Source organism: Coregonus clupeaformis, unplaced genomic scaffold, assembly GCF_020615455.1.
Source record: "Coregonus clupeaformis isolate EN_2021a unplaced genomic scaffold, ASM2061545v1 scaf1640, whole genome shotgun sequence".
In the NCBI taxonomy this organism is placed as follows: Eukaryota; Metazoa; Chordata; class Actinopteri; order Salmoniformes; family Salmonidae; genus Coregonus; species Coregonus clupeaformis.
The window spans coordinates 1-121,636 of record NW_025535094.1 but is presented as its reverse complement, the minus strand read 5'-3'; the positions used below and the strand labels follow the sequence as shown (position 1 = coordinate 121,636).

General features: G+C 44.7%; 8 protein-coding genes, 1 long non-coding RNA gene and 2 pseudogenes across 11 annotated transcripts; 3 read left to right on the top strand and 8 right to left on the bottom strand.

The window, feature by feature from the left end:
- The first annotated feature begins 24,964 nt into the window (after window positions 1–24,964).
- Window positions 24,965–27,097, top strand: LOC123487316. Its single transcript, XR_006659727.1, has 2 exons — window positions 24,965–25,467; window positions 27,007–27,097. It is a non-coding gene; the product is annotated as an uncharacterized LOC123487316 (long non-coding RNA).
- A 10,321-nt stretch (window positions 27,098–37,418) lies between these two features.
- On the bottom strand, window positions 37,419–53,335 carry LOC121542823 (zinc finger protein 227). 2 transcript variants are annotated; one of them, XM_041852378.2, is made up of 2 exons: window positions 52,948–53,335; window positions 37,419–39,898 (listed from the first exon to the last, which is right to left on the bottom strand). In XM_041852378.2, the coding sequence occupies exons 1-2, from the start codon at window positions 53,078–53,080 to the stop codon at window positions 38,448–38,450; spliced, it is 1,584 nt and encodes a 527-aa protein (XP_041708312.1). In that variant the 5' UTR covers window positions 53,081–53,335; the 3' UTR covers window positions 37,419–38,447. The 2 variants fall into 2 exon arrangements, with proteins under 2 accessions (XP_041708312.1, XP_041708311.1); XM_041852377.1 differs by lacking the exon at window positions 37,419–39,898 and adding an exon at window positions 44,346–50,086.
- Window positions 53,336–55,413: 2,078 nt separating this feature from the next.
- LOC121542822 lies at window positions 55,414–60,572 on the bottom strand. The gene is made up of 2 exons (XM_041852376.2): window positions 60,118–60,572; window positions 55,414–59,650 (listed from the first exon to the last, which is right to left on the bottom strand). Exons 1-2 carry the CDS (start codon window positions 60,509–60,511, stop codon window positions 55,797–55,799), a joined length of 4,248 nt encoding a protein of 1,415 aa, XP_041708310.2. The 5' UTR covers window positions 60,512–60,572; the 3' UTR covers window positions 55,414–55,796.
- A 4,121-nt stretch (window positions 60,573–64,693) lies between these two features.
- Window positions 64,694–67,664, bottom strand: LOC121542818 (RNA polymerase II degradation factor 1-like). The gene is made up of 4 exons (XM_041852374.2): window positions 67,521–67,664; window positions 66,497–67,225; window positions 65,912–66,337; window positions 64,694–65,791 (listed from the first exon to the last, which is right to left on the bottom strand). The coding sequence occupies exons 2-4, from the start codon at window positions 66,750–66,752 to the stop codon at window positions 64,896–64,898; spliced, it is 1,578 nt and encodes a 525-aa protein (XP_041708308.2). The 5' UTR covers window positions 66,753–67,225; window positions 67,521–67,664; the 3' UTR covers window positions 64,694–64,895.
- A 609-nt stretch (window positions 67,665–68,273) lies between these two features.
- Window positions 68,274–69,574, bottom strand: LOC121542821 (annotated as a pseudogene).
- Window positions 69,575–69,993: 419 nt separating this feature from the next.
- LOC121542820 lies at window positions 69,994–72,061 on the top strand (annotated as a pseudogene).
- An 89-nt stretch (window positions 72,062–72,150) lies between these two features.
- On the top strand, window positions 72,151–73,605 carry LOC121542819 (trypsin-3). The gene is made up of 5 exons (XM_041852375.2): window positions 72,151–72,252; window positions 72,413–72,575; window positions 72,692–72,945; window positions 73,079–73,215; window positions 73,370–73,605. The coding sequence occupies exons 1-5, from the start codon at window positions 72,213–72,215 to the stop codon at window positions 73,517–73,519; spliced, it is 744 nt and encodes a 247-aa protein (XP_041708309.1). The 5' UTR covers window positions 72,151–72,212; the 3' UTR covers window positions 73,520–73,605.
- Window positions 73,606–75,197: 1,592 nt separating this feature from the next.
- Window positions 75,198–78,047, bottom strand: LOC121542817 (zinc finger protein 90-like). The gene is made up of 5 exons (XM_041852373.1): window positions 77,806–78,047; window positions 77,339–77,514; window positions 76,544–77,152; window positions 76,010–76,279; window positions 75,198–75,743 (listed from the first exon to the last, which is right to left on the bottom strand). Exons 2-5 carry the CDS (start codon window positions 77,502–77,504, stop codon window positions 75,481–75,483), a joined length of 1,308 nt encoding a protein of 435 aa, XP_041708307.1. The 5' UTR covers window positions 77,505–77,514; window positions 77,806–78,047; the 3' UTR covers window positions 75,198–75,480.
- A 467-nt stretch (window positions 78,048–78,514) lies between these two features.
- On the bottom strand, window positions 78,515–89,854 carry LOC121542816. The gene is made up of 4 exons (XM_041852372.2): window positions 89,604–89,854; window positions 83,842–84,016; window positions 83,561–83,695; window positions 78,515–83,338 (listed from the first exon to the last, which is right to left on the bottom strand). The coding sequence occupies exons 3-4, from the start codon at window positions 83,675–83,677 to the stop codon at window positions 79,370–79,372; spliced, it is 4,086 nt and encodes a 1,361-aa protein (XP_041708306.1). The 5' UTR covers window positions 83,678–83,695; window positions 83,842–84,016; window positions 89,604–89,854; the 3' UTR covers window positions 78,515–79,369.
- Window positions 89,855–90,364: 510 nt separating this feature from the next.
- LOC121542374 (zinc finger protein 84) lies at window positions 90,365–93,008 on the bottom strand. 2 transcript variants are annotated; one of them, XM_041851776.2, is made up of 2 exons: window positions 92,892–93,008; window positions 90,365–92,163 (listed from the first exon to the last, which is right to left on the bottom strand). In XM_041851776.2, exon 2 carries the CDS (start codon window positions 92,107–92,109, stop codon window positions 90,937–90,939), a length of 1,173 nt encoding a protein of 390 aa, XP_041707710.1. In that variant the 5' UTR covers window positions 92,110–92,163; window positions 92,892–93,008; the 3' UTR covers window positions 90,365–90,936. The 2 variants fall into 2 exon arrangements, with proteins under 2 accessions (XP_041707710.1, XP_041707711.1); XM_041851777.2 differs by lacking the exon at window positions 92,892–93,008 and adding an exon at window positions 92,724–92,885.
- A 7,122-nt stretch (window positions 93,009–100,130) lies between these two features.
- LOC123480951 lies at window positions 100,131–115,386 on the bottom strand. The gene is made up of 2 exons (XM_041852370.1): window positions 115,217–115,386; window positions 100,131–103,569 (listed from the first exon to the last, which is right to left on the bottom strand). The coding sequence occupies exon 2, from the start codon at window positions 103,493–103,495 to the stop codon at window positions 100,466–100,468; it is 3,030 nt and encodes a 1,009-aa protein (XP_041708304.1). The 5' UTR covers window positions 103,496–103,569; window positions 115,217–115,386; the 3' UTR covers window positions 100,131–100,465.
- Window positions 115,387–121,636: the final 6,250 nt, after the last annotated feature.

Below are 121,636 nucleotides of genomic sequence, written 5' to 3'. Positions count from 1 at the left end.
CATTATTACATAATTTGAGAGGCGCACAGCGATGCGGTAAAGAGCTCAATTTGGCCTCTGTGTACCTCCAAAGGCTCAGCGATTGCTTCACATCATCCATACCGCATCGCCGCGCGCCTCTCAAATTTTGTAACAATGCGGAGGGCTCTGAGTGGCTCTGCATTGACATGATTGGTTAATAGTAGGTGGGGGCGGGAGGTCCTGTATAAACACAAACTCACTTCCTTCACAACAGCTCTGCTCCAAGAAGTAGGAATGCCTTGACTTCTGCAGAGGCCATATCACCGTTAATACTACATGGTAAAAAACAATGATAAAGCCTTGCGTCCCTATTTTTTGTTTTGTTTTGTTTAGCGCTGTTGGCGGAAGGCAAAGTGTTCCCATTTTGAACCATTTCATGTGTCTGAAGTTCAGTGGCGGCTCCTGAAAAAATTCTCGGGGGGGGCAATTTTTCTGATGATTTAGGTGACCTACACACATTTTAAAAAAGATATGTCCAGCAACAACATGAAGACAGGGGCAGCATATAAGTCAATACCAGAAGCATTTATTGACTGATCTCAAAAGTGTTGGCTTACAAAAGCAAAATAAGTTATCACAGTAAAAATAATCAAGGGTGTTCTTTCACATTCCTCAACACTGCATAAACAATATGCATTTCCATAAAACACCTCATCTAATTGTGCCACAAAGTTGACAAGTCCAAGAAAAATACCAGGGTTGGTGGAGCCCTCAGTTTCATCTTTGCCTCGCAGCTAACTCAAACACTCCGCAAAACTTCACACACTGGATTAGCCGGCTGAGGATGTGGCGGTTCTTGCTAACCTCATCGTTGTGGCGGCGGACAGCCAGCCTGTATCCCTCATCCAGTTGAGTGGCAATGTTCACTCTCCCCAAAGCAGACAATCTCAAACAGCTATCCATGTGGGTCTTTGACAGCTCATGTTTCTTAATCTTTTCTGAAAGATGGTGCATGTCCGTTACACCAGTCGCTGTCCAAGCGGTGCTGTCTGCCGTGCCGCCTTCAGGGTGAAAGAGTAAGCAGGGGTAGCAGAAGACTGCATTAGCTACATCGCAGCCTGCTAGCCAGGTTTTTCGTTCGTACTACTTCTTGGAAAATCCTCGGGTGTAGGACTTTCCCCTTTAGTAGAAACCTGTTGAATTATTAAATTTGGTCTGGGAGGTCCTAATTGTTTCGTTGCCAATTTATCTTGATTTGTTCGCCGACAAAAGGAACTTCTTTCAAAGAGACAATCGAGTTGCACTGAACGCTAGCCATCTTGACAGTAGTACGTGAATTGATTGACGCTGCTACCCGCTTCTTTTCTTAGTTACGTTCATGGTTATGTTACGTATGACGAAAGCGCCGTAAGTGCAAGCCCTCCCCGGAACCCATAGAGATTGTATTGAAAGCTCTGATATTTGAAAAAAAGATTTTACATGAGAGTCTATGAGAGACTTCTGAGGCGATTTTCAACCTGACTGAAATCGCCTCCAAAGGGGGCGGCCATTTGAAGCACGACTTTAGCCTGATTGGACATTTAGTGGCAGATCAGACGTCTAGATTAGAACACTGATAACTACTGTTGCCGTGATATAATTGATTAGAAAAAAAATCCCTTCCTTTTCCCGTTTGGCAGTGCGTCGCCCATATCGCCCTAATGAACACACCGCCCCTGCTGAAGTTAGAACTCTGCATACCTGACAGGCCCAGAGATCAAATCAAGTGCAACTATAGGCCTACCGCTGTCACTCTCTCTGGCACCAAAAGTTTAAAAAGTGTTGAGAGGGGACAGAACAACCTGGCGCCAACGAAGATGGCGGCCTTGCGACTAGCTCTTTGGGAACTTTGCAATATTTTGTTTTTTTATGTATTATTTTTTACATGATTAGCTCAGAAAGTGTTTTGTATTATTACATACAGCCGGGGAAAACTATTGGATATCAGAGCGGCGGTAACTCACCAGCATTACGACCAGGAATACGACTTTCCCAAAGCAGATCCTTTGTTTGCTCTCCCCAGGGCAACTGAACTGATTCCAGCGGCTGACCCAAAACATCGCCGGCGGAGGAGAGGCACTCGGAGCGGCCTGCTGGTTCGACTTAGGAGGCGCGCACACCACCCACCGCTTCCAAGTATACTACTCGTTAATGTTCAGTCTTTGGTTAACAAGATCGACGAACTCCGGGCAAGGATTTCTTTCCAGAGAGACATCAAGGCCTGTAACATACTTTGTTTCAAGGAAACATGGCTCCCTTGGGATATTCTGTCGAAATCGGTCCAGCCAGAGGGGTTCTCAGTTCATCGCACAGACAGCAATACATACCTCTCCGGGAAGCAGAAGGGCGGAGGTGTGTGTTTCATGATTAACGACTCATGGTGTAATTGTAGTAACATACAGGAACTCGAGTCCTTTTGTTCACCCGACCTAGAATATCTCACAATCAAATGCCGACCGTATTATCTCCCAAGAGAATTTTCTTCGGTTATAGTCACGGCCGTGTACAGTGAGGGAAAAAAGTATTTTATCCCCTGCTGATTTTGTACGTTTGCCCACTGACAAAGAAATGATCAGTCTATCATTTTAATGGTAGGTTTATTTGAACAGTGAGAGACAAAATAACAACAAAAAAATTCAGAAAAACGCATGTCAAAAATTTTAAAAGACACCTGTCCACAGAAGCAATCAATCAATCAGATTCCAAACTCTCCACCATGGCCAAGACCAAAGAGCTCTCCAAGGATGTCAGGGACAAGATTGTAGACCTACACAAGGCTGGAATGGGCTACAAGACCATCGCCAAGCAGCTTGGTGAGAAGGTGACAACAGTTGGTGCGATTATTTGCAAATGGAAGAAACACAAAATAACTGTCAATCTCCCTCGGCCTGGGGCTCCATGCAAGATATCACCTCGTGGAGTTGCAAATCATGAGAACGGTGAGGAATCAGCCCAGAACTACACGGGAGGATCTTGTCAATGATCTCAAGGCAGCTGGGACCATAGTCACCAAGAAAACAATTGTTAACATACTACGCCGTGAAGGACTGAAATCCTGCAGCGCCCGCAAGGTCCCCCTGCTCAAGAAAGCACATATACAGGCCCGTCTGAAGTTTGCCAATGAACATCTGAATGATTCAGAGGAGAACTGGGTGAAAGTGTTGTGGTCAGATGAGACCAAAATCGAGCTCTTTAGCATCAATTCAACTCGCCGTGTTTGGAGGAGGAGGAATGCTGCCTATGACCCCAAGAACACCATACCCACCGTCAAACATGGAGGTAGAAACATTATGCTTTGGGGGTGTTTTTCTGCTAAGGGGACAGGACAACTTCACCGCATCAAAGGGACGATGGACGGGGCCATGTACCGTCAAATCTTAGGTGAGAACCTCCTTCCCTCAGCCAGGGCATTGAAAATGGGTCGTGGATGGGTATTCAAGCATGACAATGACCCAAAACACACGGCCAAGGCAACAAAGGAGTGGCTCAAGAAGAAGCACATTAAGTTCCTGGTGGCCTAGCCAGTCTCCAGACCTTAATCCCATAGAACATCTGTGGAGGGAGCTGAAGGGTCGAGTTGCCAAACGTCAGCATCGAAACCTTAATGACTTAGAGAAGATCTGCAAAGAGGAGTGGGACAAAATCCCTCCTGAGATGTGTGCAAACCTGGTGGCCAACTACAAGAAACGTCTACCCTCTGTGATTGCAAACAAGGTTTTTGCCACCAAGTACTAAGTCATGTTTTGCAGAGGGGTCAAATACTTATTTCCCTCATTAAAATGCAAATCAATTTATAACATCTTTGACATGCGTTCTTCTGGATTTTTGTTGTTGTTATTCTGTCTCTCACTGTTCCAATAAACCTACCATTAAAATTATAGACTGATCATGCCTTTGTCAGTGGGCAAACGTACAAAATCAGCAGGGGATCAAATACTTTTTTCCCTCACTGTATATCCAACCTCAAGCCGATACCACGACGGCCCTCAAATAACTTCACTGGACTTTATGCAAACTGGAAAACCACATATCCTGAGGCTGAATTTATTGTAGCCGGGGATTTTAACAATGCAAATTTGAGGACTAGGCTGCCGAAGTTCTATCAACATATCAACTGTTGTACTCGCGCTGCCAAAATCCTCAACCATTGCTATTCGAACTTCCGGGATGGTAATAAGGCCCTCCCCCGCCCTCCTTTTGGCAAATCTGACCACGACTCCATTTTGCTCCTCCCTTCCTATAGGCAGAAACTCAAACAGGAAATACCCGTGCTAAGGACTATTCAGCGCTGGTCTGACCAATCGGAATCCACGCTTCAAGATTGTTTTGATCACGCGGACTGGGATATGTTCCGGGTATCTTCCGAAAATAATTTAGACGAATACACCGAAACGGTGACTGAGTTTATCAGGAAGTGTATAGGTGATGTTGTGCCCACTGTGACTATTAAAACCTACCCTAACCAGAAACCGTGGATAGATGGCAGCATTTGCGCCAATCTGAAAGCGCGAACCACCGCATTCAACCATGGCAAGGTGACTGGGAATATGGCAGAATACAAACAGTGTAGCTACTCACTCCGCAAGGCAATTAAACTGGCAAAACATCAGTATAGAGACAAAGTGGAGTCGCAATTCAACGGCTCAGACACGAGACGTATGTGACAGGGTCTACAGACAATCACGGACTACAAAAGGAAAACCAGCCACGTCGCCGACACCAACGTCTCGCTTCCAGACAAGCTAAACACCTTCTTCGCCCGCTTTGAGGATAACACAGTGCCACTGACGAGGCCCACTACCAAGGACTGTGGCCTCTCCTTCTCTGTGGCCGACGTGATTAAGACATTTAAGCATGTTAACCCCCGCAAGGCTGCCGGCCCAGACGGCATCCCTAGCCGCGTCCTCAGTGTATGCGCAGACCAGCTGGCTGGTGTGTTTATGGACATATTCAATCTCTCACTTTCCCAGTCTGCTGTTCCCACATGCTTCAAGATGGCCACCATTGTTCCTGTACCCAAGAAAGCAAAGGTAACTGAACTAAATTACTATCGCCCTGTAGCACTCACCTCTGTCATCATGAAGTGCTTTGAGAGACTGGTCAAGGATCATATCACCTCTACCTTACCTGTCACCCTAGACCCACTTCAATTTGCTTACCGCCCCAATAGATCCACAGATGATGCAATCACCATCACACTGCACACTCTCCTATCCCATCTGGACAAGAGGAATACCTACAGTGGGGAGAACAAGTATTTGATACACTGCCGATTTTGCAGGTTTTCCCTACTTACAAAGTATGTAGAGGTCTGTAATTTTTATCATAGGTACACTTCAACTGTGAGAGACGGAGTCTAAAACAAAAATCCAGAAAATCACATTGTATGATTTTTAAGTAATTAATTTGCATTTTCGTGCATGACATAAGTATTTGATCACCTACCAACCAGTAAGAATTCCGGCTCTCACAGACCTGTTAGTTTTTCTTTAAGAAGACCTCCTGTTCTCCACTCATTACCTGTATTAACTGCACCTGTTTGAACTCGATTACCTGTATAAAAGACACCTGTCCACACACTCAATCAAACAGACTCCAACCTCTCCACAATGGCCAAGACCAGAGAGCTGTGTAAGGACATCAGGGATAAAATTGTAGACCTGCACAAGGCTGGGATGGGCTACAGGACAATAGGCAAGCAGCTTGGTGAGAAGGCAACAACTGTTGGCGCAATTATTAGTAAATGGAAGAAGTTCAAGATGACGGTCAATCACCCTCGGTCTGGGGCTCCATGCAAGATCTCACCTCGTGGGGCATCAATGATCATGAGGAAGGTGAGGGATCAGCCCAGAACTACACGGCAGGACCTGGTTAATGACCTGAAGAGAGCTGGGACCACAGTCTCAAAGAAAACCATTAGTAACACACTACGCCGTCATGGATTAAAATCCTGCAGCGCACGCAAGGTCCCCCTGCTCAAGCCAGCGCATGTCCAGGCCCGTCTGAAGTTTGCCAATGTCCATTTGGATGATCCAGAGGAGGAATGGGAGAAGGTCATGTGGTCTGATGAGACAAAAATAGAGCTTTTTGGTCTAAACTCCACTCGCCGTGTTTGGAGGAAGAAGAAGGATGAGTACAACCCCAAGAACACCATCCCAACCGTGAAGCATGGAGGTGGAAACATTCTTTGGGGATGCTTTTCTGCAAAGGGGACAGGACGACTGCACCGTATTGAGGGGAGGATGGATGGGGCCATGTATCGCGAGATCTTGGCCAACAACCTCCTTCCCTCAGTAAGAGCATTGAAGATGGGTCGTGGCTGGGTCTTCCAGCATGACAACGACCGAAACACACAGCCAGGGCAACTAAGGAGTGGCTCCGTAAGAAGCATCTCAAGGTCCTGGAGTGGCCTAGCCAGTCTCCAGACCTGAACCCAATAGAAAATCTTTGGAGGGAGCTGAAAGTCCGTATTGTCCAGCGACAGCCCCCGAAACCTGAAGGATCTGGAGAAGGTCTGTATGGAGGAGTGGGCCAAAATCCCTGCTGCAGTGTGTGCAAACCTGGTCAAGACCTACAGGAAACGTATGATCTCTGTAATTGCAAACAAAGGTTTCTGTACCAAATATTAAGTTCTGCTTTTCTGATGTATCAAATACTTATGTCATGCAATAAAATGCAAATTAATTACTTAAAAATCATACAATGTGATTTTCTGGATTTTTGTTTTAGATTCCGTCTCTCACAGTTGAAGTGTACCTATGATAAAAATTACAGACCTCTACATGCTTTGTAAGTAGGAAAACCTGCAAAAGCGGCAGTGTATCAAATACTTGTTCTCCCCACTGTATGTAAGAATGCTGTTCATTGACTCTAGCTCAGCATTCAACACCATAGTACCCTCCAAGCTCATCATCAAGCTCGAGGCCCTGGTTCTGAACCCCGCCCTGTGCGACTGGGTCCTGGACTTCCGGATGGGCCTCCCCCAGGTGGTGAAGGTAGGAAACAACATCTCCACTTCGCTGATCCTCAACACTGGGGCCCCACAATGGTGCGTGCTCAGCCCCCTTCTGTACTCCCTGTTCATCCATGACTGCGTGGCCAAGCACGCCTCCAACTCAATCATCAAGTTTGCAGACAACACAACGGTAGTAGGCTTGATTACCAACAATGACGAGACCGCCTACAGGGAGGAGGTGAGGGCTCTGGGAGTGTGGTGCCAGGAAAAATAACCTCTCACTCAACATCAACAAAACAAAGGGAGATGATCGTGGACTTCAGGAAACAGCAGAGGGTGCACCCCTATCCACATCGACGGGACCGCAGTGGAGAAGGTGGAAAGCTTCAAGTTCCTGGCGTACACATCACCGACAAAACTGAAATGGTCCACCCACACAGACATTGTGGTGAAGAAGGCGCAACAGAGCCTCTTCAACCTCAGGAGGCTGAAGACATTCGGCTTGGCACCTAAAACCCTCACAAACTTTTACAGATGCACAATTGAGAGCATCCTGTCGGGCTGTATCACCACCTGGTACGGCAACTGCACCGCCCGCAACCGCAGGGCTCACCAGAGGGTGGTGCGGGTCTGCCGAACGCATTATCGGGGGCAAACTACCCGCCCTCCAAGACACATACAGCACCCGATGTCACAGGAAGGCCAAAAAGATCATCAAGGACATCAACCAGCCGAGCCACTGCCTGTTCACCCCGCTATCATCCAGAAGGCGAGGTTAGTACAGGTGCATCAAAGCTGGGACAGAGAGAATGAATAACAGCTTCTATCTCAAGGCCATCAGACTGTTAAATATCCATCACTAGCACATTAGAGGCTGCTGCTGCCTATTGAAATCACTGGCCACTTTAAGAAATGGAACACTAGTCACTTTAATAATGTTTACAGTCACTTTAATAATGTTTACATATCTTGCACTACTCATCTCATGTATATACTGCATTCTATTCTATAATATTCTACTGTATCTTAGTCCATGCCGCTCTGTCATTGTCATTGCTTGTCCATATATATATATTTTCTTAAATTCCATTCCTTACTAGTTTTGTGTCTATTAGGTATATGTTGTGAAATTGTTAGATATTACTTGTTAGATATTACTGCACTGTCGGAGCTAGAAGCACAAGCATTTCGCTACACCCGCTATAACATCTGCTAAACACGCGTTTGTGAAAATAAAATTTGATTTGATTTGAATGCGGTCGAACCATCACATAATTGGTATATACAGTGAGGGAAAAAAGTATTTGATCCCCTGCTGATTTTGTACATTTGCCCACTGACAAATAAATTATCAGTCTATAATTTTAATGGTAGGTTTATTTGAACAGTGAGAGACAGAATAACAACAAAACAATCCAGAAAACGCATGTCTAAAATGTTATAAATTGATTTGCATTTTAATGAGGGAAATAAGTATTTGACCCCTCTGCAAAACATGACTTAGTACTTGGTGGCAAAACCCTTGTTGGCAATCACAGAGGTCAGACATTTCTTGTAGTTGGCCACCAGGTTTGCACACATCTCAGGAGGGATTTTGTCCCACTCCTCTTTGCAGATCTTCTCCAAGTCATTAAGGTTTCGAGGCTGACGTTTGGCAACTCGAACCTTCAGCTCCCTCCACAGATTTTCTATGGGATTAAGGTCTGGAGACTGGCTAGGCCACTCCAGGACCTTAATGTGCTTCTTCTTGAGCCACTCCTTTGTTGCCTTGGCCGTGTGTTTTGGGTAATTGTAAAGCTGGAATACCCATCCACGACCCATTTTCAATGCCCTGGCTGAGGGAAGGAGGTTCTCACCCAAGATTTGATGGTACATGGCCCCGTCCATCGTCCCTTTGATGCGGTGAAGTTGTCCTGTCCCCTTAGCAGACAAACACCCCCAAAGCATAATGTTTCCACCTCCATGTTTGACGGTGGGGATGGTGTTCTTGGGGTCATAGGCAGCATTCCTCCTCCTCCAAACACGGCGAGTTGAGTTGATGCCAAAGAGCTCCATTTTGGTCTCATCTGACCACAACACTTTCACCCAGTTCTCCTCTGAATCATTCAGATGTTCATTGGCAAATTCAGACGGGCATGTATATGTGCTTTCTTGAGCAGGGGGACCTTGCGGGCGCTGCAGGATTTCAGTCCTTCACGGCGTAGTGTGTTACCAATTGTTTTCTTGGTGACTATGGTCCCAGCTGCCTTGAGATCATTGACAAGATCCTCCCGTGTAGTTCTGGGCTGATTCCTCACCGTTCTCATGATCATTGCAACTCCACAAGGTGAGATCTTGCATGGAGCCCCAGGCCGAGGGAGATTGACCGTTTTTTTGTGTTTCTTCCATTTGCGAATAATCGCACCAACTGTTGTCATCTTCTCACCAAGCTGCTTGGCGATGGTCTTGTAGCCCATTCCAGCCTTGTGTAGGTCTACAATCTTGTCCCTGACATCCTTGGAGAGCTCTTTGGTCTTGGCCATGGTGGAGAGTTTGGAATCTGATTGATTGCTTCTGTGGACAGGTGTCTTTATACAGGTAACAAGCTGAGATTAGGAGCACTCCCTTTAAGAGTGTGCTCCTAATCTCAGCTCGTTACCTGTATAAAAGACACCTGGGAGCCAGAAATCTTTCTGATTGAGAGGGGGTCAAATACTTATTTCCCTCATTAAAATGCAAATCAATTTAAAACATTTTTGACATGCGTTTTTCTGGATTTTTTTGTTGTTATTCTGTCTCTCACTGTTCAAATAAACCTACCATTAAAATTATAGACTGATCATTTCTTTTTCAGTGGGCAAACGTACAAAATCAGCAGGGGATCAAATACTTTACCCCTCACTGTATACACACACTACGAGTCAAAAGTTTGGACACACCTACTCATTCCAGGGTTTTTCTTTATTTTTACTATTTTCTACATTGTAGAATAATAGTGAAGACATCAAAACTATGAAATAACACATATGGAATCATGTAGTAACCAAAAAAGTGTAAAAAACAAATCAAAATATATTTTATATTTGAGATTCTTCAAAGTAGCCACCCTTTGCCTTGATGACAAATTTGCACACGCTTGGCATTCTCTCAACCAGCTTAATGAGGTAGTCACCTGGAATACATTTCAATTAACAGGTGTGCCTTGTTAAAAGTTAATTTGTGGAATTTCTTTCCTTCTAATGCGTTTGAGCCAATCAGTTGTGTTGTGACAAGGCAGGTGTAACGATCCCGGCAGTCTGAGTCGGGTCCTGTCTGGTGACTAGTTTTTCCTGTTCGTGATCTCCAGTTTCCCGAGGGTTCGGGAACGCTCCGGGGAGCTCTCTTGTTTTCCGCACCTGCATCCCATCAGCAATCTGCACACCTGGTCCTGATCATCACCCTTCTTAGGCTCTGGCCAAACATCCAGTTCCTGCCGGATCGTTAGCCATGAACAGTATGTTTGTCAGCGTATCAGCCTTGAGTTCTAGCGTTAGTTTTTGTTGTTTTGCACCTTGTTGAATTGCTGTGTACTCACCTCCGTTTTGTTCTGTCTGCAGTCTCTCACCCGGAACCTTCACCCAACCTCTGCCTGATGGTCGGCGGCTGCCGAGCCATGTCTGGACCTACCACTGCACCCTCAACAACCCATCCACGCCACCCGCTCTGTCCCTGGATTATTCAGCCTCACTCGGGAGTCAATTAATAAACACTCACCTTTTCCTCTAAGTACCTTGTCCTGGTCTGCTTCTGGGTTCTGGCGTAGTATACCGTGACAGAACGATCCGGCCAGTAATGAACCCAGCGGACCTGGACTCTGTTCGCCATGCCATTACCCATCAGGAGAAGATGTTGGGCCATCATAGCACGGTACTACAGGAGATCGGTTGTCAGTTGAACCTTTCTACCGGTCTGACGGAGGTCCAGAACCAACGCAAGTTTCCGGTGGAGGATCCACTACCGGTTTCCCCCATCTCGCCTGCCGCTTCGGGAGCTGTGTCCTTCCGTGAGCCCGAGGTTCCGACGCCGGATAGATATGAGGGGAGCTGGGAAGATGCCGTTCCTTCCTTATGCAGTGTGGATTAGTGTTCGATCTACAGCCCTACTCTTATGCCACAGACAAGGCTAGGATAGCCTTTGTGATTGCGTTGCTGCGTGGTCGAGCGCTGGAGTGGGCTTCAGCCGTTTGGGAACGACAAGACCCCTGCATGGCTTCATACCAGGGGTTCACGGCCGAGATGAGGAAGCTCTTCGACCATTCCGTCCGAGGGAGGGACGCAGCTAGGCGCCTGTTTTCGCTTCACCAAGGAACTCGCAGCGTGGCCGACTTCGTGATCGAGTTCAAGACGTTGGCTGTGGAGAGTGGGTGGAACGAGGAGTCTCTGCAAGCGGCCTTTTACCAGGGTCTGTCGGAGCAGCTCAAGGATGAGTTGATCTCCTATCCGGAGCCTAGTGACCTGGACAGCTTGGTAGCCTTGTCTATTCGGGTGGATAATCGAGTCCGAGAGCGAAGGAGGGAGAAGCAATGGGGTCCGTCCAATCGATCAGCTTCTCAGTTCCCAGTCGGGTCGGGTGGTGGACCAGAACACGTCGATCATTCTCCTCCACAATGGATTAGTGGAGAGGTCCTCTCTCCCGATTCTGAACCCATGCAAGTGGGGCGGCACGGGTTAACCAAGGAGGAGCGTCAACATAGACGTCAGACCAACTGCTGCCTCTACTGTGGTAGCTCGGGACATTACATCTCCACCTGTTCCCGGCGGTCGTCAAACTGCCCGGCTCGCTAAAGTTGGGAGGACTTTTGGCGAGCCAGTTTCAACCTCTCAGTACCTCTGTCAGACCCCGTTTCCCGGCTACCCTTGTGAACAGGAATCAGAGCTTAGCGCTTAACGCTTTTATCGATTCAGGTGCCGATGGAAGCTTTCTTGATGCCGAGTTGGTGGAACAGCTGGGGCTTTCCAAGGAGCAATTGCCGGAAGCCATTAGGCGACCACTCTGAACGGCAGTAGTCTGGCACGTATCACGATGAGGACTGAACCGGTTAAGATGCGGTTGTCGGGGAATCATTCTGAGATGATTTCATTCTTCATTCTGCCGTCTTCCCATGTTCCTCTGGTCCTTGGATACCCCTGGCTGAAGGAACACAATCCCACGTTCGATTGGGTGACGGGCAAGGTAACGAGTTGGAGCCTTGATTGTCATGCTAACTGTCTCAAGACTGCCTGCCCCATTCGGTTCCCAGTCAGGTGATTGAGGCTAAACCCCCAGATTTGTCCCTGGTTCCCTGAGACATATCACGATTTGGGGGAAGTTTTCAGTAAGCAGAAGGCTCTGTCACTCCCTCCCCCACCGACCATATGATTGTGCCATCAACCTGGTCCCTGGAGCTGTCTACCCCAAGGGAAGGTTATACAGTATCTCCCGACCTGAACGTGAGGCGTTGGAGACCTACATCAAGGAGTCCCTAGCTGCTGGTCTCGTTCGCCCCTCGTCATCACCCCTGGGGGCAGGATTCTTCTTTGTGGGTAAGAAGGATGGCTCTCTTCGACCGTGTATTGATTATCGGGGGTTGAATGACATCACGATCAAGAACAAGTATCCCCTGCCCTTGATGAGTTCTGCCTTCGACTCCTTACAGGGTGCTACGGTGTTCACCAAGCTAGACCTACGCAATGCGTATCACCTGGTCCGGATCAGAGAGGGGGACGAGTGGTTGACGGGTTTCAATACACCGATGGGTCACTTCGAGTATCAGGTGATGCCGTTTGGACTGACCAATGCTCCAGCGGTATTCCAGAGTATGGTGAACGGCGTCCTGAGAGATATGATCGGTCTCTTTGTGTTTGTTTACCTGGATGACATTCTGATCTTCTCGAAGGAACCTTCCGACCACGTCCAGCATGTCCGGCAGGTTCTGCAGCGATTGTTGGAGAATCGCCTGTTCGTGAAGGCCGAGAAGTGCGAGTTTCACGCCCACACGACATCCTTTCTCGGGTACATCATCTCCAGGGGAGAGATTAGGATGGACCAGGAGAAGGTTAGAGCGGTTCTGGAATGGGTCCAGCCCGGTACGAGATTGCAGCTCCAGAGATTTTTGGGGTTTGCGAATTTCTACCGCAGATTCATCCGGGATTACAGCCGTGTGGCCGCTCCGTTAACTGCCTTGACTTCCAGTATCAGGACCTTCAAGTGGAATCCGGAGGCGGATCGAGCGTTTCTGGATTTGAAGAGCGATTCACCAACGCACCGATTCTCTCTCAACCGGACACGGCCCGTCAGTTCGTCGTTGAAGTGGACGCGTCTGATGTGGGAGTTGGCGCCATCCTGTCGCAGCGATGCTCCACGGACAGTAAACTCCATCCCTGCGCCTACTACTCTCGTCGCCTTTCGCCTGCGGAGAGGAATTACGATGTGGGTAACCGGGAGCTTCTCGCGGTGAAACTTGCCTTGGAGGAGTGGCGCCACTGGTTGGAGGGGGCGGAGCAACCGTTTATTGTCTGGACTGACCACAAGAATCTTGCTTACGTGCAATCGGCTAAACGTCTCAACTCCCGTCAGGCCAGGTGGGCGTTGTTTTTCGGACGATTCAAGTTTGCCCTGACGTTCCGACCTGGATCTAAGAACGGCAAGGCGGACGCCTTGTCCCGGATGTTCTCCAAGACGGAGGAGAGTGGGTCCAAGACCGAGACAATCCTCCCCCGGAACTGCGTCGTGGGAGCAGTTATGTGGAAGATTGAGGAGGAGGTGCTGGCGGCCCTTCGGACTCAGCCCGGTCCCGTAACGGTCCACCCGGTCGGTTGTTTGTGCCTGAGTCGGTTCGTCCTGCTGTCCTCAAATGGTCCCACGCCAGCAAGATGGCTTGTCACCCTGGCGTGGCTCGGACAATGGCGTTTCTTCGCAGACGTTTTTGGTGGCCTGCCATGGCCGAGGATACTCGGGGTTTTGTTGCTGCCTGTCCAGTGTGTGCGCAGAATAAGAGTACCAATCGGCCCAGCTCTGGACTACTTCACCCCTTCCTATTCCCCGGCGACCATGGTCGCATCTGGCCCTGGACTTCGTCACTGGGTTGCCCGCTTCTGAGGGGAACACGGTCGTTCTGACGATCGTGGACAGATTCAGCAAGTTCGCCCACTTTGTGCCTATTGCCAAGCTTCCCTCTGCCTCGGAGACGTCCGAGATCCTGGTTAGGGAGGTTTTCAGGGTCCACGGGTTGCCCAGTGATATCGTTTCCGACCGTGGCCCTCAGTTTACCTCTGCTGTCTGGAAGTCCTTCTGTTTGGCCATTGGAGCTACAGTCAGTCTCACATCTGGTTTTCACCCCCAATCCAATGGTCAGGCGGAGAGAGCCAACCAGAAGATGGAATCCACGCTACGCTGTCTGGTCTCTTCCAACCCCACCTCCTGGGTCTCTCAGTTGCCTTGGGTTGAGTATGCCCACAATACTCTCCCTACATCTGCCACTGGGATGTCTCCCTTCCAGTGCCTGTATGGCTACCAACCTCCCTTGTTCCCTTCCCAGGAGAAGGAGCTCTCAGTGCCTTCTGTTCAGGCCCATATTCGTCGTTGCCACCGGACCTGGCATCGGGCCAGAAAGGCACTCCTTAGAGTTTCGGACCGGTATCAGCTCCAGGCGAATCGTCGCCGGATCCCGCTCCCACCTACACCATCGGAGATAGGGTCTGGTTGGCCACACGGGATCTTCCTTTACGGACTGAGTCTAGGAAGTTGTTACCGAAGTTCATTGGTCCGTTTGTGGTGGGAGAAGGTGATCAATCCAGTGGCAGTTCGACTCAAACTACCGAGGGACGCTCAGAGTCCATCCCACCTTTCATGTCTCCTGCCTCAAGCCTGTCTTCCTCAGTCCTCTGTTGCCTCCTCCGCCTCCTCCTCCTCCTCCTCGGATGATCGGAGGTGGTCCTGCCTACACGGTGCGTCGCATCATGGATTCCAGACGGCGGGGCCGGGGTTTCCAGTATCTCGTGGACTGGGAGGGGTATGGTCCTGAAGAGAGGAGTTGGATTCCGCGGCGACAGGTCCTAGATGCTGACCTCATCAGTGATTTCTACCGCCTCCATCCTGGCGCTCGGGAGGTCCGCCCGGTGGCGTTGTCGGAGGGGGTACTGTAACGATCCCGGCAGTCTGAGTCGGGTCCTGTCTGGTGACTAGTTTTTCCTGTTCGTGATCTCCAGTTTCCCGAGGGTTCGGGAACGCTCCGGGGGAGCTCTCTTGTTTTCCGCACCTGCATCCCATCAGCAATCTGCACACCTGGTCCTGATCATCACCCTTCTTAGGCTCTGGCCAAACATCCAGTTCCTGCCGGATCGTTAGCCATGAACAGTATGTTTGTCAGCGTATCAGCCTTGAGTTCTAGCGTTAGTTTTTGTTGTTTTGCACCTTGTTGAATTGCTGTGTACTCACCTCCGTTTTGTTCTGTCTGCAGTCTCTCACCCGGAACCTTCACCCAACCTCTGCCTGATGGTCGGCGGCTGCCGAGCCATGTCTGGACCTACCACTGCACCCTCAACAACCCATCCACGCCACCCGCTCTGTCCCTGGATTATTCAGCCTCACTCGGGAGTCAATTAATAAACACTCACCTTTTCCTCTAAGTACCTTGTCCTGGTCTGCTTCTGGGTTCTGGCGTAGTATACCGTGACAGCAGGGGTGGTATACAGAAGATAGCCCTATCTGGTAAAATACCAAGTCCATGTTAACAGCTCAAATAAGCAAAGAGAAACAACAGTCCATCATTACTTTAAGACATGAAGGTCAGTCAATCCGAAAAATTTCAAGAACTTTTAAAGTTTCTTCAAGTGCAGTCGCAAAAACCATCAAGCGCTATGATGAAACTGGCTCTCATGAGGACTGCCACAGGAAAGGAAGACCCAGAGTTACCTCTGCTGCAGAGTATAAGTTCATTAGAGTTACCAGCCTCAGAAATTGCAGCCCAAATAAATGCTTCACAGACTTCAACAGACACATCTCAACATCAACTGTTCAGAGGAGACTGCGGGAATCAGGCCTTCATGGTTGAATTGCTGCAAAGAAACCACTACTAAAGGACACCAATAATAAGAAGAGACTTGCTTGGGCCAAAAAACATGACCAACGGACATTAGACCAGTTGAAATCTGTCCTTTGGTCTGATGAGTCCAAATTTGAGATTTTTGGTTCCAACTGCCGTGTCTTTGTGAGACGCAGAGTAGGTGAACGGATGATCTCCGCATGTGTGGTTCCCACCGTGAAGCATAGAGGAGGAGATGTGATGGTGTGGGTGTGCTTTGCTGGTGACACTGTGATTTATTTAGAATTCAAGGCACACTTAACCAGCATGGCTACCACAGCATTCTGCAGCGATTCGCCATCCCATCTGGTTTGGGCTTAGTGGGACTATCATTTGTTTTTCAACAGGACAATGACCCAAAACACACCTCCAGGCTGTGTAAGAGCTATTTTACAAAGAAGGAGAGTGATGGAGTGCTGCATCAGATGACCTGGCCTCCACAATCCCCCGACCTCAACCCAATTGAGATGGTTTGGGATGAGTTGGACCGCAGAGTGAAGGAAAAGCAGCCAACAAGTGCTCAACATATGTGGGAACTCCTTCAAGACTGTTGGAAAAGCATTCCTCTTGAAGCTGGTTGAGAGAATGCCAAGAGTGTGCAAAGCTGTCATCAAGGCAAAGGGTGGCTACTTTGAAGAATATAAAGTATAAAATATATTTTGACTTGTTTAACACTTTTTTGATTACACAGATTATGGTGCTGGAGGAGATGGCTGCCATTTACCGCCTTCTAACCAATTGTGCTATTAGATGTGTTTTTTTGCGTAATTTGTAATTTATTCTGTACATAATGTTTTTGCCACCATCTCTTATGACCAAAAATAGCTTCTGGATATCAGGACAGCGATTACTCACCTCATATTGGACAAAGATTTTTTCTTCAACGAGTCAGACGCGAAGGATATTCTACAGACACCCGACAAGGCCCAAATCCATGTCATTCGCATGAGAAAGAGACTGAGATATTGTGGATGTAGGTCGAGGTGCCTTGTAGAGATCCGACGGCGAGCGAGTAAGCTGCCTCTTCCATCAATCCTATTATGCCAACGTACAATCATTTGAAAACAAAATGGACGACCTAAGATCAAGAATATCCTACCAACGGGACATTAAAAACGGTAATATCTTATGTTTCACCGAGTCGTGGCTGAATGACGACATGGGTAACATACAGCTGGCGGGATATAGGCTACATCGGCAGGATAGAACAGCTGACTCCGGTAAGACAAGGGGTGGAGGTCTGTGTATATTTGTAAACAACAGCTGGTGCATAAAATCTAATACTAAGGAAGTCTCGAGGTTTTGCTCGCCTGAGGTAGAGTATCTCATGATAAGCTGTAGACCACACTATTTACCAAGAGAGTTTTCTTCAAAACATTTCGTAGCTGTTTATTTACCACCACAAACCGATGCTGGCACTAAGATTGCACTCAATGAACTGTAAAAGGCCATAAGCAAACAGGAAAACGCTCATCCAGAGGCAGCGCTCCTAGTGGCCGGGGACTTTAATGCAGGGAAACTTAAATCTGTTCTACCTAATTTCTACCAGCATGTTAAATGTGTAACCAGAGGGAAAAAACTATAGACCACCTTTACTCCACACACAGAGACGCGTACAAAGCTCTCCCTCGCCCACCATTTAGCAAATTTGACCATAATTCTATCCTCCTGATTCCTGCTTATAAGCAAAAACTAAAGCAGGAAGCACCAGTGACTCGGTTAATAAGGAAGTGGTCAGATGACGCAGATGCTAAGCTACAGGACTGTTTTGCTAGCACAGACTGGAATATGTTCCGGGATTCTTCCGATGGCAATGAGGAGTACACCACATCAGTCACTGGCTTCATCAATAAGTGCATCGATGATCTCGTCCCCACAGTGACTGTACGTACATACCCCAACCAGAAGCCATGGATTACAGGCAACATCCGCACTGAGCTAAAGGGTAGAACTGCCGCTTTCAAGGAGCGGGACTCTAACCCGGACGCTTATAAGAAATTCCGCTATGCCCTCCGACGAACCATCAAACAGGCAAAGAGTCAATACAGGACTAAGATTGAATCGTACTACACCGGCTCCGACGCTCGTCGGATGTGGCCGGACTTGCAAACTATTACAGACTACAAAGGGAAGCACAGCCGCGAGCTGCCCAGTGACACGAGCCTACCAGACGAGCTAAATCACTTCTATGCTCGCTTCGAGGCAAACAACACTGAAGCATGCATGAGAGCATCAGCTGTTCCGGATGACTATGTGATCACGCTCTCCGTAGCCGATGTGAGTAAGTCTTTTAAGCAGGTCAACATTCACAAGGCCGCAGGGCCAGACGGATTACCAGGACGTGTACTCCGAGCATGCGCTGACCAACTGGCAAGCGTCTTCACTGACATTTTCAACATGTCCCTGACTTAGTCTGTAATACCTACATGTTTCAAGCAGACCACCATAGTCCCTGTGCCCAAGAACACTAAGATAACCTGCCTAAATGACTACCGACCCGTAGCACTCCCATCTGTAGCCATGAAGTGCTTTGAAAGGCAACACCATTATCCCAGAAACCCTAGACCCACTCCAATTTGCATACCGCCCCAACAGATCCACAGATGATGCAATCTCTATTGCACTCCACACTGCCCTTCCCACCTGGACAAGAGGAACACCTACGTGAGAATGCTATTCATTGACTAGAGCTCAGCGTTCTACAACATAGTGCCATCAAAGGACCCTGGGACTAAACACCTCCCTCTGCAACTGGATCCTGGACTTCCTGACGGGCCGCCCCCAGGGGGTAAGGGTAGGTAACAACACATCTGCCACGCTGATCCTCAACACGTGGGCCCCTCAGGGGTGTGTGCTCAGTCCCCTCCTGTACTCCCTGTTCACCCATGACTGCATGGCCAGGCACGACTCCAACACCATCATTAAGTTTGCCGATGACACAACAGTGGTAGGCCTGATCACCGACAACGACGAGACAGCCTATAGGGAGGAAGTCAGAGACCTGGCCGTGTGGTGCCAGGATAACAACCTCTCCCTCAACGTGATCAAGACAAAGGAGATGATTGTGGACTACAGGGGGGAAAAAAGAGGACTGAGCACGCCCCCATTCTCATCAACGGGGCTGTAGTGGAACAGGTTGAAAGCTTCAAGTTCCTTGGTGTCCACATCACCAACAAACTATCATGGTCCAAACATCACTTTAACTCTACCCACATGTACATATTACCTCAATTACCTCGATTAACCGGTGCCCTCGCACATTGACTCTGTACCCCCTGTATATAGCCTCCCTACTGTTATTTTATTCTACTGCTGCTCTTTAATGATTTATTTTTATTTTTACTTAACCAACAATGCAGTTTTAAGAAAAAAAAGTGTTAAGGGCTTGTAAGTAAGAATTTCACTGTTGTATTCGGTGCATGTGGCAAATAACATTTGATTTAATTTGATACATGATTCCATGTGTTATTTCATAGTTTTGATGTCTTCGCTATTATTCTACAATGTAGAAAATAGTAAAAATAAAGAAAAACCCTTTAATGAGTAGGTGTGTCCAAACTTTTGACTGGTACTGTATGTGTATTTATATGTATGTATATTGTGATGTCACGAGAGGCTGTGTCCTGGAGGGACGTTACATCCCCCTGAGGTGGCTGCAAACCCAGACAGCTATGGCTCCATCTGCTGGTATGGTCGGGAACTCCACCCCTCTATGGCCAATCTTCCCACGCAGCTGAAACAAATGAGGAGCTGATGAGCTGAAGGTTTGGGGGGGTGAAGAGACACAGTCTCCAACCTGGGCTCTCTGGAGGACAAGAGTGCTGCACGTCCCCTTCCATGAGGAATATAAGGATTTGGAGATACTTACCTTTGGGAAATACTCACCTTTGGATATATGCACCTGTGGAAATACGTGAGAGACATTTGGAAGGACTTTTTGCTGGGTTGGCCACTAGCTGCAACGTGGACTACAGTAAGGCTGGGGAAAAGTTATCTGAGCGAGTGAGAATTATGATTTTGGATGTGGAAGAGACATCCCTGAACTGCTAACCCTTAAAGAGCCACAAGAGAACAGAATTTTGTTATATTTTCGTTAAGTTCCCAAGACCTATAATAAAATCCTTGTTTTGTTTGAACCTTGTCTCCTTGCACTACTTGAGCAATCCCGCTGAAAGCTGTGTAGCCTCTCGTGACGTCACAGATGGTGGAGAATACAGGCACGCTCAAGCGTTAATAGTGCATGTCAGAGGAGGATACCGAAGGTTTGATCACCCAGTTTTCCAAGTTGGCCGTAGGCTCCCCGCTGACTGAAATGGAGGACATATTGAAAGCCCTTGTTGCTGGCCAGCAAGCCCAGATGCAAGCAAACGTGGCTCTCTTGGAGGAGCAAAAGAAAGCCAACCTTCTGAAGGCAGAGGAATTGCAGTTGCAGAGACAGAGGGTTGTCCAAAATACCCGCCCAATAAAGGCAAGTGACTTTATATCTAAGATGGGAGCTACCGATGACATTGAGGCATACCTGCATGCATTTGAGGCCACGGCCACTAGGGAAGCCTGGCCCAAGCAACAGTGGGTTGGTCTGTTAGCCCCCTTTCTAACCGGGGAATCGCTGAATGCTGTCCGGGACCTGGGCCCTGACCAGGTTACTGACTATGATGCCCTGAAGTCTGAGATCCTCAGCAGATATGGACTCACAAAGTTTGGTATGGCCCAGCGCTTTCACAGCTGGACCTTCCAACCAGACCAACCTCCTCGGGCGCAGATGCATGAACTTGTCCGAATCGCAAGGAAATGGCTGGATCCGCAGAGGAATACAGCAGCGGCGGTGGTGGAGGCCGTTGTGGTGGATCGTTACCTACGCGCCCTGCCTTATGAGGCAAAACGGTTCATCAGTCAACAGGCCTTGACCACGGCTGATCTGACCGTGGAAGCTGTGGAAAAGTACCAGGCCACAGCGGAGATGCTGAATGCTTCCCGAAAAGACCCCAGGAGTGCGGCCCCACCACAAATGGGAAGAACCCGTCCAAAGGACCCCAAGGTCTCGAACCCAGCCACGTCAGGACTTATCCCGGCTCCAGGGGGAGCCAGAAATCAGGCGGGTCCAAGAAGAGTACACCAGGAGGGGAAACTTCGACAGTGTTACCGGTGTGGGGAGATGGGACATATCTCCTGGCAGTGTGGGAAACCAGCCGATGAACCTATGCCCACTGCGGAGTCCTCCAGCTCAGCACCCACACACCGTTTTGCCTCGCTCTTGGGAGTCGTAGATGGCGGCCCAGATCGACACCCCACCTGCCCGGTAACTGTGAATCACCATGATGTGGAGGCCTTACTGGATTCTGGTAGCCGGGCCACCCCTGGTGCGTAAGGATTTGGTGGGCCCAACGTGTCTGACCCCGGGGAAAGTCCTCCCAGTTTCCTGTGTCCATGGGGACACCAGAGAATACCCCATTACTGAACTTACAATGACCAGCACACGGGGAACCATACACACGACGGCGGGGGTGGTTGATTCCCTCCCCGTCCCTGTCCTAATTGGACGAGACTGCCCAGCCTTTTACCCACTCTGGAGAGAGTCTCAGGAGAGGATAACCCGAGTACCTCGGAAACTGAGAGGCAAGACTCATCCTGGGAAGGCTCCGGTGCAATCCTCCGAGTTACTCACTCCCGCCCCGGGCTCGGATAGGGATGGCAGGTGCCCAGACCGACACAGAGACGGAGCTACAGAATCTGGACAAAGAACTGTCTGGTCTGAAGGGGACCGCTGAGAGGTATCGTTTGTTAAAGCAACAGTTAGACATGAAGACAGAAGAGTTAGTTATCCTCCAGGCTAAACTCCAACAGAGCTCCTTCCATAAGCAACAGGAGGAGCTGGAGAGGCTGCGCAGGACCATCGAGGAGTGTGAGGAGACCCTGCGCAGTAGTAAGGAGGTCCAGAAGAAGGCAGAGGAGAAGTACAAGGTGTTGGAGAACAAGATGAAGAATGCGGAGGCAGAGAGAGAGAAGGAACTGAAAGCTGCTCAACAGAAGCTAAACTCTGCTAAAACCAAGGCTGATGCGTTCAGTAAGAAACTCAAGGAGAGACAACAGGAGGCTGAGTCCCTGGTCCTAGAGGTGGAGGAGTTGAAGAGAGAGCAGGCTGGCAAGCACCACGGCAATGCGGACGCCCTCTCCCGGCGTGATGCCTTCTTCGCTGCCTTTACCCCGACGAGGACGTCGGTCCCGAGGAGGGGGATGTGATGTCACGAGAGGCTGTGTCCTGGAGGGACGTTACATCCCCCTGAGGTGGCTGCAAACCCAGACAGCTATGGCTCCATCTGCTGGTATGGTCGGGAACTCCACCCCCTCTATGGCCAATCTTCCCACGCAGCTGAAACAAATGAGGAGCTGATGAGCTGAAGGTTTGGGGGTGAAGAGACACAGTCTCCAACCTGGGCTCTCTGGAGGACAAGAGTGCTGCACGTCCCCTTCCATGAGGAATATAAGGATTTGGAGATACTTACCTTTGGGAAATACTCACCTTTGGATATATGCACCTGTGGAAATACGTGAGAGACATTTGGAAGGACTTTTTTGCTGGGTTGGCCACTAGCTGCAACGTGGACTACAGTAAGGCTGGGGAAAAGTTATCTGAGCGAGTGAGAATTATGATTTTGGATGTGGAAGAGACATCCCTGAACTGCTAACCCTTAAAGAGCCACAAGAGAACAGAATTTTGTTATATTTTCGTTAAGTTCCCAAGACCTATAATAAAATCCTTGTTTTGTTTGAACCTTGTCTCCTTGCACTACTTGAGCAATCCCGCTGAAAGCTGTGTAGCCTCTCGTGACGTCACAATATATAAATATATTTACAAAAAAATGGGGGATTGGAAATGATGCAGACAATTACATTGATGGAAGCTACAATCTATCTGCAATATTAAAGCTGATCTACCCCCTAAAAAAATATTTTTATAAAAGACAAATCAGTGCACCTATAGACCTACCACTGGCCAATCAGATAGCTCAGATCACCATGTCTAAAAAGAAGCCTTGAGCGCACAGCAAAGTTGACTCAGTGAGATTTCAAAACATTTAAAACGATTAGTTACCGGAGTGTAACTCCAGTTCTATGAGTGGAGCGGAGCCCCATAGGGGAGCTCTGCTCCTAATGGTTTACCCTCTGCCCTAAGGCAGCAGCAGCCTGAGACAAAATTATGCACACACCTACAGCCAATAGGAGTACAGGTGTCCCTATAAGAGGGGGTGCCTCCCCTCAATCAGCCTCCCGAGATATTTTTCTTCAGCGAGACTAGAGAGGGTCGGCAGGGCCTTAAGTCCTATGGGGCTCCGCTCCACTCATAGAACTGGAGTTACACTCCGGTAAATAATCGTTCTATATCGTGAGCTCCGCCCCATAGGGGAGCTCTGCTCCTAATGGTTTAAGGCGGAGCGTAGCGCTCCCAAAATGTACTCCCTGCCGAGCCTAACACTTCCCCATCGAAACGAAAGTCAAGCCTAGCAATGGCTGCAACCGAGTCCCGCAGTACTGCAAATAAAAACCCACGGGCGTCACAATATACCGCGTCATCGGTTAAAAGACCCGCCCCACCTAGTCCAATGGCAATGCCAATGACTAGTGGGCAGATCACCAGAATAGAAGCCATACTAATCTGTACTAGCAGATAGATGTGCCTCAATATCCTGTGAAAACACTACCGACCACTAATGGAATGACATCAAGTGTCACTCTACATTATGAACGCGGTAGACCGCCTCACTCACTCAATGGAATCCCAGAGATTAGTGGGCAGGAACAAAAACATGAGTCATACTAACTGAACAAGCAGATAGATGACCTCATATTCTGTTAATCAACGCATGCCTCTACTGTACTGACCCTGTCAGTCAGGATTCATGCCACAAAATATGTTTTCTTATCCAAAGCGGACCTGATGGAAACCCAGTCCATAGTCCTGCTTTTCCCTCTCTTCCTAGCTCCAGATCTCCCTTCAGCTATGCTGAGTACAGACCGAGCAAAAGAGTTAGAAAACACATCTGTCAAAAACACGTCTTCCTAACCAAAGCGGACCTGATGGAAACCTGTGTCCACAGTCCTGCTTCTCCTCTCTTTCTTGCTCAAGATCTCCCTTCAGCCACGCTGAGTACAGATCGAGCCAGAGAATTAGAAGACATATCTAAGAGATAGAAACGGATAAATGGAGACGGCGTCGACCAGGATGCTGCTCTACAGATATCCTCTACTCCTGTTCCTCTAAAAAGGGCAGTAGAAGCCGCTACTCCACGAGTGGAGTGAGCTCTGATACCCTGAGGCAATTGCCGCCCTGCTACCTCATAAGCTGTCTCAATGCCTTCACAAAGCCAGTGAGACAGCCTCTGTTTTGAAAGTGGTCTACCTAGTGCAGCCGCACTCGTGACACACAAACAACTGAGGCGATGACCTAATCGCTGCTGTGCGCTCGACGTAACACGCCAAAGCGCGTACCGGGCACAGGCGATGGAGCTTCTCCTCACTCCTCTCTCTATGAGGAGGAGGAGAAAAAGCCCACAGCTCCACGGTCTGTGACCTATATGAACTCTTAATAACCTTCGGCACAAATGCCGGGTTAGGACGTAACACTGCTCTGCTCAGGTCACCATTGATGGCCAGGCAGTCAGGTCTCGTCGAAAGAGCACACAAATCACTGACCCGCTTAGCTGTAGTCAAAGCGAGGCAACAGTGCTGTCTTGATAGACAGCATCTTGAGGGGTATTTGATTCAATGGCTCGAACGGCGACTTACATAGCGCTCGAGTACCAAAGCCAAATCCCACTGAGGAAGCGTGACTCTAGGTGTTGGCCTAAGTCGCCGCGTTCCTAATAGGAAGCGTTTCACTAGAGGGTGACTAAAGACATTGTCTCTGCCAAAACCCTCATGACAAGTGTAGTATCTGAAGAGTCTAGGATTGTGCTGACGTTTACAAAATTGTGTAACAGCTGAACTTTGCTCTACTTGGTTGTAACATCTGGAAAGCATTACTGATGTTCATGGAAAGAGGAGATGGGGAGTGAGGAAGAAAAGACTAGGGATTGGTTTTTTAGAATCACACCATAATACGTCATTGGAGGATATAAAACCATGTCTTGAACAATAGAATAAGGGGAATAGCTAATCAGATTGGCTCGGGCTATCTCCAGACATCTGCAGGTGTTGGTCAAAATTCGATGCTGTAAACTCTTTGTTATAATAAACCTTTGTGAACAGAGTACAGTGTCGGCGGATTCCTTTATCATCACAAGCATGGACCAGCAAAAGTGTTTCTTTTAGGCACTACATTTAATGGCGACGAGGTTTTTGTTTTATTGTTCTTTGGGACGTGCTATGTCTCTTCTTTGCATTCCATTCCTGGGCTACAAAACGACTACCGCTCAAAGAAGCCGGAAAAAATAAGGTGAGTTTAATCCCTTACATTGGACGCTGGCCGTTTGTGAGTCCAGAGAGTGTGTGCGTTAGAGATGTACCGTTAAATTACTTATGCGTGCATTTTGCTGGTTCTTTTTGCTGTGTGGTAGGAGTTCCGTTCTAAATTTTCTGAATTAGTTTGCGTTGAGAACAACGCAAACAGTGGGGAGTGTCTGTAGGGCACACCGATTTGGACACGCATATTTTGCCTTGAATAAAAGTGAAAGGAGTGTCCAATGAAAGGCTTAGAGGATAACGCGTGATATGAGTCAACAGTATACTTTTAGGGCGCCGTTAATTTAAGGAAGCCCTTGTGAGACCAAGGCATCCATATGATGGCCGTAAAACCAGGGGAGTTGTTAGATTGACTCTCTGGTCTGTTCTGGGAACAGTGAGTTTGTACGACATATATTAAATTGTATGTAACCTCTTGGGATATGGTTGACGAATTGTATATCCAATGTCGCCTCTCATTTAATGTCGTCAACTTAAGGTAGCAGAAATTTAGCAAAAGGAATAAGATAGGAACGGCGATTAATGGATCCTGTATGTAACTATGTGTGTGTCTAAGAGGAGGAAAAAGCACATTTCTCTGTCAGCAAGTGTGTGTGTGTTTGGGTGAAACGGAGTGAGTGTGGCTGCGTGCTTGATGACTTCCAGATGTGTGTCGACTAAGATTTTGAGCAGACTTTTTAGTCTCTTGTAAATAAATGTGTTAGGTATCTTGGTTTTCAAATGTTAAGCCCCTAGAGTAAAAAAGTTGAAACCCCCTACAACACAGTTAAGGTTAAATATCTTATGAGTCTCTGTTTGTGAGAACGTTTGTAATTCTTAAACTATATAAACTATGAGCCCCCTGGAAGGACTATAAGTTTAAAGATCTTATGAGTCTCTATAGTTTACTAACTAATCATGAGCCTACAGGGAGGACTTTTTAAGAGTGTATAGAGATGTTTTGTAATTGATAACAGCATAACTATAAATCTGCAGATAAGTGAAAGATAACAAGCTTGGTAGTGGGTTTGTGTTCTGTGTTCTGTATGTTCTATGTGTTCAGTTTGTGAGCTCTGTTAAAGTCTAAACAGTTATTGTCTATGGGAGAAGAGAACGGAGCAACTTTTATAGCTCCTACCACTCTGAAATCACATTGGTGACTGAACTGCGCACGCGTAGGATTCATGAGTTAGCCACTCCCCTGCACTGAACTGGAGAGAGAACGGGAGAGTCCGTTTTCAGTGCAGACAAAATAGAAAACGGGAGGGGGAATTTTGCACACAAGTGAAATCTTCTCTTGAATTAACTATTGCTTGACTGTAAAACTGTTTGGTTGATAATCGGTTGAGTTGGTGAATGACAGATATATTGACGGATTAATAATAATAATAATAAAATAAATGAATAAAATAAAATGTTATTGAGCTATTTATAATATTCTTGAATTAAGCTGTTTGCTTATTTCTTAGCGTGAATGTGGAAAAAAAGTATAAACTAAACTCTTCTTTGTTCTTTTGTCTTTCTGTCATACGAGAGACGAGAAGGAGGAGACAGAGAGAGAGAGAGAAAGAGGAGGGGCTGACATCAACTGACACCAGTGACGGCAACCCAGTCCAAATCAAGGCCAGTGCTGTTATTATTCACAAATCTACTTTCCCTCACAGGATATAATTGATACATTGTGTTTACATAGAATATTTCATGTTGTGACCATTTCGCAAGAGCTTGGCAACAGACTGATGACTTTATGTAATTGATAATTGCACATTACAGTTTCCGTGAATGACTTGTATTGATTAGAGTTGTCTTGGAAATCCAGCATTAACATTATTCTGTAAAATTAAGGTAATTAGGTGCTTATTAAGCAATTGGGTTGTGAGTTGGTACAGATCTTTTATTTTTAATTGCTCTGGAGTTGACTACTTTCCTTTACCTTTCCTGATCGGATGTGGTAAGACTGCCACCAATCAATAATTTGGTAAAATAGAATTCACAAACTAATTGATTAATTGATTGATTTGATTTTTTGATTGATTTAATTGGTTGATTGATTGATTGGATTAATTGATTAATTATTTAAAAAAAAAAAAAAAAAAAAAAAAAAAGGAGGGAAACAAGAGGGAAACACATAACATAGTCATTACAATGGGGAAAAAGATATCAGGACTATGAAAGTCATTACACGGGTTGAAATAGGGGTAATCCTTTAATTAAAGTGTTGCTAGGTTATCCGGCAAGTGAAACAAAAATTGCCCTTCATTCTCAAACAGAAATTGATAAAATATTTCAGCGATAAGATAGGTTCAAAAAGTAGAGCTTGGGGATGTTTGTTCTCAGCTTACAATGATCATCCAGGAGTGATTATTGCATCAGAAATATAGATTAATAATAGATAGGGTACCCGCAGAAACAACGATGAAGATGAATCCAGAAGACGGAAGAAAATGAGATGTCTGGAACGTGAAGGAGAAGAGGATGATGAAGATGAGAGTGATTCAGAAGAGATCATGGGTGGATATGACCCTGTCATCAGACAGAGGTTGGCAAGAGAGGAAAGAAGAAATGGAGAAGTGGAAGAAGTAACACGACTGGATGAAGACCTCAAGAATTGAAGGAGAATAATAATACAGTGAGGCCAAAGGAAAGGCCACTGGTAAGAAGATGATATTTCAAGAACAGAACTTAGAAGAGAACCTTTTGAAGAATACTGATATGTCAACAACAAGAAAGAACAAGACGAAGAAACTCTGAAAACTAAATCATACAACTGGTGGAGAAGAAGAAAAGAAGTGTTGGTTATGATCAATCAGAGGGAACCGAATCAACAATCACTGCTACAGTTTCAACTGAACAAGGTCAAATGCAACTGTACCAGCCACAACTAGTGGTACAAGTTGTTTCATATCCATAGATAGTTTCTGGAAAGAAATAATTTCAGAGGAAGATACAGGAGCAAGTGAAGATCATCTGGAGGACAGGTGAACCCTTTAGAGGAAAGGAGCAAGAATTCTAGAGGTGCCAAGAAGATCCGAAAGGAGGAGTTTCAACTGATAGCACCGATTAGAGAAGAAGAGAAAAAGATCCAACAATGGAAGTGAAAATAAACAATGGACTATGGGAAGTGATGATGGATAGCAGAAAGGCTTTTATCTGTGTTCAGCCTGAAGAGGTTACACATCTCACTATGTCAAATCAACTAAATTATGAGAAGGATTTGGAGGAGTGAAAATCAGCGATTTCTGAAAATGATGATTTTGGCTCAAGGACAAGGAGAGTCATAAGCTGTACGGAAGATAAATGAATGTGTTTGAAGTGTGAAGATGGATTGAGAATCTATGGAAGAAGAGATGTTGAAAAAAGTTCAAGAATGGTTGTGATATCAAAGTAGTACTGATATTGGATTTGTGAAATCAGCCCAATTGAGGTGAAAGTTGAGGAGGAAGACATCCTTGGAAGAATCAGTATCCATTGAAAGATGAAGCAATCCAAGGAATTGAACCATAAATTGAAGGACTTTCGAAAGCAAGTGTTTTGAAGACAATAGAAAAAAATCGTTAGAGTAGCACTCAATTATTGTTTTGGAGAAACCATGATGATTTAGGAAGCTATGGGTTAGCTAATGTTGTAAAAGGGGAGATTAGGATAAAGATCACAAAGGAGTAGAGTTTTTGGGAACCATATTTTCTTGAATAGACTATGTCATAGGTAGGTGCATAATCTGTCTGAAAAATAATGTGTGACTGTTATTCTTGGTTACATTCATATACCAAGTGGTGCATAAGATGTTCAACTAAGCTAAAATATGCTCAGTCGGTTGCAAAGTTATTGTGTAAAGAAGTCATCAGCAGGTGGGAATTTCCCGATTTAATATACTCAGAAAATGGGAAAGAGTTTTGTGAATAAATCAGTGAAATGGGTTTTTGAAAAAAAAAAAAATACATTAGAGAAAGATAAAATTGGAAAACGTCAGACTAAAATGTTATGAAAACTAGGGTTGAAATAACTCTAGGAAATTTGGAATATCTGATTGTGGGATGATTATATTATTGTGATGAATCAAAGGGGGGAAATGGAATTCATATCATTTTTGGAATTCTTATATTATTGCTGATATTGATGTTTTAATTTGCATGTGTTGTTTTGCAAAAGATACTGTTTGGTATTTTCTTTTCTTCCAGAAGCATATGGGGGAATATGTAGAGGGACTCAAATACTCAAACATGGACAATATGAATGGACTGGAGGAAGTGGAACAAGGAAGGAGTGGAAATGTTCCGATTCCATCATCAACGTTGCATTGAAAGACGACACTGTGGAAGAAATGAAGTGTTGTGGACTACATTCCAGTGTTATATTCTTTCTGTATTAATTTTTGAACAATTATGTTTTCTGTGTTGGGTACATGTGGGGACCTCAGATGTTTTTGTTTATTTCGTTGAAGTTTAGGGATATGGGGTCTAGGCAAGGACAGAGAGAATCCACAGGAGGGTCCGATGGGTCGACCAGCCTGAATGTGGACATTTTGATTGTATTTTGTTTGCTGGGGTTTTTCATATGTATTCAATTGTATCATAGCTTAAAATGTATTCATGAAGATGTGTGAATTGATCTGGAGTACTTAGGTGGTCGCCTAGGGCAGAGGGGCCGTGAGAGAATTTTCCTGTCTTGACTGACTGATGGATATTTGGAATGAAAGCTGCCAGACAGGTTTTTCGCTCTTACACTCCATGACAATTTATTTACACTCCATGACAATTCATTTACACTCCATGACAATTCATTTACACTCCATGACAATTTATTTACACTCCATGACAATTCATTTACACTCCATGACAATTCATTTACACTCTATAATAATGTATTTACACTACATACAAAAATGTGTCTATATAAACATGTGTTTAATCTCCATAAATTTTGGTTTATTGTTAAAGTTACTCAAGAGCAAGAATTGTTATTTGTCATAATCTTATTCTTTTTGTTTTCGAGACTTAATTAGTCTCGAAGGGGGGAAATATGTAGTATCTGAAGAGTCTAGGATTGTGCTGACGTTTACAAAATTGTGTAACAGCTGAACTTTGCTCTACTTGGTTGTAACATCTGGAAAGCATTACTGATGTTCATGGAAAGAGGAGATGGGGAGTGAGGAAGAAAAGACTAGGGATTGGTTTTTTAGAATCACACCATAATACGTCATTGGAGGATATAAAACCATGTCTTGAACAATAGAATAAGGGGAATAGCTAATCAGATTGGCTCGGGCTATCTCCAGACATCTGCAGGTGTTGGTCAAAATTCGATGCTGTAAACTCTTTGTTATAATAAACCTTTGTGAACAGAGTACAGTGTCGGCGGATTCCTTTATCATCACAAGCATGGACCAGCAAAAGTGTTTCTTTTAGGCACTACACAAGCTGAAATCGCTGCTGCAAACACTCTAATCGTGGCAGGCGATTTTTGCTTATCAAACATGAGCTGCAGAAAAGAGAGAATACTCTCCACCTGACAGCTCATGGGGTCCACACCTTGTGTGACACACCATCGTGAAAACACGTTCCATCTACTGGCATACATCTTAGAAGTGGAACTGGCACGTGAACCCTGTATGGTCCTGATCACTGCATCAGATAACCCACGGCGCTCTAGCCTGTCCCTCTCAGCAGCCAGGCCTTCAGTGGTTGGCCGATTATGGGCAATTTCCCTATCGTGCCAGCCGCCTGAGACAACGCGTCCCGTCGATGTGGAATTGGCCAAGGTGGCGCAATCAACATCTGACTCATCTCCGCAAACCACAGAGCCCCGGGCGATCGGGCGCTATCAGTATCACTGACAGCCCCCCTGACCTCACCCTGGCTAGCAGTGGGAGAATGCAGGACAGCGGAGGGAATGCATTCAGGAGAACTCTCGGCCACGGTTGGTGCGCAAAGGCGTCCCTTCCCAGTGGCGGTTCGTCCTGTTCCCTCAGAGAGAACCACAGAGGACATTGCGCGTTCACGCATGACGCGAATAGGTCCACCTCGGCTCTCCCGAATTGTTCCCAATCTGGAGAACAATGTCTGAATGAAGACACCACTCGTCGTCTCGAGGACCCCCTCTTGACATGAGGTCTGCTCCTACGTTCAAGTAGCCCGGAATGTGTGCTGCTCTCAATGAGCGAAGGTGCTCGTGAGCCCACAGCCACAATTCCTCTGCCGCCCGATGGAGAGCAGGAGACCTGACTCCACCCTGGCGATTTATGTGGGCTACTGTGGTCCGGTTGTCTGACCAGACCAGTACATCGCGACCCCGAAGGGTAGACGCGAAGTGGGTCAGAACCAGTCGAAACCGTTTCCAACTCCAGGAGGTTGATGTGACGACCTGATTGAGGCCACACACCTCCTATCGCTTGTGTCTGACATGTCCCTCACCATCCCGTCAGGGACGCATCCGTGAATACTGGGATGTGAGAGGACACCTTTCCTATCGGGACTCCGTGCGTGAGAACGCGTGAGTTTCTCCAATAGTTTAGGTCTGCACTGAGCGAGAGGGGAACCACCACCAACCAATGACGTTGACGCAATGGGTCTAGTCTTAGTTGGGCGAACCATCGCTGCGTCCTGCGCATGTGCAGGAGTCCCAGCGGAACCACAGAGTGGGCTGACGACATGAGACCCAAAAGTGACATGATCGACAGCGCCGTCACCGTGTGATTCGGACAACACTTCCTTAGGGCTAGCAACAAGGCTACCCTTCGGGGGTCCGAAATTCGAGCCCTCATCCTCACAGTGTCTAGCTGTATCCCCAGGTAGACAATCTGATGAGTGGGCCAGGGCGCGCTCTTTTTCCAATTCACAGCGAACCCCAGACTTGTGAGATGCATCACTGTCTGTGTTGTGTGAGTGATCGCCAGCTCTGCTGACGGGCGAGAACCAGTAGGTCGTCCAGGTAGGCTAGTAGCCGTATTCCCTGACGACGCAACAGTTCCAATGCCGCCTCCACACACTTGGAAAATGTGCGAGGTGCCAGGGCGTACCCAAATGGCATCCTCGTGTATTCGTACGCCACCCCTTGAAAGGCGAACCGCAGAAACTTCCTGTGACGCGGCTGAACCGGCACATGAAAGTACGCGTCCTTTAGGTCTATGCTCGTACAAAAGTCCCCTCTCTGGACACATTCCAGCAGACGTTTTGTCGTTAGCATTCGGAAGGGCCGTTTGGTTATGCTCTCGTTGAGAATGCGTAAATCCAAAATCGGCCTCACTCCCCCCGTCTTTTTGGGCACTAGGAAATAAGGCGAATATAGCCCTTTGTTCCTTTGCTCCCGGGGAACTACTGTCACCGCCTCCTTCGCCAAAAGTTCCGTAATCTCTGTCATCAGAGCGGCCACTTTGTCTGGCGTTTTCATCACCGTCTCCACCACTCCCCTGAACGGGGGTGGGGTCCGGTGGAATTGGAGAGCATAACCCTTCTGCAACGTCTGTTCTAGCCAGCGTGAGAGGGTGCAGCTTCTTCGCCACTGCCAGCAATGCAGAGAAAGTGGCTGGGCGCGAAGCTGTGGTGCATCCAGTAGGAAGGACCTGTATTCCTCTATGGCCCTTACCGCCACTGTTCCCCAACATTCAAGTGGTGGAACAGCCCAAGGTGGGCCTCCCGTGAAAGGGAGAGGAAATGCGTTCTGAGAAAGAAAGAGGAGTAGGGACATCGGTTAAACCCGTAACCGTCGTATTCCTGCCCTCCTTGAACGCATCGCGGGTCTGAATTGCGCTGACCGAGGCCACAGCCTGCGGCAGGGCACCATCCCCAGCAAGCGATTGCGTCATCTTAGGTGACTGCAATTCGCTATCAGAGCCCTTCACTACAGTACTCCTAGAAGTCTGTAGTATGAGGTCTCTATGAGGTAAAACAAGGCGGCGCCTTGATACCTTCTTAACTTTCACCTTCTGTGTGTGTTCAACTCTGCACCCCTGGTGGGTTGAGTCACGCTCAGTGTGGTGAGTATTAGCGCGTTCAAAGGGAAGTGGGGGCGCCGATACACTGGGCACCTTCGTGACCGTGGTAATCGGGCCCTCCGTGAACGCAGCATGGGTCTGAATCGCACTAACCGAGACCTTAGTCTGCGATAGTGCGCCATCCTAAATAGCGGCTGCGTCATCATGTCTCCTGACTGAGACTGCAGCCTGCTATGAGAGGCACTCACTACAGTACTCCTTGGGGTCTGTAATGTGAGGTCTCTTTGAGATAAGCCAAGACGGTGTCTTGGTATCTTTCCTCCCTTCACCTCCTGTGTGCGTTCAGCTCTGCACCTCTGGTGGGCTGAACTACGCTCAGTGTGGTGAGTATTAGCGCGTTCAGAAAGAAGTGGGGGCGCCGATACACTGGGAACCTTCGTCACCGTGGTAATCGGGCCCTCCGTGAACGCAGCATGGGTCTGAATCGCACTAACCGAGACCTTAGTCTGCGATAGTGCGCCATCCCCAAATAGCGGCTGCGTCATCATGTCTCCTGACTGAGACTGCAGCCTGCTATGAGAGGCACTCACTACAGTACTCCTTGGAGTCTGTAATGTGAGGTCTCTTTGAGATAAACCAAGACGGCGTCTAGGTATTATACCTACTTTCACCTCCTGTGTGCGTTCAGCTCTGCACCTCTGGTGGGCTGAACTACACTCAGTGTGGTGAGCCAGGGCGCGTTCAGAAAGAAGTGGGGGCGCCGATACACTGGGCACCTTCGTGACCGTGGTAATCGGGCCCTTCTTGAACGCAGCATGGGTCTGGGTCGTACTAACAGAGACCTTAGTCTGTGATAGTGCGCCATCCCCAATGTGGTTATTATCAGCGCGTTCTGAGAGAAAACGGGGGCGCCGATACGTTGGTTACGCCCGTAACCGTAGTAATCAGGCCCTCCGTGAACGCAGCACGGGTCTGAACTGCACTGACTGAGGCGTTAGCCTGAGACAGAGCGCCGTCCCGAATAGCGGTCGCGTCATCATGCCATTATCTGGCTGAGACTGCAGCCTGCTATGTGAGACACTCACTACAGCACTCCTAGGAGTCTGTAAAGTGAGGTCTTTATAAGGTACACTTAATACCTTTCATATACCTGCCTTATGTGTGCATTCAGCAACGCACCATGGTGGGCTGAGCTGCACTCATAGTGGTAAGAGAGAGAGCGAGAGTGAGGAAGGTCGAACGCTCTCGGATGTATTATGGAAAAGGGGCTCTTTTTTGACAGTGTCAAGTAGAGCCAACTCTTTATTACACACATCAACAAAAAACATTCTCCTCCATACACTCAACGGTAGAGTGGGGGGGGACAGTGGGCTCGGTCACAGCAGGCGCTGTGCCGTCTTCCGTTCTCTCCCCCTCGCCTGTCATAATTGGCGTCTCTTCTGGCCGCCCTTTGGGTGATGCCAGGATGACGCTTTAATGACCTCTCTCGCCGGCACCTCTGGCACTGCGGGGGGGGCGAGGCCCGCTCCCTTGCTGCTGGAGGCCGCCGTCTGACGCCAAGCTGTAGCGAGAGTAACGGCCGCCCTTCCTCATATCCACTTCCGGGTTGGAGGGAATGGGGGGCAGCTTAATCTCCCGCTGTTTAGCAGCCCACTCAATGAGACCTGAGAATTCAGGCACAGAGAGGCTGTGGCGTCATCATCCAGGGATGTAATGACCTCACAATTTCCCGAAGGAAAAGGGGTGTTAAACATCTGGGTCAGTGTAATGAATTGTTCCAATAGAATATTCATTTCTTCCCCAATAGCCCTGTCATCTCCTGAGTCAGCGCCTTCAGATGATGCCTCAGAAGCTGAGACTAACATTGATAGCACATCCTCAAGAGGAATATCCTCCCTAAAAATGCCCAACGCTGCTTCCACTCCTTCAAAAAAGGAGGGCGCAGCTGGCGCATAGTGGGGGATTAATGAAGCTGTCCCTGGCGTGCTGTGTCCCTCAACCCACGAAACATATGTCGGGGGGGTCGACAGCCGCCAAGGGGAACAGCGACATTGAGCTCTGAAAAGAGCTTTTGTTAAATACTTACCCTATGGATAAGCTTGGTGTGCTCATTGTAGGACGACGTCGATGATCTGGAAAATCGACTGCGTTTTCTTCGTCCTGAGTCTTCTCTTCGTCTCTTCATGGCTTCTTCAGTCTAGTCCAGTCGCTGAAGAAAAAGGGAGGGGAGGCACCCCCTCTTATAGGGACACCTGTACTCCTATTGGCTGTAGGTGTGTGCATAATTTTGTCTCAGGCTGCTGCTGCCTTAGGGCAGAGGGTAAACCATTAGGAGCAGAGCTCCCCTATGGGGCGGAGCTCCACGATATAGAACCATGACTAGAGAGACTCATGAATACAGCAAGGAGCTGCTGTTTTAAAAAGTTTATGTTTAAGTTGTGCACTGTCAACACTTTGATAAGCTATAAAATGCACATTCTCCCTACTTCCACTCACGCTACAAACAGCATTGCAGCAGCTATGAATGAGTATAGCAGTGTTTCGATAAGCTTGCATTGTTATTATTAGCAGCCTTTAATATTGAGAAATATTTCACTTTCTCTGGTCTTAGTAGTAACAACATGAATTGGTGCATGAGGCAGAAATTATGCAGTGCGATTTGAGTTTCGCCATCAGCAGGAAGCCTGTGTCCCCTTTTCTCAGCAGAGGGAGGGAGAGCGGAAGGACGGTGAGTACGGTGAGGCAGACTCACCGCTGTTCTCTCCCGCCCCTCAGACTGACCATCAGATGCAGGCTATCAGCCCAGTAAAATAAAAAAACAAATTATGCTCACTCAGCTGTGCCTCACAAGAATTACAACACATTATCTATTACCAGTGTGATCATATACCTACAATTTTGAAATATAATTTCAAAATGGTCTGAGAAGAACATTTCCAGGGCAATTCAAGCATAGCCAATATGCAGTGATAATGTATTGGGCCTACTGCACAAACCTCATTGCTACAGAACTGTTTTTAATAGGTTCATGTTGCATAGGCTTATGTTTTTTAAGACATGTTTAAAAAAATATATATCTGAGTGGTAGATCTCTGCTTGCTTTTGGACTCAGAAAAGGTTGGTGACCACTGATGTAGATGAAGCCGAATTCCACAAAGCCTGGTTTCTGCTCAACTCCATTGGTGGAGTTCATCAGAAACTTCCTTCACCATGGAGTTGAGTTTAGTCAGCTATGATTTGGTGAGCTTATAAAGCATGACAACATACATTGTGATAAATGTATGTTTGATTACTATAGCAATATTCATATTGTTAAAAAAAAAGAAGATTAAAACGTAGTATCTGTTCAGCCATACATCAACCAGCAATCAAACATTACTTATCAGACAGCTTCCTCAAAACCAATGGACTGGAGTCATGCTCCCGAGTGGCGCAGCGGTCTAAGGCACTGCATCTCAGTGCTTGAGGCGTCACTACAGACCCCCGATTCGATTCCAGGCTGTATCACAACCGGCCGTGATTGGGAGTCCCATAGGGTGGTGCACAATTGGCCCAGAGTCGTCCGGGTTTGGCCGGTGTAGGCCGTCATTGTAAATAAGAATTTGTTCTTAACTGACTTGCCTGGTAAAAAATTAAATAAAAAATCCACAGTGACTGGAGAAATGCACATAGGCCAGTAGATGTCGCCCTTTGCAACACACAGAGCAGAAAATGTGCCAAGCACACACAAATGCAGGGTTGGAGTCTAAAATGGCTGAAATACTTATGACAAAGTCATTACAATCTGAATGAAATGTTTGAGATTGATTTAAGACCATAGTGAGAAGGCAATTGTGTTGTAAAGAACATCTCATCTATGTAGCTCAGTTGGTAGAGCATGGCGCTTGCAACGCCAGGGTTGTGGGTTCGTTTACCACGGGGGGGCCAGTATGAAAAATGTATGCACTAACTGTAAGTCGCTCTGGAGAAGAGCGTCTGCTAAATGACTAAAATGGAAAGTACACATACAAAGAGAGGACTCAAAATGCATTTAATTTATTATCACACAAGTTACATTTTTATGATTACAAAAACAGGAATTTCATCCAGATCAAAAAAATTCCTATGTGATGCTTTTTCAAAAAACATATAGCTGAATAGGTTATCAGACTGATAGAAGAGTGAGTGATATGGTTGTATCGAAGATGAATTCCTGGTACATACTAGATTACATGGTAATGGTAACATAGCAACTACTACAGTAGGCTGGAGATATATATATATATGAAATAGTTTCCAATCCCTGCAAATGAGTCATGTTCAGACAATGTCTTCCCATTACTGACAAATGAAACACCCAAGTTTACTTCAAAAGAAAGCTAGATTTCATAATGAAAAACATGATTGAAATAGACATGATTGAATCAAATTGAAGAGGGAGAGAAAGAAAGCAAGTTGTTTTTAGATTACATTTCAGGTAACCCTGCAACACTAAATCTATTCACAGTTTTTAAATTACAATTAGCTATATAGTCTGTGTAAATACAATAATAAAGATCTCTCGGATTGAAAATGGGTGTGAAAAACAAACGCCAATCTGCCTGGACTTCTATCAATATTGTGTATAGGTAAGCACAGTTGAAGAAATTCAATTCTGGAAATCAGAGTCTACAAAAATCGGCAATACACAGTGACCCTCCCTTCAACCAAACACCACTTTCATACCAAAAAGGCACAAAAACAATCTAAATGTAAAGACAAAGTAGCAAGAAAAAAAGCTAACTTCCTCATGGCCTTCAACTCATACAACTAAAGTCACCCATTCAACCCACACTTCAAAACATTTAAATTTGAGGCCGGAAAAAAATACCTGACAGGGCATAAAATAATGACAAAAATAAGTCATACTGGTGATCAACAATGGGGAGAGGAATCATTAGGAATTGTCTTCAGTGTTCTTCAATTCAAGGGCTCAGCAGTGACTCAATTCTGAAGTAGTAGAAACACATTGAACAGTGCCCAACTCACCAATAATTTCACCGCTAATCTCACCATGTACTGGGCCGTCATTGTACCGGCAGCTCCCCACTGGCGTGTTTCATATAGTGCAGGTGCAACGCTGACTCTTGATCAAACCCTTCACCACATTCAAAACACTCCCATTCCTTATGTATTTTCTGTTGCTCCGCCACAAGTGCTTCCAGTGCAGTCTCTTCTTTCCCCTCTTGCTCCTCCTCCTCCACTCCTGAACCAGAGGAATCAGAGTCGTCAGAGGAATCAGATCCAGAGGAGTCTGATGAATCTGATTTAGACGATCCCGACTCCGAACCCGACGACTCCTTCTCCTCAGCGCCAGAATCTTCAGAACTAGACTCAGACCCCGACTCTTCTGATCCAGATTCCTCCTCACCCACTTTCTCGTCTGCCACCTCAATATCCTCCTCCTCTTCTTCCTCCTCCTCCTGCTCCTCTTCCTCTTGAAGCGTATCTATCACCTCTGCCTCCTCTGTGCTACCCATCCCTGTGAACACCAGCCTCTTCATCTCAGTCACCCTTCTCCTCCCAGCAAACAGGTGGTTCCTGGGTCCCAGTGGGGTCTTACTGGCCCCGACGTAGACCCCTACGTGCTTCTTCCGATGCGTGATGAGGTTGCCCAGCTGGGAGAAGTTCTTCTTGCAGAGCGTGCATTTGTAGGGCTTGGCGCCGGTGTGAGTATTGTAGTGGTAGCGGAGCTCAGCGGGCACGCGGAAAGATTTTTCACAGATGTCACACTTGTGGCGCCTCAGGTTGTGGCCCTGCAGGTGTTTGTCCAGAGAGAGCTCATCCCTAAAGCCCTTGGCACAGGCCAGGCACCAGAAGGGCTTCTGCTTGTGCAGGTCCATGTGGATCAAATACGTCTGCAGGGAATTGAAGTTTTTTACACACTGATCGCACTTCAGAGTGGAGGGTTCCATCGGCACGGGAGGCCTGTGCACTTTCAAGTGAGTCACCAGAAGGGATGGGCGAGCAAAGACCTTCCCACAGTCCGGGCACTTGTTCTCCGTGGGTTTTTTTTTCTCTTCTTTTTCATGCGTCTTCTGGTGATTTCTAAACGACTCGAGGTAGGAGTAGACCTTCCCACAGATGGAGCATGCATAGACCCTGTGGGAGCTGCTGAAGACTGGCTTCTCCTCCTCAGACAGCATGGCGACGCGGGGACGAACCGTGACAATCTCTGATGGTCTGACCTGCCAGGAACTGTCGAAGAACTCTTCATCTTCTTCATCACCTTCCACGTCTACGTCACTGTTCTCTTCATAATCACCGTTGTCATTCTTTTTCTGCTTTTTCTCAGGTGCTGCCGACTCCACATTGCTGTTGCTCCTGTTAGTCTCCAGGGCTCTCTTGATGCTCTGCCTTCTTTCCTCCTCCTCCGCCATCGCCTCCTCCAGGACATGCTTGCGAAGGTGAGTCTTGAAGGCCTCCCAGCGAGTGAACTGCTGTCCACAGTCCTGACACCTCATGCTGGCTAGTTTCACTGTGGAGGAGAGAAAGGGAGCATAAATTAGGACAATATAGTACCGTGACATGCCTGTAATTTTGTTAAACTTTCAACAATTTATTTGAACTTGTTTCAATTATTTTGTAAAGATAGTTTGGCAATTCAATCTGAGAAACTATCAGCAGCATCGCCGTGGGATTTAGGATGAAGGGGCATATTTTTCACAAGCAAGATGTTTTCACCAATTGACACATTTTAGCACAGGCACAACCATATTGTGTTTTAAAGGTGCAATATGCAGAAATCGCTCTGCCATTTCCTGGTTGCTAAAATTCGAATAGTTTGTGGCAAAAGTGTAGAGAATCATTGTAACATCTAAACCACTGTGAAATAGCTTTTAAATAACCCATAGTATTGTGTTTTCAGTTGTTTGAAGCTGGTATACAAAACAAAGTAAAAGACGCAAAAACGAAGCTTAAGAACGGGAAGCATAGAAATAGAACAGATCTACCGCTTCTTAGACTTGCTTTCAATGAGGATGAAAGAGCTATAACTCACATTTCTATGTGATTTTGGTCAGGTCTCCCAGAAAGTTACATATTGCAACTTTAAGTGCACGAGAAAACTCAAACTTACAGGTATGTAGTTCTCGCCACTGCTAGGATCAATATGCTCAAATCACACTCCTTGTCACCTCAAAACATTCCATATTTAGGCTCATTAATCATTAACATGATTGGATACATACTTTATTAGAATACACTGCAAGACTGATCACATTATACAAACACACACCACTTACACCCCCAACATATACAATGAGCTACAAAAGTACTGGGAGTGTGACATGTTGTTTTGGCGCTGCACTCCAGCACTTTGGATTTGAAATGATACACTACATAAACAAATGTATGTGGACCCTTTTCAAATTAGTGGATTTGGCTATTTCAGCCACACCCGTTGCTGACTGGTGTATAAAATTGAGCACACAGCCATGCAATCTCCATAGACAAACATTGGCAGTAGAATGGCCTTACTGAAGAGCTCAGTGACTTTCAACATGGCACCGTCATAGGATGCCACCTTTCCAACAAGTCAGTTCGTCAAATTTCTGCCCTGGTCAACTAAGTGCTGTTATTGTGAAGTGGAAACATTAAGAGGAACAACGGCTCAGCCGCGAAGTGGTAGGCCACACAAAATCACAGAACGAGACCGCTGAGTGCTGAAGTGCGTAAAAATAGTCTGTCCTGGTTGCAAAACTCACTACCGAGTTCCAAACTGCCTCTGAAAGCAATGTCAGCACAATAACTGTTTGTCGGGAGCTTCATGAAATGGGTTTCCATGGCCGAGCAGCCGCACACAAGCATAAGATCACCATACGCAATGCCAAGTGTCGGCTGGAGTGGTGTAAAGCTCGCCGCCATTGGACTCTTGAGCAGTGAAAACGCATTCTCTGGAGTGATGAATCACGCTTCACCATCTGGCAGTCCGACAGACGAATTGGGGTTTGGTGGATGCCAGGATAATGCTACGAGCCCAAATGCATAGTGCCAACGGTAAAGTTTGGTGGAGGAGGAATAATGGTCTGGGGATGTTTTTCATGGTTCGGGCTAGGCCCCTTAGTTCCAGTGAAGAGAAATCTTAACGCTACAGCATACAATGTCATTCTAGACAATTCTGTGCTTCCAACTTTGTGGCAACAGTTTAGGGAAGGCATTTCCTGTTTCAGCATGACAATGCCCCTGTGCACAAAGCGAGGTCCATACAGAAATGGTTTGTCGAGTTCGGTGAGGAAGAACTTGACTGGCCTGCACAGAGCCCTGACCTCAACCCCATCGAACACCTTTGGGATGAATTGGAACACCGACTGCGAGCCAGGCCTAATCGCCCAACATCAGTTCGCAACCTCACTAATGCTTGTTGCTGAATGGAAGCAAGTCCCCGCATCAATGTTCCAACATCTAGTGGAAAGCCTTCCCAGAAGAGTGGAGGCTGTTATAGCAGCAAATGGGGGGGACCAACTCCATATTAATGCCCATGATTTTGGAATGAGATGTTCGACGAGCAGGTGTCCACATACGTTTGGTCATGTAGTGTGCAATGACTGTGGTTAAAGTGCAGGCTGCTTTAATTTGAGGGTATTTTCATCCATATCGGATTAACCGTTTAGAAAATTACTGCACTTTTTGTACATGGTCCCCCCATTTTAGGGGACCAAAAGTATGGGGACATGTGTATGAAAAAGTTAAGTACTTGGTCCCATATTCCCTTTCACGCAATGACTACATCAAGCTTGTGACTCTACAAATTTGTTGGATTCATTTGCTGTTTGCTTTGGTTGTGTTTCAGATTATTTTGTGCCCAATAGAAATGAATGGTAAATAATGTATTGTATCATTTTGGATTCACTTTTACTGTAAATAAGAATATAATGTTTCTAAACACTTCTACATTAATGTGGATTCTACCATGATTACAGATAATCCTGAATGAATCGTAAATAATAAGTGAGAAAGTTAGACGCACAAATAGCATAACCCCCCCAAAATTCTAACCTCCCCTGTTACTGTAATGGTGTGAGGTTAGCATGTCTTGGGAGTATGATATGTGAGTAACTTTCTCACTCATCATTATTCAGGACTCATTCAGGATTATCCCCCCAAAAAAATTCACTGCCAATACTTTTGAAACTGTATAAAGTATACCTAGTACTGTTTTTAGACTGGAACAATTGTATAGGTTTTATCATTTGAAAGTGTGAAACAATTAAAAAAGATTAACTACGCAGAAATCACACCGCCATTTCCTGGTTGCTGAAATAGTTAACCTAATTTCAGTTTGTGACAAAAAAAGCAAAGTATAGTGTAGAGAATTATTGTACCATCTACACTGCTGTGAAATATATTTTCCATAACCAAAAATATTGTATTTTCAGCTTGTGTACAAAACCGAAAGTAAAAGACAAAAACTAAATTTAAGAACTGTAAGCATAGAAATAAAACGCACATAAAATGTATCTACCGCTTCTTAGAATTGCTTTCAATGAAAATGACAGTTCTATAACACACATTTCTATGTGAATTTGGTCAGGTCCCCCAAAACGTTAGTGCATTGGGAAAGTATTCAGACCCCTTCACCTTTTCCACATTTTGTTATGTTACAGCCTTATTCTAAAATTGATTAAAAAAAAATATATATATATATATACACACACACACACACACACACACACACACACAAATACCCCATAATGACAAAGCGATAAACAGGTTTAGAAATGTTAGCAAATTTATTAAAAATAAGAAACATAAATACCTTATTTACAGAAGTATTCAGACCCTGCTATGAGACTCGAAATTGAGCTCAGGTGCATCCTTTTTCCATTGATCATCCTTGAGAGGTTTCTACAACTTGGAGTCCACCTGTGGTAAATTCAATTGATTGGACATGATTTGGAAAAGGCACACACCTGTCTATATAAAAAGGTCCCACTGTTGACAGTGTATGTTAGAGCAAAAACCAAGGCATGAGGTCGAAGGAATTGTCCGTAGAGCTCAGAGACAGGACTGTGTCGAGGCACAGATCTGGGGAAGGGTACCCAAGCGTCACGTCTGGAGGAAACCTGGCACCATCCCTAGGGTGAAGCATGATGGTGGCAGCGTCATGCTGTGGGGATGTTTTTCAGCGGCAGGGACTGGGAGACTAGTCAGGATCGAGGCAAAGATGAACGGAGCAAAGTACAGAGAGATTCTTGATGAAAACCTGCTCCAGAGTGCTCAGGACCTCAGACTGGGGCGAATGTTCACCTTCCAACAGGACAACGACCCTAAGCACACAGCCAAGACAACGCAGGAGTGGCTTCGGGACAAGGCTCTGAATGTCCTTGAGCCCAGACATGAGCACGATCGAACATCTTTATAGAGACCTGAAAATAGCTGTGCAGCGATGCTCCACATCCAACCTGACAAAGCTTGAGAGGATCTGCAGAGAAGAATGGGAGAAACTCCCCAAATACAGGTGTGCCAAGCTGATAGCGTCATACCCAAGAAGACTTGAGGCTGTAATCGCTGCCAAAGGTGCTTCAACAAAGTACTGAGTAAAGGGTCTGAATACTTATGTAAATGTGATAGTTTATTTTTTATACAATAATAATAATTTATAAAAACCTGTTTTTGCTTTGTCATTATGGGGTATTGTGTAGATTAATGGGGGGAAAAACAATTTAGTCAATTTTAGAATAAGGCTGTAACGTAACAAAATGTGGAAAGAGTCAAGGGGTGTGAATACTTTTCCAAATGCACTGTACATAGTGCAGTTTTAAAGAGTTTTATCATCTATAATGTTTCTCAACCATTTCCGACCAACGGTAAACATGACATGATGCGTCATGACTGCAAACCCTCTAGAATCTATTGAGTCAAGCTTAAAGGCCCATTAACACCAATAACTTAGTCAACACAATGAACCACACAGGAAACTTAACTACAGTTTTAAACATTTACTCAAACTCTTCATGTCTGCATTAGTTAGACACCAGTAGTAGTTTAAAGGTACAAGGAAAAGGTTACATTGAAATTAGTGATAAAGGTAACGACTTCAAAAGATTAGCAATAGTCTAAAAACTTTAAGGTTTCATTTAAACCAAGGAAAATAACATAACTCCATGAACAAATGCTAAACCAGTTGGTTAAATCAAACTCATTACGATAGATAAATGTTTTCACAACACATGAAAGTAAGAGAAAAGTAACAAATCAACTGTTAGTATTTGGGGAACTTTGGTAGTGAAATCCAGGAAAACATTCAATTTTTCTAATCATTAATGATACAATGTTAGTGTGGTAATATTTTGCAAACGAAAACAGACAAAAATAGGTACTAGTAATACTATAAACATCCATCTTATATAGACAGGTTAAAGCCAGAACTTGATTAATTTTTCAAAAGTCAGTCAAGTGCATGTTACTGAAAGTGGGTGACTCACGTCTTCTCCCCTTGCATACTAAGTCAAGCAAAACAAACTTAAATTAGTGCTTCCCTTGACAGACAAATTGCTGTACTTTACAGGATGTAATCATTTCTCGGCATAGAGAAACATAGCACCATTTTCTAAATGTAACCGCAGTTAGCAAACTTTATCTTTCTCTATTTCTACACCAAGAGGACACATTTTAAAACGGGAACTGATAAAAGGCGTTTTTCTTTAGACATTTTTACATTTCTGTACAGGTCCAGTGTGAAATAAAGCCTGAGAAATATCAAATAAGTGTCAAGAGCTAAAATAAGCACTTAGTGGATATATTTGCAATGATGTTAACAGCATTCTATAATATAATTAGAATAGTCAAATTTAGCAAGTCTCTTGGACACTTGGTCTTTGAAAAATAACCTGGAGAAAAAAAATGTCCACCTTGGAAATTAAACTGAAGTAGAAAGAGGTGCATAAGTGCATGAAAAAGTCAAATTCGACTTCTAATATCTCCTGCCTTGTAGTAGTTCCATTGTTAATCTAATATGCTCCACGAGCATGTTCAATGTAGTGCTGGTGCAACTCCAACTCTCGACTGAAACACATTCCACATTCAATGCAAGTAAGGCCATCAGTATATCTTGAGGAGACAGCAGTGTAGGGATCTCTCTGCCCTTTGTCATCACCCATACATTCCTGGTGATGGTCAATGAGGTCCCGAATCTCACTGAAGGTCCGGGGACAAAGGGAGCAACGGTAGGAGCCATCGCTGTCGTGTTGAGCCTCGTGTTTATGCAGAGCACCTGGAGATAGGAACGCTTTTCCACAGTGCTGGCACTTGTGGCTATTCTGTGGCCGGGAGGGGGGTGTAGGTGGTGGCTTGAGGGATGACTTCGCCTTCAAATCAGGCAGAGGGACATTGACCTTAGCGGGCCCTGTGCTTACAGAAGCACTGAGTCTGTAACGAAGCTCTGTTGGGAGTCGCCGGCGGACCTCGTCGTGCCAGGCCAGGTGCTGTTGCAGCTGAGTCTCAGTCCAATATCCACGGCAGCACAGGGTGCAAGAGTGAGGTCGGCTCTTTGCCAAGTCCTTGTGGGCTCCTAGTTGCTCTTCAGTTGGGAAAGCTTTGCCACACTTGTCACACTTGAAGAGGCATTTGATTGTCTGCTCATAGAGGCGGGTTGGTGATGAGGGTTCCTCTGCCACTACTTCTGCCATTCCTGGTTTAACTTCCTGCTTGAGCACTCCACAGATCTTCTTGTGATTATAGAGTGCCCCAGAAGAACTGTATCTCTTCCCACAGTCAACGCAAGGGATGGATTTGAAACCCGGTCGACCCTTCTTCCTTCTTCTGCCAACAGCATTCTTACTCTTTGTAACAAAGTGTTCGGTTTTGACAACCGTGCCTTTGTTTTCTGTAACTAAGTCCTTACTCTCATTAACCAGTTCATTTCCCTTGGTATCCAAGTTGTTTATGGCAACAGAGTCCCTGCTCTCAGCCAAAGTGCCCTTGCTCTTAACCTTCTTGCCCTGGGAGTGGGCCTGCCATTTGTGGGCACGCAAGCCTCGAACCTTCAAGAAGCTCATATCACAATGAGGACACTGGTGAAGATTTAATTTAAGCTTTGGCTTCTTTAATGGAATGGCTTCAGACTTGCTGTGTGACGTGGCAGGCTGCTCCGGGACCTCTTCAATGGACATGGTCATGGACTGGTCCACCTGAAGATCTGCAGACTCAATGGGTTTGTTATGCTCACTTTCATAGTGAGCTGCTAAAAGTGAGCCCTTGACGAATGTTTTGTTACATTCTGGACATGCAAATTCAGCGTGTGAGGGTTTGCGGTTGCCTTCCATGCTGGTGTCAGCTGCAGGCTCTGGTTCGGCTTTGGTCTGACATGGCGGATAATACAACTGGTGTCGGCGGAGAACACACAGGTAGAAGAATCCCTTTCCACACTTGTTGCACTGAAAAGGTCCCTCATCCACTGACTTGTGCCCAACAGAATTTGTCTTGTCATCTTTTATCAGTGACCCAGCAAACTTCTTATCTGTGTGCCATCGTCTGTGAGTGCCAAGGGCTGCATTGGAGATAAAACGTCTTCCGCATTCTGAACAACAGAATTGGCCTTTAGTTGTATGCTCTACCTTTTTGGGTTGCTTGGGTTCCTCAGGGCTTGCGGCCACTTGCAATTTCAGCTTTGGTTTTACTTTAGACTTGTGACCCAGAACATGAATCCTTTTATGGAAATTCAGTGCTCCTACAACGGCAAAGCTTCTCTCACACTCTTTACATTTGTATTTCAAATCAGTTGCGTTGATTGTGGCAGCTTTCTTCAAGGTTTGGGACTCATTGATCTCCTTTTGTTCACCACATTCCTTCTCAGCAACAGATTGAGTCATTTTCTCAGTGCCAGAGTTGTTTGACTGAGATGTTTTCACAAGGTCTTGGACAACACACTTTGTCTCCTTCTCTAAACCTCCTTTCGCTTTTACATCCAAGCCTCCAATTGCCCTCGACTTGCCACATTCTTTTCGATGATACTGCAATGACAGTAAATTGTTGAAAAGAGAAGGGCAGGAGGGACATTTGAACTTCTTCGCCTTAGGAACGGTGTCATGTTGGGCAATATCCTCCTTGTGGCTTTTACTGACAGTCTTTATCTTGCCACACTGTTTTTGGTGAGTGTGCAATGAGGATTTGTTGCTGAAATGGGCAAGGCATGTTGAACACTTCAGCCCCTCTAGCTCAAGAGCAGATTTAGGCGATGAGGCAGAGTAGTCAGTCTCATAACCATGGCTCTTCATGTGGAATTTAAGTGCCTTGGCTCGTGAAAACAGTTTTCCACAATCAGGGCAGCTGTATGCGTTCTTCTTCACTTGTTCTACCTGATGTTGAAAAGACTTGATAGGAGGCGGGAGGATTCGAGCATTATGTACAACCTGGTGCCTGAGGAGGCTTGAGAACATGCGAAAAGACTTGCTACAAAGTTCACATCTATGATTCCCATTCTCGTGTTTCCTCATATGAGATTTCATAATGCCTTGGTGACGAAATGTCTTCCCGCATACAGGGCAGGCAACTTTCCCACGAACATGTGGAGGACCATTGGCAGAATGTGAAGACAAGGTTGGCTCATTCTTCTCCTTCAAATGTACACACTGAGCTTGATTCTGCTTGTGGTGAGCGTAAGCACCCAAAGACCAGAAGCCCTTCCCACATCGCTCGCAATAATAAACCTTTGGCCCTAATAAAGTCTTCTTTGGATTAAACACTTCACTTTTAGTGTCTGGTACTTCATCTTGGGCGGGGGTTTGAGCGCGGCAGCTTTTGCGGTGGTTGTACAAACCACTGGCATTAGAGTAAGTCTTCTCACAATCTGGGCATGGATGAGCTTTGCTTTTTGGATGCTGTTGCTGATGAGAGTGTAGGGCAGACATGCGTGAGAAACACTTTCCACACACCTCACATTTGAAGCTATTCTTCTGTAGTCCAGCAAGCTGGTACAATACACTCTTGTGGGGTTTTCGGCCATCGTGTTTTCGCATGTGATTGTGGTACGTTTTCCGATGTGTAGTGTCAAACCCACAAACATTGCACTTGAAAATATCATTTTCAGGACTCCATAGTTTTTTGCCATCTACTCTGTGCCACAGTTTGTGAGAGCGCAAAGATGCAGCACTGGTGAACCAGCGGTAACACTCAGGACAGTTAAATCTTTTAGGTGGGTCTTGTTCCTGAACCTTCTCCGTTTGAGCTCCTTCGCCTTCAAATGGCAGAAAGTCAATTTGTACAATTTTCAGATCAATCTCTGGTTTAGACTTAAGTGTACTAGAGAAGTACTCCGTTGGACACAACACAGCATCCATCTCCTCTTTTCCATCCTGGTCTGATTCACACAGTAATTCAAGATCAGGGTTGAGTTCTTGTAGTGATTCTTCTTCATCCCTTACAGAGCCATCTGAGGCACTTACACTGATCACCTCTACATTGACATCATCAGTTCCATCAGCCTCTGCATCCCCATCAGTTTCATAGAACGATGAGTCTCTCTCCGTCACAGGGGTCTGAGGGGTGTCCTGTGGGTAGACAATGGCCCCTAAAGCAAATGTTTCAGTCTCTGTCTTGTTATCCAGTAATAGCTTATGTTGAGGTAGTGGGGATGTTTGTGTCTGGGATTCTTTCTCAGTCCCTCCAAAAACATAGTGGTGGCAAAGCTGATGGGACTGGAGAGCCGAGGCCCTGGAAAACCGGAGCCCACACTCCTGACACTCAAACGCTTTCTTCTGGAGCTGGCAAACCTGATGAAGGAAAGACTTTGCTGGAGTCTCTTCAGTATGAGCCAAACGCTGGTGCTTGTAGTAGAATGTGAGCGTTGTGAAGACCTTGCCACACTCCTCACACGGAAACCTTTTGCCACCACTACCACCTCGTTTCATATGATAGCGTTGATGGCAGAGCATGCCGGCGTAAGAACTGAAGGTCTTCTCACACTCACTGCAGTCAAATTTTTTGGGTTTTCTCTTAAGCTTTTCAGGAGAACATTTGTCATTGTGGCTAAATCGTTGATGTGTTTTCAGGCCAGACTGGGCACGAAATGTTTTGCCACATGAACACCCAAACAGATTTTCCTGTGCCCCATCTATCTGTTCAGAAGCTTTGTTGCTGTCCTCTGTTGCAATGGCAGGCTCCTCTGCAGGAGGTCGCTTCTCTGCACCCCTTTTGCGGGACTTCGGGATTAGTTTGACCTCATGACAACGGCGGTGAGCGTCAAGAGCTGATGCACGGGAGTAACAGCGACCACAAGTTTGACACTCAAATGACTTCTTTTTCAGGTGTGCCAGCTCATGGAAAACTGATTTGGAAGCTTGCTTGTGTGAGCGTGTATGACTGATGAAAGAGCCCATCGAAGTATAGGATTTACCACAGTCTTCACATTCATAGACATACTGCTTAGCCACCCCTGCGCTCTGATCAGGAGTTGATTGCAAAACAGGAGTTGACTGCTTGAGGGCTTCATTACGGTGTTTGACCTGGTGTGAGTAAAAACCCCTTGAGTCTGCAAATTTGCGCCCACAAAGAGCGCAACATAGTGTTCGTTGGCCCCCACTCTCTGAAACAAGCAAGCCATCCAATTGGGAGTCAGAGTCCAGGCAGACTATGGGTCCATCATGGGTGTGCTCATGTTGATGCTCCTGGTAGGCCGCCTCCTCCTCAAAGGCTTCTCCACAATCCAGACAGCGGAAAAGCCCATCCCCTAAAAATAGAAAGGGGAAAATGGGAGGTCAGGGCGACTCCTGTTGCCAAAGAAAAGAGAAAAGAAAACTAAACAATAATACAAATGAATATTTATTATGTCAGATAATGACTATGTGCCTCCAAGTACAATTAGGGCTTGCACAATTACCGTATAATCGTGTAACCAACGATTATGGATGAAGACAGTCATGAAAATTAAAATAACCGTCATAACCGTTTTCTTTTTTTGTGTGGAAAGAACAGCTGACTGAAGACGGGAGGACTGGGCATTTAGGCTGTTGAGTCCGTTTCCACGGTAACAGACTCGTTACAACTTAATGAAACTTTGCTGCTCTTTGCTGAACAAGCAAGGCTTTGTAGAAAACAAGTATTTGGTTGCCTAGGCAACACCCCCCTCCCTGCAGCAGCACAGCTCAGGAGGGAGATGAGAAAATGTTTGTCTTAAAAAAATTATAACGATTATAAACGTGCCCATCATCCAAAATTCCATGACTGTCAAAAAGAAACAAGACTTAAGCATATTTTATTACAATGATACATATTATCATCAAGATAAAAATGTAGCAATAGATACAACTTTTGTTTGGATGGATGTATATTTTGACAGAGATACATTTTGCTTGACAATAATAATCTTTGCTAAAGGGCATATCAACCTAACGATGGAGAGTCAACTCATTGTGGATAATATTCTGTTGAAATGTAATTGTTATAAAGACATGAATGTGTGAAGCAGCCTAATTTAAAGGATTTCAACCTAACTTCTGTATTGGGAAAGTTTGATTTAACCTAAATATTCATCACGCTTTTCAGATCAGTCAAGTTATCCTATACACTACTGACCAGTGGACAGAGAAAGAATTGGGATCGTATGATTTCCTCTTGAGTGAATGACAGGTTATGGAGCCAAATTTAGGTCTACTCTATAGAGACCCCATGAAGTTCTCTATCAAACATTTCATCATGTCTCAAATAGGAGAATCTCACCAGAAGATATTGAATAAAATTATCAAAGATTCACCTATTCAGCTCCTGGGCAAATGTTTTGCTTGTATGATAAATAGCCTATGACAGAGCCCTTTAAGCTGTATTACTCTAAAACTGTAAACATGTTGTCCCCCACGAATGATGCAGCACTTGGGCCAATTAGTGACAATTCAAACTCAAACAGGACATATGCTTGTTCAAAGTTTTGAATTTCAGTTGATTACTACAGCGCCCCCCTTGGGCCAATCATTGTAATTGTGTAAATGCCAGATCTCTATGGCAAGACGGATCATTCACCCAAGTTATGACAAAATCGTGCCAGTGGTGTCTGAGATATCGCGTGTGACTAACGTACGTACAAACGGAGACAGTTCCATAGTCCCCCCTCCAATTGAGAGGTGGGTAGAGGCAGCTCAATATGGCGAACGGAGTATGGGCGTGCCGAAAGGAAAGTAGTGGGTGTGTCGAAAGCGCTCTGCTATAGGCTAGACGGTTTTGATTGAGCGGTGTTTTTTCCCCTTCCGTTTCTTACCACGCAACTACTGTAAATTGATTGAGCTACCATACCGCGAGAGTACTTCTGTTTTGAAGACAGAGGATTAGTATGAGTCTCATTTCACTGTTTTACACAAATAATTGTACAGTTTCAGTTCTTATAGTGCTTATCAAACGGGAGCGAAGGGCACTGTGTCCTGGTGTTGTTGCCATTCATGCCCTCCCCATTGAGTATACTGTATGTGCATGCATCAAGGTTACATCCAGATGGTTATCAATATGGGGGGGGTTAGCTACCGCCTGCGACAGGACCGTGATACCCAGTAGGACGCTTCCTGTGTATCACGGTCAGGTCTCAGATCGACAGGCATGTGGTCCTCTGTAGCTCAGCTGGTAGAGCACGGCGCTTGTAACGCCAAGGTAGTGGGTTCGATCCCCGGGACCACCCATACACAAAAAAAAAGGTATGCACGCATAACTGTAAGTCGCTTTGGATAAAAGCGTCTGCTAAATGGCATATTATTATTATTATTATTATATGTCCATACAACACTGGTGCACTGGTCGCCGGCTTATCGACTCGTCATGCAGCCCAATCAGCAACGCAAAACGGTCTTGAGTTGCAACATACAGTATCTGCCCAATTAGCTGACACACTTTCCATACACCCACTCCTTTCGACACACCCACACTCCGGTCGCCATATTGGTCTGCAGCTACCCACACTTGCTCCGATTTAATCGTGGGGGACAATTAGACGGCTCTGGCCTACGGGGAAGTACGTCACGTTTACAAGTTCCAAAACATTGGGGAGGTGATCACGCTAGTCCAGGGTCGTAATCATTAGCCAAACAGTTGCAAATCGTTTCATTTAGCAAATAAAACAAGAGTTTCTACTGGACAAATTGAGGTAGGTCGCTCCCCGTTTCGTTCACTTCCGTTTAAGGAATGTATTGCAACAGAATAGGCGTAATAAATACCCCTATTATTTATCACAATATATGACAGGCTACTGGATTTCACATAACATTGAAGAGTTTAACTAAAACGGTACTGATGTCATTCGGATGAACGACTATTTACCCCTTGCTAACTAGCAACGTTAGCGACTATACCACGCACAGCTTGCTAGTCACCACTAGTTAGCTAAAAATGTGCACAAGATAAAATGGGACACATTTATTTCTGGTCAATGGCTACCTAACGATAACGGAAACCTTAGCTAGTTAGTCATTTAACTAGGATATGATCATGTTAGAATAGTTAACGCTAATTAGCTAACTAGCAAACATGGATATGAGCATGTTGTAGCATTAGTTAACGTTAGCTAATTAGCTAGCTGTGTTTAGATGATTGTGGAAGGATGGGGTCACTTACTATCGGTACTGTCATCTTTGGCAGACTTGTTGGCGCTGTTTTCGGTCTTCTTGGTTGAATATTCACTGACATCTTCCGACTCCTCTTCATCTCCTCCCTCGTATTTGATCGTTACAGCGGAGGCATCCTCCATAGCTAACACTCAGCGTGGTGCTTGGTTTGCTGTTACTAGGCCACTGCAACTTGGATCTAAGTTCTTTGTGTTTACCGCTTCTATTACTTAAATTCCCCTGAGTTTTCTCAGAGGGGGGGCCTCATCTAATACATGCAAAAATAAAACTCATTTCGCGGGGTAAACAATGACATAGGATGCCTAGAATGCTGTTCGGAGCGCCTCTTGCTCTTCTCCTCCGCACACTGTTGTTGCAGTGGTTCCGTCGTAGGAAATTACGACAAACGACAACTTCCTTGCTACAGAGATGGCGCGAGAACATCAGCGAATCATGCCGCGTTCAAAACAACTGGGAACTCGGAAGTGGGATATATCCGACTTCCGAGTGTTCCATAACACAAATGGGAACTCGGAAAAAAACGAGTTACGACTGGGAAAAATCGTTTTGAACGGTCATCCAACTTGGAATTACAAGTCGGGAACTCGTGCATCTTTCTAGAGCTCCGACCTGAAGATCTCATGATTTTACCTCCTCTTGAAAGCACCATTAGACCCAACAATTAGTTCTCTAGATGCAATGTAATGGCCATTATGCAAAGCTTTTTGTGTTGAAAACAATCAATTTGGTAGACTGTTTTCATTATTGCAGGACTATTATGTCATTGTGTTTTATTGAATACAACATAGTAGACAATATTACATTTTCCCCAAGGATTTTTATTACCAGGTATTTACATATTTAAAACTACAGCTACTGGACAGATGTAGTAAAACGTCAAATATGTTACATTATGTTTTGCCATAAGATACCGACCCTACCATAACGTTTGTTTACACTGCACTGGGATCTGAACACAATCATGGTTACATTAAGACACTGTGGAGCCGGTGGGAGATATGTACAATGTGGATAAAGGTAACATTTGGAGTACAGTGGCATATCCCATCCCTGCATTGAGGTATGTTTTCCGACCCATATCAAGCATCGGCTCCACGGTGTCTTAATGTAACCATGATTGCGTTCCGACCCCAGTGCAGCTCAGTGGAAACAAGCATATCTTCTGGCAACATTGTCCTGATGTTGCTGATACAATATCACAAACCCAACAGGTAAAGTTATTAGTTATTCATTTTAATGCAATACATTAATTTGTATACTAACCCATGCCACACTGTTTGGATAAAATGTGAGCTCCTCCCAATAACTCTAATTTCATGAATTTAGCACCAAAACAAGATACATTTTCACCCAAAAGTAGACAGAATAAGAAATTACTCATCCAAATTACTCATTATTCAGAGACCTGACTATTTGAATAACACCCACAACAACATTGAGAGAGAGAAAGAACATGCAGAGTGTTTTGAAACAAAGGCACAAATATACAGTGCAACACAGGTGAAATTCACTTGTTTGAGGAATAAACTTGAACTTGAAAATGGTGTAACAAAGACAGGAGTGTTCAGAGAAAAAAAACCTAACAAAGAGCCATATGTTGACATATACACTCAGTGGCCAGTTTATTAAGGTACACCCATCTAGTAACGGGTTGGACCCCCTTTGTCTCCAGAACAGCCTGAATTCTTTGGGGCATGGAAACATTGCTAAATTGTTATCAAGGGAACTTGTTCTCAACTGGCTTACCTGGTTAAATAAAGGTGAAAAATAAAAATAAATAAAAAGGGACCTAACATGTGCCAGGAAAACATTCCCCACACCATTACACCACCGCCTGCAGCCTATACCATTGACAGCAGGCAGGATGGGGCCATGGACTCATGCTGCTTACGCCAAATCCTGACTCTGCCATCAGCATGACGCAGCAGGAACCGGGATTCATTGGACCAGACAATGTTTTTCCACTCCTCAATTGTCCAGTGTTGGTGATCGCGTGCCCAATGGAACTGCTTCTTCTTGTTTTTAGCTGATCGGAGTGGAACCCGGTGTGGTTGTCTGCTGCAATAGCCCATCCGTGACAAGGACCGACGTGTTGTGCTTTCCAAGATACTGTTCTGCACACCACTGTTGTACTGCGCCGTTATTTGCCTGTTTGTGGCCCGCCTGTTAGCTTGCACAATTCTTGCCATTCTCCTTCGATCTCTCATCAACAAGCTGTTTCGCCCACAGGACTATCGCTGACTGGATGTTTTTTGTTTGTCGCACCATTCTCTGTAAACCCTAGACACTGTCGTGCGTGAAAAACCCAGGAGGCCGGCTGTTTCTGAGATGCTGGAACGGCATGCCTGGCACCGACGATCATACCACGCTCAAAGTCACTTAGGTCACTTGTTTTGCCAATTCTAACGTAAATCGAACAGTAACTGAATGCCTGTATGCCTACTTTATATAGCAAGCCACGGCCACGTGACTCACTGTCTGTAGGAGCTAACCATTTTCGTGAACGGGGTGGTGTACCTAATAAACTGCCCATGGTATGTTTAAAACACAGTAAATATAATGGTACTGGCCAAGAAATCCATTACACAGTCATATTTCTAAGTTCTTTGCAGTTCAAGGCAAAGCTGTGAACACAGAAAACTGACAACCGTGCTTGATCAAGTTAACAAAACACACACTTTTTGAGAGTATCTGACCCTTTCCTATAGAGTGAGAGATCAACAACATAGCCAATGTCAAAAACAGACACAAAACACAGCTAAATTGCTATAGTTATACAATACATGTACATTAAAAACATTTGGAAAAACAGAGTGGTACACACTCTCTTTGCCAGTGTCAAATCTCTCCTTGTGCATGCTGCATGTAGTGCATTTGCAAGTCCAACTCCCGGGGTAGAGAGCACCCACAGATCATGCACTGGAGAAGGCGGTCTGGGGCATAAGGCAAACGGCCCAGTTTGTGAGGAACAGGCCGTGGGGCTAGCTGAGGTAGTGACAGGGTCTGTGGCATGTGTGGCCTCTCACTCATGACCGCCTGTGGTGTGAAGAAAATGTTTGGGTGTGGAGGCCTTGGTAGAGAGCCGACCGCTACAGAGTGAAGAGGGTGTGGGCCAGGCAAACTAAGAGGAGGGAGCGGAGGGAGAGGAGAGAAGAAAGGAGAGGTCTGATTTATGATGATTTGAGTGCCTGTTACCATTGGCTGCTGCTGAGGGCCAGCTGGAGTGGTTTGGAAACCCCACACAGTGGGTCCCACCCCGTGAGTGAAACGTTGCGGGTCATATTGAATGGAGATGGGAACATTCTGGGTGGATGTGGGTACATTGGTCCAGCTGGAGGATAGATGTTTTTGCTGCTGCTGCTCTAACTCCTGGCTAAGGCCTGATTTGTGTGAGGGGGATGCTTTGAAATCCCAAGGACTACCTCCCAACCCATGAGATGGAGGGCTTGAAATTGACATGACAGAGCTGTGGCCCATCTGAGCTGAGGAGGATGTACTGAGTAGAGCTGGAGACCACTGTTTCTGCTGCTCACGCCCAGCTTTCTCTGATGAACTAACAGTTGGGGACATTACCAGAGGTGCATTAAAGTCCCAAACTCTAGTGTCCTCTTTTCTAGGAGGTGTGGATGATTCATTAACAGCTTTCTGCATTGGCACTGAGACGCTCAACCATCTTGGCAGCTTAAGCTCTTGGCCCAGCTTGTTTGATGAGCTCTGGGATGTTGGCACTGCTGGAGAGGTCCTCAGCCCACCCCACAAAGCAGCCCCATCCATGTAAATGGGGGACCCAGGGAAGTCAAGCTGAACAGAGCTCGGTGTGGGGGCTGGTGGTGTAGTGGGTGTGTTACCCCAGCTCATGGGCTTCGACTGTTGCCTGTGTTGCTCCTTCTCACTCACAGCTAATGGGCTGGGGTTCTGTGGCCTGGCCACTGGGAGTGTTTTGTTATCCAAGGGCATGGTCCCTCCACTTTCTCCTGGAGGAGGGGGTTCTAGGCTCTGAGATGCACTAAGGCCAGGCTGTTGTTGTGGGGGTGGCCGAGGCAGGCCCTCTGACTGCCACTGCTGGGGATGCTGTGGTGGGGCGGGCCGGGGCAGAGCATCTGGTAACCAGGGCAGCTTTTGCTGGAGCTGGACCAACTGTCTGTCAGGCGGCCACTGCTGCTGTGGTACTGGCTGGGGTTGGAGCTGTCCACCTGGTTGCTGCCACTGTAATTGCTGTTGGATCAGCGGAGACTGTAGATGATGTTGAACCTGCTGTTGGAGCAGCTGTGGCTGTAGATGTGGCTGTAGCTGTAGCTGTAATTGTACTTGTTGTTGTATCAGTGGAGACTGTGGTACCTGCTGTGGCTGTCTTTGTGGAGATGGCTGCTGTTGGACAGGTGCTGGTTGTCTTTCAGGATCCTGAGACGGTTGAGACTGGTTAGGCAGTGGGACAGGTCTCAGTTCTCCACCTTCCACCCGCCACTGTTGGTGGACTGGTGGAGGCCTTCTCGCAGACCTCTCCCCTGGCTGCTGCATATCCATCTGGGATGAAAACATGGGAGGCTGTGGCTGGGCCGGCCTCCTCTGCCACTCAGGACTCCTTGACATTGGGACTTGATATGGAGGTGTTAGTTGGGGCGTGTCCATACCTGATTGCCCCATTCCACCCCACCTGGGCCAGCCTGATGCCAGCCTGCCTCCGCTCCGGTCCCTGCTACCCCTGCCTCTTATCCTCATGGCCATTGGAAAAGAGTAAGGCTGACTCGACCCCTGTCGCTTTCGAGCGTGGATTTTCTGATGCACCAGCAGGCTGCCGAGCCAGGGGAATGTCTTGTGGCACTCCTGACAGCGATGGGGCCTCTCGCCTGTGTGGGTGTTCAGATGGTCCCGCAGCAGGTAGGCCAGCCCAAAGCTCTTTTCGCAGAGGTGGCACTTGTGGGGCTTTTCGCCGTTGTGTGACAGCAAATGGCGCTGAAGCTGATTCTCGTCGCTGTAGCCCTTACGGCACTTTGTGCAGCGGAACGGTTTCTGTGTGTGCAGCCTCTGATGGGTTCTCATGTTCTGCAGGAAAGCAAAGTCCTTGCTGCAGTCTGGGCACTTGTATGGCTTCTCCCCGGTGTGAATGATCATGTGCTGCTGCAGGTAGCTGTTGAATCTGAAGGACTTATTGCACACCTTGCACTGGTAAGGCTTGTCCTTGGAATGAATACGCATGTGCAGCGTTAACACTGAGCGGTGACGAAACGACTTGCCACAGTCTGGACACTTTAAAGGCTTACTACTCATCTCCTCCCTATGCCACCTCCCTGGGATGTTGGCAGTGTTAAGTGGAGCAGATCTCCCTACTTCAAGTCCATTACCCTGCCTCTCTACACTGACCCGGGCAGATGCGTGAGTTGTCAGGTGAGCCATCATATTAGACTGGTCAGAGTAGGTGGCAGGACAGTGGGGACAGGTGTAACTGTTTGTTTCCCAGTCTTTACACGCCCCGTTCTCCATCCTCTCATGCTCTGCTTCATGGATCAGCATGTGAGCCCTCAGGTCAGCTGGTGAAGGAAAGTTCTGAGGACATAGGGGACAGTTGAATATACGTTTTGGCTCCACCCCGTGGTTTGTGTTCTCCTTATCTAGTCCCGCGACAGTCTCGTGGCTTGACACGTGAGCCTGCAGACTGCCCTGGTCGGGGAAAGTGAGGGGGCAAATAGGGCAGGCGTGAGGGTGCCGTCTATGCTGGCGGCAGTGTGCCTTCATGTTCTGGGCTAAGGCAAACGTTTTGCCACAGTCTGGGCAGCGGAAGGGTTTCTGGCCTGTGTGAAGGTATTGGTGCTGTTGCAGGAGGCTGGAATACTTGAAGTGCTTCCCACAGATGTTGCACTGATGGGGGCCTTGTGTGTCCTCTGTGTGCTTACGACGGTGGTCCTCCATGACAGAGCGGTGCCTGAACACCATGCCACACTCAGGGCACGCGTAGGGCTTGAGGGAGGCATGGGAGCCCTGGTGGTCACGCAGGGTAAAGCAGTCAGAGAAGCTCCTGTGGCACTCCTGGCAGCGGAAAGGGCGGGAGCTCAGGGAGTGGGTCTGCATGTGGCTGGTGATGGAGACCTTCATGCGGAACTCTTTGCGGCACAGGGGGCAGCGGTAAGCCTTTTCTGGGGCACAGTTGCAGGTGTGGAGCCTCAGCTTGCTCAGTGATGGGAAAGTCTCTTCACAGTGGTCACACTGGAGATCTGGCCTCTCCTCCTTGTGGACTCCCTGTGGGCTCCTTCTCCTCTTCCGCTCCACAGGCTGTTCAACCTTCTGTTGGTGTTCACTGCGGTGCTTGATGAGGCTGCTGCGGTGCTGGAAGGTAAGGCCGCACTCCTTACAGGTGAGTGAGGCCAGTTCATCCTGGTGAGCATGGAAGTGACGATGCAGGTTGAATGTCTCCCGAAAGGTGAACCTCTTCCCACAATCTTTGCACTCCAGACTACATTTCCTCAGTTTCACTGTTCGCTCCTCTTCTCCTCCTCCTCCTACTTCTTCATCTTCTTCTTCTTCCTCCTCCTCCTCCTCTCCTCCTTTACCATCTTCTTCTTCACCCGTGTCTTTTGATACATCCATATCCTCGTCAGAATGTGATTTTTCTTTTTCCACATCCTCTGCATCTGAGATATCGTCAGTAATCTTATCCTGCTGCACCTCAGGAGTTATCCCCATATCATCATTATGCACTGTAAATACAAAATAAATACAACACATTGTCATGAGTTCATGAGTAAGCATGAATACAAACGTTAGACTTAATATGAAAACAGGCCTACTATAAAAAAATCAATCTCCACAAAAATATTATGAATAAAGGCCTTTATGACATCAAAGGGAACGGTTAGTATGATCAATATCCTATATGATCAATATCCTATTGGATAAAAAGTTGGCCAATAACAAAGCTAGCTAGCTCATTCAGCCCATGAGACAACTAGCTAGCATCTTGGCAATTAAAGTGAGCATGAGCACATTTACAGTCAATGCTGCATCCTGCATGTTTCCAGGGATACCCCGTACATTTGTACATTTCAGTCTGTTTTTGCACACGACTGTTTTCCAAACTAGATAGACGGTGAGCTTACATAGCTAATATTGATAAGGCTATTCGAAGAAAGAAACAGTCAACGCTAGCTAGCGAACATAAACTTACCGTCGTTTCCATTCTCTTTTGCATCCGTGCCGTCTTCCTCGTCCTCCGTCTCAGACCAATCGAAATGCCGCTGCTTGTTGTAGGAAACATCTGTGTTGTGGGCCTTTTCTTCAGAAGATGTTATATCGACCACCTCATTACCTATCTCTGATTTATCATTAGCTCGAAGCGCAATGCTAGCTTCAGTCTGGCTAGCAAGCCCATCGGTAACAATACTAGATTCTCTATTTTCATTGGAATCCTCAGGAATTCTGTCTTCTTCATCAGCAAAAGTGTTATCGGGGTCTGTCGATTTATACTCAGATGATTCACATTTTTGTGCTACACCCCCCGGGTCCCCCAGCTCATCGTTAGGGTCGCCCTGGCGTCTCTCTGATGAATGCACAGCAGCCATGTTTTACCCATGCAGCACTCATCCAAAGATGGTTCTCTATGACCCCTCTTCCTCAACGTGAAAGCAAAAGGCGAATCAAATTGTATATGACGTTACTGGCCGCTAGAGTGTGATGGTGTGAAGTGAAAGGTCTTCGCCTGCCCTGCATTCTTTCGGTGATGTTATGTTTGTCCACTTCAGATTGTCATGAGTATTGAAACGAAAGCATTTATCCATGGGCATTCACTCACATCAGTCAACAGATTGCACCATCAGCACTTGTCTGAATAAAGAGCTATTGAAGAGCTGTGATGAGATATAGTTGAGGGTTGCCTTTATTAATCTTTAGTCAATACATGTCTCAGAACAGAGTCAGACCCTTCAACTATATTTAAGCAATAAGGCCCGAGGGGGTGTGGTATATGGCCAATATACCATGGCTAAGGGCTGTTCTTAAGCACAATGCAATGCGGAGTGCCTGGACACAGCCCTTAGCCGTGGTATATTGGCCATATACCACAAACTCCCGAGGTGCCTTATTGCTATTATAAACTGGTTACCAACGTAATTAGAGCAGTAAAAATACATGTTTTGTCATACATGTGGTATACGGTCTGATATACCACGGCTGTCAACCAATCGGCATTCAGGGCTCGAACCACACAGTTTATAATTACGTATATAAATTGTTCAAAATGGTACACAAATGCTTAATTTGTTTACAGATCCCTTGCATTTTATTGTCTACACAACAGACACTGCATGCAAGATAATAACACATACATCATACTTGTAGATAATGCTTAATAAATTGATAACATTACGAGAAACAGATAATGAAAATCTGAAGCAAAATACATACTGATGCAGATTTTAATTTAAGCGCTATGTAGGGAAACATTTCCATATCTTAAAACATTATAGCCCTATTATAATGATTTATCATCACATGGTAAATACACATTGTATAATGCTTTTTTCTAAGATTTGCATGTGTATGTCCAGCCTGTCACACAATGCATGTTTAATATGTATCATAAAACTGGAAGAGCAATCAGAGAATGTACATATGCATTGGTATATTACATTTCAATGGTAATTTACTATTATACTAATATGCTCTAATGATAGATTGCTGCAGACTCCAAAGTGCTTTCTGTCAATGTAATGCTGATTGTCTATCTACAAGATTTGGACAATACAGAAATTGCAGACATTTCTTGGTTCTATTGCAGCAACTTCCAAACAATGCATTATGCTAATATGTGGATGAGGGCTGAACCTTCAATTAGCCTACTGTGTTTCGTTTAAGTAATATATATATACAGTGGGGAGAACAAGTATTTGATACACTGCCGATTTTGCAGGTTTTCCTACTTACAAAGCATGTAGAGGTCTGTAATTTTTATCATAGGTACACTTCAACTGTGTGAGCCGGAATCTAAAACAAAAATCCAGAAAATCACATTGTATGATTTTTAAGTAATTAATTTGCATTTTATTCCATGACATAAGTATTTGATACATCAGAAGAGCAGAACTTAATATTTGGTACAGAAACCTTTGTTTGCAATTACAGAGATCATACGTTTCCTGTAGGTCTTGACCAGGTTTGCACACACTGCAGCAGGGATTTTGGCCCACTCCTCCATACAGACCTTCTCCAGATCCTTCAGGTTTCGGGGCTGTCGCTGGACAATACGGACTTTCAGCTCCCTCCAAAGATTTTCTATTGGGTTCAGGTCTGGAGACTGGCTAGGCCACTCCAGGACCTTGAGATGCTTCTTACGGAGCCACTCCTTAGTTGCCCTGGCTGTGTGTTTCGGGTCGTTGTCATGCTGGAGGACCCAGCCACGACCCATCTTCAATGCTCTTACGGAGGGAAGGAGGTTGTTGGCCCAGATCTCGCGATACATGGCCCCATCCATCCTCCCCTCAATACGGTGCAGTAGTCCTGTCCCCTTTGCAGAAAAGCATCCCCAAAGAATGATGTTTCCACCTCCATGCTTCACGGTTGGGATGGTGTTCTTGGGGTTGTACTCATCCTTCTTCTTCCTCCAAACACGGTGAGTGGAGTTTAGACCAAAAAGCTATTTCTGTCTCATCAGACCACATGACCTTCTCCCATTCCTCCTCTGGATCATCCAGATGGTCATTGGCAAACTTCAGACGGGCCTGGACATGCGCTGGCTTGAGCAAGGGGACCTTGCGTGCGCTGCAGGATTTTAATCCATGACGGCGTAGTGTGTTACTAATGGTTTTCTTTGAGACTGTGGTCCCAGCTCTCTTCAGGTCATTGACCAGGTCCTGCCGTGTAGTTCTGGGCTGATCCCTCACCTTCCTCATGATCACTGATGCCCCACGAGGTGAGATCTTGCATGGAGCCCCAGACCGAGGGTGATTGACCGTCATCTTGAACTTCTTCCATTTTCTAATAATTGTGCCAACAGTTGTTGCCTTCTCACCAAGCTGCTTGCCTATTGTCCTGTAGCCCATCCCAGCCTTGTGCAGGTCTACAATTTTATCCCTGATGTCCTTACACAGCTCTCTGGTCTTGGCCATTGTGGAGAGGTTGGAGTCTGTTTGATTGAGTGTGTGGACAGGTGTCTTTTATACAGGTAACGAGTTCAAACAGGTGCAGTTAATACAGGTAATGAGTGGAGAACAGGAGGGCTTCTTAAAGAATAACTAACAGGTCTGTGAGAGCCGGAATTCTTACTGGTTGGTAGGTGATCAAATACTTATGTCATGCAATAAAATGCAAATTAATTACCTAAAAATCATACGTGATTTTCAGGATTTTTGTTTTAGATTCACAGTTGAAGTGTACCTATGATAAAAATTACAGACCTCTACATGCTTTGTAAGTAGGAAAACCTGCAAAATCGGCAGTGTATCAAATACTTGTTCTCCCCACTGTGTGTGTGTGTATATATATATATATATATATATATATATATATATATATATATACATATACTTTATTTTTAAAATTGTAGAATAATAGTGAAGGCATCAAAACTATGAAATAACACATGGAATCATGTAGTAACCAAAAAAGTGTTAAACAAATCAAAATATATTTTATATTTGAGATTCTTCAAATATAATCACCCTTTGCCTTGATGACAGCTTTGCACACTCTTGGCATTATCTCAACCAGCTACATGAGGTAGTCACCTGGAATGCATTTCAATTAACAGGTGTGCCTTCTTAAAAGTTAATTTGTGGTATTTCTTTCCTTCTTAATGCGTTTGAGCCAATCAGTTGTGTTGTGACAAGGTATGGGGGTATACAGAAGATATCCCTATTTGGTAAAAGACCAAGTCCATATTATGGCAAGAACAGCTCAAATAAGCAAAGAGAAACGACAGTCCATTATTACTTTAAGACATGAAGGTCAGTGAATACAGAACATTTCTACTAAAGGATACCAATAAGAAAAGGAGAACTGATTGGGCCAAGAAACACAAGCAATGGACATTAGACCGGTGGAAATGTGTCCTTTGGTCTGGAGTCCAAATTGGGGATTTTTGGTTCCAACCGCGTGTCTTTGGGAGACGCGGTGTGGGTGAATGGATGATCTCCGCATGTGTAGTTCCCACCGTAAAGCATGTAGGAGGTGTTATGGTGTGGGGGTTCTTTGCTGTTGACACTGTCTCTGATTTATTTAGAATTCAAGGCACACTTAACCAGCATGGCTACCACAGCATTATGCAGCGATACGCCATCCCATCTGGTTTGGGCTTAGTGGGACTATCATTTGTTTTTCAACAGGACAATGACCCAACACACCTCCAGGCTGTGTAAGGACTACTTTACCAAGAACAAGAGTGGAGTACTGCATCAGATGACCTGGCCTCCACAATCCCCCGACCTCAACCCAATTGAGATGGTTTGGGATGAGTCGGATGGCAGAGTGAAGGAAAAGCAGCCAACAAGCGCTCAGCATATATGGGAACTCCTTCAAGACTGTTGGAAAAGCATTCCAGGTGAAGCTGGTTGAGAGAATGCCAAGAATGTGCAAAGCTGTCATCAAAGCAAAGGGTGGCTATTTGAAGAATCTCAAATATAAAATATATATTGTTTTGTTTAACACATTTTTGATTACTACATGATTCCATATGTGTTATTTCATAGTTTTGATGTCTTCACTATTATTCTACTATGTAGAAAATAGTAAAAATAAAGAAAAACCCTTGAATGAGTAAGTGTGTCCAAACGTTTGACTGGTACTGTATATAAATAAGTTCATTTATGGACAGAGCACACTCTATATAACAAATGTACTAAAAGAAACGTAACTTTTTCAACTTTGGTTGAAATTGGAGGGACACAATTCATTCACATCAGATTGTATAAGAGAAAATAAATCAAGTACATCAACGCTTATTTACATCTTTATCTAACGCCTTCTTCTTTGTCTATGATCAACAATTCTCCCCCGCCTTGGCCGTTGGACGGTTCCATTCATGACTGTGGGTGGTTCAGGACAGGTGGTACCATCAAGAATATCTGGGGGTGGTGGTACAGGGGCAACTGCTGAAGTTGGTTGATTACTTGGACTCTGGGGGTGTAGCTGCTGCGGTTGCTGTGGTAGCGGTTGTATCTGTTGTTGCTGCTGTGCCAGTTGGGGTTGCTGCAGGAACAGTTGTTGCTGTTGTGGTTGTATCTGTATTTGTTGCTGCTGCTGAATTGGTTGTTGAGGCTGTGGTTGCTGCTGCTGTAACTGTTGTGGTTGCTGCGTTGACTGTTGTGGCTGTTGCTTTTGGGAATGATGTGGCTGCTGCTGTGGTGGTGGTTGTTGTTGTTGTTGTTGCTGCGCCTCTAGGACTCCCAGCAGCCTTTGCAGGAGAACATTGTTTTGCTGTAAGCTGGTTGCCAGTGCCTCTTGAGAGGCCACTAGTGTTCTCATATCTCGTCTGAATCCCTCCCCAAACTCCCGAAGACTCTGCTCCACCCGATCCCCCAGCTGCAGAGCTGCCTCCCCCACGCCACGGAGCTCGTCCTCCAGCCATGAGCCACGAGGGGCCTCCAGCGGTCCCTGCTGGGCCCCTAGTGAGGGCTGGGGACTTGGCTGAGGGGTGCCATTGAGGAAAGGGGCGCTGTAGAGGGGAGAGGGAGGCAGCCAGCGTTCTGAGTTAGGGGGAGGTCCTATTCCCAGTCCTAGTCCTAAACCCAGCTTTTCCTCCATGCTGCTCTCTGCCCCCTCGCATTCCGCCTCTCCCACCTCCCCTTCCCGCTCGCCACTATCCTCCTCCTTCTCAAAGCCGTCCCTCTCCGACCCTTCACCTCCACCCACTGCAGTAAACAAGAGGATAGAATAGAAAGCAGTGGTTAAAAAATGCAGTTTTTACATGCATTATCTGAATGTTCCTACAAGGCTTGAATCTTTACCTCATTGTTAGTGTTCAGATTTACCTGGTTCTGTATCAGTGAAGCACGTGAAACTGGCCTTCCCTCTGGTGCTTTGCTTCTGTCTGGCCTGGTGAAGCCTGGGGCTTGCCTGAGCTGACCGTCCCAGCATGGAAGCCCCTCTGCTGGATGGCAGGTAACAAGTGCGGTGCCTGGCGTCTGCCAGCCTGCCTCCATTGCGTCTCTTCAGGTCGTCCCAGCGCTTCTTGACCTCGCGGAGGGTGCGAGGGACTCTGGACACGCCGTTGACCCGCTCCAGGATCCCTGCCCAGATCCTCTCTCTCTCCCTGCGCCGGAGCCTCCCAGCAGGACCAAAAAGCTCTCCCTCACACTGCGTCACTTCAGAAACCAGCACCTCCAGCTCTGCACCGCTAAAACGACTCTTCCTCTTGCCTGCACCCCCCGCTGCCAACGCAGAGGACATACCTCTGTCTACAGAAAGACAGGGATAATGTTTACTATGTCATATGAGGTGAAACATAAAAATGTAATAGTCAAAACATTATACTATTTACCATAACAGTACAGAGCACCACTGCAATATTGAACAATAGACATGCGTTTAATAGCTAAAAGTTGGTTAAAGCTTACGCTGTTCCATGGACAGGAGGTCATCTGAGGACATGCCAGGGGTCATGATGTTAGGATGCACCACCACCACGTTGAAGGGGAGTCCTCCAGGCAGCCCACTGCTGTGGTCACAGCTGCCCTCCGAGTCCTCATCTTCCCTGGGAAAGCCGTCCTCTGAGACGCCCCCTCCGAAGGGTCCCTCCGGAGACTCCACTTTGATGTGCATGGGAGGCGAGTGCTCATACAGCAGCCCCCCCTCCTCGTAGTACTCAGTCATGAGTCAGGCCTGGTTTACAGACAGACCAACTGACAGTTCCATTCACACAGCGACAGATGGTTGGCCGTACCACACCATTGTTGGGGACTTGAGCAATATCTGCCTGACAACTAAGTAATCTTTCCGTAGGGGCAGCATAAGGCATATGTTCACAGGCTACAACTAAGTGGCACATAAACAAATAGGGGCGCTAGGAGAGCATCTTGTGCAGGGACATACTGGGATCAACATTCACTGTAATGTGCATTCGTTTGCATAAGATATTCTTCATTCATACCAGGTAGCCTACAGCTAAAGTCCTGGGGCAGACGTTCATCAACTGTAAAAGCTGGCCAAGAGAGACATGCCCTCTCTCTGAAAACTAGCCTTTCAATTCCTTTATATTAGTGCAAAAACAACTATATGACAGTACCCATCAACAGAGATACGCAGAAGTGTAGATAAACTTGAGTAACTAGAGGATCGAGGGAAATCTACAAAAGAGAGATATAATACATGTTACCAAATAGTTACACAAATTACAAATATCAAATAATTTACAACATAGGTTTCAACTTGATGATGATGTCTAGCACCTTTATAATTGTATAATTGCGTTTGTCGCAGCGATGCGCATTTTTTCTGCACCACATCCGCAATGGGTTGCGCATTCCGCATATATTACGGGTGACGCTGATCTAGCAATGCAGGGCACTACGCTTCAAGTTAGCTAGCTTTAATCGTGAAAATGTCAATACACTTAGTGGGATAACATGTTATTTTACTCACCTCACGATTACCACACGAGGAATACAAGACAAAACAAAGACAAATTTGATGCAGTAGTCTTAAACGTAACCCTCCCATCAAGCTTGAAATTGTACACAAACCGTAGAGCGTCGCTGAATATTGACGTCACCATTTCACTGTCACATGTTCCCAGCGCTAGATAAAGGGAATAGGAATATGTGAAGCATTTGCCATTTGAAGTTCACCAATTTAACAATCAGCAGACAAACGAACACAAACCTTTATTCATTAGCTGTTGTACCTGAATAGCTGAGACTGAATATTCTTAATACACAATTGGAATGCTCCACGTTTAGGTTAATTGGATTGTATGTATATTGTCAGAATATTCTACTTCATTTAAAATGTTTTCTATACAGCTGAAAGAATACATTTGTGTAAAACGTCCATTAATTAACCTATGAAGAGATAAACAAAAATATGTTCTACTCATGTCTATTGCAACTGCTAGTTCACGTGTCATCATATTTCCACTGACAGATGTGCATTCTCATGTCATCAAGTTTCCAGGAAATGGCTCACCTGCTAACAGTGCATTTTAGCATGGAGAGGAAACAGATAGGAGACAGTGTACAATTGGAATTGAACAGATTTAGCTGTTGTCTGCAACTCTTTTGCTTTAGAAGTTAGACATAATAAGCACTAGCCAGATACCTGTTTCATACCTTCCTAAAAGCACATATTGCACTCATAGTAATGCACTTTAAAGAATTAATAAGTCAAAGACAGTGGTTAATGTCAAAATATGGTGTTTTTATTTTCTCATAACAGTTGTTATCATGGGTTTCTGTCTTAGAGAATATGTCTCTTCCAGTATAAATCAATTAGTTGCAGGACATTGTGCTGCTGATCCAGGAGTTGTAGTTGCAGACCTTGACGTAGACACCAGGCTTGTTCCCCAGGACACAGTACCCTGCTGCTGCCCGTTGCCCACCATGGGGCCACCGGAGTCTCCCTGAAAGAAAGAGATAGAGAGATTAAGGAAGAGGGACAAGAGAAAGGTGGTTAGAGGTGCATCTTTCAATATTGGTTGAAGCTGGTTAATCACAACAGATGAGAGCTTTTAACAAATCAAATGAAAAGGACAACAGTGGAAAGGTGCACTATTAATTCAACTCAGGTTACCTGGCAAGAGTCCTTGCCTCCCTTCATGAAGCCAGCGCAGAACGTGTTGGAGGTGATCTGTCCAGGATAGGCGCTGTTGCAGCTGCTGCTGCTCAGGATGGGGAGATCCAGGCAGAACGCTAGAGACAGGCAGAATATGATTAGTATATCAAACATTCTCCCTTTGGTTCTGAGTGGTCACTGATATCATTTGTCATCAGTTTGATAAACAACGAATACCAAAAGTGTGGCTGTTGTAACTGGGGTGCATGATGACCTTCACTGAGTCAATGAACTGCTCAGTGCCCTCGTTGACGGCAATGTTGTGTGGTCACCCAGACGTACCTGAATGCGGCTGGGGAGAGCGAGAGGGGAGGGTTAATAAGATGTACTTAGACAAATACAGTTTCATGTCAAACATACTGTAGATGGCTTTGGTACATTTTTTTGAAGAAAGTTTTATCAGTCACTTACGACTTGTAGCAGTCAGCAGCAGACACCACCCATGTGCTGGAGATCAGGGAGCCACCACAGAAGTGTTACCCAGAGTTCAGAGACACCTGGTAGGGTGCAGAGTTCTTTCTGCGCTCATACCCTCCGACAATCTTGTTATACTCATCCTCAATGGGGGCAGCGACTGAAATACATACAGAAATAATCTGTGTGAAATTGCATGGAAATACAACTCATGCAAACAGAACAGTGCCTGTGTTCAGTAAATATTCACCAAGTATTACCACAGGATGAACACCAATGCGAACTTAAACAAAGTTTCTGAGAATTTCTCTCATTGAGTAAAGCAAGGACTTACATGCAATGGCAAACAGAGCCAGGAGAATAACGTACTTCATGATTGTTTTTTTGGCTGCTACCAGTCGTGAAAAAAGTACCCAATTGTCATACTTGAGTAAAAGTAAAGATACCTTAATAGAAAATGACTCAAGTAAAAGTGAAAGTCACCCAGTAAAATCATACTTGAGTAAAAGTCTAAAAGTATTTGGTTTTAAATATACTTAAGTATCAAAAGTAAAAGTATAAATCATTTCAAATTCCTTATATTAAGCAAACCAGACGCCACCATTTTCTTGTTTTTTAAATTTACGGATAGCCAGGGGCACGCTCCAACACTCAGACATAATTTACAAACGAAGCATGTGTTTAGTGGATCTGCCAGATCAGAGGCAGTAGGGATGTTCTCTTGATAAGTGTGTGAATTAGGCAATTTTCCTGTCCTGCTAAGCATTCAAAATGTAACAAGTACTTTTGGGAGCCAGGGAAAATGTATGGAGTAAAAAGTACATTATTTTCTTTAGGAATGTAGTGAAGTAAAAGTAAAAGTAGTAAAAAATATAAATAGTAAAGTAAAGTACAGATACCAAAAAAAACGACTTAAGTACTTTACACCACTGGCTGCTACACAGGACTCAATCATGAAGACAAACTGTTATATACCCACTCCACCGGCCACATTATCTGATCTTCACAAGGATTTGCACTTCTGTGAACAGTGGGCCTATATCTGATGCTCAAACATTACCCTACCTGCAAAAAACATTATGTCCACCTGAAGTGACACAAGCATCCGCATTATTCAAATTCTTATTTTCATACACACAAAATGTAGTTGTATATTTGTACACTTTTAACAATTGCATGGTGGGTGGTTCCATTGTCGTTTCCTTTCTCACGGGTGTGAAAAATGTGTTCCTGTTCCCTAGGGTCTTAACCCCAGCACAGTGAGTACACTGCACAGTCACAGAGCAGCACAGAGGCGCATTAGAGTACAGTTTATGTTATAGTTGAATTGGAATGACAGAGGAAAATAACATGACGATGTCAGAGTGTATCATTGACAACACAAAATGCATTAAAAGGGAGGAACGAGACTGTGGTGATTATGATGAGTGGACTACGGTCAAATTTGTCAGTGTACTATAATACAGTCACTGTCAGTTTGGAGGAGAGGTTGTTAGTTTATAAAACCAGCAACAACAACCTGACTGAACAGAGAGACGAGCTACAGATCCAAAACAAAAACCTGGATAAAGAAAAGGCAGATCTAAAGAGAAGGTACACTATGCTGAATCAAACCTGCCCTGAAGTATGGAAGAAGTTTGGTTCCAGTTTGTACTACATCTCCGATAGGACTGAATCCTGGGATGAGAGCAGACAGAACTGTCTAAAGAGAGGAGCAGACCTGGTGATTATAAACAGCAGAGAGGAACAGGAATTCATCTGTACATTTAAAAAGTTTTTCTGGATTGGTCTGACTGACAGAGAGACAAAGGGGACTTGGAAATGGGTGGACGGGACACCAATGACCACAGGGTTCTGGTCTCCTGGTGAGCCAAATGGTGCCACTATAAACTCTAATGAGGACTGTGCTGAGGTTAACACCTTCAATGACCAAGAGAGAAACTGGAATTATCTAAGATGTAGTTCATGGCGGCACTGGATTTGCGAGAAATTGGCTGATCAGTAGCTCGACTTGGTACATGCTTCAGAAAAACACGGGCAAACACACCTACATGTCACACACCACCTGTAAGGCCGAAACAATTCCCCATGACATCATAATCTCACTGAGCAAACAGTACCAACCATTCCTGTCCAGACTAAACATCTATTCTATTCATTGTGTTCACATTGTACCAAACTTTTAAACCTTGTTATGTCATGTTATGTGTTTATATTTGTCATATCTGCCATGTTTTGCCTGTAATGATGCCAAGAAAAATTCCTAATGCATAATAGAGCATTACATTATTCTATTCCATTGAATTACATTCTAGTCACAATCAAAAAATAATTTCCTGTCCCTGAATATGGAAAAATAATGCCTTTCATGAATTTATATGCAATTAAATACATTCTGAAAATGTGCAAAAGATGAGTGACATTATGCTGTATTTGTAACACCATCTATGATACTGTACAGGATGTATAGGTATTTCTGAGGTGAATAAACCAATAAAGGAAGAAAAACATGATATCATTAGATTACAACAATTAGATATCATGATCATATGATTCATGTTGTTATACTGTTTGTTTTAAAGCTCTTTTTATATAAATGAAATAGGCTCAGTAACAAACAGCCTATATTGATAAATTAAGCTGAAGAACCCTTAGACACACTCCTTTCTGACCAAGACTGGAAACCGTTGCAAAATGCCAGGCTTACTTTAAATGCTGGGTCATGAAACTCCCCCTTGAGGCCTCATAGTGAATCTATTTCGGAGAACGTTTGTGACACAAACCAAGCACTGTATGGATACACATTTCTATATTGCTTCAATGATGAGTCAAAAAAAGGGGAAATGTCTATTCAGTTTAACATTATAGGAATTTACATAGGGATGTAAGCTAATGCCGTTAAGCACACATCATCAGTTAAGGAGCCTCGTTAGCCATCTGTCCGTTCACACGCAAGTTACTGTTTGAGAGACAGGTACCAATGGAAATGTATACCTGTATGTCCTTGGAACTGACCAATGGCAGAGGACAAAGTGGATTTATAAAGGGCTCTGACAGTAGCTCAGCACCAAGGCAAAGACGGACTCAACCATGAAGACCATTATTCTTCTCGCTCTGTTCGCTGTGGCATGTGAGTACCGGGCCATTCAACAGGAAATAATATGTGGGCCTAGAGATTGGAGACTGCATGAAAATAAATCTGAATTAAGCTATAAGTATACACTGCTTGAAAAGTTTGGTACATTTTACATTTTTCTTTACAAAGATTTCTCCTTTACTCTCCCACTCAGTCGCCGCCCCCATTGAGGATGAGGATGACAAGATTGTTGGAGGGTATGAGTGCAGAAAAAACTCTGCACCCTACCAGGTGTCTCTGCAGTCTGGCTACCACTTCTGTGGTGGCTCCCTGATCTCCAGCACATGGGTGGTGTCTGCTGCTCACTGCTACAAGTCGTAAGTGACTGATTAAACTTTCTTCAAATGTTACCAAAGCCATCTACAGTACGTTTGACATGAAACTGTATTTGTCTAAGTACATCTTATTAACCCTCCCCTCTCGCTCTCCCCAGCCGCATTCAGGTGCGCCTGGGTGAGCACAACATTGCCATCAACGAGGGCACTGAGCAGTTCATCGACTCAGTGAAGGTCATCATGCACCCCAGTTACAACAGCCGCAACCTGGACAACGACATCATGCTGATCAAACTGAGCAAGCCCGTCTCTCTGAACAGCTATGTGAGCACCGTGGCTCTGCCCTCCAGCTGTGCCAGCTCTGGCACCCGCTGTCTGGTCTCTGGCTGGGGAAACCTATCCGGTAGCAGCAGTGAGTAGCATCAACAATATGCCCACAAATACTTTTGGTATTCATTGTTTATCAAACTGATGATCAATTATATCACTGACCACTCAGAACCAAAGAATGTTTGAGAAACTAATCCTCTTCTGCCTGTCTCTAGGCAACTACCCCGACACTCTGAGGTGCCTGGATCTCCCCATCCTGAGCAGCAGCAGCTGCAGCAGTGCCTATCCTGGACAGATCACCTCCAACATGTTCTGCGCTGGCTTCATGGAGGGAGGCAAGGACTCTTGCCAGGTAAGCTGAGTTGAAGCACTTCCACTGTTCCATTAACATAATTAATGAAAATATGATTCTATAATTTCCAATACCCATCCTTCAACCTAGACTGACTGATACCCTGAAACAAATCTGCTCACCTTTAATTTCTGTCTCCCCCTCTCTCTATTAGGGAGACTCCGGTGGCCCCGTGGTGTGCAATGGTCAGCTGCAGGGTGTTGTGTCCTGGGGTTATGGCTGTGCCCAGAGGAACAAGCCTGGTGTCTACACCAAGGTCTGCAACTACAAATCCTGGATCAGCAGCACCATGTCCTCCAACTAATTGATCTAGACTGGAAGAGACATCTTCTCTTAAGACAGAAACCCATGATAACAACAACTGTCAATAGAAAATAAAATATATTTTACTTTTAAACACCGTCTTCGGTTATTTTTTTCACTAACTGGTTGGATAATGCCTGTTCTAGAGGAACATACACTATATATACAAAAGTATGTGGACACCCCTTCAAATTAGTGGATTCTGCTATTTCAGCCACACCCGTTGCTGACAGGTGTATAAAATCGAGCACACAGCCATGCAATCTCCATAGACAAATATTGGCAGTAGAACAGCCTTACTGAAGAGCTCAGTGACTTTCAACGTGGCACCGTCATAGGATGCCACCTTTCCAACAAGTCAGTTCGTCAAATTTCTGCCCTGCTAGAGCTTCCCTGGTCAACTGTAAGTGGTGTTATTGTGAAGTGGAAACGTTTAGGAGCAACAACAGCTCAGCCGCGAAGTGGTAGGCCAGACAAGCTCACAGAACGGGACCGCTGAGCGCTGAAGTGCGTAGCGCGTAAAAATGGTCTATCCTAGGTTGAACTACCTAGTTCCAAACTGCCTCTGGAAGCAACGTCAGCACAAGAACTGTTTGTCGGGAGCTTCATGAAATGTGTTTCCATTGCCGATCAGCCGCACACAAGCCTAAGATCACCATGCGCAATGCCAAGCGTCGGCTGGAGTGGTGTAAAGCTCGCTGCCATTGGACTCTGGAGCAGTGAAAACACGTTCTCTGGAGTGATGAATCACGCTTCACCATCTGGCAGTTCGACGGATGAATCTGGGTTTGGCGGATGCCAGGAGGACGCTACCTGCCCCAATGCATAGTGCCAACTGTAAAGTTTGGTGGAGGAGGACTAATGGTCTGGGGCTGTTTTTCATGGTTCGGGCTAGGCCCCTTACTTCCATTGACAGGAAATCTTAACGCTACAGCATACAATTACATTCTAGACGATTATGTGCTTCCAACTTTGTGGCAACAGTTTGGGGAAGGCCCTTTCCTGTTTCAGCATGACAATGCCGGTGTGGAAGAACATGACTGGCCTGCACAGAGCCCTGACCTCAACCCCAACGAACACCTATGGGATGAATTGGAACGCAGACTGCGAGCCTGATCTCACTAATGCTCTTGTGGCTGAATGGAAGCAAGTCCCCGCAGCAATGTTCCAACATCTAATGGAAAGCCTTTCCAGAAGAGTGGAGGCTGTTGTAGCAGCAAAGGGGGGACCAACTCCATGATTTTGGAATGAGATGTTCAACGAGCAGGAGTCCACATACTTTTGGTCATGTAGTGTACATGTCGTAGCACAGACATTATTACTATCAAAATGATCAAAAGCTGGTTTGGTCTGTTTTCATCCTATCTTTAATCATGGCACAGGTGAATGTTTTTATTTTTTTATGTGAATCTCTATTAAATATGGTCATGCTTTTATTTTGAAAACTCCATTTTGACACGATCTTTTCATGTTGTTAGGGCCGGGACGATACCAGTTAGTATCGTGGCAAGGAAACAAAACACTAAGTGGATTTAACTTAGGGAAACAGCCCTAATGTTGGAAACAAACATCATTACGTTTTCATCCAGAATCACATGTATTTATTTTCAAAGCTATAGCTTGGAAAATAAAAGAACCAAAGAGTCAGCTCTGCTTCGTGTTTTCATTTTTGCCATGGAAAAAATATTGCGATACTGGTATCGTCACAGCCCTAGAAGAGATATGAATTCAAAATAGATTTTGTGAGGATTCTGTTGGTGTTGGAGAGAGTTGGCATAACGGTTGACACTAAGGCCTACAATGAAATGATAGGATCCATCTCATAAGTGACACGTCATTTCTTCATTAAACAACTTTGTAAATAGTTAGTCACGGCCCTCCTGGAAAACAATCCTATATATCGCTTCAACTTGCCTCTTGTCCTCTTCATCTTGGTATCTATGCTCCCAGAACCATCCTCTCTCAGCTGGCGTGTGCCTCGGTGCAGTGTTTGGTCAGGGTGCTTTCCTGTATGAATCTCTCTCCACAGGTGGAGCAGCGATAGGGTCGTAGTTGACCCCTGGCAGGTCTAGAAGTCAGGTAGGCATTCCCTGGTGAAGTAGGTGTCGACAGAGATGGGGGGTGCTTGGCCGTCATGTGACGTTCCCAGGTTCGAGGGTCATTGAAGATGATATGACAGTGCTCACAGCTCGTTGGACCAGCTCTGTTTTTTTCATTGTCCATACCTGAAATACCAAGCCGACACGGTGAAAGATCTGTCGATGTGTCCTTGAGCAAGACAGTTAACCCTAATTTGCTCCAGGGGCGTCGTACTACTATGGCTGACCCGGTAAAACAACACATTTCACTGCAGCTATTCGGTGTGTGACAATAGAAACATTTTATTTTATTTTATAAAACACCGAAAATAAAATATTATAAAACATGTGACAACTGAAACAAATAATATGTACATAGACTGTTTTAAAATAATTCAAAAAATTATATATACCCTCTGCCTCTCCTCTGCCTGTGCTTTCTTGCAAAGAGACTTCTGGGCCAGTGGGGGGCAGACTCCACTTGCTGTGGGTGCGTTGGTGAGCTGAGAGCAGGCGGGAGGACAGGAACGTAAGGTCGCAGACACAGCAGGCAAACACTGTGCGACCTCGGAGATGTCTCTCATACTCCACTGGGTGCTTGAAGCGTAAATGCCTCTCTTCTGTCTCTGCATCCCGAAAGGTCATGAAGCACTGATGGCACTGAGGAGACTGGGGAGGCTGTGCTGGGGGAAGAGAGAGCAAATTAGACAGGGTCAGGAGAACCAGTGGATACACAAGTGATGTGGTGATTTGCTGCAAAGAGGAAAGGTTGTCAAATACAGGTAAATACTGAGTCATTGGAAAGAGAAAATAACAAGATACCTACCATATCTAGATCAGAATAATCAGATTCAAGACACAAGTTCACAGAATTACAAGTACCTTGCAAATGAGAGGTTAATCCATAGCCTAAACAAAAGGAAGTACTAATAAAGAACCAGCCTTACCTGAAACTCTGGTTGAATCATTAGAGATCACTGCAGTGCTTCCCTCCTCTCCCTCTCTCACCGCCCTGTCCGCCTCATCCTCCCAATTCCTCTCCTCTCCATGCTGTCTCTCCCGGTGGCTTCTGAGTGCCGTCAGGTTGCAGAAGCTCCGGCTGCAGTCATGGAACTGCTGTCGTTCAGCCACAGGCCTGCGGCGGCGGGAGTGTGAGCGCCTGTGGGAGGCCAGCTTGCGCAGGCTCTTGAGTGTCCGTCCACAGACCCCACAGACGTACTGGGACTGGCCCATGTGGCTGCGCTTGTGCATGATGAAGGCAGTGGGCCGGAGGAAGCGGTCGCCACACACTGGGCACCGGAACTCCAGTTTGACCTTGTGGCCGTGGGCGACCCCGTCCTCCCCCGCGATGCCGGTACAGCAGTGTCCCGTCAGCTCCCAGGAGGAACTGAAGCAGCGCTGACACAGCCTGCAGCGCCAACTCGAGTCTGACCCCGAGACATCCTCAGTCTCAACAGCAGACCAGGACCTCTCCTCTGTCTTTACCCTCCTCTGCTTCTCCTCCTCTCCTTCTTCCAGGGTGTCTGGTTCATCCTTAGGGAGTTGGTCGTCCGGAGCTGGAGTTGAAGTGCGACCGTGATATAGTGGGATAGCAGGCGCGAGGGAAGAAAATGTGTTGACTATCAAGGTTGAATATATGAGACTAATATATTGTATCATGTGTTGTAAAATGATCAATACAACTATTTTGTTTCTGTGCAAGTGTTGGCTTACAGGATTCGTAAACACTTATTTGGACCCACCTTTACTGCCTTGTTCTAGGCCCTCTTCTTTCTCCTGTTTGATGAGCGTGTCAGATGACGATGGACCATTGGACATCTGCTCCATATGGTCTTCTTCCTCTTGTTTAATGCTGACCATCAGTGTGTCACCATCCAATGTCCCTCCTTTACCACATACTGTCTCCATCTGACTGTTTCTTTGAGATTAGTGGGCACATCAATAAGAAATGGCTTGAACATTTGGTCTTTACTATAAACAGTCTGTCAGCTGTAGAACCACACTCTGGTCACAGATCAGACTACTTTTCCCACATGGTTGAATAACACATTTGAGCTATTTCTTCAGTTTATAGCCTACGCAGTAAAGATCACATATTTTGGTCAAAACAGAACGCATTCATGCAGGATAACTCGGTGACTAATTGGTGCAAGATATCATGTATGGAATATGGCTGTGACCGTCATTAACCTCAAATTCTGTCGCCTACCTTGCCTGCTCCTCAAGATTCAATGGATCCTCTGTCCCTTGCGGTTTAATGTACGGGTGTTAAATATTTCAAAGATACCGGTAAACTACATCTCTTGTTTGCAGTAGAAGAAACAACATATTTGCATTATAACAAAATGATATGCATCTTCTCCATTTTCGATGTCAACCGGTGCGCATCCGATGATGGGAATGTGAAGAAAAGGTTTTTCACCCCAATGTTTTGAAGGTGGCGTGACTGATTTACTGCCACCCATTTGGATCACGCCCCATTCTGTCGTTTGTAACCGTAATAAAATATTAGCGGCGCCTCATCATTATAATAAGGCTTTATTACAATGTTATACTATAAGGGCGCAAAAAATTGCAATGAATAGTAATTACATTTAGTCACAATTGAAATTAGTCTCACAGATCATGTTCTTAAGATTAAAATGTAGTCCATAACACATCGATCTGAATTCAAAGTTAAATTCTTGCAAGATGTTTAACCTTACATTGACTGCCCATCATCTGGGAAAAGTTTGTTTGTTCTCCACAGTGACCAAACTACAGAACCATGTAATACTTCCATGAGAGCAGAGCCTTCAAAGGGGCATTCTACAACTAAATAATTCGAACCAGCATGTGAATCCCACATGACATGTGTCCTGTAGGCCTACATATGTATTTGTGCTAGGCTATATGTCTGCAATTAAATAAACACAACATAAGAAAAGTGGCTTTTATTTTTGTCTGACACATTAATAACGGAGTGAAGCTAGAAAGTCAAATATACAGTATGTAAACAGCTGTCAGTTCATCAGCAACAGAACAAGAATTGCTTTTCTAAACAAAATAACTTTCTGTAAACATGAGGGAATGTAGGCCTATTAGTTAAAAAGACTAGAGTATTTGCAGTGAAAAGATATCTTGCAAAAGTTACAAATTAACACTTAACCACAGAATAAATGACTGTAACTTGCAAAACATGAGGTTTAGAATTTTCTTTTAAATAAATGGACAGAATAAAAATAGATGTTAATCACTTGTATTGGTAGACTAAATTACAACATTATTTTTCATCAGTTGAGCATCAGTCTGACAGTAAGTGGTTAATAATGACATTAAGAGGTATGACAATGTTCCATGATAAAGCATTGTAATTTACACTCAAACTACCATTGAAAAATTGCTGCTACACCTACTCCAATGTATAAAAGCACTTACCATCTTTTCAGATTTCCATTTTCCCACAAAAAGGTGAAGTTAGGGGACCAATGAAAAATAAAATACTGTCAACTTAAAATTGATCATAGTGTAAGTAATTCAAATAACAACCAAAAGTAATCAGCTTCCCTAATGCCCAACAAGCAACCAGAGTAAAAATCTCCATTCAACAGAATATACACTCAAACATCAATACAACAACCAAACAACTCCTTATGTGTTAAAAATGCCATTTTTGTTGGTTGACCTATGAGTCATTTCTAAACTGATAGAGGTAAACCTCTGAGCAAGAGATGGGGGGGGGGGGGGGGGATAACGTGCCCTTGTGATAGAAAAAGGTCCCCCATTTTCGCTTCTTACACCTCTCCCCTGGCATGCTGCAAATAATGCTCATACAGTTGTGAGACAGCAGGAAACTGAACACCGCACTCCGCACAATCCAACCCCCCCGTTGTCGCCTTGTCCTCCTTGGATCTAGCAGCACGTTTAGTCGCATTCCCATAAATTCTACTCCGCTTCCTGTTTACATTCCCTTCTTTTCTGTCAGGGTTTGGAATGGTCTCTACCTGTGAGTACAGTGGTGATAGAGAGCTTGTGAGTGGCTGGGTGGAGTCATATGACTGGAGGCCTGGTTGGAAACCTGGGTGTTGCATTGGGGGAGGCACGGGTATAAGGGGTGACAGTGAATGGGGTAGGTCTGAATGATTGGAAAAGTAATGAAGGAGATGTGAACCTTGTGGGTGGTTTGCTTGAAGAGGTGGAGAAGGGTAGTAGCTATGGTGGAGTTCCTGATGGGTGTGTGTTACGCCACTGTTCATGTGAGGTTCAAATCCATTCATGTTGTAAGGTACATCATGTTCATGTGTCGATGGAGAGTAATCATAGCAGTCGTCCTGTATCCACATACTGTGGTCACCTGGTGAGGAATGGCAAAGCTGATGATTGAAAAGCAAATCTAGTGTCCTGAAGCTGGTGTTGCACTCCTCACATTGATAAGGCAGGCACTGCTGCTGGTCAAGTCCTTGGAGAGTTTTGTTTGGTCTCTCATCGATCCACTGGTACTCAGGGTGTTCTCGCAGCATGTGCTGCTTGTAGGGCCCAACAAAGCGGAAACCTTGACGACACTTTGGACATGAGAACCGTCCTAGTTTCTGTCTGTGGACTCGCTGGTGGAGCCAAAGCTTTTTCCAGCTTTCCAGGGTCTTTCCACAGCAGTCACAGGTGTAGCTCTGACTGTGGGCATGAGTTAGCATGTGGGCTCGGAGTCTCCCTGTGTGTCTGAAGAGTCGTCCACAACGTGGGCATAAGTACTTCCTTGGGTCAGATTTACGATCTAGGCTGTTCAACTTTGATACAAGGGGGGTGAGATTATTTGTGGGTATAATGCATGTTTGGAAGGGGCGCAGAGTTGTAGCAATGGCTTTTTTGGGATGGGTTTGTGAAGACTGATGACCACTTGGTTTTTGCTGTGGGGTAGGTTCACAGTTCAGCAACGAGGCAGAGGAAGCTGAACTCTGTCCAAGGTTCTGAAATGGTTGACTATCAGCAGCTGCAGGAAATACTGATTGGGTGACTGGTGAATGACTCTTGACTGGTGAATGAATCTTGACCCTTGGCTGCTGCGATCTCTGCTGATTAGGGGCTCTAGGTTTCCAAATCCTAAATTCAGATTTGGATGTCATCTTCTCCCCCCTAACTTTGGTGCAATATTGGTGGTGCTCTTCAAATTCTGACATCACACTAAACAGCTGGTCACAGAATAAACAGCGAAAGAGCTTCGCACCAGCATGGGTTTTCAGGTGGGTTTTGTACTGACGCCGCTGAACAAATCTCTCTTCGCAGATGTGGCATGTAAAAGATATGAAAGGCTTCTTCCGGCTTTCTCTGTCATTACTCTCCCGCAGACCCTTGCAGGGATGTTTTTTTGCAGATGACAACTGAGTGAAACTCTTCCCACACCTATTGCAGTTGTAAGGCTTAATGGACCAGTGTGTCACCTCATGAATACGAATTGATGAGCGATTACTAAAGGCTTTCCCACATACTTTACAGATATATGGTTTTTCCCCAGTGTGCATACGTATGTGAACCTGTAGACCAGACCAAAAGGGAAATACTTTCCCACAAATGTGGCATTTGAGTATCCCCCCTTTCCCCCTTTTCCTCCGTTCTTTCAGGGAAACAGGGGGTGTATGAGTGGCATCATTTCTGTTATCCTTCGTATTCCTCCCAAACTCAGAGTCCTGGTTCGGGTTCTGCGAGTGCCACTTGCAATGAGCAAGCAATTCCTTTGAATTACTGAACTTGATTTTGCAATAAGGACACTTCAGAGGCCCACAGCGCTTGTTATGTTTCTTGATATGACTTTTTAAGTTAGATAGCTGGGCAAAGTCTTGGTCACAATCAATGCACTTATAGGGCCTTTCGCCTGTATGAGTGCGTAGATGGACGGTATATACAGACACAAAATCAAAATGGCGACCGCAGTACTCACAGGTTTTCCCTGTGCCTTTTGGTCTCCCTTTTGGTCGACCCCTAGCCTTCAGACAACTGCTTGTTGAGTTATATTCAGTTTCATCGCCTACACCATCTCTCTCCTTCTTGATTTTCTTACTTGTGAATTCCTCACCTTGTACAACATCTGATTTCGAAAAGGACTCATGCGTTTCTAATATGTTTACATCAGTGATGATTGGATTTTGGTGACTCTCAGGTAAATCTTTAAATCCTTCATCTGTTGATTTACTTCCATTTGAAAAGCTGTCATTTGTGTTACCCTCATACTCCCATGCTGATTCGCCACAGTCCATCCCCTCTCCAACGTCACCATTGCCTTCATCGGCCTGCTTTGACATGGTGTTTGGATCTCCCTGTGAGATCTCACGTTGGAGTCTACCTCTATCAATGCACCTTTTCCTCTTTCCCTTCTTGTACTTCGTTTTTCCAAAAACGAACCGGCATCGCTTTCTGGGAGCAGTGCCAGCAGTTTCTCTGCGTTTGTCAACTTTGAGTGGCTTTTTGAACTCAGTGCCGTCACAACTAGTACTACAGGGCTCAACCTTCACACTGGTGTCAGTGTGGCATTGAAAAGACATGAGACAATTTGACTGTGCCACGGAATTAAAATCACCCAGCTCTATTTCAATATCCTCACACTTCACATTAGAGATCACATCAGCAGTCCCACTTGACCTCCCACCTCTCTGAGAATCAACGCGACTAAGTGACACAGACACATGCCTTGCTATATAATCTAGTGAACGTTCAGTCTCAATCTTCTGATGTTGTGGTGAAATATCCTGGGAATTCACAGATGCTGCAATGGAACATGATTTTCTCTGTGATTTTCTCTGTGCTAATGCAAACTGCCTCACGAGCGTTGTTTTCTTTGGTGGTCGTCCTACTCTGTGTTTAGGCTCAACAGGAGCTTCCTCAGGCTGAGGACCAATGTTTCCTCTCTTTTCCTCTTCAGATAGCATCTCATCAGGTTCCTTTTTAATGACAATTTTTTCTTCTGTTACATGGGATTGTTGCACTGAAATAGTGTTCATGGTTTTTCCTGGTCGTTTCTTGGTCGACCCCTTCGGTCGTCCCCTTTTCCTTTTTGGTTCCAAGGGTGAGAGAGCCACAGGGCTGGATTCGGCTGGTTGATGGTCTTGGGGCGACGAGTCAAGAACAGACACCATTGTATTGCTTGGTTCACGGTTTAGAGGGACTGCTTTTGTTTCCCTAGCTCTGAGAGACTTGTCATCCCTGTTTTCCACACAGTTTGTAGTAAAAGAAATGGCATTCGCTCTGTCAGTCATTGTTTCACTCCAATCCTTCGATTCTGCAGTGCTCAGATGAGAAGAACTCTGCTCTGTTTGTAGCACAGTATGCAGCATCTTTGCCTTCTTGTGAGGGCGACCACGTTTCCTAACAACGTCTACCTCTGCTGGCCTTGTTACATCCACCAGCTCTTTTGTGACACAGTTCATTGTTTGCTCACTCCCAATAAGTGATAAATTCCCTTCAGGATTGGCACTTCCACAGTGAGTTTTAGCATGACCAGTAACAGGTGAATTAACATGCATTTTCTCCACGTTTGCCTGGGTCTTTGTGCGCGTTCTTCTGTGATTAATGTCACCAGAGTTTACCTTTCCAGAATTAGGAAGGTCAGCCGAAACAGGGGTACCTGGTAGTGACAGTGTGTCAGAGGATTCAGCTACCACTTTGTTCTGCTGGCTTCTACTTTTTCTCTGTTGTTGGGGCCTTTGTAAGGGCTCCTTCATAGGGGGCATGTTATGGCAGTTGTCTACCTCTTTGCTGATCTTCTCTTCAGATGGCTGTAAAAAAAAAAATATATATATATATTTTTTAAAGGGTATAAACATGGTAATGCTTTCCTTTTGCGCCTGTCTTAATCAAATATAGAAACAGGCAAACGCTGCACATATCAGACAAACATATGGGTATATTGTATGAGATACACAGTTATAGACATGAAAACACCCTGAAGAGGGACACATTAGAACAGTAGTGTCTCCATTGCCAATATCAGTAGTTACCGATTTCTCGTTAGTCAGGGCAGGCAAGGGTTCAGGAGGGTTGCTATGGACAGCAGATACGGCTGACTCCGTTTCCTCATCATTGACTCCTCTACTGAAGGACATTTTACTTCCCATGTCAGTCAGTCTCTTGCTCTGTGTTTTCAAACCAAACATAGGCAAGAGGAGAATTCTCATTAAAACTAGATTCAGGATGGAATTTTTCTAGCCTCTGGAATACTAGTAACAAGACGCTAGTATTTCCATCACGAGTGACTTTCTTATGCTATTTTAATACTTACTGTCTTTATTTTTAGGCAGGCTCTCTGGCGGGACTGATGAGGAAAATGTAAATGTTTAACGTAGATCCTCCAATAGCAGCCCAGGCAAGAACGATCATCCAGTTTTTGTTCAAAACACGCTTCTCCTCTTCCACCACAAACTAGCCAGGTAACCCCCACTACCGTCTCCAGGTACCTTAACAGAAGAAAGGTTTGAGCCACCTGATTCTACATCATAACTTAACAAAATGCATATTCGAAAACTGTCTTGGGTTATCGACCTAACAGTCATGTTAGGTTGTATTTTGAGTTAACTTCCCCTTAGCAGAAATGTTAGTCAGTCTTTCTGGGGCCCCTCACAACACATAATCCCCCCACCCTGTGGGGCCCCTTGCAAGAATGGCTAAGAACACCCCTTCCATAGATTGGGACAAGACAGGGATGGGGCTGTGCTACTTACTTGAAAAAAATAAATATATATATATATATATATATATATATATATATAAATAAAAACATACCACTACATTTTGTGTCTGTATTTTTGCACCAGTATTTAGCAGCCTGTGCAACATTTTATCCCCATATTATTTCCATGCTGTCATTCAAATTGTCTCACCAAACAGCAGCCCACATGCACCTCACATACTGATGTATTGTTGTTCTGTTGGGTTTGAGTGTTTCAACTTCTGTCTTCCATGCATTGAATCAAATTGATAAGTTGTAGTCACCACAACCCATAGAGGCTGTCTGACATCCAGGAGATCTAATCGAAGTGAAAATAACTAACTACGGAAATTCCCAAATCAAATCCATTCCTCGTCGCTGTAGGCAGCTAGCTACAGTGCCTTCAGAAAGTATTCATACCCCTTGACTTATTTCACATTTTATTGTGTTACAGCCTGAATTCAAAACTGATTCAATATATTTTCTCACCCTTCTACACACAATACCCTATAATGACAAAGTGAAAACATGTTTTTAGATTCTCTCTCTCACATTTATTGTAAATTAAATACTGAAATATCTCATTTACACCCGAGTCAATACATGTTAGAATCACCTTTGGCAGCGATTACAGCTGTGAGTCTTTCTGGGTAAGTCTCTAAGACACAAGTGACAAAAACTAATTCCACGGATGGCCAAGTGTCTGCAGGTTTTCGCTCTTTCCTTGTACTTGAATTAAGGTAACTAATTAGTAAGTAACTCCCCTCACCTGGTTGTCTAGGTCTTAATTGAAAGTAAAAAAACTAAACCCAGCAGACACTAGGCCCTCCCTGGAATGAGCTTGACACCACTGCTCAAAGAACATTGCACAGCTGGATTGTACAATATTTACACATTCTTTTTTAAATACTTCAAGCTCTGTCAAGTTGATTGTTGATCATTGTCAGACAGTCATTTTCAAGTCTTGCCATAGATTTTGAAGCCGATTTATGTCAAAACTGTAACTAGGCCACTCAGGAACATTCAATGTCATCTTGGTAAGCAACTCCTGTGTATATTTGGCTTTGTGTTTTAGGTTATTGTCCTGTTGAAAGATGAATTGTCTCCCAGTGTCTGTTGGAAAGCAGACTGAACCAGGTTTTCCTCTAGGATTTTGCCTGTGCTGAGCTCTATTCCGTTTATTTTTATAAAAATAAAAAACTCCCTAGTCCTTGCCGATGACAAGCATCCCATAACATGATGCAGCTACCTCCATGCCTGAAAATATGAAGAGTGGTACTCTATCATTTCTAAAGTGGAAGTTGGGAGAGTTATATTTGAGTGTTTCAGTGAAACGTAAGTGAGGGAGGCCCCGCTCTCTAGCTTTCCCAGATGTTTAGTTAATTTCATTCCGATCTCCTTTGCATTATTGTAGCCTGTCAACTATGTGTCTGTCTATCCCTGTTCTCTCCTCTCTGCACAGGCCATACAAACGCTTCACACCACGTGGCTGCTGCCACTCTAATCTGGTGGTCCCTGCGCGCACGACCCACGTGGAGTTCCAGGTCTCCGGCAGCCTCTGGAACTGCCGTTCTGCAGCCAACAAGGCAGAGTTAATCTCAGCCTATGCTACCCTCCAGTCCCTCGATTTCTTGACGCTGACGGAAACATGCATTACCACAGAAAACACTGCTACTCCTACTGCTCTTTCCTCGTCTGATCATGTGTTCTCGCATACCCCGAGAGCATCTGGTCAGCGCGGCAGTGGCACAGGAATCCTCATCTCTCCTTTCCACCTGACCCATCTGTCTATCTCCTCATTTGAATGCCATGCTGTCACAGTCGCTAGCCCATTCAAGCTGAACATTTTTGTCATTTATCGCCCTCCAGGTTCCCTTGGAGAGTTCATCAATGAGCTTGACGCCTTGATAAGTTCCTTTCCTGAGGATGGCTCACCCCTCACAGTTCTGGGTGACTTTAACCTCCCTACGTCTGCCTTTGACTCATTTCTCTCTGCCTCCTTCTTTCCACTCCTTTCCTCTTTTGACCTCACCCTCTCACCGTCCCCCCCTACTCACAAGGCAGGCAATACGCTTGACCTCATCTTTACTAGATACTGTTCTTCTACTAATTTCACTCCAAGTCTCCGACCACTACTTTGTATCCTTTTCTCTCTCGCTCTCCTCCAACACTACTCACTCTGCCCCTACTCAGATGGTAATGTGCCGTCGCAACCTTCGCTCTCTCTCTCTACCGCTACCCTCTCCTCTTCCATCCTATCATCTCTTCCCTCTGCTAAATCCTTCTCCCTCCGATCTCCTGATTCTGCCTCCTCAACCCTCCTCTCCTCCCTTTCTGCATCTTTTGACTCTCTACGTCCCCTATCCTCCCGGCCAGCTCGGTCCTCCCCTCCTGCTCCGTGGCTTGACGAGCTCACAGAACAGGGCTCCGGGCAGCCGAGCGGAAATTGAGGAAAACTAGACTCCCTGCGGACCTGTCATCTTTTCACTCCTTCCTCTCTACATTCTCTTCCTCCGTTTCTGCTGCTAAAGCCACTTTCTACCACTCTAAATTTCAAGCCTCTGCCTCTAACCCTAGGAAGCTCTTTACCACCTTATCCTCCCTGCTGAATCCTCCTCCTCCCCCCCCCCTCCTCCCTCTCTGTGGATGACTTCGTCAACCATTTTGAAAAGAAGTTTGACGACATCCGATCCTCATTTATTAAGTCAAATGACACCGCTGGTCCTGCTCACACTGCCCTGCCCTACCCTATGCTTTGACTTCTTTCTCCCCTCTCTCTCCAGATGAAATCTTGCGACTTGTGACGGCCGGCCACCCAACAACCTGCCCGCTTGACCCTATCCCCTCCTCTCTTCTCCAGACCATTTCCGGAGACCTTCTCCCTTACCTCACCTCGCTCAACAACTCATCCTTGACGGCTGGCCATGTCCCTTCAGTCTTCAAGAGAGCGAGAGTTGCATCCCTCAAAAAACCTATACTTGATCCCTCTGATGTCAACAACTACAGACCAGTATCCCTTCTGTCTTTTCTCTCCAAAACTCTTGAGCGTGCCGTCTCTAGCCAACTCTCCTGCTATCTCTCTCAGAATTACCTTCTTGATCCAAACCAGTCAGGTTTCAAGACTGGTCATTCAACTGAGACTGCTCTTCCGTGTCACGGAGGCTCTCCGCACTGCTAAAGCTAACTCTCTCTCCTCTGCTCTTATCCTTCTAGACCTATCTGCTGCCTTTGATACTGTGAACCATCAGATCCTCCTCTCCACCCTCTCCGAGTTGGGCATCTCCGGCGCTGCTCACTCTTGGATTGCGTCCTACCTGACGTCGCTCCTACCAGGTGGCGTGGCGAGAATCTGTCTCCGCACCACATGCTCTCACCACTGGTGTCCCCCAGGGCTCAGTTCTAGGCCCTCTCCTATTCTCTCTATAAACCAAGTCACTTGGCTCTGTCATATCCTCACATGGTCTCTCCTATCATTGCTACGCAGACGACACACAATTACTTTCTCCATTCCCCCTTCTGATAACCAGGTGGCGAATCGCATCTCTGCATGTCTGGCAGACATATCAGTGTGGATGTCGGATCACCACCTCAAGCTGAACCTCGGCAAGACCGAGCTGCTCTTCCTCCCGGGGAAGGACTGCCCGCTCCATGATCTCGCCATCACGGTTGACAACTCCATTGTGTCCTCCTCCCAGAGTGCAAAGAACCTTGGCGTGACCCTGGACAACACCCTGTTGTTCTCCGCTAACATCAAAGCGGTGACCTGATCCTGCAGGTTCATGCTCTACAACATTCGGAGAGTACGACCCTGCCTTACACAGGAAGCGGCACAGGTCCTAATCCAGGCACTTGTCATCTCCCGTCTGGATTACTGCAACTCGCTGTTGGCTGGGCTCCCTGCCTGTGCCATTAAACCCTTACAACTTATCCAGAACGCTGCAGCCCGTCTGGTGTTCAACCTTCCCAAGTTCTCTTATGTCACCCCGCTCCTCCGCACACTCCACTGGCTTCCAGTTGAAGCTCGCATCTACTACAAGACCATGGTGCTTGCCTACGGAGCTGTGAGGGGAACGGCACCTCATTACCTTCAGGCTCTGATCAGACCCTACACCCAAACGAGGGCACTATGTTCATCCACCTCTGGCCTGCTAGCCCCCCTACCTCTACGGAAGCACAGTTCCCGCACAGCCCAGTCAAAGCTATTCACTTCTCTGGCACCCCAATGGTGGAACAAGCTCCACCACGACAGCGGAGTCACTGACCACCTTCCGGAGACACTTGAAACCCTACCTCTTTAAGGAATACCTGGAATAGTATTAAAGTAATACTTCTACCCCCCCTATAAAAAAATAAATAATAAGTGGTTGTCCCACTGGCTATCATAACTTGAATGCACCAATTTGTAAGTCGCTCTGGATAAGAGCTTCTGCTAAATGACGTAAATGTAAATGTTGGATTTGCCCCAAACATAACGCTTTGTATTCAGGACATAAAGTTAATTTCTTTGCCACATTTGCAGTTTTACTTTAGTGCCTTATTGCAAACGGGATGCATATTTTGGAATGTTTATTCTGTACAGGCTTCCTTCTTTCACTGTCATTTATGTTATTATTGTGGAGTAACTACAATGTTGTTGATCCATCCTCTCTGGCAACTGAGTTAGGAAGGACGCCTGTATCTTTGTTGTGACTGGGTGTATTGATACACCATCCAGTGTAATTAATAACTTCAAGTTCAAAGGGATATTCAATGTCTGCATTTTTATTTTTACCCATCTACGAATAGGTGCCCTTCTTTGCAAAACATTGGAAAATCTCCCTGGTCTTTGTGGTTGAATCTGTCTGAAATTCACAACTCGACTGAGGGACCTTACAGATAATTGTATGTACAGAGATGAGATAGTCGTTCAAAAATCATGTTAAACACTATTGCACACAGAGTGAGCCCATGCAACTTAAGCACATTTTTACTCCTGAACTTATTTAGGCTTGCCATAACAAAGGGGTTGAACACTTATTGACTCAAGACATTTCAGCTTTTCATTTGTAAAAAAATCTAAAAACATAATTCCACTTTGACATTATGGGGTATTGTGTGTAGCCTGTGACAAAATCTCAATTTTAAATTCAGGCTATAACACAACAAAAAGTGGAAAAACTCAAGGGGTGTGAATACTTTCTGAAGGCACTGGGTCAACTAACGTTAGCTATAGCGAAATTCTGCAGGTAGGCCGACATGTTAGAAAACATGCTCTAAATCCAGTTAGCTAGCTAGCTAAAGAAGAAACATGCCCGCCATAACTAGATTTGTTTAATGTAAGACTCGTGGTTACTCACCCAAATATGTGTTAGTGCAGACTTGTCCTCGAACCACCAGTTAGATACCTGTCGACATGATGAAAGCTACTAGCTAGCTAATGTCAACATACCGTGTTGTAGTCCAAAGCCGACAAATATCAAAACGTATAAATAATGCATTGCACATAACATTCATGTTTTCGCCAACGTTCAGATACAATGTTGTGTGACATTGTTTACAATTTGAGCTTATTGTATTCGTGATTCAATTGTTTTTTCTCCTCACTCACCATCCGGTAGGCCGGAAATGGCGTCACCTGCTTACCTCATCAAAGGTGGACAACCGGTGTAAAATAATTAATACTAATTATTTCCCAAAACAACTTTCTGTGCGGTGCTTATAAAATTCTCATATCAAAATATCCTAAGACGACTAACCTCTATTTTTCTATGCTATGTGGATACACAAGTGACAAACTATGTCAGAGAGCTATCCCAAGCAATCATTGAATACATTATCTGCATATTCATTATGCTTAATTGGCAGAGGCTATAACAGACCGTGACTTGTAAAACAACCTACCAAAATCTAAAACTGACCCTTACCTTAACCCTACCTCTAACCGTAACCTTATTTTAAGTAATTCTGAAATAAAAATGTGTTTTGCAGGTCAGGAGTGTTTGTATAGCCTTTTCCAGCCATCACTTATGGCTGTAGCTATTGCATTAGTCCCTGAAATATGAAAGACACACAAAGATAATTACACCTTAGTTGCTACAAAGGAAAGGGAGAGAGCGGAAACAAAACAATATTTTATTCCAAGACCACATAAATGGCTAATGGCCAATGCTGCTTATACCAAATGTTCAGCTAAGCTACTGTAAAAAAAACTAACAGCATTTTCAAAAGACAAACTATCATACAATGTTTGTGGTTATCTGACCCATACAGACTGATTTGATACTGCATATGTAACATTTTCAATGTCATTTGACAAACACACAACTCAAAATAAAATTAAAAAACGGGGTAAAAAATAAAATCTAGGCTACTGACAGATTAGTTTTAAATTGAATAGTTAGATAAGATAACCTTACAAAAAGGGACCAAACCCCATAGAAGATGTTTATGTCCGTTGCAAATGCAGTGGGTTCACATTTGCACTATTCATGTCTGCAGTACTGGGAGGGAAGAGGTTAATTGTTGGTATAACAGCTGACTTGGTTTGGTGAAGGCGCTTTTATGCCACATTCACGTGCTAGTCAGAACTAGGAAACACGGAAATGTCCTACTTGCTAACTGGTTGTAGTTATACACGTGCCGAGTTCAACCAGTTAGCAAGTCGGAAATTTCAGAGTTTCCTAGTTCCGACTAGCACGAGAACGCATCGTCAATCACAAAACAGTCATCATCCGAAACCTCTGTTTTTACAGAAACGGCAGACAACCCGGTGCCCCTATCTGGGCCTACTGCCTTGTGGTCGTATACAGTTACATTCGTCGAAGTTTGAATGTTGAACGCCAGCTCCTTGTCACCATTCCTTCGAGGCAAGGAGTATGGGCTGGTCCCCTCCTTCCCTTTGCTGTGACCATTGAGCTGTTTGCCAGACGTCTGACCCAGTTCCTGCGCAAAAAAGGACGCCGCCATTGTGCAACGGTGCCTCTCGAGCAGCTTGACAGTTTGGAAGAGCTCCTGACACACTCTACACTTCAAGTATTTTGTTCCAGATGTCCCTGGAACGGGCTGCTGTGAGACCATATGCATCCCTAGCTGTAGCTCCCCATTGAACGGGTCAGGACAGTGCTGACGCTGGACAACCTTCTTAGCATACCCCGCGGGCTGTTTCCTGTTACTCAGCACTGTGGCAGTGGTGAATCTGGTTTCAGGAGTTGCCCGATAAGAGCCACACTGGTGGTGGCCAGGCTGGGGTGACTTGTTGTTGCTGAGCAGGAGCAACCCGCACCGCAGGCAGCCATGGACTTTATTTCTTGCATGAGTGTTGTGGTGCCATAAGAGTAAGTCTTTTGTTGCAAAGCCCAGTTCACAGTAGGCACACCTGTAGGGCTTTGTCCTACCAAACTTGCGCAGGGTCTCCACCAACACCACAGGCTGGAATTGGTGCCAGAGGTCCGTTGTTGGGGCACTTGGACCAGGTGGAGGCTTTGTGGCTTGTTGCATAGGGGCCAATAGCATCGGAGTTGGTGCAGGCACAGCCCAGCTTTCCTGCCCAGCCCAGCTTCCCTGCCCCGCCTTCAATACCAGCCTCGAAAGCTGCTCCTTGTACTCCCTCTCCCTCTGATATTGTTCCTTCTTTATGGTGCTATAATTAATTACGGTGTGGCCTGGTTCATGTAATCCGCTGTGGTCCATCATATCAACATACATGGAGAACTCTGTTCCACAGGAGCAGATGTAACCCGCCGCTGGACAAAAGTGATCATGAAATGACGTTTGGTCTGGAAAGATCATTTCACAACTAAAGCAAAAAGGGGGTCCACCATCACCAAGCTCCCTTTTCCCTTTCATATAGTTCCGCTTTTGCATCTTGACCAGTCCTTGATGCGATGATTCATGTAGAATAGGGTCTCTCTGGAGTGTCTGAAGTAACAAAAAGGATATTAGTTTTGAAAGCCTGTTCAACAGTACTGATTACAAATGATATATCCACAGGGAAGTATTGCATAAAAAGAGGAGCACATAATTCAGCAACACAACAGTAGGTAGCTGTAGGGTGTGCTAGCCTTTAGACTTAACTAGCTAACTTGTTAAGTAGTTGTGTGATATCGATAACTTCACTATATGTAGCAAGTTAGCTACATACTTATAGAAGCCAGCTAACACCTGGGTCGTAAATCATTATGAAACGTCGTCACCCAAAATTAAGCCCGGCGCTGGTCCATATTTGGGGGTCAGCCTCATCATGGACTATATGGCGGTCTTTGTTTCTTGGACCAGCGGGGTGTTCAAAAGCGAAAACCCAATCTGAAAACTATAGCTTAATAATAGATCGACACAAGTACTTATATTTGGTATATATACACACCTAACTATATAGCCAGCCAGCCAGCCTAGGAAATGTTTGTTAGTATAGTTAGCTAGCTAACGTTAGCTATCCATCCCCCAAACATAGCTAGCCTAGCTAACGTTAGCAGCATTACCTTACACCTGCGAGTCACTGCTGTCCACGTTCATATTACTGCCATTGATCATCTAAAATTCGGACATTTGTAATTTAGCTATGCTATTGCTACGTAGCCTTATTCATATTTCATAACCTTATAGGCTGAATTTTGGAACACGGCAGCGAGGTGGAAAATACAACTTACTTCGTTTCGTTGGCGGGTAAACTTGCAAATACAATGTAACACTGCCGCCTGTCGGGTTGGAGAATGCAAGTTGATTAGTTGAGTCAAAAAGGAAGAGGCGAAGCGAGAGGGATTACTCAGCCCAAAATAGGCCCTTTTCACGATGACGTCATCTAACTTCCGCCTTTCCGCGTAGCAGGTTAACTTCACTTCCGTTCGCCCGTAACCTGAGACTTCTCAACGAAAATACAACTGTTGACCACTAACTAGCAAGCTAGCTACTTGAACAAATTCCAAAAGGTACGTTTAAGTTAAATTAGTAAAGTTAAGAGTAATAATGTTTACGTATATGCAATGGTTTGTAACTTGCTAACGTTATTGTTAATTCATAATTGTTCACTGCCTTAGTTACTTAAAAGTGGGCTAACGTTAGCTAACAACAACTTAGTACCAGATACCGATAACGTTAAAAGGTAGCGTTACATTGCTGCCTGGCTGTAATGTAACAAGTTTACTTAGCTAGCTATCTAACCCTTTGTTAGGCAGTTAGTTTATTCATGAATGTATAGTAACTCACCTATTCAAATACTGTTGTGCATGATAGCTAGATAAATATTGATTCCTGGTCAAAGCTGAATGTTAATTTAGCTGTTTCTTTTCTCCCGGTGTCTGTATCGCAACAGTATCCCATCCAACACCGAAGCATGGCACAATCTTCGAGAAGATGCTATTGCAGTGTACCATTTTGTTCAAACAACAAACAGAAATTCCCGTATCTGAGTTTTCACGATTTCCCTGTTGATGGAGAAATACGTGCCCGTTGGGTGAGGGCGATCAGGAGAGATGAGGGACCAAGTTTTAAGATTCTTCGTGGGAGCACCTTTGTTTGCAGTCAGCACTTTCCCCCTGAGGATAGATACACATCGGCCAGTGGACGGATCCGTATTAAACAGGGATCAGTGCCGTCTAGATTCCACTGGAATGATTGGGGTAAGGATAGGTAGACAGCGTTAAACGTAATACTACTGTAATCCAATAATATATTACTTGTACAAAATGTTTAATAATTTAATCCTGATGCAATATAGCTGCTACATTTTGTCATTTTAGGGACTGAAAAGTGATTACCAAAATGTATCATGACAAGCATATGGTTAATTTCACACATATAGGAGGCGGCTCACAAGCTCGGGAGTCAGTTTACCAGCGAGCAAGAAAGCGTCTTGGTGTTGCTGTCCTGGATGATTCTGATCATGAGATGCCTGACAGCACAGAGGGTGCTTTGCCTGCAGTGACAAACGATCACGACTATGCCTGCCGTCCTTCTCCTGGTTAGTATTACAAATAAGAGTAACCATGTATCTGTTTGGCAAAAAAAGTAAAAGTATATGGCAGTTAAGTAAAAATACTATTTTATACTACGATTTGGAGTAACTGGTCTCTCTGTGAAAAGACTTGGCGTTTTAAACCTCATCCATCTTAGAAGCTTCTTCAGTTTTATTTATTGAAAATGGGATGGGATAGATGAGTAATAACTAACCTACCAACATGTATGCTTTTTCTTCCCCTTAAGGTAAACTGGACAGTGCTACTCAAAGAATTCGAGAGTTGGAGCTGCAAGTGTTGTCCCTAGAAATTGAGATCCAGCACCTGACAGTTAAGAAGCAGCATCCACTCCTTTTTAATTTTTGTGTCACAGATGAGGACTATCGCTACTACACACGATTCAGCTCAAAGGAGGTCTTCACTGTGTTTTGGGATTCTGTTTATCCCTCTGCTTCACGGCTTGTATACTGGTCTAAGGCACAGCAAACGGCACATGTGACACCTAGCCCTCACCGAAAACTTCCACTTATTGATGAACTATTTATGTTTCTGTGTCGTGTTGCAGCTGGGCTTCAGGAGAAACGAAGAACTTGTAGCCTTTATCAAGCTTCGATCTTGAAGTAAGGGACCACTTGTCAGCAAGTCGTTCTACGTCGTTAAGTCGTATTGGTGGCAGATGTGAAAGGGACTGGGTGAACTCCATAATGATGTGCTACTAGCTAAGCGTTCCTAAGCGACACCGGATGTAAACATAACCTGCATCGCGGCAGAACGGAAGTTGTCTGACGTCACGTGAAAAGGGCCTATCTGTCCACAATAACGTTACTTTTTCTTCTTCTGGTGGTTTTATGGAGGACTACATCCAAAAGTTGTATTGCCGCCACCAACTGGACGGTTTGAAACCCAAAATAAAATAAAATCCATACTTTGATTCTAACAATCCACCCTAATAAAAATAGTACATTGCCAAACAAAACAAAACGTCCACTTCTTCCTTCTTTTGGTTCTCCATATCTCCCTTCTCAGGCCGTAGGACCTGAGAAGGTGGTACGGCTTTGGCTAATATTCCATGTAAATCCTTTGCTGTGAAATCTTTCAGCCCCAGGAACCGCTCCGCTGCAATCACAATGATTTCAATCTTCCTAGATCTTTTCTCCATATTGGCAGTGCCATTTATCACCATTGTGATAAAGGCCACAAAGTCCACCTTTTTAACCTTTAAAATGTCAGGATCCTCTTGGTGTAAGACAATCCTGCAGCCTGCAATGAAGACCTATCCACTATCATGGACTCTTCTGGTGCAACATTCAAACCCTCAACCCTTTTCACAGCTTCTGCATATGAAATGCTCTGTACAACCCTGACTTTGGCCACCTCATTCTCCTTAACCCTTGTGGGGCATTCAGAAGACGTGGCTTCATGATTCCCACCGCAATTACAACATGTCACATTTTCTTCACTTTATAACACATAATATGATATTTTCCACATATTGTACATCTTGGCTTCTCCCTTCTGCAAACACTTTCTACATAACCAAAAGCTTTACAATGTTCACACTGCATTGTTCTTGGGATAAATGCTCTAACTCTGAGCTAACCGCACTTCATTAGGGAGACTCCATAAAAATAAATAAAAAAAGAACATAAACTCTTCACTTTTTCCCTATTCACCACTCGATTCATCCGACGTGCTTCAATCACTCCAGGAATATTTTTCATCTCTTCCAAATCAATTTCCCACGAAACACCAGATATAACCCCCTTAAGGGGTGCCCTGTTCCGAAGCGACACACACAACACTTCAAACTTTTCAAATCGATTAAGACACAACGCACTTTCCTTCTGATCCGCAGAATCACAAAACATCTAAACAAGCCCGCCTCTCGTGATCCTCATATCCTTCACTTAACCCACCAGTTTGGATAACTCAAATGGTTTCTTCAAGATTGGTACTCTGTTCAGCTGCTCCTTATTAACAAACCGTACTCCTACTAGATACGAAGGGTCATTCTCATCACTGTACCCTACTTTGCTCAGTTTTCCATTCTTTTGAACAATACTCCAATTCTCCCGCCATTGTATTCAGATTCCACTTCATCATCGGCTTCCGCCATCTTCAGTGAATCTCTCGTTCAGCTTCAACATTAATTACTTAGCAAGAGATACATTTTTGTATGGGGGTCAATGTCGAATTTAGTCAAGATAAAAATTAATAGCTGTTTTTATACATGTTTATTTGATCAAATAGAAGTTTCGTAATGCTTAGGTTGTAACAAGCGTACTGATATAAGTGTGATGCACGGGACATCCCGGCTACTTGGAGAAAAAACACTCCTGGTTATTCCTGGTGAAAATTGAGGCATCTATGTATATTTATGAAGCTAGCGTAGCATCTCACTCGCCATTGAATACAGGCGGTTGACGTTAACACCCCTAATTGCATATTCAAATAGATATTAAAACGACGATATGTATCCACCAATCCAAAGAGAAGAATAGGCGGGAGTTTGACAGCCCGCTGTTCCACTCTGTGGACAATAATCTCATTGTTAGGGCGGAGACAAGCATCGTGTCATTATATCCAGTATCTCTGGTTGAGTCTGGTAATGTGTGAATGAAGGGAAGAGGGGAGCTAGCCTAGTACAAATCATCCTGATCTCACGAGTTTACATTCCGTTCCGCTACACAGAACGTAAATTCGCGAGATCAGGATGGTTTGTACGACGCTAGGAAGAAGGCAAAGATTGGAAAAATGCTCAATTATCAACATATTCATTATCACACATGCATTCCTAAAAACAAGTCTGTGAAATATACAGTTTTTAGATGCTCCTTTTTAAGCTTTAATGGTCAACTAGTCAGTTATGGAGGACTAAAAGTGCCACAATTAAATAAATAAATACACCATTAAATAATTACTTAAATGTGTCATTAATTAATTAAAATTAGAATTAAATACATAAATGTGTTATTAAATGTGTCATTAATTAATTCAAATACCGATTCATTTTATGTAAAATACATATATAATAATTTCACTATTTACATTTACATTTCATGGTCCTGCGTTGGAGTGCTTCCTGAATTACTTAAAACTGTCAAACTGACCCATCAAAACTTGGTAGGCGGAACCTAACGCCTGATTGGTTACCCTCTGCATCAAGCCAAGACAAATCAATTCCGGATAATGTCAGCAGGTCCTGCTTCTACATCCTCTGCTAAGTTTAAAATGTCTCTAACCAACTCCCTGGAAAGTTCACGGAGATCCTCCATTGTCTCTATCCAGGTTGGCCTACTCTACTTCAGACCAAAGCAATGGATCAGACTAGATTCGCGTTAGCCCCGCCCACTGACTTTGATGGGTCAGTTTGACAGTTTTAAGTAATTCATGAATCACTGCAACGCAGGACCATGAAATGTAAATGTAAATAGTGAAATTATTATATATGTATTTTACATAAAATGAATCGGTATTTGAATTAATTAATGATACATTTAATTACACATTTATGTATTTAATTCTAATTTGAATTAATTAATGACACATTTAAGTAATTATTTAATGGTGTATTTATTTATTTAATTGTGGCACTTTTAGTCCTCCATAGTCAGTCCCCCTGTGGTCCATTTACATTTCACCAAATAGTACCAGTCTTTTAAATGGGAAGATTATGTAAATATTATAGCCTTTACCTCCTACTTCATTCGTGGCACACAAAAACGGATGTTAGCCCCCTAGAGTCGATTAACGCACCGGTGAATTAATCTAAATTACATTTAAAAAATGCCCATCAAAAGTCAGTTTAAACTAGAGATGCTTTTTCTTTGCATTGGCTGCATCTCAATCCGCCACATCCCCCAGTGTCGCCCTTCCGCATCTGCGGTGAAAGGGCTTGAGTGGTTGTCAGACCATGAGACATCCCGAAAACTGGTCTTCTCACGAAAACGTCTGTTGTTTGACCTACAAACTATTATGACCTCTCTTTGGAAAGGGGATACTCTCATAAACACCACAAGTGTCGAGATTCGTCTGAAGTCGGCAAGGTCGACTTCTGTTTGGTAGTGTCCGAACCATTTGGGCTACAAACTAATAGGACCCCACATAAAAAGCATTTTTTGCTTATGTTTTTTACGTACCAAATAAATTAAACATTCAATAGGTTACCATCGCATTGTTTACTTGTGTGGCATATTTCTTTTGTCGACATTAGGACATTTTACCAAGAAATGTTCTGTTTCCATCAGGCCTGTCATGAGTTTTTCTGTCAGGTAATTCATACACATAAAATGATTGGAAACCTTGTTAGTGACAATCAACTCAAATCTTTCATCTATTAATTGGGATTTATTAAAACAAGGAGCAACACACACTACATGCTATTTCCTATACATTTCTGTTTTGATGGAAGTGCTCAGATGCACTATACATACACACACACACACAAAAGTATGTGGACAACCCTTAAAATTAGTGGATTCGGCTATTTCAGCCACACCCGTTGCTGACAGGTGAATAAAATTGAGCACACCACCATGCAATCTCCATAGACAAACACTGGCAGTAGAATGACCTTACTGAACAGCTCAGTGACTTTCAACGTAGCACCATCATACGATGCCACCTTTCCAACAAGTCAGTTCGTCAAATGTCTGCCCTGCTAGAGCTGCCCTGGTCAACTGTAAGTGCCGTTATTGTGAAGTGGAAACGCCTAGCTCACAGAACAGGACCGCCGAGTGCTGAAGCGCGTAAAAATTGTCTGTCCTCAGTTGCAACACTCATTACCGAGCTTCCAGATCCAGTATGGAACATCAGCACAAGAACTGTTCGTCGGGAGTTCCATGAAATGGTTTCCATGGCCGAGCAGCCGCACACAAGCCTAAGATCCCCATGCGCAATGCCAAGCGTCGGCTGGAGTGGTGTAAAGCTCGCCGCCATTGGAGCAATGGAAACGTGTTCTCTGGAGCGATGAATCACACTTCACCATCTGGCAGTCAGACAGACGAATCTGGGTTTGGTGGATGCCAGGAGAACGCTACCTGCCCTAATGCACAGTGCAAACTGTAACGTTTGGTGGAGGAGGAATAGTGGTCTGGGGCTGTTTTTCAGGGTTCGGGCTAGGCCCCTTACTTCCATTGACAGGAAATCTTAACGCTACAGCATACAATTACATTCTAGATGATTCTGTGCTTCTAACTTTGTGGCAACAGTTTGGGGAAGGCCCTTTCCTGTTTCAGCATGACAATGCCCCTGTGCACAAAGCGAGGTCCATACAGAAATGGTTTGTCGAGTTCGGTGAGGAAGAACTTGACTGGCCTGCACAGAGCCCTGACCTCAACCCCACCGAACACCTTTGGGATGAATGGGAACGCCGACTGCGAGCCAGGCCTAATCGCCCAACATCAGTGCCCGACCTCACTAATGCTCGTGGCTGAATGGAAGCTAGTTCCCGCAGCAATGTTCCAACATCTAGTGGAAAGCCTTCCAAGAAGAGTGGATTCTGTTATAGGAGCAAAGGGGGGGACCAACTCCATATTAATGCTCATGATTTTGGAATGAAGTTCGACGAGCAGGTGTGCACATACTCTGTAGTGTATATTCACTTACAATTGTTTCCTCCACAATGCACTGATAGCTACCACACTTAAGATATAACCATCAACGTTTTTGCACAACCTAAAATAGCACTTGAACAATAAGTGGCACATTTTAATGATGGCTGAAGAGGAGTTAAAGGGACTCTTCAGGATTTTGGCAATGAAGCCCTTCATCTACTTCCCAGAGTCAGATGAACTTGTGGATACCATTTTTAAGTCTCCGCGTGCAGTTTTAAGGAAGTTGCTAACTAGCGTTAGCGCAATGACAAAGTCTACGGTAACTAGCAAAACTACCTCTAACTTCCTTCATACTTTATGCAGAGACATAAAAATGGTATTCATGAGTTTATCAGACCCTGGGGAAGTAGATAAAGGGCTTCATTGCCAAAATCCCAAAGTATCCCTTTAAGAACAAGCTAAGAACATCATTGCATTTTACAGCACAATACAACAGTTTACAACTATGACCATGAAAATAGGTTCAAGTGAGCAAGAAAAGTCTATTGCTAGACAGTGAAAATAGAATGAAAGTAGTATAGTACAATAAAATGATTATATGGTTACACAAGACATCCCTCAACTCAATAACCGATCTTGCAAAAACATTACTTTGCTAAAATCTTTGTTCATATATGTTCTCTTGGATTTTGATTTTCAGAGCATTCATTCTCATTATTCTGTAACCTGCGCTGTGTCTCCAGACAAAATGTAATGGACCTTTCTGCGGTGATCTTTCAGTGACCGGAGGCTGGGATAGAGGCGCTGGCAGATGAGGCAGCGGAACGAATTGGTCTGGTCATGTGTTTGCAGGTGTTTCTGGAGTCCCTCCACAGTGCCAAACCAGCGCACGCACACAGGGCAACGCATGGGCTTAAAGGCAGGTTTGCACATTCCATTTAGCTGGTGAAACTTGAGGCTGAGGCCATTGGGGAAGTCCATGCTGCAGCGAGAACAGTGGTTTGCCTTCGCTGAAACGGCACCTCTGTCACCTTTGCACCGATTCCAGGAGAGGTGCTTTAGCAGCGCGCCCCGACTGCAAAAGGTGTTGCTGCATCGTATGCACACACTGCGCGGCTGCTGCTTCCTAGGCTTCCGCAGAGGTTGTTGATTTGGCTGAGGGCGCTGCGCTGGCAGAGAGTGTTGCGGAAGCGCAGGTCGCTGCTTTGGCAGGGGCTGCCGACGTTGACGTGGCTGCTGTGGAAACCTCAGCAGTAGAGGTGGAGAGCTCTGCGGTTGCATTCCCCCGTACATCTGGTGCCGAGGCTGCATGTGCACTTGTAGGTGGACTTCATAGTCTGCCCAGGAACTCAGTGTCTCACCACATGTGGGGCAGGTGTAGGACTCCTGTGCATGCTTTTGCAAATGCTCTAGGAGGAGCCGTGGGGAAGTGAAGCCTGCCCCACACTCACACGTCACTCTCCTGGGGAGAACATTGGGCAATGACATAATACCCCAATTTGCCCCATTATCTTCCTGACTTTTACTACTTTGTGCCCCGAGACGTGGTGGTGCCTGGGCTGCTGATATGCACTGTTGTAAATGTCCATTATCATTCCTGGCCACGGTTCTACTTAACTGGCACTTCTTCCTATGAACCAACATGTTATCTTTGCGGTTAAAGCTCCTCCCACAGACATAGCAATCGAATTGGAATTGACCCTTGTTAACTTTCTGTGCTACAGCCCCGTAGGTAGATTGTGGCAGAAATGACCTATTTCCACACAGCCTTTGATGCTTTTTTAATGTGCACCCTCGACTGTAAGTTTTCTGACATCTATAGCAGGGAAAACGTCTAGCACCGTCTTTTATGAAATAAGGCACGCCATCCTTGGTGGACTCGACATTACCCTGAGAAATAGGTTCTTGTAGCATTAAATCATCGTCGTCTTCTGCATCTACTGCCTCAATCAGCACGTCGATCTCAGAATCATCTAAAGGCATTGTCCATTCTCCATCTCTCCCTCCTTGTTTAAAACTACCTGCTGCGTTGTCCCCTTCACCTACTCCATCTCCTTGCTGTAGTGTCGCAGATCCTGAATCAATTTCTCCTGGTGTTACATGTTTGGAAACTTTGGGATCGAAGGATGAGAAGCTTTTAGGTGAACCGGACCAGAGCAAATCAGTAAACTGAGGATGTTGCCTTGCAGCAATCACCTCCTCCTTTATCTGACGAGTGATGTCAGTGCCCACACCAATGCTTTTGGAGATCAGAGGCCTCTGGTTGATGCCTGTGACAGGCTCCCTTGCTTTAATGTTTGTCCCAAATGCAGAAGGATGGGGTGGCCCCTGACACTTGTGCACATTGAGATTATACCTACGGGCATAGCTGTGCTTGCACACTTGACAAAAGTATGGCGTCCTAGCTTTAACATTTTGGAAGCCTCTTTGCTGTTGTTGCCTCTTTTGCTTTTGATTATGGAATGATGCAGTCTTGTTGATAGAGGGGTACTTACTCCCCACTGAGGTAAGGTGCTGGGGAGCCAGGGGACAGATGTGGTTGACTGGCAGGGGTGGTTTTCCAATCATCAGTTGTTTACAGTGACGACAACACTTCACTATCTCTTTCCTGTGTAAGGCATGATGCACTGTCAAGCTGTCCAAATCCTGAAAAACTCTCCGGCAGCGGCCACATTGATATCTCCCCTGTGTGGCCCTATTGCTAGAATCAATAAGCTTTTGGCGGGTCTCAAGAACTACCACCGGGCAGAAGGTCTGAGTCAAAGATATGATACCACTACTGCTAGATGGACGGGTTATTGTCTTTGCACCAGACTTTGTAAGCAGGTGTCGTAACTGGCCAATAGTTGGCCCTGCTGTGGATGCTGCTGTTTGTTTGGATTCTGTGGTTACCTCCACTGGTATAATTTCTCTTTTGGGGACCACATGTCTCTTGTGTCTTAATGGGTAATGTTGAGCAGGTTGAAAACGTTTCATGTAGGCATTTGCTATCATCTTCATTATTGTCTTATTCTTAGGTGCGCCGGCATCTTCTGAAGCTACGCTGCTTGTGACGGGACAGTCTGTATCCTCAGGAGACTCATCCTGGACGGATTGTGCCGAGGGTTCCTGTGCAGTAGAGATGTTCTCAGGTTGGTCAAGCCCTTCAGGCTGTAATTCTTGCTCACTTGGGCCTGGAGGTCTGGTTAGGGCAATAAATCCCTTATTTGTATAGACTTCAGGAACGGTGAATGTGCTATTAAGCGGTGGGAGAATTGAACTAGGTATGACAGGAGAAAGGGGTGAGGAATGAGAGGGGGGACTGAGGCCCAAAATGGTTTGGCTATGGGTTGGCTGAGGGGAGACTGGTTGGGCAGGTTCAACCAGACTGCATTCTCCTTGGCTCAAATATCTGGCATCAGTCTCCTGGGTCTGCTGCTGGGGGGTTGAGACATGAGATCTTTTATGCTCAAGCATTTCATTAAAGTTCTGAAACTCATCCCCACAATCACAGATAAAAAGAGAGGGAGCCGGGGTCTCAGGTAGTGCTTTGCAGCAGTGCTGGTCTAGGAGCTCATTGTTTGAAAACACTTCACCACAGTGAGTGCAGAGAGGCTGCTTCTCAGATAGTGGTGGTTGCTTGTCATATTGAACTGCATGAGAAGCTTGGTGCACCAACAAGGATGCCAATCCAGTAAAGGTGGCTGAACAAGCCACACAGCGATACATTTTAGGGGATGAGGTGCTTCCCTGAAGGCCAAGCATTGTGGCACAAGACCGTCACAGTACAAAGGGGGGCTCAGGTGTCCTCAACTGGCTGATCTTGGGTTGTCAGTTTCCTGAAAAATGAAGAAAACATGTCAAGAATATATTATCAAATTATCTCCTCAAACAAAGTATGTGTAAAATTAGTAAATCTCCAAACTCAATCCAAGCTAAATAAAGTTTACAGATACAGTATATACACCTCATTTCTGAAACTATTGACCAAATGACCTAGCCTACATTCTTATCTGTAATTCAATATGCTCCTCCACAATCTCAGCAATGATTTTATAATTAATATAGGTCCACACAATAACACTTCGGCTACACTGATGTCATGAGGATACCTGGGCCACCTATTAAGATGAGCCTTTTGTTCAGTAAATCAGGTAATAAATTAGGTGAAAAGGAAACTGGAGTGCAACTTTCATTTCAAGTGATTAATAGATATGATTCATGTATAGACTGGATCAGTGGCGTAGGACGCACCCCTGCGAGGCTCCCCCCCAAAAAAATATTTAGAATGACAGAAAAGTAGCTTTTAAACTACAAAATTCTCAACCTCAAGGCAAAACCTGTAGAATAGCATGAGATTACCTATAAAACTGCAAAACAAATTCTCTGCCCAATGTCAAAATGTGTAGAATTGCAAGTAGTTGCCGGTTTTACTGAGAAGGGTGTGATTGCAGCCCGAAATTCTGGGCGTTCCTGCACGTGGGCATTCCTGCATCTGTAGGAACCCCTCTTTATACCTCTATTGGTCCATTTTTAAGCAAGGACTCCGGTACACAGGTGGGGGCGAGACCACTAGCTAGCTGGTACACCGGCAGACAGTGTCCTTCGCACCGCCTGCCGAGCACTGCTTTCCCACAGTCCTGTTAACGTTATGGTGAGGGCGTTTGTTAATTTATTACATCACTTCCTTACAGCTTTGATAAAAGAGGGGTGGGGTGGCTGGTATCCGTTACAGCTGCTATCCAACGCATCAGATTACAAATACCTTTAAGCTAAAACATAGCACATTAATGATGCAGGAACACCCCAAATTACGGGCCGCAATCACACACTATTGGTTTTCCTAAAAAACTGTTTTCCTTTAAAAGGACATTGTGGCGCTTCAATTGGTCAAAAGCATTGGGACGTCAGAGTATTTGCATAAAGTTCAGTTTCCCCAACTTCGGTCCCGCCCTTTTCACGCTCCCTCGCCCATGCTCGCGTCGCCCAACGGTCCACAAAATGTCCCTCCGTAGGAAGGCGGGGGTAATTTCGTGAATATTCATGATTCGACACAGAATCCGTTGGGTGATTGGTTGAGCCTTCTTGAGTGCGTGAGGTAACACAGATGCTCTACAGCGCTGTCTGTTTAGCTAGCTCGTGCCACTGGCATGAGCAGTTAGCGCCAACCGAACAATTTGGGAAAAGCTACTTTAGCTGGTAATAAATGAAATCCTCACCAGCTAGCTACCAATCGATTTTAGTTTCACTGTCCGATCATGCACTTATTACCTTCCCACAAACGGTCTGCTACGTGTTGCTTGATATGAGCAAGTTAACCCAAAAGAATAGGACATGCATCCACGACAAGGTTTCTGTTAGGAAAATTTGGCGCTGGACAACATGACCGGCAAGATTTTAATTTACCGGACATTTGAGAAATGTACCGGACATCCATATGCACGCATTAGGGCGTCCACCCACGGTGTTCAAAATCACATTTAGATTATTGTAATTCATCTTAACAATAGAAATTAGCCTGTAAAATTGTAATATAAAAGTAGAACGATGTTCTTATACCAACATGACAGGTTTTATTGAAAAGCAAAACATAGCCCGCTGCGTCTTCATCCCTACTATAAATCATAAATGAAAATCATTTAAGAAAAAAACATTTAGCCAAGAAGCCTACACAGGAATACAATTTTAAAATATTATATTTGTATAAGATAATTTGCTAACTACCCATTTGTATGAAAATGTTCATTAATAAATAAAAAAAACACAGCTGTTTTCAAATACAATCTAAGCCTCTAATTTAATTTAGCCTAGGCAGTAACATTTTAATTAGGCCTAATAAATAACAAAACATGGCCGTCTACGAACACCAGCCGGTTATGGCTGAAAGGGATCCAGCTTTTGTCAAATTAAACATCAGATTAGATTTTCGTAGCAGGTTGATTCACGTAACACACTTATGAAAGCACTTGTTAACAAAGCTCAAATTACACTGAACAAAAATGTAAAGTGTTGGTCCCATGTTTCATGAGCTGAAATAAAAGATCCAAGAAAATGTCCATACACACAAAAAGCTTATTTCTCTCAAATGTTGTGCACAAATTTGTTTACATCCCTGTTAGTGAGCATTTCTCCTTTGCCAAATTAATCCATCCACCTGACAGGTGTGGCAAATCAAGAAGCTGATTAAAATGGTTCTCCTCAGACTTGACTGCCCTTGACAAGCACAAAAACAACCTGTGGGGTACTGCATTAGCATCGAACAGCCCCCGCGATATGCAACTTTTCAGGGACACTGTAAAGTCCATGGAGAATAAAAGCACCTCCTCCCAACTGCCCACTGCACTGAGGCTAGGAAACACTGTCACCACCGATAAATCAACAATAATCGAGAATTTCAACAAGCATTTTGCTATGGCTGGCCATGCTTTTCACCTGGCTACCACTACCCCGGCCACCAGCTCTGCACCCTCCGCTACAACTTGCCCATTCCCCTCCCGCCTCCTTCACACAAATTCAGACAGCTGATGTTCTGAAAGAGCTGAACAATCTGGACCCTTTCTTTCTCAAATTAGCCGCCGAAATTGTCGCAACCCCTATTACTAGCCTGTTCAACCTCTCTTTCGTAACGTCTGAGATCCCCAGATTGGAAAGCTGCCGCGGTCATCCCCCTCTTCAAAGGGGGTGACACTCTAGATCCAAACTGTTACAGACCTATATCCATCCTGCCCTGCCCTTCGAACGTTTTTGAAACCCAAGTTAACAAACAGATCATCGACCATTTTGAATCCCACCGTACCTTCTCCGCTATGCAAGCCGGTTTCCGAGCTAGTCATGGGTGCACCTCAGCCACGCTCAAGGTCCTAAACGATATTATAACCGCGATCGATAAAAGACAGTACTGCGCAGCCGTCTTCATCGACCTGGCCAAGGCTTTCGACTCTGTCAACCACCGCATTCTTATTGGCAGACTAAATAGCCTTGGTTTCTCAAATGACTGCCTCGCCTGGTTCACCAACTACTTCTCAGATAGAGTTCAATGTGTCAAATCGGAGGGCCTGTTGTCTGGACCTCTGGCAGTCTCTATGGGGGTGCCACAGGGTTCAATTCTCTGGGCCGACTCTATTCTCTGTGTATATCAATGATGTCGCTCTTGCTGCTGGTGACGCTCGGATCCACCTCTATGCGGACGACACCATTTTGTATACATCTGGCCCTTTATTGGACACTGTGTTAACAAACCTCCAAAACGAGCTTCAATTCCATACAACACTCCTTCCGTAGCCTCCAACTGCTCTTAAACACTAGTAAAACTAAATGCATGCTCTTCAACCGAACGCTGCTTGCACCCGCCCACCCGACTAGAATCACTCCTCTCGACGGGTCTGACCTAGAGTATGTGGACAACTACAAATACCTAGGTGTCTGGTTAGACTGTAAACTCTCCTTCCAGACTCACATTAAGCATCTCCAATCAAAAGTTAGATCTAGAATCGGATTCCTATTTCGCAACAAAGCCTCCTTCACTCATGCTGCCAAACATTCCCTCGTTAAAAGGACTATCCCACCAATCCTTGACTTCGGCGATGTCATTTACAATGGATGTAGTCTATCATAGTGCCATCCGTTTTGTCACCAAAGCCCCATATACTACCCACCATTGTGACATGTACGCTCGTTGGCTGGCCCTCACTACATATTCGTCGCCAAACCCACTGGCTCCAGGTCATCTATAAATCCCTGCTAGGCAAATCCCTGTCTTATCTTAGCTCACTGGTCACCATAGCAACACCCACCCGTAGTATGCGCTCTAGAAGTTATATCTCACTGGTCATCCCCAAAGCCAACACCTCCTTTGGCCGCCATTCCTTCCAGCTCTCTGCTGCCAATGATTGGAACGAACTGCAAAAATCTCTGAAGCTGGAGACACTTATTTCCCTCACTAACTTTAAGCTTCAGTTGTCAGAGCAGCTTACCGATCACTGCACCTGTACACAGCCATTCTGAAATTAGCCCACCCAACTACCTCATCCCCATATTGTTATTTATTTTGCTAATTTGCACCCCAGTATCTCTATTTGCACATCATCTTTTGCACATCTATCATTCCAGTGTTAATATGAAATTGTAACTATTTTGCACTATGCCTATTTATTGCCTTACCTCCATAACTTACTACAATCGCACACACTATATATATTTTTTCTGTTGTATTTTTGACTTTTTGTTTACCCCATATGTAACTCTGTGTTGTTGTTTTTAATCGCACTGCTTTGCTTTATCTTGGCCAGGTCGCAGTTGTAAATGAGAACTTGTTCTCAACTGTATTACCTGGTTAAAAAAAAAAAAACGGTATGATCATTACACAGGTGCACCTTGTGCTGGGGACAATAAAAGGCCACTAAAATGTTCTGTTTTGTCACAACACAATGCCACAGATGTCACAAGATTTGAGTGAGCATGCAATTGGCATGCTGACTGCAGGAATGTCCACCAGAGCTGTTGCCAGAGAATTGAATGTTCATTGCTCTCCCATAAGCCGCCACCAACATCATTTTAGAGAATTTGGCAGTACGTCCAACCAGCTTCACAACCACAGACCGCGTGTAACCAGCCCAGGACCCCCACATCCGGCTTCTTCACCTGCGGAATCGTCTTGAGACCTGCCACCCAGAGGGATGATGAAACTATGGGTTTGCACAACTGAAGAATTTCTGCACAAACTGTCAGAAACCATCTCAGGAAACCTCATCTGCGTGCTCGTTGTCCTCACCAGGGTCTTGACCTGACTGAAGTTCAGCGTTGTAACAGACTTCAGTAAGCAAATGCATACCTGCGATGGCCACTGGCATGCTGGAGAATTGTGCTCTTCATGGATGAAACCCGATTTCAACTGTACTGGGCAGATGGCAGACAGAGTGTATGGTGTTGTGTGGGCGAGCCGTTTGCTGATGTCAACGTTGTGAACAGAGTGCCCCATGGTAGCGGTGGGGTTATGATATGGGCAGGCATAAGCTACGGACAACGAACACAATTGCATTTTATCAATGGCATTTTGAATACACAGAGATACCGTTACGAGCAGTGGTGTAAAGTACTTACGTAAAAATACTTTAAAGCACTCCTTAAGTGGTTTTTGGGGTATCTGTACTTTACTTTTTATATTTTTGAAAACTTTTACTTCACTACATTCCGAAATAAAATAATGTACGTTTTACTCCATACATTTTCTGTGACACCCAAAAGTAATCCTTACATTTTTTATGCTTAGCAGGACAGAAAATTGTCTAATTTACGCATCTATCAAGATAACATCCCTGATCATCCCTACTGCCTCGGATCTGGCAGACTCACTAAACACAAATGCTTTGTTTGTAAATTATGTCTGAGTGTTGGAGTGTGCCACTGGCTATCTGTAAATAAAATAAAACAAGACAATTGTGCCGTCTTGCTTGCTTGCTTAATATGAGGAATTTGAAATGATATATGCTTTTACTTTTGATACTTAAGTATATTTAAAACCAAATACTTTTAGACTTTTACTCAAGTAGGATTTTACTGGGTGACTAACTGTTCCGAGTCATTTTCTATTACGGTTTCTTTACTTTTACTCAAGTATGACAATTGGGTACTTTTTCCACCACTGGTTATGACATCCTGAGGCCCATTGTCGTGCCATTCATCCGCCGCCATCACCTCAGGTTTCAGCATGATAAAGCACGGCCCCATGTCGCAAGGATCTGTACACAATTCCTGAAAGCTGAAAATGTCCCAGTTCTTCCATAGCCTACATACAGGGAGGGAAAAAAGTATTTGATCCCCTGCTGATTTTGTACGTTTGCCCACTGACAATGAAATGATCAGTCTATAATTTCAATGGTAGGTTTATTTGAACAGTGAGAGACTAAAAAAATCCAGAAAAACGCATGTCAAAAATGTTATAAATTGATTTGCATTTTAATGAGGGAAATAAGTATTTGACCCCTCTGCAAAACATTACTTAGTACTTGGTGGCAAAACCCTTGTTGGCAATCACAGAGGTCAGACGTTTCTTGTAGTTGGCCACCAGGTTTGCACACATCTCAGGTGGGATTTTGTCCCACTCCTCTTTGCAGATCTTCTCCAAGTCATTAAGGTTTCGAGGCTGACGTTTGGCAACTCGAACCTTCAGCTCCCTCCACAGATGTTCTATGGGATTAAGGTCTGGAGACTGGCTAGGCCACTCCAGGACCTTAATGTGCTTCTTCTTGAGCCATTCCTTTGTTGCCTTGGCCGTGTGTTTTGGGTCATTGTCATGCTGGAATACCCATCCACGACCCATTTTCAATGCCCTGGCTGAGGGAAGGAGGTTCTCACCCAAGATTTGACAGTACATGGCCCCGTCCATCGTCCCAATAATGCGGTGAAGTTGTCCTGTACCCTTAGCAGACAAACACCCCAAAGCATAATGTTTCCACCTCCATGTTTGACGGTGGGGATGGTGTCTTGGGGTCATAGGCAGCATTCCTCCTCCTCCAAACACGGCGAGTTGAGTTGATGCCAAAGAGCTCCATTTTGGTCTCATCTGACCACAACACTTTCACCCAGTTCTCCTCTGAATCATTCAGATGTTCATTGGCAAACTTCAGACGGGCATGTATATGTGCTTTCTTGAGCAGGGGGACCTTGCGGGCGCTGCAGGATTTCAGTCCTTCACGGTGTAGTGTGTTACCAATTGTTTTCTTGGTGACTATGGTCCCAGCTGCCTTGAGATCATTGACAAGATCCTCCCGTGTAGTTCTGGGCTGATTCCTCACCGTTCTCATGATCATTGCAACTCCACGAGGTGAGATCTTGCATGGAGCCCCAGGACGAGGGAGATTGACAGTTCTTTTGTGTTTCTTCCATTTGCGAATAATTGCACCAACTGTTGTCACCTTCTCACCAAGCTGCTTGGTGATGGTCTTATAGCCCATTCCAGCCTTGTGTAGGTCTACAATCTTACCCAGACATCCTTGGAAAGCTCTTTGGTCTTGGCCATGGTGGAGAGTTTGGAATCTGATTGATTGATTGCTTCTGTGGACAGGTGTCTTATATACAGGTAACAAGCTGAGATTAGGAGCACTCCCTTTAAGAGTGTGCTCCTAATCTCAGCTCGTTACCTGTATAAAAGACACCTGGGAGCCAGAAATCTTTCTGATTGAGAGGGGGTCAAATACATATTTCCCTCATTAAAATGCAAATACATTTATAACATTTTTAACATGCGTTTTTCTGTTTTTGTTGTTATTCTGTCTCACTTTTCAAATAAACCTACCATTAAAATTATAGACTGATCATTTCTTTGTCAGTGGGCAAACGTACAGAATCAGCAGGGGATCAAATACTTTTTTCCCTCACTGTCACCCATTGAGCATGTTTGGGATGCTCTGGATCGACGTGTACGACAGCGTGTTCCAGTTCCCACCAACATCCAGCAACTTCGCACAGCCATTGAAGAGGAGTGGGACAACATTCCACAGGCCACAATCAACAGCCTGATCAACTCTATGCAAAGGAGATGTGTGACAAAAAAATTGAGGGAACATTGCTTATGAGGACCATGCGTTTTTAACGTGAGTAAATATAGAAACACGCACAGACACTAATGTCCCAGCAGCTTGAGGATTCATTAGCCTATTAAGTATATTTGCCTTTGAAGTTTGAGCACATCGACTGGTATTTACATCAATGAATAAAAAGCATTATTTAGCAATGGATTTTAAAATATTTTTCAGGACAATTTGGCTGAGAATTGATATAGTTTTAATTTTCAGCCAAAAGCCAGCATTTACCTGCTAACGGAAACCCAGCTATATTTCAGTAATTAGTCATGCTCCTAAATGCGCTGGTCAGTGTCTTAAAGCAAACTAATTGTCAGTTATTGTTGCCCGTGGTGTAATCATGTCTAACCAGTTGGCTAATGTAGCCTGTGTGCCATGAGCAGATACACTTTTGAAGAGATGGAATCATATTACCGCACATTGAGTACGTTGCTCATGCGTCAATGGGCCGTGCGGTGCATTCTGGACGGTTCTGGGACAAGGAGCACTCTCCTTCAAGGAGTGAATGGGAGTAACTTGGGCACTAGCTCAAAAACCCAACATTAGCACGAATTTCTACAACAAGAAGTACAACATTACAAATATTTTCCGATATGTTAAATAATTAACTTGTGCTCAGTAATATCGTATAGCTTTGGGAATCGTGACATTACGTACTTTCGAGGAAAATAAGCAGGTTTCTCAACTCACACCCTGACTTTGAGAAGGGATTGCATGATGATTAGCTTAGCAACTGCGTGACGCAGCATGACAACATGAACGCGATTGGTCGACAGTCTGCTCGGTGAAGAGTTATGCCGAATTCAAGACAACTGGGAACTCACCCCGCAAAAAAAACTAGTGACGACTGGGAAAAAACGTTTTTAATTCCAAGTAGGAAACTAAGGCCTCTTTCTAGAGCAGACTTTCCGACCTGAAGATCACTACGATTTTACAGTTTTTCTTCTTCAGAGTTCCCAGTTATCTTGAAAGCACCATTATAAGTTCCTCCACTCATTGCCCAATGGGATTACTATCTCTAATATCTCTGCCGTGAGCTCCCAAGTCGAGATAGCTGTGTCTTTTGGTGTCACAAGTTGGCTACTGCAAGGCCAGTGTGAGACAGCATACTAGCTATCCTTCTAAATGAAGTGGTTACTGGATAAACTAGCTAGGAGTTGAACATATATGGCTGAAAACAAACTAGTAGCCAGTTATTGCCCATGATGGAAACCAGAGGAGGAGCTATAGGAGGATGGGCTCATTGTAATGGCTGGAATGGAATTAATGGAACAGTTTCAAACATCAAATATATGGAAACCACGTTTGACTCTGTTCCATTGATTCCATTCCAGCCATTACATTGGGCCCGTCCTCCTATAGCTCCTCCCACCAGCCTCCACTGGTGGAAACGCATCTAACCCACTGGCTCCTGAAGCGCCTCTCCCCATAAGCTCCCAAGTATAGCTAACGTTAGCTCACTGGCATCGCAAATTAGCACTTCGCTAGCTAGCTGAGCTGTTTTAGAAGAAAACGGATGATATGAATCAAACACTGTAGCTAGCTAGCAAGCCCTCCTCGTTATTGGGGCGTGGGAATGTCAGATTTGTATTTACATTTTATGTTAACATTCATTGAAATTGGTGGTTACTACTGATTTCAGATCCGAGGCGAGAGAAATTGTCTGCCATGTTTTGTAAGGGCTCAGAGTGATGTCATGCACTCAAGAAGGCTCAACTTATCACTCCACATGTTCTATGCCAATACTCATGAAGATTCATGAAATTGCCTCCCGTTTCTGCAGGAACGTCCGCCCCCTCGCATCCCATTGGTTCCTGCATGAACCCCCCCTCGAGAAAGACATCTTCATGCCAGTGTTGCCAACTTAGTGAGTTCAGACCCCTCTAGCGACACATTTTCAAAAAAGCGACTAGCGACAAATCTAGCAACTTTTTCTGGTGTTATTGGAGACTGACGTGAAAGCACGTATCGTTCTTACTCTTCTCAACGAGCAGCGGGTGCTGCCATGGGCCCCACCCCTGTCCCAAAGCACTCACAGGCGGCCCAGTCATCGCGCAGCAGTCCCTCCCAGCTGCAGTCAGAGCAGGAGATGTTCCCCCCTCCGCGTCCAGACTGCAAATGAATCGCGCATGTGGGAAGCCGCCGCTGGCTGATGTAAATGTAGGGTGTTTTTTACTCACTTTTTGTCTCTCCCACAACGTTATTCCTCTCTCCTACAGCGTCCATCACAATTACATGCACATGGCAAATTATGCAAATTAGGTGATGACGTCATTTAGCGTCTTTTAGGACAGCCAATAGGTACTTTCCTTACTGAGGAGTTGGCAACACTGCTTCATGCTTGTGTGACACTTTTGAATGTGGTTCAAAAGGGAAATAAAAGTATTATCTGAGTTTTTCACTCCAGACTGCTATGTACCGGAGTCCTCCTTACTAGCTGCCCTCACCGTCGTTAACATAACTGCGGGAAAACAGTGCCCAACAGGCGGGGGCGAAGGGCAGTGTCTAATGGTGTCGCCCCCTGCCGTATGCTAGCTTGCTAGTTAGCGCCACCGTGTGCTAGCTAGCTTCCTGCTGTGTACCGAGTCCTCCTTACTAGCTAGCTAACACAGTGTCCTTCGCTCCCGCGTGCCAAATACCTGCCCTCGCTGTAGTTAACATAACTGTGGAAAAACAGTGCCCGACAGGCGGGGGCGAAGGACACGGTCTACCAGTATACGGCTAGCTACCGTTGTCGCCACCCGGCCCTTCTTCTGGGGGGTTTAATCGGCTGTTGGATTCTATTGTGCATTACAACCACCTACTGTACTGGAGCGCCCCCCCCCCCCCACCCTTCCCAGCTTAAAAATGGGATTCCTGCAGATGCTCCCCGAATTGCAGGCCCTTCTTGGAAATTTCGCCAACGGTCCCCGCCCACTTTGCTTCCTTTCATTTAAAATGAATGGGGCTCGGTTATTTCATGCTAGGTGGATTTCAGGTGTTAGAAGTTATTGGCTACATGGAGGGATAAAGCATTATTTTAAGATATTTATACAGAAGTCAAGAAAAACGCAGGGCCCTGATATCAAGAAATAAACCATATGCATCTGATTTACTGCAGATCAACACGTCTTCATTGCATAACACAATCTAGTAAAATGTATCGACTTCCCTAAAATTATGCACCTGATGACAAGAGCGCGCTAAAAGAAAAAAGAAAACATGCATGATTGCAATTACATTTGTTGTTGTAGCAAATCAGCGCTTCACGCCATATTGGTGGGTTATCTATAGCTTTATAATAATCCATGACATGTCTAATGTAACTAATTAGCAAACTAGCTAATTAGGTAAATGTTTGGAGAGTACATACCTACCAATCAAACTAAGCAGCTATACACGTTTAGAAATCCCACGAGTTTTCTGTAGCGCAATTCAATTCGACGATAGCAGACGTAGCCAGCTAACGTTAGCTACACAATCAACCATTGCATTCGCTGACTAGTTCCAGAAATTAGTGATCCAACTACTGCTTTTAAACTATAGCTAGCTAACAAAAACGTCTGTATGTGCGGTGTGTAGTTGAGAACAAAATTACCTAGCAAAAAAAAACATGCATTGACGATGTCCAAGAAAGCGTTTGAGAACAAAAGCCAGCTAGCTTGCCAACTAGCTAGCCTTGCTAACAACACACCATAATGTGGTTAGGTAACGTTAATGTGACACGACATCTTTCAATACAATTCTTCCAGATGATTGTGAAAGTTTCGCTTATTACTCATAACAGGACAAATGAACATATTGTCAAGTTGTCTGCTAAATGACGTAAATGTGGAAAAATGCTAACGTTAGAAAGCACAATTTAGGTATGTCATTCTGAAATGTCCTCGTCGTTCAATGAAAACGACAATATATTTAGTAAACTCACCATCAGTAATTATCGTTTCTTACAGTATTTTGTGTCATCCAAGGCTACTTTCGTTCAGTATCGATTAATTTGCAAATTTTAGATGTATTATTTGTAGCCACGCTGCTTTTCGGGTCGTGCATTCCGTTGATGTGTGCTGCTACACAGCTGTAGAAAAGAGGGGTGCGTTCCAGGTGGTCTTCATCACCAGTCGCGCGCATACGTTATTTTTCATCGGTTATGGTTACGTTAAAAACGGACTGGAACGTAACCAGTCGCTCTGGGGGCGTTTTTTTCTAATTCCTCCCAACGAACTGGGTAGCAGACTGCTGTAATCTTAGAACATTTCGCCCACTAGAGACTCGGAGTCAGAGGGCTAAACCCAAACTCATAATGGCATACTGATGGGAACTGTAAATAATTATTCAGGCCAAAAACGGCGCTTAATGTAAGCCTCTATAACTTTATTCTATAGCCTACTTTTTGTACTTCAATTTGATGGCGACTCAAATCAACAATATACTGAGAAATGTAATCCCTGCACATTATACCATCGAAACTGGAGTACTTTATATTTACTATTGAGATGTTTTTACTTCCGTTTAAAATAGACAAGGATATTGTTCTCTGAATGGTTATAGCTAAAGATTGCCAACGCAATGGAAGCTGTATCCCAACTCACCTGTTAAGCAGATGGGGTCTTCTTTTCAGGTCTTTATTTGATTATTATTTACTCTCCAGTCAGAATACATGTATATAATACAGGAATATATATATATATACACACACATAAATACTGAACAAAAATATAAACGCAACATGCAACAATTTTACAGAGTTACAGTTCATATAAGGAAATCAGTCGATTGAAATCAATTTATAAGGCCCGAAGCTATGGATTTCATGACTGGGCAGGGGCGCAGCCATGGGTGGGCCTGGGAGGGCATAGGCCCACCCACTAGGGAGCCAGCCCAGCCAATCAGAATGAGTTTTTCCCCACAACAGGGTTTTCTACAGACATAAATACTCCTCAGTTTCATCAACTGTCCGGGTGGCTGGTCTCAGACGATCCCGCAGGTGAAGAAGCCGGATGTGGAGGTCCTGGGGTGGCGTGGTTACACCTGTTCTGCGGTTGTGAGGCCGGTTGGACGTACTGCCAAATTCTCTAAAACAACGTTTTATGGTAGATAAATTAACATAAAATTATCTGTCAACAGCTCTGGTGGAAATTCCTGCAGTCAGCATGCCAATTACGCACACCCTTAAAACTTGAGACATCTGTGGCATTGTGTTGTGTGACAAAACTTCATATTTTAGAGTGCCCTTTTATTGTCACCAGCACAAGGGTTACTTGTGTAATTATCATGCTTCTTGATATGTCAGATGGATGGATTATCTTGGCAAAGGAGAAATGCTCACTAACAGGGATGTAAACTAATGTGTGCACAAATTGAGAGAAATAAGCTTTTTGTGCATATGGAACATTTCCTGGATCTTTTATTTCAGCTCATGAAACATGGGACCAACATTTTACATGTTGCTTTTATATTTTTGTACAGTGTAAGTTGCATGGACTCACTCTGTATGAAATAATAGTGTTTAACATGATTTTTGAATGACTACCTCATCTCTGTACCCCACACATACAATTATCTTTAAGGTCCCTCAGTCGAGCAGTGAATTTCAAACCCAGATTCAACCACCAAGACCATGGAGGTTTTCTAATGCCTCGCAAAGGCGGCCACCTATTGGAAGATGGGTAAAAAAAAAGATACACACATTGAATTTCCCTTTGAGCATGGTGACGAAATTAATTACACTTTGGATGGTGTATCAATACACCCAGTCACTACAACGCTACAGGTCTCCCTAACTCAGTTGCCGGAGAGGAAGGAAACAGCTCAGGCATTTCACCATGAGGCCAAAGTTGACTTTAAAACAGTTACAGAGTTTAAACTCTACGGGATCGGTGTCCCGTATACGGGATGGTTGACCTAACGTGCGCTAATGTGATTAGCATGACTGTTATAGGTAACAGCAAACTTTCCAGCACATAGACATGTCTTGTATGGGCAGAAACCTTACATTCTTGTTAATCTAACTGCACTGTCCAAATTACAGTAGCTATTACAGTGAAAAAAATAACATGCTATTGTTTGAGGAGAGTGCACAACAACAAAAAACTTATCACGGCAACTGGTTTGATACATTCACCTCTGAAGGTAAATAATGTGCTTACATTCAGTAATCTTGCTCTGATTTGTCATCCTGAGGGTACGGAGATAAAATGTAGCATAGTTTTGTTTGATAAAATCATTTTTTAAATTTAAATGTAGGAACTGGGTTCTACAGTTTGAACCCTTGCGGTCTCTGGCTCCACACCCACCCCGCCCGGCCATCTAGATGTGTGAAAGTTAGTGTATAAGCTAATGATCCATCATGTATGACATTCCTGGGAGTGTGTAAACTTACATTTTGTATTACCATATCATTTTTGTATGTTCTCTTCAGTTATGTACTTGAAAATGTATCAATTGACCAATTCGGCACATTTGGGCAGACTTGATACAAAATAGTCCAGCATTGCAATGCTTCACTGGATCAATCTGAAACTTTGCACACACACTGCCAAAATCTAAATTGCGCCTAAACTGCAATATTATATTGTGGCCATTCTCTTGCATTTCAAACATGATGGAAAAAAAATCTAAAAAAGAATGGCAGTTTTTTGGTTTGTATTATCTTTTACCAGATCTAATGTGCTATATTATCCTACATTAATTTCACATTTCCACAAACTTCAAAGTGTTTCCTTTCAAATGGTATCAAGAATATGCATATCCTTGCTTCAGGTCCTGAGCTACAGGCAGTTAGATTTGGGTATGTTATTCTAGGCAAAAAAAACAAAAACGTTCCGATCCTTAAGAGGTTAATTGCTGTAATAGGAGAAAACTAAGGATGGATCAACATTGTAGTTACTCCACTATACTAACCTAAATAACAGAGTGAAACGAAGGAAGCCTGTACAGAATAAAAACATTCCAAAACATGCATCCTGTTCGTAACAAGGTGATGTCATTTACAAAATAGCTTCCAACACTCTACTCAGCAAATTGGATGTAGTCTATCACAGTGCCATCCGTTTTGTCACCAAAGCCCCATATACTACCCACCATTGTGACCTGTACGCTTTCGTTGGCTGGCCCTCACTACATATTAGTCGCCAAACCCACTGGCTCCAGGTCATCTATAAATCTCTTCTAGGCAAATCCCCGCCTTATTTTAGCTCATTGGTCACCATAGCAACACCCACCCGTAGTATGCGTTCCAGCAGGTATATCTCACTGGCCATCCCCAAAGTCAACACCTCCTTTGGCCGCCATTCCTTCCAGTTCTCTGCTGCAAATGACTGGAACGAACTGCAAAAATCTCTGAAGCTGGAGACACTTATTTCCCTCACTATCTTTAAGCATCAGTTGTCAGAGCAGCTTACCGATCACTGCACCTGTACATTTACATTTACGTCATTTAGCAGACGCTCTTATCCAGAGCGACTTACAAATAGGTGCATTCACCTTATAGCCAGTGGGATAACCACTTTACAATGTTTTTTTTTCTTTCTTTTTTTTTTGGGGGGGGGCAGAATGATTACTTTATCCTGTACACAGCCCATCTCTAATTAGCCCACCCAACTACCTCATCCCCATATTGTTATTTACATTGTTATTTATTTTTGCTCATTTGCACCCCAGTATCTCTATTTGCACATCATCTTCTGCACATCTATCACTCCAGTGTTAATACTAAATTGTAATTATTTTGCACTATGGCCTATTTATTGCTTTACTTCCATAATTTACTACATTTCCACACACTGTATATAGATTTTCTATTGTGTTATTGACTGTACGTTTTGTTTATTCCATATGTAACTCTGTTGTTGTTTTTAATCACACTGCTTTGCTTTATCTTGGCCAGGTCGCAGTTGTAAATGAGAACTTGTTCTCAACTGGCTTACCTGGTTAAATAAAGGTAAAAAATAATAATAATAATAATAATACTGCAAAAAATGTGGCAAAGCCAATTAACGTTTTGTCCTGAATACAAAGTGTTATGTTTGGGACAAATGAGTACCACTCTCCATATTTTCAAGCATAGTGGTGGCTGCATCATGTTATGGGTATGCTTGTAATCGTTAAGGACTGGGGAGTTTTTCAGGATAAAAAAATAAACGGAATGGAGCTAAGCACAGGCAAAATCCTAGAGGAAAACCTGGTTCAGTCTGCTTTCCACCTGGCCCTGGGAGATGAATTCACCTTTCAGCAGGACCATAACCTAAAACACATGGCCAAATCTACACTGGAGTTGTTTACCAAGAAGACAGTTAATGTCCCTGAGTTGCCTAGTTACAGTTTTGACTTAAATCTACTTGAAAATCTATGGCAAGACCTGAAAATGGTTGTCGAGCAATGATAAACAACCAATTTGACAGCTCTTAAAGAATTTTAAAAATAATAAATGGGCAAACGCTGCACAATTCAGGAGTGGAAAGCTCTTAGATGTCCCCAGAAAAACTCAGCAGTAATTGCTGCCAAAGGTGCTTCTACAAAGTATAGACTCAAGGCTGTGAATACTTATGTAAATGAGATCTGTATTTCATTTTCAATAAAATTGGCAAACATATCTAAAAACTGTTTTCACTGTCATTATGGGTGAGAAAAAAAAATCAATTTAATCCATTTTGAATACAGGCTGTAACAACAAAATGTGGAATAAGTCAGAGTATGAATACTTTGAAGGCACTGTAACATTAATTTATAAGTCCAAAAATGGATGTAGCAACTGCCAATTGCCTCTAACGGTTTGAATAATGTTACAAACACAACATTTGTCACAATCACTGATTAGACATGTATGGATGGACACAAAATCTACACTGAGTGTACAAAACATTAGGAACACCTACTCTTTCCACAACAGACTGACCAGGTGAAAGCTATGATCCCTTATTGAGGTCACTTGTTAAATACACTTCAATCAGCGTAGATGAAGGAGAGGAGACAGGTTAAAGAAGGATTTTTAAGCCCTGAGACAATTGAGACATGGATTGTGTATGTGTGCCATTCAGAGGGTGAACGGGCAAGACAAAATATTTAAGTGCCTTTGAACGGGGTATGGTAGTAGGTTTGAGTGTATCAAGAACTGCAAGTCTGCTGGGTTTTTCCACTCAACAGTTTCCCGTGTGTATCAAGAATGGTCCACCACCCAAAGGACATCCAGCCAACTTGACACAACTGTGGGAAGCATTGGCGTAAACATGGGCCAGCATCCCCGTGGAACGCTTGTAGTCCATGTCCCGACGAATTGAGGCTGTTCTGAGGGCAAAGGGGGGTGCAACGTAATATTAGGAAGGTGTTCCTTATGGTTTTGTACGCTTAGTGTATGTAGCATGGGCATGGCACAATTGATTTTACCCGTTCAAATTTCCAAAAACTGAATGTAGTGTAAAAGCATAAGCCAACTATCAAATTTCGAATTAAGTCAACATAAAAAAAAAGATAACCAATGCATGAGCAAACATTACTTTGATTGTGATAACTACAGTTTCAAGATCATCTTAGGTTATAATCAAAAAGACAATCATACACTCAGTTAAAATAAAGTTCTCAATAAGAATCCAACAACAGATGACCAGTTGAATGGTTTATTTTATGTTTGTTAAATGTCTTTTGATTGAAATACCATTCATACAAAAGAAACACCCAATAAGGGAAAAATAGTATTCCCAAACAATTTAAACATTATTGTACAAATGTTGCCCTTGAACTACTACATCCAAAACACATCTTTAAGGCATTTGAATGATACAGAATGTTTCTAAACACAGTGAAAATGAATAGCTTACAACAATGGTCAATTTCATGTCAAATACTTAAATGGTTTACGATCATTTCATATTTACATAATATACAATGCTGTAGTTTTAGATTTGGAAAGTTTTCAAATGTTTAGAAGGGCTACATGGATCATACATGGCTAAACGTATCCAGAGGGTTAGGCAGAGTAATGGATTACCAAACAGAAAAACAATCCAACCGGGTCAATATGGATTCCTAAAACTGTCAATGACAGCCCATTCCACTTTATCTGAATTTATTCCATGGTCAAAAGCTTACATTTCACCTTGAGTAATGTGAATTGAAACTTTTGTAATTGCATTCAGGGCACATAACACATTTAAACAACTATATACAATTGAACATGGAGGCTATTACAAATTAGTGCTCTACGGAAAGGAGCTTATCAGTAATAGTATCAATGTACTGCAGTTCTGACCAGATTTAAATGTTAAAATGGGGAGGAAATCTGTAAATACAATCTAAACCTTTTCACGAACCAAGTAGTAGGCCAAACATTTCTGAAAAGACATCAGGCTAAAAA

Coding starts and splice junctions, on each gene's coding strand:
- LOC121542816 (XM_041852372.2), bottom strand. CDS start 83,677: ATGGGAAGTAAAATGTCCTTCAGTAGAGGAGTCAATGATGAGGAAACG. Junction 83,339..83,560: donor CCCTGACTAACGAGAAATCG/GTAACTACTGAT, acceptor TTTTTTTTACAG/CCATCTGAAGAGAAGATCAG.
- LOC121542819 (XM_041852375.2), top strand. CDS start 72,213: ATGAAGACCATTATTCTTCTCGCTCTGTTCGCTGTGGCAT. Junction 72,253..72,412: donor CGCTCTGTTCGCTGTGGCAT/GTGAGTACCGGG, acceptor TCTCCCACTCAG/TCGCCGCCCCCATTGAGGAT. Junction 73,216..73,369: donor GAGGCAAGGACTCTTGCCAG/GTAAGCTGAGTT, acceptor TCTCTCTATTAG/GGAGACTCCGGTGGCCCCGT.
- LOC121542822 (XM_041852376.2), bottom strand. CDS start 60,511: ATGGCTGCTGTGCATTCATCAGAGAGACGCCAGGGCGACCCTAACGAT. Junction 59,651..60,117: donor AAAAGAGAATGGAAACGACG/GTAAGTTTATGT, acceptor TTGTATTTACAG/TGCATAATGATGATATGGGG.
- LOC121542818 (XM_041852374.2), bottom strand. CDS start 66,752: ATGACTGAGTACTACGAGGAGGGGGGGCTGCTGTATGAGCACTCGCCT. Junction 66,338..66,496: donor CCTCCTGTCCATGGAACAGC/GTAAGCTTTAAC, acceptor GTCTTTCTGTAG/ACAGAGGTATGTCCTCTGCG. Junction 65,792..65,911: donor CTTCACTGATACAGAACCAG/GTAAATCTGAAC, acceptor TGTTTACTGCAG/TGGGTGGAGGTGAAGGGTCG.
- LOC121542817 (XM_041852373.1), bottom strand. CDS start 77,504: ATGGAGACAGTATGTGGTAAAGGAGGGACATTGGATGGTGACACACTG. Junction 76,280..76,543: donor TGATTCAACCAGAGTTTCAG/GTAAGGCTGGTT, acceptor CTCTTCCCCCAG/CACAGCCTCCCCAGTCTCCT. Junction 75,744..76,009: donor AGGCAGAGGAGAGGCAGAGG/GTATATATAATT, acceptor TTGGTATTTCAG/GTATGGACAATGAAAAAAAC.
- LOC123480951 (XM_041852370.1), bottom strand. CDS start 103,495: ATGCTTGGCCTTCAGGGAAGCACCTCATCCCCTAAAATGTATCGCTGT.
- LOC121542374 (XM_041851776.2), bottom strand. CDS start 92,109: ATGCAAAAGCGGAACTATATGAAAGGGAAAAGGGAGCTTGGTGATGGT.
- LOC121542823 (XM_041852377.1), bottom strand. CDS start 53,080: ATGGAGGATGCCTCCGCTGTAACGATCAAATACGAGGGAGGAGATGAA. Junction 50,087..52,947: donor CAAAGATGACAGTACCGATA/GTAAGTGACCCC, acceptor TTCTATTTTTAG/GGGATGGGCTTTTCCGCTGT.